The sequence below is a fragment of the Myodes glareolus genome, chromosome 9 (assembly GCF_982192425.1).
Source record: "Myodes glareolus chromosome 9, mMyoGla1.1, whole genome shotgun sequence".
Classification (NCBI taxonomy): Eukaryota; Metazoa; Chordata; class Mammalia; order Rodentia; family Cricetidae; genus Myodes; species Myodes glareolus.
The window spans coordinates 86496493-86640671 of NC_142034.1; the positions used below are offsets into that span (position 1 = coordinate 86496493).

Here is a 144179-nt window from a genome sequence, read left to right on the forward strand (position 1 = left end):
TGGTCTTGAGATGAACTAACTTCCTTCTCTAGTGATTCCCCATCATACTGTTCTTCTAGATGTGCTGACATGAGCTCAGAATTGTGGAGCAGGTCATTCACGGATGGAAACAGTCAAAGTCTAGACCAGGATAGATATTCCCTCTAAAAAACTCATTATCTCCTATATTCTGTTACTGTACTAGAGAGTAAGCTAGCATATCCTGATCTGAAAGATCAACTTAAAATAAGCTGAGATCGTCTGTACAAGGTGTAGCTCTCAGAGCATGTTCCACCCTGTGCTTTGGCTGAGTTATTTTTTTTTTGAGGCCATAAACTCTGGAGTAACACTTAATCTTTAACTAAGAATCTCCCATTTATGCTACATTCACCGTGATTTTATCCAATCTTTGTCACCAGATATATGTGACCAATCATTTATTTAAACATACAATCAGTGTTCTCTATCACTTTTATCCATTTCTGCTGCAGTGCCCTAGTCTGAGTGTGAAATGCCTTCAGTAAAGAACTGTATTTTTTTCTTAGATGTATCCAAGATAGGCCCTGTCCATACCATAAGTCATTCCCTAAATTTCCAGGGCCGCTGTCTCAAATTTTCCAAAACTTTGTGGGGAAATTGGAAAAGAAAAAAATTATCATTTGGTTGCTGTTGAGGTTAGAAGTCTGAAGCCAAGTTATGGCAAAAGTCACTCTGAAGAAACCAGGAAGATACCTTGTTTGCCTGTCCTAGAGTCTCAGTAATTCTGCGCAGTCTGAGGTGTAGTTGTTCCTTAAACTGTCATAATTTCTTCTGAGTATCTTTGCCTTGTATGTGTTTGTATCTTTGGTGTGTTCTCTCTTCTTCCAACAAATAACACGGGCCATTGATTAGATGACCCATCGCCACCCAGCACTGTTTTTTTTTTTTTACAAGGAGATCCGCACGCAAAGATCCTACTTCAAATGAAAAAGGCAGCCTTGTAGGTTCTAGGTGGACATGGGCTTTAGACGGACACTATAAATTTCTATAGTATTTTAATGTCGCTTTTCCTCAGACAATGTAAATGAGAAGAACAGGATCCATGGCTGACCTTTCACTGTCTGTAGTTCCATAGTGTTTTGATGACAGAGTTCTAGAAACCACAGAAAAAGTAAGTGGAATAAGTAATATGAAAATAAGGCAGAGAGCCACTGTGAAAAGTGGTCTCCAAATTTTACTTTGGACAGCCCTTACATTTTCCCAACCAAAGACTTGTCTACAGTGTATCTGTATCCAGCATAAATACAACCTTCCTGTGTCCCAGCACTGAACAAAGTGTCAATCTGGGCCTGGAGACTACTGTAAAAATAAGATGCTTCAGTTGTACTTGATTCAGGTAACATAAATACAGGTACCATTTTGTGAGGCAGGGTTTACCATGGATTGAAAACAGAACCTTGTGCATGGTGAGTACCCTACCACTGAACTTCATGCCCAGCCATGAACAGGAAGTCTTCTGAAACATCTCTCAATTTTAATTTCCCAATGATAGAATCACGGAATTCATGAGTACCCATTGCTATCCTTCTGACCCCAGGATGATTTCATTGGAAAATTTTCTGTCAGTTTTGTATGATCACAATCACAGCTTCATCATGCTTGCCATGTGACCAAATTATGTGGGCTTCTTTGACGAAGAAGTTACTCTAAGACATGGCTCTGATTCTTCCAACCATTAGCAGTTCCTAAGCTCCTCAGATTTTGCAGAGTTTCATGACCCTTTCTAGATAGCTAGGACTCTTTTATGCTCATCTGCCCACCGTTCCCCCTGAGCTTCTGTTGTGCTACTGTTCAAACTAAAAGACAATGACACACTTTAAATTTGAAAACGTCCTATCTCCAGAGAACTTGAACCCAGTACACAGAAAACAATATATCAGTAGCAGTGAACTTAAAGTACCATTTGGTATAAATGATTTTATTATTTCCTCATTGGTCCTTAGTCTTTCTGTGTCCTCTTTACAAAGAGATTATAATAAAAATAAACTAAATACACTGGCTTCGCAATTGAGTCAGCATCAGCATCACTTCCTGTCATTGACAAGTTTCTTTCTTGTCTCTAATCGATGGACAGTGTTTCTTCTTATCTTTCAAAATGGAAACCATCAAAATTCCAGTCCATCTCATTTACCCCATTTAATAGTTTTTGTGTTATTGGATTAGACACAATGATTATTTCAACTTACAACACCATTTCCTTCTCCTAACTCCTTCTTCTATACAAATCTAAAGACCAACTAACAGAAACGAGCAGCAAGTTCATCTCTGCATGCATTATTACTGATGGGACAGCTTTCAAGTGCAGTGACCACAGTATGATGCAAGTTTTACTTACTTGTACTAGATCAGTGTGGAGATCGTTAGGTAGTTTGAGAAGTTGCAGTAATGTGACAACATCTGGGGACCTATGTGACTACCCCACTGCTGTTTGCATAGAGTGAGACCATGTCTTCTTTTCAGCCTTTTGGATGGAGAGAAAGGGGAGGGAGGACATGCAAATTTACTTTAAAATTTGAGGTAGAGTTTCCATAAACCTGTGTTAGTAACTGAAACATGTGAGTTACCCTTCGATTTAAGAAAAAAAAAACATAGTATCTACCTGAAATCTCACTTTTTAAGCAGAGAAGGGAGTGGTGGGATTCAGGAAACAGGGCACCATGCCTGCCTGTTCCTTGCCCTTCAGGACAATGCCAATCTCGTCTGAATGCATCAGGAGGTTCCCTGATGACATCAGCAATTAGATGCACCCTTCATTTGCTCCTTACTGTACAGCTCATTTAATTACCAATTAAAATATATATCCTAATACTTAATTCTTAAATGCAATTTACAAACTAGCCATTTCATACACTCTGCAGAAATTAACACACAGTAGGCACGCAAATACTTTGTGGTTCCAAAAAAAATGTGTTGGACTAGAATTGAGGCTATTTAACATCCTTGATTGCTTTCTCTAGTACTTACCCTAATGTGTTTAAAACTTGAGCTCTTTCATTAATATTCAAGACAGGGAACTATTATCTTAAAGCAAACTAAACTTTGCTAGCTTCAAAAGCAGAGATAATAAACTACAGAGCCCACTAAGGGCAAGTGTCTTTGAAGTGATATGTAGGAACGGGGAATTAATCACCAGCATTAACTGTTTCTTGGAGGCTTAGAGGCAGCGCTGCATTTTCAGAAAAGAATCCTTTACTTACTGGGATGATAGAAAGACTCAGTGAGAGAACCACACAGGTCAGTGGCTCACATAGCCGCATCTGGATACTGTGGTGAAGGAGGGTGTGTCCCAGAGGAACTGCAGGTTGGGGGATTGAAGGACCACTGCACAGGAAATGAAGAATAGAAGTCTGGAGGTTATAGGCCTTCGTCAGCTTGAACAATGAGAGTTAGGTCAAGTAATTAGAGACTTTTATTTCAGCTAATTCATTTTTATTCGCATCTCACTTGGGGCCTTTGCGAGTCAGCTTTGCTTCAGCTTTCTTTATGGTTACACAGATGGAACGCCATGTTTTCCTGCCTTCGGAGGAGGATTTGTATCTGATGACAACACCTACCGTTTGTCTCTGATAGGGAAGAGCTGCGAGACGAGAATGCATGAGAAAAACAATCCACAAAGCTGGAATTGTCTTCATGTGCACCTTGATCCCCCCCACGTGGGGAAGAAGTCCTAATAGTATTGATAGTCTAAATCACTTCATGGATACTGTTACTGTTGCCACATCTTCCTCTCTGGGATTTGATGTGGTACTTGGCAGAAAACAGATTCATCTTGACAAGTAGAAATGGCTCTTTCTCCTACTCCACATACAAGAGACAGGAAGGAAGAATAAGGGTTCTGGAATCATATCTATGAAGTCCTGGTCACTGCTGCCAACTGCTTAGTTATGGGAGTCTGGGCAAGCTACTGCCCACTTTGGCTTCATTTACAAAATTAGAATAATAATAACATCTACTTTCAAAGTGTGATAAAAATCAGCTATCACTACTTCATAAGAATGCATGAATTTGTACTTATCCTCCTAGCTTACATTTTGTACAAAGTTTATTTTGTGATTTATAGATGACTGGGCCCTCACAGGATGAAAAGGGCTACAGATCTGGATCTGGAATCACAGACAGCTATGAGCTGCCCCGAGTCAGTGTTTGACACTGAATCCTGACCATTTGTAATAGCAGCAAGCTCTCCTAACTGCTGAATCATCTTTCTGGTCCACCATCTTCAATGTTTGCCTGTCTTTGAACCTGCCTTGTAGCCCCACTGAGATGTCCAACCATCCCTGAAATAGCATATTTCGTCATGTCATTCATGGACACATCTGTTCTTTTCCCAATTTCTATTTAGAATAAACCCTGAATACAGCGAGTTCCATGAGGCTACAGAAGGATCTGGTGTGATGGTCTCCTCTCCTCCTATGATCCAGCTCTGTGTCTCCATTGATCCTTCTACTCTATGATAATATCATTTTCACCAGATTTCTCAGTCAAAAATCCCTACTCTTCCCCTGCCATGGATTCAGAAAACCCTTTGCCTTGTGCTCAGATACCACCACAAAAATGAAATTTTCAGATCATCCTTTGGACCTTTTATGTTCTTTAATTTCTCTCCGAGCCTCTATGCTTATCTTACGTTATCTTTTCAATGTGTCCACATTTTTTTTGTCTCTTTCACCTGGCAGACAAGCAAAGCCCTTGCCGGTCTGTCCCCTTGTTTCCATGCTTGGGAGGGTACTTGGAGCATCATAGCTACCTGAGATTTATTCGGAGAACTGAGCAATGGAACAGATGAGACTTTCATCAGCTTGAACAGCAGTGCTCTAACTTAAAAGCATTTGCAGTGGTGGCAGACACAGGCAAGTGCCCAAGACACGCTAGCAACTGTTGTTGCTCTGAACCATGAGTACGGTTCCTCCTACCCAGCATGTGGCCTGGGCGCTTTACATCCCTCTCCCTAGCTCTCTGTGATCCTCCTGACAGCATTCGTTCTCTGATCTTAAGAATTCATGTAATTCAATTCGGTTTAAAGCATTTCAATGTATGGGCATTAAGTAGCAGTTGTACTTATCACTGCCTATGAAATCAGGGGAGGTAGGAAAGAAGTGACACCTGTGACAATAACCACGATGGGGTGGGACATGGGGAGGTCGTTAGGGGTGCCGCTTTGCAGTAATTTGAACATAAATTCTAATCCTGGCTGTCTCTGTGTTCCCTGTATTTATTTTTAAATATGGGTTCTAGAAACAGCATCAGTCTTCAAAATGACCCCTCCTGGGTTTGTTTTAGAGGATTAACTTCCAAGCGCTATTGGAGAAGCAGCATCACAACACTCCGTTGAAGCCCTATATGTGCGGCAAGCACTAGCTTTAAGTAGTAAGGTTCATCTGTTTAACTAAAGGTGTACATTTTGTGGCATGGATCTTATCCCCACACCTTTCCAGCTAACAACAACAGACAGGGAACAAAGAACTTAAGACAACATAAATTTTCCTGTGGCGGGAAATTCCTGCAAAAGCGGTTGTTAAAAAGAGCCCACTGTCCACGGCCAGGCTGGGGTACTTATGGAGAAGAAAAAGAAGGGGGGTGTAAAGTTTCCCTTTGACCCAACACCGAGATGTTTCTAGGTGTCACTGCAGAATGCTGAAGAGTGAGTAAAAGAATGTCAGGTGACAGATACTTATCCCTTATGGCCAGTCATAATCAGAGGGTTGCAATGTCACAGAGGGAGAGGCAGAAAACTGGGCAAACATGTTAGTTTATCTAGTTCTGGAGTGTTGATTACTGTGGTTTGTGGGAAATCCTGGAACTTTCCAAATTGGTACTTTTCTGAATGATGTGACTGTGGCTAAAAGTTCTCCCCAGGACATGTTTAGGGTGAAGCTTGATGAAGCTTGGGAGGTCCCCGCACTCTGTTCCTCAGTCAAAGCATGATGCCCAACTGTGTCTCACCACAAAGCTGGCAAAGAATTCTTTATCCCAAATGGGAGTCAGTGCAATACAGCATTTTGGAGGACCAGGTTTCTAAATGGTGGCATATAATGATGCTGTCTTTTTAAGAAAAGAATTATGCTTCTGATTGTGCAGAGAGGATAATGAGAGAGCCAATGCATACAATGCCACAATCACTCCTTATGTTTCCCTTGTATACAGTTTACTATAGGCTTAGGCTTTACTCTTTGGGGTTAAATATACAGAATTGAATCAGAAACTGAGGTTCTTTTGCTCACTATGTACGATTCTATGGTCACATTTAGAAGCATCTGATATTGGGTCAAAAGGGAAACTATACAATATGGTCATATTATAGAGGATGTAGACTAATTTTAAACAGATTTTTTTTTCAGGGACTAAGGATAAATTGGTACTAGATCTATACTAAGAGACATACTGAGTTCTGGCCAGTATTACACTATCTGAATTTTTTTTCTATATGTATATTCCACCTGAGGAGACTTTAAGATTTTAAATCACTGTATCTTAAAACACTTGAGTTCATCAGGCTATGGTAGAATGATCATGTATCATGTTACATCAATGATAATTACGAGAAAGAGATGAGCAGGAAAGGGAAACAGCCAATGGGAGTGATGATGACTGAGAGAAGAAAAATTAATAAATATTATTATACTAAAGTAAATAACCAAAACACATACTTTGTAAGTATCTATCACAGTGATTCACAGAATAAATTTTGAGAATTGAAGGGTAATCGTACAGTTATTTGTAGTGGTGAGAAGAAAGCTCTTAAAAGAATGCTCACCGGCCTCTGCTGAAGGCTCAGTCAGTGAAATCATTTGTTCCAGGTATGAGGACCTAAGGTTGAGCCCCAGAACCTACACAGTAGAAAGCAAACACAATCCATCAAATTTACCTCTCAGTTCTAACAACTAAAACACACAGGAATCCCATCCCAGCACACACACACACACACACACACACACAGAGAGAGAGAGAGAGAGAGAGAGAGAGAGAGAGAGAGGCAAATGGATATCATACAAATTTTGAGGAAAAACAAAAGCAAAAACCGAAGTAGAAGTGTCTTCGTCTGAAGAATGCATGCTGACGAGGCCCAAACAGGAAAACCTGGCTTCTACATGTTCCCTTCAGTCCTATTCTTTTGCATAAGAAAGGCAAACTTATCCTAAGGTAATTATTTTTTTTCTCTAGATGCCAAAAGTTGATGAGCTTTTCTCCTTTTTTCTTTTCTTGAAAACTCACGGTTAATACAATTAGACACACTTATATTTTGAAAAGATATTCTTATTCAATATCACCTACATTTCTAAGTATTCTCCAGCTATTCAATTTTAAATTTATCCTTTTTTTTTCAATTGAATCTTTTCTTAGATAGGCAATTAAGGGATGGTGCAGAAGCAGCATTTGAAACCTACTGTATTATTTTTTTTTCAAATTCTATTCATCATTCCCTCAGCTAACGTGTGAGTGGCATTTACATTTTTTAAAAAAATAAAAAAAAGTCTTCCTGGTTGTACATGACACCAAGGCCGAGCAGGCCCCAGAGTTCTGAAAGGCAGCATAGCATGTCGTCTAATGCTCTTTTCCCTTCCAGATGGCATTGCTTACCTCATACAATTATTTTATGCAAAACAACTTGAAAATTGATTCTGCATCTTTGCCTTGGGTTCATGCAATAGTCATTGAAAGTTTGACAAAAAGAAATTAATTGAATCCAAAATCAAGTATTTTAAAATGCTCCTGTACATCAAGGCAAGCACATTCCAGGGGAGACCCAGGAAAAGTCAAGGAGGCTTCAGAATGTTGCTTCACGTTCCCTTTCATTGCGTGTGTGTGCATGTACATTGGCTTTCTAACCCTCACAGTTAATACAAATATTTGCATGTGAAATCTTCAGATTCCAGCTAGTTTCCTTGTCTTCAGCAAGTACTGAATGTCTATAAAGTTCATTTCTTTATTATTTAAATTATACTATTAATGTCAGTTACATTAAAGGGGTTGTTTTTAAAAGGTGAAATAAAAATGGTATTGAATGATTAAAGTTGATTTAAAAATGAGAAATTTTTTCATAACAATTAAAGAATAAGAAGTGATTTTAGACAGAGCAAGGAAGATTACTAGTGGGGGTATGTGGGGAAAGTGGGGGTTATTTAATTTTTATTTTTTTTTAAATTTTACTGAAAACAATTAAAAACTCAATATATTCCTAACTCATTCAGTTTATCATGAATCAGCTTCTTGGAGATTCTGGTAAATATATTTGTATTATAATTGAGACAAAACAAATCACAAAAAGTCTGGGCCCTTGTGTATTAGAGATTGGAATGTTGTCATTTGACTAAGCAAGAGACATGAGTTAATCTTTTCATTTACGCATAATAAAGCACATTTTCTAAAACTTCTGCAAAGTTTGGGTTATTTTTTTCTTCATAATTTATCTGACAAGCATGCAGCAGGATCCCAAATCTTCCATAATTTTAATATTGGAGCTTGTAAGCTTTATATTTCTGATGTTGCAATTATATGGATTAGAAAGCATTACGTGACTGCGCAACTTCTCATGTAAGCAAGTTTTTATATGAATTTTCATTGTGTATTTTATCTTATAATCCTGTGCTTCAAAATTACATCAGATGCTTCATCTTTGGGAAAGAGATTTTATATTATTAATCTCTCATGTAAATTATGAAGTGGACCATTTTTTTCATTTTCTATGAAAGCTGCCTTCTTCATTGAATTTTGTACTTTGCAAGTTAGCTTCTTTACAATTTCATTTTTTAGCACTTGATGAAATCACAGTTTTGTTCAAAGTCTTATTGAATGTCATTAAATGATCATTTCACTGGGAATTGGTATAGACCCTATAAATTCTATTGTAGAATCTGATATCTTCCTAAGGGAATATTCTGCCCTTTGGCAATTAGACATAATTTAGGCTGAAAGCAATTTGTCCTACAGTAAGCAAATATTACTACTAAACTATTCTTCATTTGTATCAACATTTTTTGTGTCAACTTACAATTTGTCTAATATAAGCATATAGTAATAAGTTTCTTGTTTATTTTATTTATAGTATTATAAGGCAGATTAAAGTCTTGATGAGAATGGAAAAATGAATTGTAGTGGGAAAACTAAAGGTCCGAATTTATGTTGTTTCTTTGTTGTTGTCTTTAATTAACCCACGAAATTTTCTTTCATGAAGACTGCACTTATGTATGTATTTATATAGGCCATTAATTGGTACACATTTACACTTCATTTAACAGTTGTGTGAATCGTGGCTAAAGGAAAGGCAGTAATTCTTATGCCCCAGGTACCAGACTGCCTAATTGAAATGCACTTCAACGGAAAGTCAAGTGTATTACCTTTACCTACAACTTACAGTGTGACATTTTGCTTTATAGCATTCAGAGTCTTTTGCCTCCCAAGAACAATGAACTTCAAAGGCATAATACAAGTGGGAAAATTGCCTTAAAATGTAATTTTAGAAACGATTCTTTGAAAACACTGTTCAATGAGAAAATGTGGTGAAAAGATGAAACTCATATTCCATTCGTCTTCTATTGATCCATATTTAAGCCCCACGTAACATTCAGATGTTTAGGGGAAAGATAAAATGTAAGTTGATTGAAAGAAATGAGTCAGAATGACTTCTCAGAGTTAAGGTCAGATACCGCCAGTTGGGTCTTTGGGAAGAGACTTACCTCATTTCCCTCCACTTTCTTTGTTGTTCTGTCTTACTCTAACCCCAAGTATGCCAAGTTTTCCAAGAAAATTTATAACTTCTACAGATTGTTTCTCATGGGGTGCATTTTATTCAAACACATGGTTTTGGACAAGATTATATTTAGGTGGGGCATTAAATCCAGGGAATAGAACAGTAATGAGCCAAGATGTGATCTACAGGCCCCACAGGGATCCATCTTCATAACACAGTGATTAAAGTGGGTGGTAGGGAATTCCTGTCCACAGTAAACATACTGTTTTATGCATGCTAAATATGTTCTTCATTGGAGGTGGACCTAATGATCTTTCCCTTTTTCACATGGTGATACTGTGTCTTACACAGTAACCGTGATTTGGTCTTAGCAGAAGCTCTTTCTAGAAAGTCTATCAGTATATACCCCAAATAAACTCAGAGTAAACGCTCTCAAACATGTAATCCAAGTCAAGAAGCGTTCTCCATGCAGGCTCTATTTTAAAACGCCCGTACTCCGTGTGACTCCACACCCACCTCAACTTCCTCCAATGTCCAATATAGTCTCTTTCAAATCTTTGTCCATCATCACATTATGGAGTCAGAACGAAAGTTAAGGCTGCTAATGTTTCTATTCCCAAGGTGACTGCCAGATCCATATCTTATACAGAGTCAGTTTCCACTTTTTTCCCCCTGTAACAAATGGATTTTTTTTCTTTTTTTCCCCTTAACTGAGAAGGAAAGGGAGTGTCAAAATTCTGAATCCTATTCCAATGATGACAAGGATGGACCCAGCCTCCATCACCAGGTCAAAGTTCTAAGGAATACACAGGGGGTAGGAAACTGTTGTCCTATATCTCCAAAGTCCCAAACTCTTTCCATATGTTTCTTATTTACAAACAAACAAACAACAAATACCCTAGAAGCCTGGCAGCTTTCTTCAGTAGATGCCAACTGCGCTCTCTTTTCTCCCATTGTTTTATTTCTGTATGTGAAATTAAAAAATAAAATGAATTCTGAAAATGCCCACAGCACATTTCCAATGGAGTCAACATACAGAGAGCAGCCCTGTGTCAGCACAGTACAAGGACGTAGCTAATGATGCCACGACTTCACGGAAGGTCCTCTAAAAACATTCAGGAGATCAAAGACAAGTGACATGCTATAAATAAATCAAAGGACCAGGCTGAATAAACTCACTAATCTCACTATTTTTAATGTTTGTAAATGCAAAAAATCACGTGTAAATCAGTAGTAAGTTCATAAAGTCGTTAATGAATTATGGGGAATCTATCTAGAATTTGATTTCTAATCTTTTACCAATAGCCCAGGAGAAAACGACCTATCTTATAACTAAATAGGATTCATCACTTCTGTAGGTTAAAAAGAATGTGATTATAAAACTTCAAATAAAATTGTAGGGTACCTAAAAATTTATCCAGAAAAAGAATAGCAAAAATTAAAAAGAAAAAAACCTAAAATTAAACTTCTAGGAGAAGACTTTATGTAGTTAAGAGCTGACATATGTGAACCTATAAAATGTTCAGAGTGAACAAAAACAACATTGCATGTGGGTTACAGTTCACCTCATTGCTTGCCAATGCTAAAGCTTATTCCTTAGGCAGCCAATACTCAAGAGGTCAGCAGGTAGAGTACTTTTCGTCGCACAGAGGCCATAAAAATATGCTTGGAGACAAGCACTCATTTGTACAAACAAACGGACTGTATCAATAACGTCTCCTAGCAACAGCTCACGGTTTGGAGCAGCAGGTGCTAGCTTGCAAAGAGAACAGTATCATCCACTGATTCAGATGCCTGCACCCAACCTGGAGCAGTACATCCCTCAGCAAAGGATTCATTCTGCTTTGATGACTATGGAGTTCTGAAAAAGTATATCCTGCATGGAATTATATGACATGCCAACTACTTCTCTGCCACTGATTCAGGGTCTTCTCCGTGAGTTTACAAAATGGTAGGGCAAAGGAACAATCAAGGAATGGTAATTCACAGCAAAAGCACTATAAAGACTTGTGTAGGCCTGGAGCGCCTTGAAATGCAGTGGTAGCTTTCTGAAAGTGAACATTTGAACTCAGTCCTGAATGGCAGGATTGAAGTAGGGAAAGATCTAGAGAAATTATGCCAGGCAGAGAGACTTGCAGAAAAAAATATGCATTCATACATACGTTATGTATCAAAAAACATTTACTTGAAAATGAGAAATAGGGCTGTGTCAGCTCAGCAACATTCCTGACCAGCATGGGGCACTGACTTCTAGCAGACAGCCATCAGAGGGAACCTTCATCTGGCAATGGATGGAGATAGAGGCAGAGATCCACAATGGAACACTGGACTTAACTCCCTAGGCCCAAATGAGAAGCAGAAGGAAAGAGAACATGAGCAAAGAAGGCAAGACCAGAGGGAACCTTCACCCGTTGATGGATGGATATTGAGACAGAGACCCACATTGGAGCACTGGACTGAGCCCCCAAGGTCTAAATGAGGAGCAGAAGGAGGGAGAACATGAACAAGAAAGGCAAGACCATGACGAGTGCATTCACCCACTGATACAAGGGGACGGATCTAATGAGAGTTCACCAAGGCCAGTTGGACTGGGTCTGAACGAGCATGTGATCCAACCAGATTCTCTGAATGTGCCGGATTCTCCGAATGTGGCTGGCACGGGGTCTTTCTGAAAAGCCATTGACAATGACACTGGGACTTGTTTCCTCTGCGTATACTGGATTTTTGGGATCCAGTCTGTTTGGACACCCACCTTCCTGGACCTGGAGGGAGGGGGGAGGAACTTGAACTTCCCACAGGGCAGGAAACCCTGACTGCTCTTAGGGATGGAGAGGGAGTGGGGGCAGTGGGAGGGTGTTGGGAGGAGGGGCGGAAATGGAAACTTTTATAAATTAATAAACTTTAAAGAAAATAAAGAATCATATCTTTACTAAGAAAAAAAATGAGAAATAAGCACAGTTCTGTCCTGACCACCCTTGTCTTTGACTAATTGTTAAATTAACATTAATACCAGAGGTACCATGATAAGAAAAATCAGATCCCAATGTGTCCTAGAAGGGATTGGCCTTTGTTCCCTTTGAAAACATGGGTTAACAATGATAATGCCCTCCCCAACTTTCCCTGGAGGGGACACTATAATTTAAAGGACAGAATATCAATAAAGCCAGGGTGTACAGGAATGTAAACAAGCTTTTAAAAAAATCGCTCAAGTGTTTGTTAAATAGACCACAACAGGACAGGTCCATTATCATGGCACAAAGCTCCATACTTAGTATGTCCAATTATCCAAATAGCTCAAAACATAATCAATCCATCAGTAGTATTCAGCTTTCCTGCTCTGATATCTGATTGTGAATTCTCTGTGCTTATTCATATTCCTGCCAAATGTCGATTCAGAAATGTATTAACATCTGCCTGAGATGAATAAACCGAAGACTCTGTTCCTCCTGCAAGTCTAAGTGGGACGCGTGGACCAAGGGCTCCTCCAGTCTACACCCTGTGGTTGTTTCCGCACATCACAGAATTGTGTTCTTTTCTTTAATAGACTCAGCCTAGGCAAGGATGATTCTAACCCCGAATCCTGCCTTTAGCTACAGCCCAGCTTTTCTTTTTCTCTCGCTACACTGAGTTATGCATTTTCAAAGACCAGCCCTGGTTGCTGTCTTGTCCTTCAGTTTTCTTAACAGACAAAAACTTGTGGGGTTCCAGAGATATTGGTTCTGAAAACCTCTGTGGGTCAAGAGCACCAGCAGTGCCTGGGCATAGAGACGCATGAAGGGCAAGGCTGCCGAGATACTAAGCAGCCCCAGGCTTCTGACTGTGAACATGATCAACGGCTCTGAGGGGCTTTCATAGCCTGCACGACACGCAGTGTTGTATGCTGAATGCCTGTTAATTAGTCTCTTCTGTATGTCTATTGCGGGACCCGATTGTTCTGCTGACCATGCAGTAAGAGACAGACAACTTGGGTTGAGATGTAAACGTTGCTGTGTGGATGTGCCAATGTCATTCATTTTCTAGAAACTGTTAGAAGCAGCTTCCCACAGGCCCCCCCAACTCCTGCTATTTGCTCTGAAGAAGGAAGCTATACCCTGACCCCTCACTGATCTCAGCATCACTGTTTCTATAGTGTACGTTGTAGTTCAGATGAAAGAGCGTCTGAGAGCATAAAACATACTTTCCATCTTCTGGCATTTTCCAGTCTGTACAGACAAAGGGATTCTTACAATTTATATCCAAGTATGTGCTTCAAGAGGCACTTGAGTCCCTGACTAAATAATGACTAATTTGGTCAATAGGGGGCGACCTAACATCCAGGTTGAGAAAGGGTATTTTTTTTTAATAAAATTTCTTCTTGCATTTAAGTGCATTTGAAAAAAACATGTGCATATAATGTGCATGTGCTGTTTGCAGGAGGTATTTGAGGTTTGCCTTTGTCGTCATTTCTTCGGTCACTAGTACCAAATGGAGTGGCCTGCAACACTTACTGAAAGAGTATTGTAGCATTAGCCATGGTCATAACCCTGTTTCTCTAGTCACAATGAAGTCTTGGGTCTCCTGGCATTCTACGTTTTGACACTCTATCTAGGCTATTCCTTCACCAAGCAGTGGACTTATTTTTGAAAGTCTGGTCTAATATCACATGTTTATAAAATGTCTTCCAGATCTCTGAAGTTGGCAGGCTTTTCCTCCAAATCTCTAACAACTTTTATATACATTACTGAAACATTTAATGATCAACGGTTTATATACCTCACTTACTTATAGAGCATCAGCTCCGGAGAGAGATAATAGGCAGTTTATTAAAAGGCCATGAAGGAGCATTCTAGAATGTTGCGCTTTTTACTCAAAAAGTTTATAAATCATTTCTGGCTTAACTAGTTTCCACAGCACTTCCATGTCTCCATGTTCTAGGACTACATCTTTTCTTTCTCCTCTATCCCCAACCTGGAAACAAATAAGACATGTTTGTGCTCAGTAGCACTTGTTCAATGAAGGAATACATTGCTGCTACCCTTACACTGAAAAGAACACGACAGAACTACACTTCACATTGGGAAATATCAAAGATTTTATATTTTATATTACTTATAACTATAAATCAAACCAGAATGTGCTAACCTGAGACTGGAAATACTCTCTGTAATTTTACTGTTTCTGAGACAAGGTCTACCCTTTCCCTAAGACAGAGCTTGGGTTGCCTCCTTGTCCCCTCACTGGGTATTTGAAGGTTAAAGGGAAACCACGTGAAGACTTAATTTTCTCTGCTGAAGCAGTGCCTTACAAGTACTTCAGTTACTATAGCATCTTCGGTTAATAGAACTGTCTGTGTGTGTGAGGGGGGGTGTCCACTGCTAGAATCTAGTGAAGAAAAGCTAGGGACAATCCTAAACATCTTTCTAAAAGGACAGACCCTCACAATTAGTAATAAGCCATCTGTAAGGCTAATAGTGCTGAAGCAGAAAAACATACTATTAACTTTTTCAAGGCAGAGTCTGTCTTAGCTCAATGTTAGATTTCTTTTTACTTTAAAAGAGATTTGTCCCGTATCTAAATTCAGTGGGTCACTAACATAGTGATTGATTTTTATTTTATGTCTATGATGTTTTACCTATCTGTCTGTATATTTATGGTGTGCATTCACTTCCAAAAGAGACCTTAAGAAGGCGTCATATCCCCTGGAACTGGAGTTAAAAAGAATTGCTAGATTTTCTGTGTGTACTAGGAACTGAACCGGGCCCAGAGGAAGAGTTGGAGGTTCTCTTAACCAATAAGCCTCATCTCCAGCCCCCAAATAATGTTTAATAAGTGAAGAGTTGAATTAAAGAAGGAAAAAAAAGGGTCATTGGATAGGTGGATTGATGCATGACTCGGGCAGGTGGATAAAGGCAATAGCTAAGCATTCTGAGGAGTCTATCTGGTCCTTTCTGGTCTTGGTAGCATTTTCTTTTCAGGTCAGAATTGCTATTTATTATCTGAATTACAGTCTAATCAAGACACCAACAAAGATGTTGACCTGTGCAGCTCTCTTTTTAAGCGTGTGCTTGACCAGCTAGCTGAAGACTTGTTAGAAATATGAGTAGCCCTTTGCTGGTTGTTGGGTAACAGGGTCATTTGTATTCTGTTCCAATGTGCTGAGAACACGCAGCTTGTTTTATCATCCATCTTGTTGCCTTAATGCTTCTTCTAACTACATTATTCTCAGAGGCCGTTGAAGAACCTGATGTGACTCCCACCTTAAACACTCTCCGAAGGGTTTGGTCTCCTGTTTTCTCGGAGGCAGATGAACTCCCCCTGATCTGTGAGGTGGAAAGCTGATGCACTTTCTGTTGCCCAGCCCCACCGCCTTAGTCTTCAATCAGCTGCCACGTGTTTTGGTTTGTGATGCTTTTTCAAAATATCAACTGTGTCCGAACTGGAGGGAATGTGGCTCAGAGAGATGATCCCTCAAACAAAAGGCACCCGTGTGTTAGGAGGTCTTTATTGCTCCTTCACTTGCATTATTCCGGTGCTTGCAAGTGCCCTCTGAATTCAGGTAAAGGAATATGTGAGTGGCATGGGATTTTTCCGTCAGGCTTCTGAAGTGGTTCCCATCTGTGCACAGCCTTGCGGAATTATGAGCTGGCTCTGGTCAATGAGCACCACCAGCAGCAACAGCAGCATCCTCAGCCGAAATCATGATTCCTTGTTCGTGCTGCTGAGAATAGTTAAAACAACAAAAAATTACTTTTTTTTTAGAAAAAAGTTCAATGATTAGAAAAACTAATATTAAGCACACCAAAAATTTGTCTTGTGAATAAATAATCTCCAGAATTTCATTGAATTGCTTAGAAGGTACATCACCCAATAAAAATACTAGGGAAAATTCCAAGGGGACCAGATGTTTCAATTGAGAAAACATGAACTAATTACATCGGTAATCAATTTTCTGAAATTAGATTAATAAAATATTGGTGCTTAAATATAGTAGCTAGTTTATATACTTTAAACATGTCATTACATGCTCTCCCCAAATTCTTCATTTTGAGATATAGTATTTATGTTTTTGCATGAAAGTGTGTATGTGTGAGTAATTTAAAGGACAAAACAATATTATTTTGTACCCATTACAAGAATGATAAATTGAGCATTATCATATACAAGAAATTTCCTTGTGTCTTCTCTAGAAGAAACAAGTCTACTTTTCTTCCCCACTCATGATTTCCTCTGTTTAACAACCATTCAGAACTTTATATCAGACAATCCTTGGATTGTATTTTTAACTTTCCCTCTATGTGTGCCTCCTTAATGATTACACCTTTGACTCTTTCCCTCAATAAGAAATACTTGAGACTTAGAATGGGATCTCTCCTATGCCTTCGTTCTTTCTGTCAACATTGCATTTCTGACTTGTTGGTGTTGTGATGTGTAGCTTTGGGTCACTTATCCCGTTATGTAATTATGCCACATGGGGCTATGTATTATTTTTGATAAGGATCTTGATTGTTTCTATTTTTCACTGATTTCTCTTGCAAACAGTGCTCCTATCAACAGGTAAAATATATATCTTGCCTCAAAAGTTTTTCACTGCAATGTATTTAGTAAAAGAACTGTGAGTTTGATGCTTGCGAGTACGTATGTCAGGAATATTGTATATATAACTAGATGCCTGGAACAGCAGTGAATTCTCCACACAGAGAGGTCTCACAATTACTTGTACATGTATGCTTACTCAAATATTATATCATAGGTTTTCCTTTCATGTTTAGACTATTGAATTGATTTGATACTATATTGTGTATTTATGATCCAAATAATTTCTTTTTTTCCATATGTTTCCTAACTATCTGTAAAAAAACTATAGGAATGTTCCTTGTTTTACTAGTGTGTGGTGTGTCATTAGGCCCTCTGTTCCATTCCATCAGACTAATAGCCAATTCCTGCCCTGTACTAGGCCAGATTGTCTTTTATAATGGAGGGAAGACAGTGTGGATTGAAAATGAAGAGTCCCTATCACAGAATGTGTTTCTAGCACTGATTTTGTTTGGTGTTTAAAACGTTGATTGTTTTAAAGTTTCAAAGACAAATCTACAATCAAAGGGCCTGAACAGTTCCTTCCTATACCTGTCCTTGTCTCTCCCAGGTTTCAGATATATCCATGGATGTTGGTATTCTTCAGTCTATAGTGGCATCACCTCAGTATCTACCCTTGACCTCATATATACTTTGATTAGGTGTCTCTTTAAGTAGCTATTTTTCCATAAAGCCTCCAGGCATGTTAGATTCCTGCCCATTCTAATTCAGTGAAACTAAATTTTGGTTAATTTCGTTTGTATAGACACTTTATCCAAGTAGAGTCATGTTTTGAAGTACTGGAGGTTAAAATTTCAATGTATTTTTTAAGCAAGAGAAATATACAAAACTCACCTTTATATTAGCTACATTATCACTATGATCAGAATATATGACTTAGACAATTTATGACAGGAAGCATTTATCTTGGCTCATGACTTCAGAGATATCAGTCTATCGTGGCAGGGAAGGACAAGATAGAACGCAGCAGTCCATGTAATGTGAACAGGAAGCAAAAAAAGATAATGCTAAATCTCAGATAACTTCTTCTTTTCTCCCTTTTATTCCACCCTTTTGGAAGGTATTGCTCATATTCATGGGAAATCTTCCCTCCTTGACTAATTCCTTCTAGAAACACCCTCCCTAAACACAAGCACGGATCCCTCCTTGGTTAATTCCTTCTGGAAGTGCCCTTCCCAAACACAAGAACAGATCCCTTTTTAGTCAATTCCTTCTGGAAACACACACACACACACACACACACACACAAGCACAAATGGGCATCATCACCAGTGAGTCTAAATTTAATGAAGTCGATGACGAAAATGAACTGTTACAAATTTTATCAAATAGTTCGGATTTAGAGAACTGATCCCTTTGGCTGGCATTATCCCCTTCTCAGCTGCATAACGACCACGCTACTGGTGCCACACAGTTGACAGCTTCTAAGATTCACATATGATTGACAGCATGCAGTATTTTTCCTTCTATGTCTGGCTTTTTCTCACCTAGCTCAATGTCCTTTACTAATTTCCAATACTGCAGTTTGCGACAAGGTGGATGAACCTGGAAGATGTGCTTTGGATGGCTTCCATCCTTAAAAGATAAAAATCCAAGGTAGTTAACTCCAAACTGAGAAATGAGAGCCATCAGATCACATCCATCCCCAAGATGGAACTGGTGATGTCATTGTCAGATTTGTGAAGCGGAGGGCACCTCAATGAACATTTCTGTTCTTAGTAATGGTTCACCCAACTCTACTCTTTGCTTAGACTGTGGTCCATCATTTTCCTTTGTGCATGTGCATCTTTCTTAGAGTTCTCTTCAGATACTTCGCTGACTTGTTTTTGTTTTGTTTTTAATGTCGTAGTATGAACAAAATGATTGGCTATTTATGCTTCTTACAAGTATAATTACCACACAAACCTGACCAACACGGAATTCCATTTGAGAAGAAGTGCTGTGATGCTTATTTCTACAGGTTCTTGAAATAAACTGCTTGGATCTATAGACAAGTTGAAGTGCTTTTAAACACTGTAATTGCCTTAGGTCTCAGTTTCCCAAGAGAATTATTGTAATATTGATTTCTAGTGCCTTCCACATGCTACTCTGTGAGTACGGACTGTCACTGAATAGTGCTATATACATATTTGCTTAACAATAATGGGCATATAAGTTTTACAAAATATCAGGTATATGCAGAGGTTTTAATCTTTGCATCAAATTGAGGAAAAATGACGAGTTCGTGTATTTGTTCTGTAGTTTTATTTCTTGAATACATAGCCAGTTTCAGGTGTTTTCCTCAGTACTTTTTTCTTTCTTCTAATCCTAGAACTCAGCACACAGTATGTGTTCCACTATAGATGATACAAACAATATCCCTGCCACAACAGGGCTTTCATTCTAACTAGAGAAACAGGCACTGGGATAAATATGGAGCACGAATCCCCCAGGTTAAACAGACTATAGAAAGAAAGTGGAGAGGAGAATGGAGTTGAGATGGGAAGGTATTTTAGAAAACATCTTTATTGGATGTATTGCTGACTGGAGGAGATTGGAGGAGAGACCTGAATGGTCTAACTGTCTCCCAAGCACTGGAGATAAAGTGTGAAAGCACTGAGCTGGGAATGTGCTTGGTAAGTTGGGGAAATAGAAGTGGCCATTAAGTTAGTAAGATAAAGAGCTCCTTCCATCTGAAGTGTCTGCTAATGCCGGATATCACTATCTATGATACACATAAAGGGAACACGGCGTACCGCAGAAGTGTTCAGAGAGGGGCGAAAGACTTTGTCACATCTGAAATGGTCAGTGAGAGCCTGGTGAAACAAGAAAGTTCTGGCATGGACAAGAATCCACAGATACCCTTCACAATTTGTCAAGAGAATAGAGTCACCCTCCTGGGGGCTTCAGAGAAATAAAAACCCTTGGCCTGCATCTCCCCCTGCCTCTTACAGGTGGGACCCCAGAGGCAGTGTCCAGATGAACACTCAGGGTGACTCTCCTTCGTGTTCTGGCATTGCTTGTTGAACTTTTAACAGACACGTGCTCTACCCAGGGACCAACTACAGGCAAGTTCTCATCTGTAGGTCACAGACAGGTCATGGGGTTTTGAATTTCTGACAAACTCCCAATACATCAGAACTCACATACTACACGCTAGGCCCTCTCAGTAGAGGTCAGCCGACCTCTTCTCCAAAGGACCATGTAAATATTTTAGGCAATTTGGGCCTTACTGCCCCTGCTGTGCCATTGTAGTGTGAAGGAATTATGTGTATAAATGAATGACCACATTTTTGTAAAACTCTATTTCTGGGCACTGGAATTAGAATTTCATAAAATTTTTATGTATCTTGAAGTATTATTCTTCTTTTGATTTTTTTCAACCATTTAAAAATATAAAAGCTATTCTTAACTCATAGGCCATAGTTGGCTAACCCTGGCCTAAAATAATGCTGTGGGGAGCAGACTACCTCCATGTTTTTGCTCCACATTTGTGTAACTAGGCACAAAAAGGCAGTTCAAAATATAAATTTCTCTAAAAAAAGAAAATAATAAAGACATCTGAAAGAAAATATTTTCTCTATATTAATATCATATAATGAATCAGTATGTATCATTATTTATTAAAACATATATTACTATATTTATCAAAATATAATACAGACTGAATGTTCATGCATAAAATATCATTTATGGTCTATATTTATTAAAACGGTTGAATAGAGAATAATGATGATAAAGATGAAAATGTGAACCAGTTTTGAATATGTTGGCTTGTGGACACAATTGCTGTACTGTTTGCTTTTCTCCTGAAGACAGAAGCAGTCTCAGGCTGCAGAAGTAAGGGACTCAGATCTAGTTCAACCTGAGAGAGAGCCTTCCTAGAAGCAGAAAGTGTTGGTCTGACACCTGACTTCCCTAGGAGATCAGTTCCACACTTATGACCATTGTATTAGAAACTTGACTTTAACAAGCACGGTAAAAGGGTCTGAGGACCAGTTCCATCTCTCTTGACTCTATTCTCTTTTAGATTCTGTCTTTTGTTTTGCCTTTGTTAAGTTTATGTGTCCATTCTGCTTAAAGTTTTAAGAACCTCCTAGCTGGCTTTTATCCCTGAGTTCTAGCAACTCATTCCAATTCAATTACCAAGTGTCAAAGAAACTCTTTGAAATCAAAACTCTGATTCTGATCATTCCTTGACGCCTTTCTCCCAAAGCATCCATGGTTCAACTGAACCATTCAACATTCCTTCTTCTGGCATTCTAACCTTTTCCATTAAGCTTCATATTCTCTTATTTCTGCTCATTGAGTTATGATACACCACACTTGGGTCACAGAGGAACCTTCCACAGGTAACACATCTTCCTGTGAATGGGTTTGTTTACCTCAGATGTGGTGATCTTCCACCTTTTTTTACTACTGTACTTACTTTGTTTAAATTTGAGCATCCTTTCAAAACCCACTGTAATTATCACCTCCTTTGTAAAGGTGGTTATTTACAAACACACACACACATACAATCAAACATTACTCATAGCATTTAAACTATCTTCATAACTTTTAATGATTATGAGTTTTCTGAGCTACATTTCATTTTCCTTTTGTTTTTCAAAAAGGCTCCTAGAAACCAATCTGTCAGGAACTGACTTCTTTCATTGTCTAAAGAAGAGTTGGGCATTACATCATTTGGGTGTTCTAATTCTACAGCATCGTCCATAGATTGATTACATGTGTCCCCATGTCTGTACTACTACACCACCGCATTACACTGTGATTGCTCAAATTCCTTTCCCAGTCCAAGCTTATGAAAGACAGAACATTCGTTAACTATTATAGTCTCTTTCCTCAGGCCATTTCAGGGTCCCCATCAGCATGTTTAGCCTGCTTGACCTTCCTCTGCAGTGAAGGTCAGACCTGAGAGAAATCTTTTATTGCTCCCTCTTTGCTTATGCTTCTGATTTCTTCCTTCTCATTGGCCTCTCTCCTATGTTTTCCCATTTTGAATTTCAAGAAGAGCAATTAAACAAAAACCTAAGGTGTGTTCTCCTCATGTTGGGGGTCCCCAGATACAAGAGGTAACAAGTTAACACTTCTCTCTCATCCTCACACATTTATTTTCTTCACAAGTTGGAGGCTAATATGGAGGCTAGCAACCACATTCCATTATGCAGTTGAAATTTCTGCCAGAATTAAGCAAGTTCTTCCACAGAAGGTAGATGATCCTCCATAGTATATCTTACCTCCCATTGCTGGGTCTGCACAATTGACATCACAGCCTGCTTAGGAAACCATCATCTTGATCCATATTTCTTTTAGAAACTGTAATATGTTATTAAACCCCTCAGCATCTGAGAGATATCTGGTAGTTATGAGGCAGTCTCCACTCATCAAGGAGATTTTCCATCTCATGCTAAATAGAGAGAGATGGCCAGCCTCAGGTTCCCAGCACAGGTTTCATTCTCAAACAGGCCAGCCTTGATTGTTTGTTCTCTTTCCCATCCCAGGGAGCATGCAACCACAACTGTAGTAAGAAGGCAACCTAATCTATACCACACAGGACAGGTAGCCATACCCAGATTTCCCCCACAGACACCCTACCCTTGCACAGACCAGCCTTAGATTCATGCATCTCAGCACCCATTTCAGGGGTCATATAACCAGTCCTTCTCAATTCAACTTTGATTCCAGCCCTGTATGAGTGCCAACTATGCTATGTGGCACTTCCTGAGAAGGTATAAACAAATGTCTGCTCTCCCCAAATGAGTAACTAGGGCCAAATAATAACAAACTACAACTTGGTGAACCAATGAATTTAGGGAGCTTAATTGTAGGAGTATAGGTAAGGAGCTACTACAGGAACAGAGATGGCTCAAAGGGAACTATATGACCAAAATACCATCCCCAGCATGGGTGGCAGTTCACAAAAGCCAGATCACTGGAGCTAACACGTGATTTACTAGCAGTTCTGCAGGTCAGAATATCTCTTCTTCTCTTTAACAGTCTTTACTGTTCATACAATCCATGGAGAAAGAAGCCTTGTGGGTCTAGTAAATTTCAGGGACTTTCTGAGATTTGCAAGTTGCTTATTTTTGGGGTTCTAACAAGCCTCCTTCTGAAGCTTCCTGAATGTTAACCTGTTTCATTTAGAGACAGAATGTTTCAAGTAAAAAGAATTTGTTATAAAACCCTCTCTTAGACCTTTGAAGTCCTTTTTTCCCTCAAAGACCCTTCCTGAAGTCTACAATTTGTACAGAAGTTCATCACTTACTTAGCTCTTCACTCATTTACAGCATATTTTCCTTGATTGCCTCATGTGCTCACTAAGCCTGTTTTATTTGCATTTTCTTGGAAGTATGCATGACTCATTGATATTTGTTTATAATCATCTCCTTTGCAATACTATTATAGTGACTTTTACAATTGACTTTCTTAAGTAAATCCCATAAAGGAGAAGACTGAAGTGTTAGAAACATAGTAGACCCTGAATGGCTCGGCAAGTAAAGTAATTTAGAATAGCTATGCTTTAAGAGAAGACATAAGACCTATTTTATCTGCTCTTCCATTCATACTCAGGCTTTATTGGCCGAGAGTGCTCTATGTAGCCTACTTCAGTGTCATGAAAAGACGCTGCATAAGATGTTGCCATTCCGGTTCATCTAAGAAAGCAATGAGCATCTACGGTAAGGAGTCAAACAACAGTTGAGGTGAGAGAGACTCCATAAGAAAGGATTAGGGACCAATAAAACAAGATGTGTATCTTTGTATAAGAGGACATTAGTTAGAGTGTGTGTCTTCATGTATAAGCATGCAAAAGCAAGCATGGTCGTGTGTGTGTGTGTGTGTGTGTGTGTGTGTGTGTGTGTATTCTGTTGTCTTTTTGGTTTTTCTAAAACAAGAAAACTCTAAAATTTAGCCTTAATTAAAAAGTACATGTCAAGTTATTTTAGCAAAGACAAGAATCACAGCAATACGCCATTTTTTTAAAAGACACATTCTAACAAATGAGAGCACTTTTGAGTGTAACATAGGGGGGAAAAAGCAGAGTTTTCCATAATACAAGGACAAAGGTTAGGGTATGGGAAGGCTAGAGGTTAACATAAATCTAACATCAGGAGTTTAGGTCTAATAAAGAGACTGTGGAGTAGGCTTGAATGTTTCCAGTACTCATCTGATTTGATGTTTCTCCAATAACATATCAGTGATACCAGGGCAGAAATTACATTGCTGGACATCTGCTTCTGCCGAGCTTAACTGCCTTGGCAGAGAGAATAGCTCTCCTGATGTGCCTTTTGAAAAGTTATGATGGAAGTCATGGCTAGAGAATAAATAAGGAGAGCTCGCTGGCCGGTTTCAAGAGTCTCTTTCCTGATTACTATGGCAATTTTAAGTATAGGAAAGGAGTCTTAGAAAAGGGAGAAATACTATCAGGAGCAAAAAGCTGTATTTAAAATATAATAGAGATTCCTCCTTGCAGATCTCCATTGCAAGTCATCTGAGGCCATGGGCCATTGCCAAAATCCCGAGGGCTCTCAAACTTGAGAGGCAAACGTGATGTCCACATCAATTCCTACGGCAAGCCTATCAAGTGCTCTCAGCAAAGGCCCGGTGGATGGCACAGGCCCGGAAAACAAGGAGCCATCCGCATTATCTCTAATTGCATACCATGCGCTTTGAAAACCACCCACAAAAATATCACACTGGAATTACAAAGGAACCGTCCTCATTATCCTGATTATCTTCTTCTTATGGAATTAAAGAAATAACAGTGTGCACAGCAATTTACAATTTTTCTTAGCGTTATAAACACATCAAAAACAAGCTCTGTTGAATCAAGGCGAGTTCAAGAAACAAAGGCAGTAGGCAAACCCGCAGGTACCTGCATTTTACCTCTGCTTTGAGAGAGTGCTGTGTGGTTAAAAGTGATGCCTTGTAGTTGGGCGGTGTGGCCTACTGCTAGAGTACCTCCTCGGCGTGCACAAGGCCCTGGGTTTAGCCCTAGCACCATGCATAATTTTTTTTTTAAAAAAAGCAGATTAAATTGTGGTCTGGTCAGATGACTCAGGGGACACTGTACTTGCAACAAAATTATGAAGACCTGAGTTCAGATCCTCAGAATGAATGAAACAACAACAATAAGCACCCCAAGGTTTTCTGATGTAGACCTATACCTTGAGCTTGTTGTATATCCAGGTAGCTAGATTCAGGATTGCTGGTCAGCTATTCTAGAAAAACTGTGATCTTCTGTTTAACAGGAGATCCTGTCTCGAAAAATAAAATGTAGACACGATTGAGAAAACCTCCCATTATCAAAATTTTGCCTAAACAATTGAGTGTATCTGCACACACACACACACACACACACACACACACACACACCACCTGTATGTATACATGAACACATACACACACGCACATATGTGTGGCAGATGTTCTAAACACATAGAACCTGTTTGGGAAAGTGTGTATTATAAAGCAGGAATATTCATGTTTTATTCCTAGAGAGCTCATTATAAAATGTGCACAATACAATGCACACATCAGTGAAGTACCGATAGGAATAATGGGAAAGACTGTGCATAAACTTTTCACGAGCAGTAAGCACATGATAAGTAATAGACTCTAGCTGTCCTCATTGTTTCCTCATTGTGCAGAACAGCTCTCAAGTCCAGCTTTGTTGAGCTGGTTGGATGGCTAATGCCTTTCAGGAAGGCTGAAACGCATGTGCCACGCAGTCTCATTTCATGCCAAAGGTATACTTTCAAAAATGACTCATAATTCAAAACTGACATAATTCGCGATTAATTTTGCCATTGGAACAAACAGAAAGTTACTGGAGCAAATTCTCAAGTTGCTTAAATCTGTAATCGTTATAGCTTGGGGAGTTGATGCTGTGACCATGTCACCTCCATTTTTTTCCACCCTATTTGACTTGTCATATAGGGCAAGGCTGCAAACCGAGAGGGTGGCTGGATTAACAATCTTCAGTTTCCTCAGTATCATCTTCAGTAACTAAGACTACCCTGTCCTTAGTTACTAGCAAACTTTGGTAGTCGTTTAGCTTCTGTGGCATTCATCAAACTGAACTTCTTTTCCACCTTATTGCATTTTTTACCTAGGACATTTCCGTTACAAGAAAGATACTTCTTTAATTTCTCAAAATAAAAGTAAAGTTATAGTAAAAGGAAATGCTGAAGTAGTTGTCAACCAGATCGGTCACAGGGTCCGCCATTTGTAAATGGCGGCTTAAGTGCTTCCTGTTGGTAAGGATAGGAGAAAAGGTTCAGCCCACACTGGCAATAAAATAATCTATAGCCCACTCCACAGTTTCAAAATGATGTAATGTTTGACAAATTTTAAATATCTGACAGAATTTATTTTGAATTTTATATGTAGCATTTGATTTAAAATATATTTAAATTTATTTAAATACATCATTCAATACTTTATATTTATTAAATATTTTATTTGATTTTTAACATGCTTATAATATGTTCAGATTCAGTCTACCTCCCATTGTCTCCCCTTCAATCCTTGACATCACCTAGTTCTCCTTTTTCTACCACCTTTTTATCTCCCTCTCTTTTTGTTACTTAATTCTGAGTCTTTTTAGTGCTGTCTATATGCGCATTGGTGTGGGGCATCTACTGGATCATGGGTAGCCTTGGTCAAAATCTTTCAAGAAAACTTACTTCTCTCCCAATAGCCAATATGGATGGAAGAAGGGCTCATGAAGTCCTTATCTATCTATCTATCTATCTATCTATCTATCTATCTATCTATCTATCTATCTATCTATCTGTCTGTCTGTCTATCTATCTGTCTCTCTATCTATCTATTTAGTAATAAGCTGGTGTTATCAGTCAAATTCCTGTAACTACAGTGAATTGGCTAAGGTTGATTTGGTTGTCATTTTGAAAGTGTCTTTGCCAGAATGGGAAAGACTTTCATTCCTTCAGACCTCTGCTGAGAGTAATAGAAGCCAATGATGGGAAGGTTTATGTCAAATAGAACATAGCGATCATGTCCAAGAAAGAGAGAAGAATGAGGAGATACTGAATGGGGTACCATAATTTCTTTTGTGGGCATACCTTCAGTGACATAATGACTTCTCACAGGGTCTGACTATGGAAACACTCATAGCACTTATCAGTGCTGCCATGATGGGGAACAAGACTTTGCAAATAGACCTTGGAGGGCAACTCATTCAATCCCAGCAGTGACCACATTCTAATAGTTCACCAAGCCCAGTTCATAGCTGTAGCTACAGAAACTTACCATGTAAATACAGGCCCATGCACTGGTTGGTTTTGTGTCAACTCGACATAAGCTAGATTCATCAGAGAGGAAGGATCCTCAGTTGAGGAGACGCCTCCACGAGATCCAACTGTAAAACACTTTCTGAGATAGTGATTAAGGATGGAGGGCCGAGCCCACAGTTGGTGGTACCATCCCTGGGCTGGTTATCCTGGCTTCTATAAGAAAACCGGCTAAGCAAGCCATGGGAGCAAACATGGGAGCTCTTCTCCATCATCTCCTGCCTCCCGGATCCTGCCCTGTTTTGAGTTCCTGTCCTGACTTACTTCAGCAATGAACAACACCGTTCAAGTGTAAGGTTAATGAACCCTTTCATCCATAACTTACTTTTTAGGTATGGTACTTTGTTGCAGCAATAGACACCCTATCAGAGACAAATTGGGGTATTGTTGTAACAGACCTGACTGTGTTTGGGGGAGGATTGTGAAAGGGTTTTGAAACTTTGAGTTAGAAGAACCATTGAGTATTAGGTGATCTGTGGGATGTTCTTTAGGCGCTTGAAACATTAGAATGTTGAGAGCGGTGCAAAAGATGAAGTCCTGCTCTTTGATGTTTCAGAGGGAAGTTTTAAGACTATCAGGGCCGTTTGCTATTTTGAATTAGGTATTTGGGGCTGAAATCAACAGCGATTAATTAACAAGATCCCAGTACCATTGAAGTGAAACTTTTGCAATACTGGGAAAATTGACGCTTCCTAGCTGTATCTAAGAAATTAGCAGTGATTGAGAAGAGGTAGACATCACTGAAGTAAAATTTTCTGGGAAGTGTTTCAGAACTGGCTGATTTTGTATCTCGTACTGATGGCCAGACCTGGTAAGGGTCACCCAGGTGGCACTAGTTTTGAAGGCTTGAAGGGGTCCTGGAGAGCATCTGAGGCTTGGCACTGTGAGAGGCCAGGAGTGGCCATTAGTGAAGCTGCAGCCTCAGCGGCAGTTGAAAACCCAGGAGTGAAGTGATCGGGCAGAGAAGTTGAGGCTCAACACCTTGAAGAGAGCCCACTGATGAAAGTGCAGCCTAGTTGCAGCAGAAGACTGAAATATTTTGGAGATGCCATTACCAAGGGATAGCCACGTAGAAAGCAGCAGCAGTGGGGTGGAGGCAGCTGGAGCCTCGAAGACTAGCTATGTGTGCTGCAGAGGGCAGGGCTGGGGAAGTGGCTCACGCTCCTTGAGTCAGAAGACCGTGAGTAGATCCCAGACTTTGGCTTTACTTGGACTTGATTGTGACTCTGCCCTGTTTTTTTCCTCTTGAAGTGGGAAAGTTTTTTATATTTTTTCTCTTTTTTATTGATTTTTATTGATCTCTACATTTTCCTCTGTTCCTCTCCCTGCCTTTCTGCTCCCCCTCAGCCCTCTCCCAAGGTCCCCATGCTCCCAATTTACTCAGGAGAGCTTGTCTTTTTCCACTTTCTACTTCCCATGTAGATTAGATCTATGTAAATCTCTCTTAGTGTCTGCATTGTTGTCTAAGTTCTCTGTGATTGTGGTTTGTAGGCTGGCTTTCTTTGCTTTATGTTTAAAACCACCTATGGGTGAGTACATGTGATAATTGTCTTTCTGTTGTCTGGGTTACTTCACTCAAAATAATGTTTTCTAGCTCCATCCATTTGCCTGCAAAATTCAAGATGCCATTATTTTTTTCTATTGTGTAGTACTCCATTTTGTAAATGTACCACATTTTCCTTATCCATTCTTCAATCAAGGGGCATTTAGGTTGTTTCCAGGTTCTGACTATGACAAACAACGCTGCTGTGAACATAGTTGAGCACATGTCCTTGTGGCACGATTGAGCATCCTTTGGATATATACCCAAAGTGGTATTTCTGGGTCTTGAGGAAGGTTGTTTCCCAATTTTCTGAGAAATCGCCATACTGATATCCAAAGGGTTGTACCGGCTTGCATTTCCACCAGCAATACAATAGTGTTCCCTTTACCCCACAACCTCTCCAGCATAAGTTGTCATCAGTGTTCTTGATCTTGGCTATTCTTATAGGTGTAAGATAGAATCTCAGAGTTGTTTTGATTTGCATTTCTCTGATGACTAAGAGTGTTGAACATTTCCTTAAATGTCTTTCAACCATTTTAGATTCATCTGTTGAGAGCTCTCTGTTTAGGTCTATACTCCCTATTTTACTGGATTATTTGTTCTTTTGATGACCAATTTCAAGTTCTTTGTATATTTTGGAGATCAGACCTCTGTCTGATGTGGGGTTAGCTCTTTTTCCATTCTGTAGGCTGTCATTTTGTCTTGTTGACTGTGTCCTTTGCTTTCCAGGAGCTTTTCAATTTCAGGAAGTCCCATTTATTAATTGTTTCTCTTAGTGTCTGTACTGCTAGGGTTAAAAGTATTTAATTTAATTTTGATTTTATTTCCACAGGAGCCCAAATATGAAAGATTTTAATCTTTTAAAATATATTTTAGATTTTTAGAGCTATTGAATATTTTAAAGAGACTGAAATTTATGTGTTTAAATTTAGTATGTTTAAAATCTGTAAAGACTGTGGGACTCTTAAGCTATTTATGATTTTAATGTGAGATCTTAGGGATAAATAAGAAGGAAGGGTTATATTATAACAGTGCTATATTTGTGTGTCAAGTTGACAAGGCATCAATTGTACTGGCTGGTTTTCTGTCAACTTGACACAAGCTAGAGACATCAGAGAGGAAGAAGCCACAGCTGGGAAAATGCCTCCATGAGATCCAGCCATAGGGCATTTTCTCATTTAGTGACCAACGGGTGAGGACCCAGCAACTGTGGGTGGTGCCATCGTGGTACTAGTAGTCCTAAGTTCTACAAGAAACCAGACTGAACAAGCCAGGGGAGCAAGCTAGTAAGCAGCTCCTCTCCATGGCCCCTGCACCATTCCTTGCCTCTGGGATCCTGCCCTGTTTTGAGCTCTTGCGCTAGCTTCCTTCAGTGACTAACAGCAAGGAAGAAGTGTCAGCCTAATAAATCCTTTTCTTCCCAACTTGCTTTTTCGTCATGATGTTTTGTTGCAGCAACAGAAGCTCTAAGAAAGGCCCTATGATCTAGGCCCTATAGCTGCAACTGTTGCTTATAACATTTCCAAATATAACCTTACTATGGTGATAATGTGACATCAACTGCAAAGAGTTATTTTAGGACATCTATATATGTGAGAATTTTTGTGCTATGTTCTGAATAGAGTTCCTCCTGTACAAGGGTTCTTCGTCTGGGAATCTTCATGGAGGCAAAATGGTTGAAAGTCTCTCCTTTGTGGTTGATGTTCTTGTATGTCAGGGAGATGACTTCTGTTCCGATTGTTCTTTGTACACAAAGGCCTAAGGGTTTTACTAAATATGCTTTTCACACTCAGATATAATGACATTTCCCAAAATATGTCATCTGCGGTAGCATCTTATTGCTTCAAATTCTTCAAATTGTGTTGACTGGCCAGTCTTTTAAGAATCAATGGCTAATCACTGGAGACTTTCCCTCCTGCAACAGATCAGAACAAATACAGAGACCCACATTTTGCGTAGAGTGACCTTGCAACAGTCAAATCTAAAGGGTATGTCTCCATCAACTCTCTCCCCTCAGAGCACAGAGAGCCCCATGGAAGAAGAGACAGAAAGAGCTTAAGAGCCAGAGGGACTGGAGAATGCCAAAAAACCAAGACCCTCTAAAGCAGTGTGATCAAAGCTCATAGGAACTCACAAAGAATGAAGTCACATGCACATGCTTACATAGGTCTGGCCCAGGTCCCTTGCATATCTTTTATGACTTCCAAGTCAGTGTTTCTATGTAATTCCTGAGTATCCAAATGAGTGGATCTCTAGTTCTTGTGCCTCTTTAGAGGGCCCTCTTCCTTCAGTTCATTTTGTCCAAGTCCAATGTGGCAGTTTTGCTTGAGCTTTTGTTTCATTTTGTTAAACTTTATTATCTCTTAGAAGCCTTGTCATTTCTGATGAGAGAAAGGGAGTCAATATAGATGGGAGCGGAGAATGGGGAGAAAATGGGAGGAGAAAAGGATGAGTAAACCATAAGCAGGATGTGTTATGTGAGAAAAGAATCTATTTTCAATAAAAGCAAATAAAGATTAATGGCTCACGTGGGTTTGAAGGAAAATGAGATTTCGCATGATTCGTTAGTCTTTACCTAACATGGAATAGGAATCAGGTTTTCTCAACCAGCAATGCTCTAGAACATTTCCAGATTGGTGACAAATCTCTGTCTTAAGTGGTACTACCTAAGGATTTAGCTTGGGCAAATTTCAAATGTCCCAGAGTATGGGGTTCCTTCTTTTTCCCTTTTATTTCTTGCTTGGATATTTTATCTCTCTGAGTTCCTTGCTAGCCACAGGTCTATCAGAGGATCCCCTCTGGCTTATATAAAACACTCTCTCCAACTCAATTCAGTGTGAACAATTCTACAGATATCTTTGCCTTTTCTGAATTTTAATTTCTGTTCTTACCACTGGTTGATAAAATATTTATTTTGATGAAACAGAATTTCCCAAAGTTTATTCTCAAGAACACAAATTTTAAAAAGATGTCATGTTAAAATTAAAGGACCATGAAAGCCTTCCACTGTTTCATTAATATAAATTTCTTGATGCTGCCTAGTCTTTGGAACTAATAATTAACATTGTCCTATGGCAAGTTCTGAGTGTTTTGGGGGCCTTGCTAACGATGCTCATCTGAGTAGTCCCAGAATTTATCCTTATCGCCATCCATTTCTACCGTTCAGAGACACCAAAAAGAGTTGCTTCCTAAGATCCTGGCCAGCTAGATCTAGGGAAATAGAACCTTCAAGCTAGTATGTACATGATGGGTAATTCATAACTTTTGTTAGCTTCAGCCCCCAAATAGCAATTATCAGATAAGGGCTCAAGTGTAAAGTGTGAGTATTTGAGTCCACACATGTTTATTTATATAAGACAGGTACCCCATATCTTTTACACCTTAGGTTTTATCTTTGTAATTGCCTGGGCACAATTAAGGGACCACCTCAATAGCTGCTAAATTGCAAGTGTTTGTCTTTATTTTTCACACTTCCTATTATGACTCTTATTTTATTTTTGTTATCTTAATTGTCTAAAGATGGCTCTGTGTTTTTACTGGCTGACTGCCAGAATCCTGAGATGTGACTGTTTTCATTTTAATTGTTTTTAGGGTCCCCATGCAGAAAACACTCACCCAAAAAGTTCCCTCTAAAATTGAATCTGTTTTGCTTTTCAAGAACAAGTTCAAGTTGAGCGAATCAGCAACCTTTATTTCTCCCGGACCTGCCTTTCAACTCTCTATCTGGGAGAACCCTCATCCTTTCATATCCAAGCCTAAACTGCTTCCCAGCAAATTAGACCACAAACCACATTTTCCAAAGCATCACACAGTGATTTCAGAAATATGAGCTTGTACACATTTTAGGAATGATGGCAGGACTCCCCAAGCTTGAATGGAGGTAGAATCTACATGGGGGATCTTGATTCTTTTATGCCTCATTTTTTATTTTTCTTCTTGCTCCCATTCTTGTAGAAATCTCTTCCCCCTGCTCAACCTTTCCTAACACACACACACACACACACACACACACACACACACACACACAGCCAAGTCACACAGAGGGTAAAGGGGAAAAAGTGAAAGGTCATCTTCACAATGGGTTTTCCAGGATTATTTAGATGTAATGAATAAAATTGCAAATTCTATTGAGGCTTTTAGAACTAATGAAAATTATCAATGTGTTACACAGCTGCATCTCAGTTTTGTTTGTCTGAGCCTGGAACAGAATAGATTTTATAAATAGAACTTAAATGTGACCACAGAGCATGCATACTAATCAGTTCATTTTAAGACATTGTTTTGCAGTACTTTTAAGATACGCACATGCTGGGAAAATTCCTTGTCAGAGCAACAATGTGGAGCAATTTCTTCCCAAAATTGCTAATGGAAATACTTTTTTCTCCTCTCCCCCTCTTCTCTTTTCCGTTTTTTGTTTTTTTTTTTTTTAAGAAAAACATCTATCACTGTCCATTTTTTCTTTTAGTCAAATGTTAAAGTGAAGGGCTTACAGAGGGGGAAGCCTGTGATCCTCAAATTTAAACAGAAAGTGGGGCTGATTTGTGAGGAAGCTCCCCTTTATCTGGAGGGGTCAAAATGAAAGCAATCAAAATACTTCGGTTACCGCATGCTGAGGCATGTCCTCTGGATGCACACTTTCTGCCCGTGTGAGCGCATGGGGTGAGTTCCCTAGACTCTAAGAATGCTGGAGAAAGGTGGGATGGAGGGTTAAGTGGTCCCCCACTGGAAAGAATTCTCTATGAGCCACTAATTTCCTCTGAGTAGGCAACCTTATCTGAATAGTTGGCATATGTGGGTAAGTCCACTCGCCTTTGACAGCAGCCCCCCTGTGAGGAAGCATTGTTTCACTTGTTTGAAGGTGGAAATCCCAGGGATGGGTTTTGATGTGGGATGAAGCGCTGAGAGCCCCGAACTCCCCTGAAAGGTGACATCCACACAGTCTTTCAGAAGAGGAAAGGAGACTAAAATGAAAGCCTCTCTTCCCCAGTCATTAGCAGGAATGAATGTGAAATCTTTAACATTCAAAGGTATTGTAAAAGGCCAAGTATGGCCTTGTTGCCGTGAGTCTCAACCACTCTCCATGGGGCTTTGTGGAGGCCTTGGGAAGATGGTGGCAGCAGTGAGCAGTAAGGAAGCCCAATATCTTAAAGAATATTTCATATGAAAGGAAGGTAACTGGAAGTGATCTGGGACATTAAAACATGTTAACCTGAACCATCACAATGTTATCTAGTCTCTACCCAAACACTCACTAAGTCATCATTAAATGGGAGAAAATCAACTATCAAATTAATTTCATGCTCACAAGGCTATACTGGGAACGAAGTACCATGTGTTTACAGTGACCTCACAGCACAGCCGGGTAATGTCCCTGGGAGTGGGGATGATGAAGTGGAAGTTAAAACCAGCCCACAAGCTCCTTTTCCATAGTTTCGTAACACGGAATAGTTTTTAATCTTTTATCATGATTTAGTTTCAGAGACAGATCAGGAAGACAGTGGATTCAGGGGGAAGAATAGAAAGAAAATGAGGATAAAAAAGAAAAGACAGACACAATACCACCCCACTTTCTTCCTGGTCTTTGACCAAAATACACTACCACTTCACTATAAAGTACTAGAATCAGTCTGCAAAATCACAAGGTCGACAAGTGATACTCAGACATTCCCACAAACAGGATATTAGAGTCCATTCAAGGCAGTAGTGTGTGACTGTCTTTCTCATTAGCTTATCCTTTGGGGAATGGAAAGAAAGGACCCTGAGCTCACTATTACACCTAGGATTAGCTTATCTGTAGATCTTTTCACCCACAAAGTTCAGCTCCCCAAAAAAGTGGGTAAACTGATGTATCTAGGAGGATGCTGCTTTTCATTCTAAGGAGCTAGCTTATCAAACACGTTGCTTCCCATATTTGATAGCTGGGAATGAGGCTAAAGTGTTAAGAAAATGGTATTACAAATTGTGTTGAATAACTTACATCATAGTAAAGAATTATTAGGAACTGGGAACAAGGACTATTTACTAAGCAGAAGCTCAACCTCCTAAGAAGTTTTAATTGTCCTGGGTAGATTAAGATCACACTTGCACCTTAGAGAAAAATCAAAAAAAGCAACATGTTCTGGCCTTGTTCAATTACTAAGCAACATATACTCAGTATGTAGAATTCCAAGATTTCCAAGGCTAATCTTGGTGTCAATTTTACATATATAAACAATCAAATCCTTGGCTGAGAAATGACCTCCTTCAGACTCACTCATGGACATGGCTGTAGGGCATTCTCTTAATAGCTAGCTAATGGAGGAGAACCCAGTGAAGTTTAAGCATTGTCATCTCTGAGCCCACTGCACTGAATTCTATAAGAAGCTACGTTAGTGACCCATGGACACAAATCAGTCAACTGTAATCTGACATGGTCTCGGATTGAGTTCCTGCCTCCAGCCTCCTGCCTTGTGTTTCTTTCTACCTTGACTTTTCTCAACTGTGAACTGTAACCTGGAACCCCAAAAAGCTCTATCCCTCCACAACTTGGATTCAGTCAGTGTCCTATCACAGCCACAAAGAAGCAAACTTACAAGTAAAAATTAAACACAGTATAGTAATGAAAATGTTACTAAACACATTGACTGGATTAAGCACCATTAATAATTTACCATGTATCATTGCAATTCTAGTTATCCAAGTACAAAGAATACATACTTTGTGGGCTGGAGAGATGACTCAGTGGTTAAGAGCACTGACTCTGCTCTTCCAGAGGACCCGGGTTCAATTCCCAGCACCCACATGGCAGCTTACAACTGTCTGAAGATCCAGTTGTAGGGAATCTGACACCTTCACACCAATGCACATAAAATAAAAGTTAAATAAACCATAAGAATATTAAAAAAAGAATACATACTTTGTAGCTGTCCCATCTACATCTTGACTTCTTTGAAGCTTCTAATATTTCTGATCCATGAATTATTATTGGCCCCAGCATCAGGTTCATATACTGAAAATAAATAAAATGATGTTGCCTGAAATGCTAGTTGCAGTCCAGCCAAGTAAATAGAGAGAGGTAGTGTGAACTCTAGGGAGACTGTTATTCACTCCGTGTAGACATATAAAAGGTTGGGGTGCTCAATGAGGAGTAGTGAACAGCTCATGGGACCCTTCCCTACATTCCTCTATTTTGTACAAACTTCAAGTTAACCTCTGAATTCAATATCACTGCTGAGAGCTTGCAGACTGTGGAGATGGTAAAATATACCACCTCTTCCAGAGCCTTCTCTCTCTGCTTCAAATCCCCCCCCCTTTTTTTTCTGCCAAATCTGATGTCCACATGACACAAGCTATAGTCTCTGAAAGGAAGGAATCTCAATTCAGGAAATGCCTCCAGATGATCCAGCTGTAAGGCATTTTCTTAGCTCGTGAGTGCTGTGGGAGGGTCCAGCCTATGGTGAGTGCTGCTGTCCCTGGGCTGGTAGTCCTGAGTTTTGTAAGAATGTAGGCTGCACTGAGTCATGGAAGCAAGCTAGTAGGCAGCACTGCTCCAAGGCTTATGCGTCAGCTCCTTGCTCCCGTTTCCTGCCCTGGTTGAGTTCCTGTCCTGACTTCCTTCAGTGACGAATCGCCGTGTGGAAGTGAAAGCTGAATAAACCCGTTCCTCCACAAGTCGTTTTGGTTATGGTGTTCCATCATAGCAGCAATAATCCTAGCTAAGACACCCTTCATATTGAAACTTGTGAGGTCTCGATTTATTTGGCAGCATGGTAGCTCGCCCTCCTCACTGCTTGGCCCTCCCACCCCTCTTAGTATGTTTTAATGAACGTCAACTCGATGCCCAATCAGTGCCAAGGCGCTAGGTCTCTAACCTTCTCACTTGAGCTCCCTCCTCTTACGGTCTTTATTGTGCCACTTCTGCTGGCGTGGCAGACTCTATGTTTCTGTAATATGCTAGGCATGCCTCACGTAAAGCATGGCTCCTCCTGTGTTTTAATTTGGGGGCTTACTTATCTGCCTTTCTCACAAGGCTGTGCGCTCTTAAGTGTGGGACTCTAATGTCCTCGGTGCAATATTGCTCAAATTTAACACAGCTTTGGCACCAAGCAGATTAGCAATAATTGCTGGGTTTGATAGATGATCCCCTTTGCATAGTAGTATAAAGAGGTAATAGGACTTGATGGAGCCGGCCCTGCAATCACAACCACACTGTTTATGAAGCTGCTGCGAATACCTATCTCAGGTAAACCTTACAACCACCTGTAAATGCTAATGCTTTTAGAGGCAGCATGATTAGTTTAAGTTCCCCAAGCAGTGAAAAGCGAATCTGGGAGTTTGTACTTCGTTAGCACGGACAGCATTCTTCATGTGCTGCGCGGCCCTGGGAAGACTCTGCCGGTTCTTCCTTCTTTGCCAATCATGGGCAACCATTGGTTGCTGCCATGACTTGTACAAAGCTCTTCAAAATTCAGATATTGCCCATATGATATCATTGAGAAATAAAGCCCTTAAGAGGCAGTTAAGCCATGGTGGCTCCTACCTTGTTTATAGAGTAGGAAGTTTTTAAAGGGCCTCATAAAGCATCCAGGTTTCTTGCTCTTACATCCTCTCCCACATGAGGGATGCAGTGTTCCTCTCCTCCATAGACTATAGCTTTACCCCATAGGCAAACCTGCCTGTAAGCTAACCTGACTACAAGCAAACCTGCTGATAACTTGACCTTGGGCCTTGCCAGTTCTTAGTTGTGAGGAATAAGGTTCTTTTCTTTATAAATTACTTACTGTTATTTTCTGCTATAGCAGAACAAAGGATTTCAAGAAACTCACTGAGTTTTAACACCGGCAAACAGTCTACAGTAACATGTAGTATAACCATACCTGTGACGTAGAGAACATTAACTCCTACCAGCTCCAAGAATGCACTTCATGGGACAGATCTTTAGATGAGACAGGTAATACTTGTATCTGTCTTCTCAGTGAACCCTTAAAGAGTAGAACATACCTCACGCAGAGGAAATTCAGGCAATTATATTGTTACTTCAAAGTTGTTGCCTGATTAATGGTGAGCTTGATTAGCTAATAAAGGTTATTATTGGTAATCTTTCTGGAGGGATCTATATTTTAATCAGTTTTGTGTTGCTATTATAAAACATCTTAGGTTTCTTACTTAGGAAGAAACAAGTTTATTCTGCTCAAAATGTTAGTATATCTCAGACATGATGCTGGTATTCTAAGCTGAATCTTAGCATGTTGGGAAGCAATGGTAGGTCTTTGGGGAAGGAATACAGAGAGAAGATTAGCTGGGACCAACATCAGACATTTATTCCAACCATTTTGAGAGACCAGCCTGTTGAGAGGTCACCCCTAGCATCCCAAAGACTTCTTAGTGGGCTGAATCTGCCATAACTTCAATAACATATCCCAATATTAGGACATCAATACCTTAATTACAATAGATCTTCCAAGAATAAACTGTAGTACCTCTAGACACACTGATAATACTTTTTGCAGTTTCATTTCTATGGAATTCAAAATAAGTCTTTATTCTTAGGGTACAGACATTATTTTAGTTACCAAAATCTTCACTATGACTCAGACTGTTCAAAGCAATTGCTTCACCACATTTTCCTGGGGTACAGTAGCCTGGCTAGACTCTTGAGTTCCTTCTCTGAGGTCTTCTCCTATGGATTACATTGTGGCCAGGTAGTACCAAACTAGTTTCCCCAATTTCAGTTCTGCTCACTCTGAGAATTTTTCCTTTCTTTTTAACTTTTTAAGAATTGGCTTATTCATTTGTGTGTTTGCATATGTGTTTATATATGTGAGTACCGGTGTGTGGGGCACATACGGGTGGACCCACGCAGATGGAAGCTGAATGTTGGCATCTGATGTCATCTTCGATGGATGAACTGCTAGAGGTGACGATGGAGCCCTAAGCACATTTTTCCCTAGGTAACAGTCACTAATTTTTAAGTGTTAGGTTGTAGGTTAGATGACTAATCACATGAAGGGAATTCCCACCTTCCTCCTAAGATCCCACAAAGGAAAAGTTGAAAGGAAAAGGAAAGTATAAACTGAATGAACTAAATAAAGTTGTGTCTTTGGTGTATTTTATGTGTGTGGTTATAAGGCTTGGACCAGGAACCTTAAAAATCAATCATTCCTTCAGTATCTGTAAGCTCAGGTGGTGGAAGTGAAGGGTGTGAAGTGGGGGGAGTTGTATGAGGCTGCTGGTATTCCTGCCCATATAAAATATAATTCATAAACACATTTCTAAAGTTAGAGTAATTTCTGGAATCTGAGCACAAGATGACAGTTGGCTCAGGTTTAACTTTTCATCAATATATCTGTTTCTCCGTTTCTGCTGTGAGACCATAATAGCTATTAATCTCAATATTTCTAATGTTTTTTATTCTTGGCTACTTTTCTGACATATTAGTTCTTAGCAAGAAAAAAAATGGCTTAGTAACAGTAGACACGGGCGCCACTATCTCTTCACAGCTCACTAGGTTCCGTAATAGATAATGGCGTAATTACTTTTTTGAGTTTTAAAAAAATCCAATTGGAATGCCTGCAGGTGTATGTACATTTATTTGGTTTGGAACTTATTTTTTAGCATAATTCATTTACTATATTTGGTATGACGGGTCCAAATGAAACCAAGCATCCAGAGGAAATTATTTTTTAATACAGACTCATAACCCAGGTATTAAGAATGCTTCTTTTTCTCTCACCCACAGGCAGTAAGGCAGTTTTTCTTCTCAAACCCATTAACTTCATCTATAAAGGATATTTATTCTCTTTCACCTAAGATTTACTCAGTTTCTGTGGTGGTGTTCTGTGTCTCGAAACACTGCAGAAGAAGGCCAAGGCTGTCCATACTGGTCACACATTTACTCCCTGAAAACATCCAATTCTTCCTCGGGACCAGGCATGACTTTAAGCACTGGGGGTACAGCCATGAATACAGTCAAATGCACATCATCTGCCCCCTGGAAACTGTCATTCTAGTGACATAGCCGAAGCATAAACACACATTGTCTTTCTCATATTGTGCTTAATGGAGCCCATCTCTTTGCCCGATCTTTGCTTAGCACCCTGTCTAAAGGATGCCCCCTTATTTCATGCGTCTTACTTATGAAGTATGCAGGTGTGAGGAGCCAAGAGTCTGTGTTAGATGCACACTTGGTTTTCTTTTTCCTTTCCCTTTGCTTTCCTATCCTTTCCGTTTCTTTTCTTCTTTTCTCTTCTCGAGTGAAATACCAAATAGATAAGATCATGATGTTATAGTAATTCTCAGAATTGCAATCCCTCAGGGCAACACAATGAACTCCAGACAGTGCTTGCATGTGCAATGGATTGCCTTATGAGAGAATAACACCTTCTCTGTAAGTTCATCTGTACAATGTCCATGCTGTGTCAAGAAGACATTGTTCCCTTAGAATCTTCCACCACCTCTAGCTCATACAATCTTTTCCTTCTGTCATCATTATAGATTCCCAAGTCTTGAGAAAATGAGTTTGGTGGCAATATGTCATTTAGGATGGTACAATTAAACATCTGCCACTCTCTGCACATCATCCAGTTCTGAGTCTCTTTGTCAATTCCCACCTACTGCAAGAAGAGGCTTCTCTGATGGGGACCAAGGGAGACACTAATATATGAGCATAGGAGAATGCAAATCCTACACAGGTTCAAGTCGGAAAAGGTCCCAGCACTGAGAGAAGGAAGTGAACATAGGGTCCCACTACTCACTAAAAAACTGTCTTTAGCTGATACCTGTTGGCAAAGAAAAAAAAAATCCATGTTTCGCAATAGAGTGTCACTGGATAGAATATAGCACAACTGTCACAAAACAAACGACTTTAATGGTATTTTTGTGAACATTTGTTTCATTATGGTTTCATTTGAACTTTTTTTTGTCTTACTGATCTTTTACCTTCTCTGATTTTCATTTTGTGGAATTTTTTGTTTGCTTTTTGCTGTTTTTCATAGTTTTTTGTTTTTGTTTTGTTGTGTGTGTTTTGTTTTTTGAAAAAGTGAGAGAGACAGTGAGAACATAAAGTTGGGTGAGTAGGGAGGTAGGAAGGATCTAGGAGGAGTGCTAGGAGAGAAAACATGATCAAAAATATTGTGCGAAACTATTTCAGAAAAAAAGGTATTAGTAGAGGGGCCAGCAGTAGCGGATCGTCAGCTAATAGGGATCAGTGCTTGTGGGTGTTCACAATAATTTTATATTTTAATCCCAAGTCTTTTCTCAAAAGATCGACAGGAAAACTAGTGATGGTGAAATTTAAATGGTGAATGGAATATAAGAGCTTCCTGGTCTCTGTAGATGGTTACATGAACATGTAGCTTGCAAATATAGAAGAATACATTGATTGTGCTTTGGGCATCCAGGTGAAGGTCTACTAAAGTGTATTAATGTCCTTTATATTAGGGGCACTAAAGAAGAAGAGGAAGATCAGGAAATGAGAGAATAGCATCTTTGGGGAAATATATACATAATATATATTCATATATATTCATTGTATAATATATAACTATATGTGCTATATATTAATATATTATATATTTATGTTTATGCATTAGAGCTTTTTTAAGTAGGAGATTATCATCAGTTTAAGAAGCTTTGATTTTGTGTAGGAGTTGCTTGTAACTTGTAGCTCTGATCCTCCTGCCCTGAGACATTCAACATCTGTGCATCTAAGCCTTGTCTTTTTTATCACTGTAAAATATGCCTAATATAGACAGGTGCTACAATAATAAAAATAAAAGTTGCTAATGTAGACAGAAAAACATGTTTGCTCTAGCATATACTTTGAGTTTCCTTTTCACACTCAGTTGGCCTAAGATGTTGGACCTGTGAGGAGGCACACATCATGACAGGTGTGCCTGACAGGGTGAAGCTGTTTACCTCATCCCAAGAAGGCAAGGATTGATAGAATATAGCATATTGATAGAACATAGAACATAGCATCCTATGATGCCCTCTGAGTGCCAGCTGCAATATCATAGAGTCTCTGCTATACTCCACTTATTCTTTTATTTGCATTTTAATTTTTTTTTATTTTTTGAGAATTTAATACAATGTCTTTTGATCACAGTCACCCAGTCTTCGACTCTCACTCCTTCCAGATCCAAGCCTACCTCTTTTCCTACCCTTTTCATAACATAACACCCCCTTCCCAGTTTGCACTACTTCTATAACCCCAGATATGAAGCTCTTCGTGGAGCATGATTGACCTATGCACAGCCATACCTTTAGTAAAAAGTGACTCTTCCTTCCCCAGAAGTCAGCAACTGTCTATAACTGCTCAGTTAGGGTGGGAGGCATTTAAGTGTTTCCCTCCTCCATCATAGAATCCTGACTAGCTTGATCTTGTGCAAGGCTTGTGTAGGGTACCATACCTGCTGTGAATTTACAAGTCTAGAGGTTTCCTAGTATCCAGAAAACACTGTAGAAATATAGGTAGTCCGTTCTTACATCTCCCTCTTATAGTCTTTTCGATCACTGTTCTGGAATGGTCCCCAAGTCTTGGGATGGAGTGTGATACAGATATATCGCTGTAGTTGAACTCCGAACAGATACTTCTTCTCTGTATTTTGACCAGTTATGAGTTTCTGTATTGACTATCATTCACTGTGTGAAAAAAACATCTCTGGTGATGTCTGAGTGTATCTCACTTTTTAAGACTTTCACCCTTCTCCACCTAAGGACCAAATCTTTTACAGATGTCCACACAAACACACTGGGCATGGAAACTTGAGCACCTTTACCATCAGTAAAGAAATTATCTTTATTGAAAGGTATCATTCATCTCTAAATATTTTTTGTATAACTCACTTACCAACCTCATTCTTTGTAAAGTGACCAGCCTATGCAAACATTCTTTAAGCTGTGTCTGTAACAAGTGAGTCAGTATTTGTTAAATGAGTATGAATGCATGAATTCATGTTCCAGGAATGTGAGTTTTCATTTATAATAATAAGAGGGATGCTGTTTTAGTTATTCACCTGAAGTGGTGTTGGCTCAGAACAGAAGCTCAGTAATTATTGGTTGAATGTTTCAATGAGGTTAACCTGAAGATGATGTTCTTGACATGGTCATGATTTTACACCTCTTCTTCTATAGATAATAATTTGGATACTTGAGGACACGATGCTCCAGAGACACCATGGATAGACTACATATCATGTCTACTCCAAGTGTATTTAATAAAACAAGCATTTTTTACTTGTATATCTAGAAAATATTACTTTCTAAATTTATAACATTCTTGATACAACTTTGGTTTTGCTCTGTGTGATGATAAATGTTAGAATTATAAAATGTTCACAGGTTATAATAAAGTCAGAGAAACTAGAAGGCATTAAGTATTAACTGAAGATGTACAAGGTATATTGACTTCTCAAACCAGAGAATTCTGGAGGAAAACAATAAAATCAAAAGCAATAGCAAACAATCGAAAACAAATGACCTGCCAACCTACTTTCCCCAGATGCCCGTCTTTTAATCTATTTTGTGTTTACTAACATCTTATGGAATGTAGACATGGAACAATATTTTTTAAAAATGTAATTACCTTTTACAGTCCTTGATTCACTTGATGTGTTTCTACTTTCACGAAAAAACTTGCACTTCCCCAAAGGCCTATCAGGAAAGAGTCTTCATAAAATCATAGTGGGAATCAGAGAGGTCTTTATGTCAGAGTCATCCCCAGGTACCCAACAGGGTATCACATTCCTAGAGGGAAGATTTGGAAAGAATTGCAGCATATGTGTAGAACTCAAAATTCCAGGGGCAAGACCTCTATTTTAATTTTTTATTGATTTTATTGAGCTATATATTTTACTCTGCTCCCCTCCTCTCTTCCTCTCCCCACCCCTTCAACCCTTTCCCATGGTCCCCATGCTCCCAATTTACTCAGAAGATCTTGTCTTTTTCTACTTCCCATGTAGATTAGGTCCACATAAGTCTTTCCTAGGGTTCTCGCTGTTGTCTAGGTTCTCTGAGGTTGTAAATTGTAGGCTGGTTTTTCTTTGCTTTATGTTTAAATGCCACTTATAAGTGAGTACATGTGATATTTGTCTTTCTGGGTCTGGGTTACATCACTCAATATGATGTTTTCTAGATCCATACATTTGGCTGAAAATTTCAAGATGTCATTAATTTATTCTGCTGTGTAGTACTCCATTGTGTAAATGTACCACATTTTCCTCATCCATTCTTCAGTCGAGGAACATTTATGTTGTTTCCAGGTTCTGGCTATGAGAAACAATGCTGCTATGAACATAGTTGAGCACATGTCCTTGTAGTATGATTGAACATCCTTTGAACATATACCCAAAAGTGGTATTGCTGGGTCTGGAGGTAGGTTGTTATCTAATTTTCTGAGAAATCACCATACTGATATCCAAAGCAACTATACCAGTTTGCAATCTGACCAGCAATAGAAGAGTGTTCCCTTACCAGGGACAAGACTTTTGTAGAGACAGACAGTATCGGTATTTGATTCTGACTCTTAGCACAACCAGGAGCTTTCCTTAAAACATTTATTTTAAGATTGTACTGAACAATTACGTTAACTCTATATAAACTGAAGTCTTAGTTAGGAATCATTCCTCAGTTGAGAAAATGCTTCCAGAGATCAGGCTGTAGACAAGGGTGTGGGGCATTTATTAATTGGTGATTGACAAGGGAGGGCCAACCCAAAGTGGGTGGTACCATTCCTGGGAATCATCCTAGATTCTGTAAGAAAACTGACTGAGAAAGTTATAGGAGCAAACTAGTAAGTGGTGCCCTTCTATGGCCTCTGCCTCTGCTCCTGCCTGCGGGTTCCTGCCCTACATGAGTTAGTGCCCTGACTTCTTTCAATGATATACAGTGATATGCCAGTATACGTATAATATAATGCAGAAGTGGATTCAGTACAACTTCGAAAATCCCCCTAATCTATAACAGTCTCAAACTTGTACAATGTTCAAGCTTATAGATTCAATATCAGTGTCTATTTAAAAGTCTGAAGTTCAAAGTCACTCCTGAAATGCATGCAATCTCTTAACTTTAAAACCTTTTTATATTCAAAGAGCAGATCACATATTCCAACATACATACAGTGTCACAGGATATCTATTACCATTCCAAAACAGAGGAAAGGCTGCATAGTGAGGAAGTGTTTGGTCAAAGTGAGACCAAAAACCAGTTGGGCAAACTTCAAACTCTGCATCCCAATGTCTGATGTCAAAGCTGTCTTCACATCTCCAATTCCTTCCACCTTTGTTGATTGAAGCACACTTCTTTCCCTTGGCCTGGTTCTTCTCCCTTTTATCAGCGTTCCCTGGCAGGTGTCCCATTCTGGCATCTTCAGCATCTTGTGGTCTCCAAAGCCAATTTTCAGGCCTTCGCGTCACTGCTTCACCTGGTTGTCTCTCTTGGCCTCCATCCATGGTCATCCCTGATACATGCCTGACACCAGCAGCTTTCCCTAGTCATAGAGAGAAATTCTATAACCCCTTTATTGTATCTTTCACTCTAAATCCAGGACCACGAGGGCAAAACTGCAAAGTTCTGTGGCTTGCTGGGACTAGAGCATTGCTCCCTCATTTAGTTATATCTTTACTATCTTTCTCTTTTCTATGGTTTCTTTCACTGCCCAAGCTAAGCTGCCCTGGAATTTGTTCTGTAGTCCAGGCTGGCCTTGAACTCAAAGATCTCTGTCTCCTGAGTGCTGGGATTAATAGCATATATCACCACTCTTGGACCTAAACTGTCCTTTAATTTCTTTTCACAAGTTGAAAGCTTATTGGGGTGGGATCTTGCTCTAGTAATATCACTCCCTTTATTCCATTTAACTTCAGGCTTTTCTTTAATTGGTTTATCTCCTTGAACACAGGACTTCGCTGCACTTCATTTCCCGGTACTCCTTTTCTTCTCAAATTGTACATTTTTTGTTTTTACTTATTAACTTGCTCCTTTTCATTGTAAATCTTTACTAGAATTAACACTAATTATCACAAAACAGAGTCTATTCTAGGCTTTTCTACCCTCAGGCAGACATTTGGGATGAGGGCAAAAACCAGCCACATTCTTCATCAAAATATCACAGGAATAGTCTATAGGCCATGTATTAATATTCTTTTCCTCTCAAACCTCATGAACCAGGCCAACACAACTCAAATCACCATGAGCCCCACTGTCTTCCATGTTCTTACTAGTGTGGCCCATTAAGCAATACTTAAAGCATTCCACTGTATTCTGAATCCAAAATTCACATTCTTCTAAGTATGATCAGGACTATTACATCAAAACCCTACTCCTGGTTCCAACTTCTGTCTTAGTTTGGGTTTTTATTGATGTAAAGAGACACCATGGCCATGACAATTCATAAAAAGGAAAACATTTCACTGAGACTGGTTTGCAGTTTGCAGAGGTTTAGACCATTTTCATGGTGGGGTCCAGGTAGACATGGTTCTGGAGATGGAGCCAAGGGTTTTGCATCTTGATCCACAGGCAGCAGAAGCAACTGTGTACTGGGGAGAGCTTGGGTGTATATGATACCTCAAAGTCTGCCCCAGAGTGCCACCCTTCCCCCAGCAAGGCCATGCCTCCTAATAGTGTTACTCCCTATGGGCCAAGCATTCAAACACATAAGTCTACGGAGGACATACCTAGTCACACCACCACAACAGATGATTAGGTTAGGTTGGGCATCCTTGGGCCTTTCTTTTCTGTTAATAACTAGGTTTTCTTAACCAAGAAAAAAGACAAAGGGCTTTCAAAAGATATGAGAATTAATGGCACATGTTCTGAAAAAAAAGAATCCAAGGTTTGGATTTTCAACATTTTCAAGTTAATTCACATAAAATCCTATCTTGTCACCCTAGGCACCTTTTCTGACAAGCAACTATTTTCATTAACTGCTTCCAAGGTTGGTCAAGGGAATGTCTTTGGCAGGGTGGGTATTTTATAGGGGGGTAGGCCCAGGTACCATTGCCGATGTTTTCCCCCATGTCCTATAAGCTGCTGGTAGACCACAGTTCCTAAATTACAAATGCCTAATTTCTAAGACCCTCATCCCTCACTTCCTTACTCCTGTAGACTTCTATTTGTGATTTAAGCAAGTTTTGGAATGGTAATGTATATCTTGTGACATTGTATGTAGAAATACGTGATCTGCTCTTTGATTATAAAAGGATCTGAAAGTTAAGAGGCTGCATGAATCTCAGGAGTGACTTTGAACTTTGGACTTTTAAACAGACACTGATATTGATTCTATAAACTTGGGTACTGTACAAGTTTGAGACTGTTATAGATTAGGGGGACTTTTGAAGTTGTACTGAATCCATTTCTGCACTATATGTATTATTTGAAGCTTGGCTATCAGCAGAAGGTTTCAGGACTGGAGGCGGGGCAAGGGTTCCTCTTGCTAAGTAGGAATCACATTTATAAATAGCCACCTGCAGTTGCTCATGAAATGACCCAGTGGTTTCGGGTGCAGAGCCCAAACTGAGGGCAGCCTGTGCTAGCAGGGAGAGCACCTGGACCCAAGCCAGCTTTTCCAGCTAGCAGGCCAGCGTGAAATCAAAGCAACTCATGTTGATGGCTCTGACAGAAGGTGCCATGCACAAATTAGAATTAGTTCAGAAATTAACTGCCAGATTATTAATTTGGAAGGAGCGTTCACAGTGCAGTTTCTTCTTTCTCAGTTTCGGGCTGAGCTTTCTTGTCTGTTGATACTAATCTTGCTACTTCCTCTGACTCCTTGGCACAACCCCAGAGACTCAGAAAGTTCTTGCTGGGCGAGATTCAGAAGGAAGAGATAACCAAGCAGGTTTTTGCTCTTTTGAGTTTCTAGTGTGGATTCGCTATCTATTTCTCTAGCTTTCTGAACAGTTAATTTGTCAATCTTTGAATCTCAGGTGACTGATTTGTAAGTCACAGACAGGAAAAAGACATTAGAATGATTAGGACTGCTAACATACCAGAATCTTTAAAACATAGTCTTTTGTGTTAAAACTAATTAGTAAATAAATTATACATTAAGACACTTATTTGACTACAAAAGGTCCCTATAGCTCTATTTCATTCAGAAGTAACATATCAATATTTTGTTTGACAATAATTAAAATTGAACTTCCTGTTTATATTCTGTTTTGTTTGTCTTATAACTCATATGTGTTATTGTAAAATCTTTTTAACTTACCACTTAATAATTTCCATATCAATAACCTATATATAGGTCTTTCTTTTTAAGGACTGTATAGTATTCCTTTGGCGGTTATGAAGTTATTTATTCGTGTACTGTTTTATCAGTATTTATTTCTATTGTTTACAACTATGAACTCTTAGAAAAAGAGCTATGACAGATGTCATTCTAGTCACATCTTTATAGTCATATCTAAATATTTCTACCAGATAAATTCTTTGAAAAAGAAATTTCTAATTCAAAGGCCCAGGATTTTTTTTTCCAACAACTACTTAAGATGCAGGGTCACCTAGGCAACAACCTCAAACCAGATTTTGTCTTGGAGTGAGAATTTCTTCTGTCTGTGATGGCCAGAAAATTAGGGAATTTCCAGAACTGAAGTTTTGATGGGTCTCTTTGCTTCTTATCCAACAGGCAGGCCTAAAATGACTCTTTTCGTGCTCATTTTTATGGGTGATAATGTGCACCTCCCACCTGGCACTTCCTTCTATTTCTCTACAGCTGTAACAAGCACTTATAAGACCAGCAAATCTAGGTTACCTGAAAACCTTTTCCTTGTTAACTTGCCTCAGAAAAGTAAGAGTCAGAACGGAATTGGACAGCAGACGTTCAATCGTGGTTATATAAAGCTGCGCTTGGGCATATTGTTAATGCTCACTCGTGGGTTTACTGTTCAAAAACTGCGAGGCAGCACGTTTGTAAGATTTCTGAGGACAGCGCATAGACCTTGTTAGGAGGAACACATTTCACTGCTCTCCCTTTACGCAAATGTGCTGCAGTGTGTTTCGCAAAGTATTTTGTGACTTGGATACTTACTCATAATGACCAAGTATCTTAATACCCTCTGATTAGCCCCAGTAGAGACGAGGGTTAGACAGTCCTGTTTCTGTCATAAAATCCATTTTATCAGACACAGAAATGGTCTAAATTATTTGATATGCATTATCTCCACAAAAGACCTCATATAGCACTAGATATTACAGCCCGTGACCCTTGCAAGCTGGAGCAGCAATTAGGCGAGCTGGCTCATCCATTCTAAACCAAAAAGGGAACGATTCAATGTGAGCAACACAAAGCACCGGACTTTCAGACCCAAGATACTTTCCTTTCAGTATTGATTCCTATGACGTCCCCCCAGCCCTGAGGCCCCTCTGCTGCTATTACCCTCCATGTTGCTAATGTCTCTCAAAGACCCTGCAGGGTGCACTAGGGTCTTCCAACAATCAACCAGCATGGTTCAGTTAGAATCTCAGTCTACCTTATCTGAGAAAATGTAGGCTTAGGAACAGCAGGTTTTCTTAAGTATGCCCTAGATAATTTGAATGTACTTGAAGATTTTTTGAAGATCTCCAACCTCCTCTACCATGTGTCTGAAATAGTTACAAGTCCAGAGTATATACAGGCAAGTTAGAAGTTTTATTCCTAATTTAGAAGACTGGGGCCGGGACCTGAGTTCACTTGATTTTTGTCCACATGCTGAGCAATGAAGCCTTACTCTTGACATTTGAGGGGCACAGCTGTTGCAAAAACCTAGGTCACCTTAGAGTGTCATATGGACCTTGAGTTCAGGGCAGGTTATTGACTGAACAAATGGATCAATGATGAACCTGGGCTAGTTTTAACTCCAAACATCACTGGGAAAAATCTATGGTGATCAAGACTGATCCATTGATGAAGTACTACTCAGGAACATAGGGTAGCCTGCAATGAGAGGCTTCAGGCTACCATCCAATTACATCTCCTAACACTGTGCTCAGCCGCATCCTCCTGAAAGCACCCGCTTTAATCTCATGGTGTCTTTAAAGGGCAGTTGGAGTACTGGTAAGGATGGAGGGCCATCAGCATCTGTTCTGTGCCCGTATGTGACTGCATGCCCTTATATAGGACTGTATTTTCTCTGATACATCCTGCTCCCCCCCAAACAGTCAATAAATTTATAAAGTCAGTTAGCAGCTCACATACAAACATTACAATGGTAGAAAGCCAAGCAGACTCACATTAGCAGACAGTTAGACGTATTTGGGTTCAGATCTACTGCCTGCTTTATATTTGATCTGTCTGTGTGCATTTAGAATAGAGTGGCTCCTATAAAGGTATATGACAAACATGGCTAGTGTTAATTGAAATGTACACCCGTGCAGTCCCCTTTCTTTGGGTAGTCAAGCCACTTCACAGAAAGGTAAATGACTTGCAAAATACTTAAAATTTGCATTTAGAACATTTTCCCGGGGCATTTCAAATTTGCTCAGGCGTAAGCAAAAAGGAATAAGAGCTGTCTGTGGCCAAATTATAGCACTTATGTGTCTTCCTAGGACTGGAGATTTATTATGGAGCTAGCAACCATAAAAGTGAAAGAGACAAGATATTGAGGTAGTGATCTGGTCTCTGCTTTGGCCCACTCTTTCCAGCCAATTGGGATTTAGCAGACGTCTCCTGTAATGAAAGCTTGCATCTGAAAAGGCAAATATTGGCATGCTGTCAGTCTTCTGCAGCAGTATATTCTAAGGAAATGGTCACCATAATGGTGTGATAATACCTAGACTATGTAAGATTTTGTGTGTGGGGGGGTGCCTACCTATAGTATACAAAAGCGTAGGTAGTGAAATACAAGATGAGGTGTTATTAACATGCTCTATTAAATACTTTGCATTACAGATGCATCTTTCTGATTCAACTCCAGATGACAAGTGAAGTGATTTCTGGAACCCCGTATCCCAAGGTAAGAACTCGCATGATGGCTTTTAATTCTGTTTGAAAAAATAAAAGCAAAGCTCCTATATGTCTATAAGCTATGCAGGGTTTCGAATGGGGAATAGGTAGCGAGGTACACTGAACAAGTGCTCCTGGTCTAGAAGTCTAGTCTAACCTAGTGCTTGAAAGGAAGGTCTTATGGAAAGTTTCTCTCCCTTTCTGGAGATTCAGATGTGTAAGTAGAGTGCAGAGAAAACCAGAGCAGGAATGCTGAGGTCACAGCATAGCTGGATGGGTGACATCTCCGAGGTTACTCAGCTCCATAGAATTTAGGGGAATGAGGGAGGGAAATGTATAATGATAGTCAAAGTGTAAGCCAGAGGCTGGAGCAATGGGTCTGTTAAAAGCACACACCGCTCTTTGCAGAGGACCAGTGTTCACTTTCCTGCAAACAAGCAGTGGTTTGCAACTGTCTGTCACTCCAGTTCCAAAGAGTCTGACGGGCTTTTCTGGCTTTGGGAGAACCAGGAACACCTTGTCGCTCGTGTGCATATGCTCAGGCCAACACTCATGCCCATAATATAAAAATAAATAAATAAGGTAGAATAAAAATTAGAATCAAAGAGGGTGAAACTAAACTTGGATGCCGCTCAAATGTAACTGATGGTTAGTGTAAAGGGGTCTGGACTCAGAAGAAGAGGAAGGGGAGACACGGCTGCTTCCTGTGTTTCTTCCAACAGGGTTCCTTGTTTTTAAATTAGAATGTGGCACTATGTAATTTAGACCATTCTTGTTGCATTACCCAGATGAAAGAGGCCAGAAGAGGTATCATAGACAATGGAATTATTTCTTCAGATCCCTGAAGGGATCTGCAACAGGGACTGGGTGTTGTCATTTCTACATATGAACTAAATTATACAGGTGTAATGTACTGTGAGCATCTTGGTGCCTGTCACGGCTACCTCGCTCACCTGGTATGGCACAAACCCAGCCACAAACTATAATAAACAAATGGGTACATATAAACAATGATCAACATTGCAAAACAGGTGTGAGAAGTTGTGGGTCCATGAAGGTTGGCAATGAAGTTGGCCTGTTAACTTAATGCCCTTCCTAATAGCCTTGTCTCTTCTGATTATTGCTGATTAGCAGGATTCTTTTATTCCTAAGCATGTATACTATACTGGACTATTGGTGAGGAGATGGGAAGACAGCTTGGAAAAAGACAGAAGGAAGGATGTGTAGCATCAAGTTTGTTCTCTGGTGTGGCTTGTGTTTCCTTAGTTTAGGTGCACAAATCAAGTGAATAGCCGAGAAGAGGCATGAAGTTCGATAAAGAAGCATCCAGGTCCATGTTAAAAATAGACATGTCTCTTGGTGTGCCCTTTGGCCTCAAGGTGTTTATGGATCAATCAAAATTCTGCTACATATGATTAGTAGCACAGGGACTAGAGAGCTTCTGCATTCATCTCTGAAGAATGCCTTGGCTGAGACTCTCTACTTACTTCATCTTCTCCCATGCAAAGTCAATGATCACTAAGGATCCTATAAAAGTATACAGTTGGGTTCAGTAAGACAAAAGACAGGTTCTGCAATGACAGCTGTCATTGCCATTATTGTGCTATGGTTCATACTGTGAACAACAAGGATGAGGCTGGTTGGTGACTATATAAATACCATCCGCATTAGAAGAGGAAGTTAGCATCCCAAACAGTAGATGCTACCTACAAGTTGAACTGCAATGGGTACACGGTGAAAGCCTGTTTTCCTAAGTACATAAATGTCCTTCCACCTTCCCTCCCACATCCATCTGTCTGTCCATCTTCCTATAAATCTAATCTCTCTAATCTGTCTAATCTATCATCTATCTATCTATCTATCTATCTATCTATCTATCTATCTATCTATCTATCTATCTATCTGCCTGCCTGCCTGCCTGCCTGCCTGCCTGCCTGCCTGCCTGCCTATCTAACTACTGATCTATCATTCTGTCTATCTGTCTGTCTATCTATCTATCTATCTATCTATCTATCTATCTATCTATCTATCTATCATCTGTCTTATCTCTAATTTATCGATCCCTCTCTTTATCTGTCTACCTTGGCTGTTTATCATTCCTTTTTAAAATGTGAGGTTGTTATAAAAATACAGCTAGGTTACCTGAGTTAACACTTACCTTATTGCAGATGAATGTATCAGGGCTATGAGAAAATGAGATGAATTTTAGTGAAGAGATAAAGGTCATAAACATTAAAGTTATAATCAGAAGCTGCCCATGGTGATATGAGGATAGATTAAAATTGTGAATGGAGACGGTGAGACGGGTATATGGGAAGGAAGAAAGGAAAGGGAGAAGTGTTGTCATTAAAATACAGTCTCAAAAACAAACAAACAAAACCAAATAAATTATCTGAGAATGTTTTAGATACAAGGGAGTCCAGAAAGTCAAGAAGGGGAAAACAGGTAAAGAAGGTATACAGATAAAAATGTCTAGGAGAAAGGTGGCTAAAGAAGATATCAGAATTCCATCCAGGTCACAGGCAGAGGCATCTGAGGAGCCATAAAGTTCTCTCTTTCTCAATTTTCTGGCTCCTACTTCTGAGGATCTTAGAGCAATATACATAATGGTTCATCAAGAATGTCACTCTGAACCTGAAGAAACCAATCATGCCCTCAACTTTCTCCATGAGTCAAACCTGAAGCAGACACATCGCAAGGTAAGAAAGAAGTTGGGAATTCTGACACCTTGGAGAGCCCCGGCTTAGACTCCACAAAGTTCCCTTAGTTTATACATTAAGTATTCAAACACTAGGACTGTTGGCTCGTCTAACTTTAGCTACACTTCAAATTGTAGTCGCTACTTCCAAGCTGATGTCCTCGTATCACTGAGTTGGTGCATGGTTGTCAGAAGCTCCATGCATGGTCTAGGACCTGTCTTAGACAGTTAGGTTGAGTTTTCAACATGATACAGATGTTTCTCACAATGAGTTGAGAATATTGGTACAGAGTTAGATTTGTGTTTTTTATTATAATTCTTTTTTCATTGTTTTTCATAAGTTCACCCGAATTATTGCTTGCATGACCTCAGTAAAGCTTTTTGAATTAATTGTGACTGTCTAGCCACATAAATACAACCTAGTTTTCAGAGCTCATTCATACAGGGATCGAAAAAAAAAAAAAAACCTTATCCAGTCAACTCCATCAGCTGCTGTGTATTATTAAGGCTTTATTGAGAACAGGGAAATACTTATTTAGGTATCTTCTAGTCACTACCTTTGAGGAGTATACTTGCACAAAGCATTTTGGCAGAGGTTATACAACGTTCTAAACCCCACATATTTATTCTTTGATCCTTTCTAGAAAGAAAACAAAGAACACTTTAGTCACTTGATATTGGGTATCAAATAGATTATTTCATTTTGGGAATGAGATAGACAATTAACCAATTAAAAGTGTGTACTAATTTTGAGGTGTATGCTGTCCATACTACAGGGTAGAAATGCAGTTGGGTGGCCCAGTGTTTAAAATTACGTTTCTAGGTCATATAGGGGTAAAGTTTCATTATAAATTCTGATTTTCTCTCCTTTTGTGAGTGCATGACTGTGTGATAACTGTCTGTGGTCTGCTCCTCCTGTATATTGTAGATATATACTGTGTTTAGGGTATATTAGAAAGGTGGTTTCATAGGATTACCATTTTAAGATACATTCTTAAACATGTTATAAAATATTCATTGCTTTGAAATCTAATGAAATTTTGCTAGTATTAGTTTTGGATAATAACTTCAGAATCTATTTGGTTACTTTTATTATAATTTCTTATGAGGTTCTATTTTAGAAGCTGCAGTGATACATACATTGTAAAATTGCTAATAAATTGCAGAGGTGCTGGGAAGCATATTTTTCTTGCTAATTTTAAGGAGGAGTTTTTCAACATTATTGTGAATCATAATTATGTCATTATATGTTATAAATATATTACATGTATTTACACTACATAATTAGACCTAATTCTAATTATGTAGATTCATGGTAATCAGCTAAAATTTGTTTTAAAAAACTACGATAATTCCTCTAACAGATGCTACCTTAATAGAATATTAAGTTTGAGAAAATCCCATGAAAATAAGAAAATTAATAAGTAATGATTGAACCTTAACATCCAAATAGAATATCATATCATGTCGCCAAATCTCTCAAAGCTTCGTGATAAGAAAAACATATTTGTCATGGGACACATTTGAAAATTTCGTAAATACTGTTTTCGAGAAAATACCTCTTAAATTTAAGAAGAAAGCAATTCAATAAAGAGACCTCAAAGTTTTAAAGATTTGTTTTGGTTATTGCATAAATACTCTCTTTTCAAAAAGCTCTTCTACAGAAATCTTTCTAAAAGAAACATTCTAGTAACAAAGAGGTAAATAAAAACACTATTTCCCGCTGGAATCTTGCTCTCTGGATGTTAAACCCGGCATAGTTGCTGTAAATTGCTAGTTCTAGTCTTTGATTGACATGTTTACCCAGATAATGTAACAGTTTTTGTGAAAGAAATCTACTTAGTGTCTGGATGACATGAAACATGTTTCTCGTGGAAGGAAAAGCCCCAAAGTGTTCTCTCAAATGGGAGTCTTTCCTCTCCAAATCTCTCTCGAGCTGATAAGAATCCTGTGATTTATTTTACTCTCACATTTACCCAACATTAGTTGTTCAAATTGCAGTGAGTCTCTAAATATGCTTTAACACCTCCAGCACTGTGGTTCTGTCCTTGACTTTACAGCAGCTTCCCTTTCAGTTCTGCCTTATAGGAAGCCCCAGCCTCTACCATGATGCTTGGCCAGGGGACCCAGATGTGATGTCTTCAAGCACTCTGTCTTTTCAATTGGATGGAAATGCTAGGTTTGTTTGGCAACTATACACACAAGATGCTACAACTTCTTCATTCACTGTTTTTGTTCATTTCTCCACTAAATGCAAGATAGTTTCTTTCTCATTACATACATACACATACACACACACAACCAAGCATACATACGTGCACGTGCACACACACACACACACACGTGCATGCATTCTTTCCTTTGAAGCTTTCACAGATGTCTAATTAAGGTGGAGGTGGAAAATATGTCCAAAGCACCTTGACCTTGAGTAGGTAAACTTGAACCTTGAAAATATAAAAGCACAAGTGAGTACAACTCTACAACGAGGGTGGGGGGAAAACAGAAGAAAAATACCTTTTACTTAGAAAACTGGTCAGAGGAAGCAAAGAGGAATGTGAATGGTAACCTGTTCAGATGTTAGATTAAGGTTCACTGGCCTGTGTGGGAATATCCAGCAGCCGATCCATCTTGAAGTGATCAACCAATGAATGACTCATTTAAACTGCTCAACGAGTTCTCTGAGAGCTCCTCTAGCCATTGCCTCCAGAAACCATTGCCTTCTTCCCAAGGGATTGTTCTTATCTTTTCATATCCACATGCTAGTCAATTCCCAAACTTTAATCTTCTCTAAGTGAATAGCCCTTTGACAATCTCAAGGCCACAATCCACAAATCCTAATCCTTGCACCAGCATGGGTTTGCCTCCTCTTGAAAGGGAACAGAAACCTAGCTGGACATCATCTGCTTTTGTCTGTCTTCGTTCTGCATTTACCAAACATAAATAAATGAATAAATAAATAAATCCTCAAACAATGAAAGGGAATTAACCAAGTTTGATGTCAACCTTATCTGCAGAATAACTTCAGCAGTCAAAGAATTAATAAGTGACTTTTGGATTATTCATATGCATCTCTCAAATTTGAGGCTATAAAGCAAATTTAGACTTTGGGTTGTCCGGCTGTTACCCTAAAGGCAAAAGAGCCTGGAACTCTTATTTCAGATGACATTATGTTGGTTGTCACTATGTTCTCATTGCTGCAATTAAACAAATATTAGCAGAGGCCCTGTCCCCCACCCCACACCCAAGTTCCCGTTTTGATTTTTGAAAAAGAGCCTTGCTGTATACTCAGGGGTTATAGCATGTTTTACCACGTCAGTTAAAAACTTTATTTTTGTTGTAAACACCAGCTAGTTGTAAAACAAGGTTCCTATTAGTCCTAGCCCAGTTAGCCTAAAAGGAGATTTAAAATTGGATAGTTCTGAAATGGGAAAGCATTCTGTAAGTAAATATGGCTGTTATTATGTGGGTAGGATTACTCAAATGGGATTCTTTAAAGCTATCAGTAGCATCTTAGTTTTGTGAAGGAGATCACACTGCAGAATTATTTGTTGGGGGCCTTCAAAAAGATCTTTGATTCCTCTTGCACAAGACTGGTTTCTCCAATCTAATCTTTTGGCTACCTTCCATACTACTGTCTTCGGTCTTGAGAAGGAGGGGTTATCTTGTCAACAGTTCTTTACAAAGTGGAATTAGAAATTGAGTTTATATTGTTGATTAGATGCAATGTGAAGTTGGCCTAATATTTGATCTTGCTGCCTCAAATATTTGAGAAAATGTGGAGAATGCAGAACAACTAGGCCTATACATTTTCTACTAGAATATGTACTTCTGTAAAATCAAGGCTTCATTCCTGTTTTTGTGGTTGCTCATTTTTAAATAAATAACTTATTTCTGTTGCATTAGAAGGCAGACCACTAGAGCACAGTTTAGTGTAAAAAAAAGACTATATTTGATTCAGTAATATGTTCAAAGAGCCCAAAGTAATGCCTATAGAAGAGATGAATCTAAGTCAATGTTTAGGAGTGAGTTTCATTTTATTTTATTCCTGTGTGTATTTACATGCGTGATACAAATAAATCATGACACCATGTAAATATGTGTTTAAAATGCTCTCAACCCCAAATCATTTGAAAAGACTAGAAAGGAATGGACCAGTATGTGAAATCTGTCCCATCCCTCCCTTTTGTCCTGTCCAGGTAGACATTGCTAATCCATCACAGTTCCCTTCCCTGCTGGGCTTGGATGCAACATCTGAGTCCTTCTCCATACAGGATTTCCATCAGCCACTACCACTCAGCTAGAGTTGGCAGCTTTTTATAAACCACTTGCCTCTGTTGGACAAGACTGTGTCTCTCTAGAACCTTCAACAGAAGGTAGCAGCTTCCTGTCCTCACCATTAGTTGCTTTTGTCAAAACACTACTGTGCACATTTTTTCCTCAGTATTTTGTAAAGTCAATTAAGCTCATAAATTTCAAATGCTGGCCTAGATAAAGATGACCTTTTGGGGGGACTAAAATATATGTCAAGGTGACTTCTCAGATGTCAGATTTATAGTACACATTTCATTATTCCGTTTCTATGCTTTAGAGTGAAACAGAAATTTTATTGGATAATTATTTGAGATTTCTCATTATTGAGAGTGTAGCTCTCTAGTGAGGATATTTTATCCACATAGGGAAATTTAGCAATGTCTGCAGACATTTTCGGTTGTCAAAAATGTTGGGGAGAAGGTGCTACGAAGTAGAGTACAGTATTATCACTAAAGAGTCCAAGACAGAGCCTAGGGACCATCACAGGGCTGTCACAGTTGGTTCTGATCTAAGCTACTAAAATAAGGATTTTCTTTGTAGATTCTATTACAGATAATGTGGAAATTGAATTGTGTGTGATATTAATTTGATTCATAATGGACACTAGTATCTTTTAAGTATAATCACATTTATGTTAGAGATTTATCTTGGCACCAGTGCCACATTTTGATTGACAAGATGCCTCCTGGGGATGCCAGGACACCTGGAGACCACAACTGAAGCGTCATGCCATACTTTCCTGTCCTCAGTGAATGACCAGAGAATGAGATCCTTAGAGTTTCACACTATATCGAATCTCAAACTGAGAAACTGTGCTTGTAATAGAAGATGGATTTCAAGGGTTCTCCATTCCTTAAGTGTTAAGTTTAGTCTAGCAAGGTTTTATTTTCCCCCTTAAAAATGGGTGATTCTGTCTAGCCAGCAGACAGGCTGCTCATTTATGAAATATTTCCGTTATCAGATTGGTTAGCTTTTGCTGAAGTGATGGGATTGGAACGGTTCTTCACTTAGACCTGCCACACTAAGAACTTTGCTTGGGGAGGATTTAACCCACCACTTCTCCCCCTCCCAAGGCTAGGCAGAACAGCAAGTGCCTTTTAAACTCAAAGATACTTGAGACACACTGGCTGAGAACATTTCATATTAACTCAAATATATAAGCCTTAATAAGCCAATTTCCCATTCAGTTTAATCTATTTTCAGCAGATCAAAATAATTAAAAATGCTAACAGTTATGGTAATCTTCAATACACTGTGAGAGAAGCAATTTAGATAGCACCTTCCCGACGAATCTATATTTGTATAAATGCTGATCAAGAATATTTGTTCAATTTTATACAAATCAAACATGAATAATTTCTTCCATATTACTCCTTCCATTGTTGTGTTTCCCTTCTATCTCGTTATCCATTTGCCGTTGGCATGCTGCTGCAGGAAGATTTGATTAAAATCAATAAGTTATTGGGAAGACGACAATTAGCAGTCTTTCACCTATAATAGCAGTGTCTGTTAAGCTTCCTTTATGTTAATCACAATATTTTAGCCTGGCTCTCCTACCCAGCCAGGCAGTTTCATGAAATCCTTCATTTGGGACACTAGAAATAGGCTCCTGTTTTTCACCGTTTTGATAGGACTGTGAGCATTTCTGCAGTATATCAAAATCTCTACCTCCTCTGGGAATTTTACAGTTTTAAGAACTCAGAATATCCATACAGACATTTATTCTGCATAAACTCCAAGTATGCCCATTGTAGCACACAGTACATATCAATGTACATATCTGTTGAACTCTTTCAAAAAGGACTTGATAATTTATTTGTATTAAATAATTGACTGGCCGAGCTCTTCATTTGGACTATGTATATGATCTTGAGTGGCAAATGCCTGGCTAAACACAGAGCTTGCCTAACGCCTCTGTATAGAAAAGAATAAATCCCTAAGTCATTAAACAGAACGAGGCCCTGATCTCTTTCTTTTCACATGCATTATGTCTTGTTTCTTTATTCTGAAGACTCAATCCATTTTAGTTTCTGACTTTGGAGGAGATATGCACATGAATAGACCTTTGCAACAAAGTTCTTGTTATTAAATAATGGATTACAAAGGATAATTGTGGAGTCAGTGACATGGCTCAGTGGACAAAGATGTCTGCTACCAGGACTTGTGACATAGATTTGATCCCTAGAAACCATATGGCAAATGGGCCAAACCAACTCTCAGTAGCATCCTTTCACTTCACACAAATGCTCTCTCTGTTTCTCTCTCTCTCTCTCTCTCTCTCTCTCTCTCTCTCTCTCTCTCTCTCTCTCTCACACACACACACACACACACACACACTCACACACACATACACATGAGTATATAAATAAAGAAATGAATCTAACAAAATGCAGGACCAGTTTTAAGCAAAATTTTTACATACCAACCAACGCTATAAAAATGGACACTTAAGTTCATAAGTGAGTAATGTTCGTTTTATCTAAGATTCTAATTCAAAAGTTGGCTAATAATTGTTACATAAATAATTAACATTTATAGGTATTAATTGGGAAACAAGCTTGAGGGGACATTTACAGACATGTGGATTTCTCATGCATTGGCTGTGAAATCCTAATCCTATGAAATATGGCACTTTTTCAGCTATCCTCTAAAAATACAAATTTCAAACTAGGAAGCACAAAAGTAATTTAAGAGAAATATGAAAAGGGGTCTCATCATCAAGGTATTGCTGGTGTGAGGAACCAAGAGTAGAGGGATAATGGAAGATCATTTGGAGCAACTCATTTTTGTGGAAATAGAAAAATGATGATACTCTAATTACCCAGCTTTGCCCATCTGCAGAATCCTGATTCTTGGACTGGAGAATACTCCACTGCAGTTGCCCCATAGACACATCTTATAAAATAAGTGAAACAGCTACAGATATTCAAGTATCTCTACTTCTTATGCTTTTTATATAGTGATTTTTATCTTTAAACCAGGGAGATTTCTGGCACTTGATGTCATTTTATGCATCTAATAAGTTTAGATGGCTATTTTTAATAATAATGGGTTTCTTGTTAAACTCAAAAGAGTTGAAAGGTTTTTTTTTCCCAACTCATATCTGAAATTCTTATTGTAAAAAGTCTTCTTGAAGCAATTTCAGGCTGTAATAAGCATTTCTTAGAAGCCAACATCACCTGCAAGATAACACACAGATTGTAATGGAAACAATGAATTCATTTTTCCTCTTAATAATTTGGAATATGTAACTTCTCTGAAATGTATGCTAAGGAAATATACTGGTAAATGACAATACCGCATGTCGTTCAATAGACTATTTAATGTTAATTTACCATTTAAGTATCTAGTGATTTTCAGGATTATTTACAAGGAATTGTTGGAATTTTAAGAGGAATTTTAAGATTTTTTTATTTGTACATTATGTGTGTACATGGAGACTGCTCATTCATTCCTGGCCATCCAGACCCAAATAATCACACAGAAACTATATTAATTACAACACCGTTTGACCTATTAGCTCAGACTTCTCATTAACTAACTCTTACATCTTTGATTAACCCATTTGTTTTATTTTATATTTTACCACACGGCTCGTGGTTTGTTACCTCTTGCTTCTTGGGCTGCCACATGGCATCTGCCTCCTTCGTCAGCTACACATAGCACTTGGCTCCGTCTAATCTCCCTGTCTTTATCTCTGTCTGGATTTCGTGCCTGACTTTTCTCTGCTAAGCTCCTGGCTGAAACAGCTTTAATGATCAACCAATAAAAGAAACAAAAATATACAGAAGGACATCCCACATCGTGTGTGTGTGTGTGTGTGTGTGTGTGTGTGTGTGTGTGTGTGTGTACATGTTACGGTGCAGTGATCTCAGAAACTGGGCGATTGCATTTCATCTTTTGGAGCTGGAGTTATGGGGGGTGTGAGCTGCCTGGTGCTGTGTGGTTTTAAGAACTAAACTCAGTTTCTCTTGAGGACACATAATCTCTGAGTCATCTCTTCAGCTACAATATGATGTTTCAATGGAAGTGTCTAAAAGAATCAAAAAGAGCTAACATGCCTACACACTCAACACATGTATTTTTCATACGACAGATGAATTGTTTTCTACCTTTTCTCTTACTTGGCCTCAAATCCCTCTACTCTTATGCAGCCAAAATTTAGAAGTAAAGCCATACAGTGAAGCATTTTATCACTGCCCGTGTGTGCTGTGTTGCTGAAAGAGTTGTTTAATATGCACGTGTTCTTACAGTGGTTGAAAACTAAAGGAATGTAATACTAAAACATAACTAGGAGGAACTGGCCGTGTACACTCCTTTATGGTCCACATGGGACACCGAAGTGATGGGATCAGATAGCAGTCACCAATGAATGACTAGAGTTTGCCTACAACTGAGCAGAGCTTCCCAGTGAAATGTAAAACAGACCAAATAAAATGTTGACTCAATTAGCATCTTCCCATGAGCTCCTGCGGTACTCTTGAATATGAAAACCAGATTGAGGGAGATCCCTCTAGAAGATGCTCATGCTGGGAGCTGAGGAAAGTGTATTCTTAACAAATATCTTGACTGATTCATATGAAAATCCACAGTTTATAAAAACTGAAGCTTAAGGAAAATAGACACCCCTCTCTTCTTAATTCCATCCACATCAGAATTAAACATCACCCAGTAGACATTATAATGGCTCAGAAGACTGGGATTTTCAATGTATCTTGGTATGATTTGCTTGAGCCATTGAAATTCTTAGACGTTTTCTAGGGTGTTTCGGATATGGGTTTGCCATTGAAATTTGAAGGTTATCAGAGAGAAATTCAATGAAGATAGAGGCTACATGGAAGTTGCTCAGCTCTGTTGCTTTTAGGGTCCAATAGGGTACTAGGAGAAAGCAAGTGGGGTGGAGTGTATGTAATTTGCTGGGCCTCCCTCTGAGACACATGATGCAATAACTGCTTGAGGAAATGACTGACACCAAGGGCAAACAAGATCTTCCAATAGGATTCATTGTAGTAGGAACAGCAATAAAAACCCAGAAAAGTAGACCTGCTTAGCTGAGGTTTTACTTCATTGTGTCTACAGCAGAGCTAAGCATTTGGGAGGAGTAGGAGGTACTTCCCATTTATAACAGTAAATCACTGCCCAGAGGACTTAGAGTTCTCAGGGAATACCACATATGAAAAGAGATTTAGTTTCAATCACCTCTCACATTATAGAGTGTAGGCGTTTAAATAGTTTCAATATAAAAATTTATAAAATATTCTATTTTATGTGTACGGGTGTTTTGACTGCAAGTATATCAGTGTACCACATGCGTGCAAGGCCTGATGAGTCCAGAAGAGGGTGATGGATGCTCTGGAACTGGAGTTACAGATGGTTTTGAACTGTAATGTGGTTGCTTCCAACTGGGTCCCCTGAGAGAACAGCCAGTGCTCTTAATGTCTGAATCATCCTTCCAGCACTTCACAAAAGCTTCTTGTACTTCAGTGTTCAAAGTCTGATTGGAAAACAGGCACACAAAATGGCAGATATGTTGATTTAAACATACCAAGCGCAGTGGAAGCCTATGGAAATCTGGGTTGTATTGTGGTACATCTCAGAAGGCTTCAGACTGTAACATATGAACAGATGGATCATAGAAACTTGACATGAGAAGACATGGCATTTTTAGAAGTGGGAACAACATTTGCAAAGTCCATGTGGGAGACATGAAGAAGGTTCAAGTTATGGAAATGTTTGCTGAGAAAGTGAGGGACATGCTGAGAAGCTGAATAATACCTAAGAAAGTTCTAACTTCCTAAGCACTGAGATTTTATTGTCTAGGTCTACAAAGGAAAATAAAAACCTCAGCTTTAACAAGTTTTTCAGGTAAATATTACTAAAATAGTATGACGTTCAAAGCTTAGAAAGCCTTGAGGTGTTTCTAACGAGATACCGATGTGGTTGTTTTGCTGCGAAAGTTCCTTTTGAAACTGTGTGGAAGAGGAAGTGAAAGTAGCAATACTCTAGGAGAAAGGTTGAAGACACAAGACAGGAAAATGGTAGCTGTTAATTAAATAAATTATAGGAAGAACAGAAAGCGAATGGAGAAAGGAACAATGAAAAGAAATATATTTCTGTTGCCCTAACTACTGCTGTGCAAGGTGAAGCAAGAGAGAAAATAGCCGTGATAGCCGCCGCATGAGAAACTGTGTCAAAGTGTCAGGCAAGTTAAGAGGATCTGGAATTACTTAAAAGTAATTAAAGTTGGCAGTGCAGCTTTTGAGGAAAGTAATTTCTTTGAAGTATGCTAAATTGAGTAAATACCTGAACTTAACCATGCCTATAGTCAAGCAGTAAACAGATTTATCTGAGAAATCCTGAACATTAAATTTTAAGTTTTAAATCTTTTGTATCTTTATTTGCAGAAATTGTCCCCACAAGGTTATTATTAAGGAAAGACAAAAGGTAAGGGACAGTTATGAGTTTATTTTTTAGATCATCCAGGCATGTCCTTTGATAGTTGTGATAAACCCACCTAGTGTACCACGTTCCAGGCTCCCCTTCACCAGGACAAAGCACAGTTGAGTTACCAAGTGTAATTTTTTTGGATAAAACTTCTTTTTCAAAGTAAACTCCAGTGCAAGGAGGTGATTACAAAGGCAATGAAGTGTGGCCCAAAGGACGTGAATGGAGTGGAAAGACATACTGTTTCATAAGCCTATCTCTAGAATAGTCTTGATCTTTTTTTACTCTAAACTTTGGTTCATATCACCCTTCTTAATTATATTGAATTTGCTATCATATTTTGAAACACGTCCATCTTAATCCAAATATCAAAATTACATATGTCATGAAGGCAGAAGTTAGAGTTGCCTTGGTTATAACACAGAGTTCTGGCTTTGCCAGAAAAGTAGGTGTGTGTGTGTGTGTGTGTGTGTGTGTGTGTGTGTGTGTGTGTGTGTAAGAGAGAGACAGAGAGAGAGGAAGAGAGAGAGAGAGAATAAGAATTATTAAAGGCTTAACTCTAGATATTTGGCTTTGAGTATGGGAACAATTATGGAGACTTGTTAGGGACATGTTCTTATAACTGTTGCTGAAGCTTATTGTCTCTAGTTAAAATAGTGGGGAGGAAAATGACAAGCAAAAAGAGAGAGCATTGGGACCCATTGATATAAGACAGAACTCCACATAATGGATTTGACTCCCTGGAAGTTGTTGATTCCCATGATGGTGGTGGTATGAATATTCTAGAGTCAGAAGGCTGCTTTTTCTGTCAATCAAGGAAGATAAACTTAAATGCCAGATAAATAGGAAGCTATCAGAAAGGAGTTTATACTCTCATTAGCGTTAAACAGAGTCTTCAACATACACTGCTATCTTTGTTTAAGGGTTCTAAATCTCCCACAAGAAGTAGCCCAATGTAGCCAGAAATATTTAGGGAATGAGATTGTGGGAAATGTAATTCAGCCCTAGTATGTGATCTGTAACAATTCCCTACACAGTAGGCACTTCACTGGCATTTACTGAATGAATGAGTAGATGATGACCACGGCAGGGTGCAGGCTTACCAAAGACTGAAATAAATCTAAAAAGAAAGGATGATCTAATTGTTAATCACTTTTTTTTTCTCAGAAGATAACATGCTAAGCCAAATTAAAACAACATACAACTGTGTGCCTTCTCTGTCTCCCTCTCTCTGAGCCTCTCTTAAATAGGTACACACACAGGTAAGCACACATTGCACTCATAAATACAGTCCTCTTACTCTTTAAGAAGTGTGAAGTGTGTGTAATGAATTAGTTGGAACAGCCCTGTCCCAGTTTCCAGGCGATAAACTCGCTCCTGTAATAACTACAAAGCCTTTACAGTAATGGCATATGAGTTGGAATTTGTAAGATGAAATTTTTGGCAGTTCATTAGTAAATTTGGGCTTTGCCTCAGCCTTAGGGAACAGAAGGGATCCCAGAAGGTACAGCAATCAGCAGATGAACTAACCCTCCCCTCAGTAATGTGAAATGCTATTTTAGCGGAATTAAACAATGAGAAATAAAGCCTGGGAAATGAAATAATAGCTCATTAAAAATAATCTTTTTGAGTTATGTGGGATGGGAGAGAATATGTTCTAATCACCACTATGATTCAAACGCGTTGTGTAGTTGTTTCAAGGGAGTTTTGCTGTGTGCTCCCCAGAAGTTCTGTAACACTTTGCAGCTAAATGTTACAAAGTCCACAACACACTTTAATTCAGCGTTGTTGTGTCCCTGGCACCTAGGAGGGCTAGCCTGTTTCAGTCTTCAAAAGTAGTTGTTGGACAAATAAATAAGAAAATTAATTAAGGGAATTTTAGACAAGGCACAGGGGCTATCTACTCCATCAATTTGATATGGTGTGAAGAACTTAATTGCTGATTAGCTTGATATAATGTAACTAACAATATTATACAATAGGAACTTGCTTAGTGTACAGACTAGCCAAGTAGAGTGTTTCTACCAGCAACCGGAACCCCCAAAGACACTTAAAAATTCAGAGAAAAGCATGAAGACTGAACTTGAAGGTATCCTGGAACTTTGAGGAGTGTGTGGTCAGTTTTACCTGCTTAGTGGCTTTGACTGCACAATATTTAGACGCCTGAAAAGCAAAGGGCACACTTTTTTGTTTTAATTCTCCTCTCTGCTCCCCTCTCTCTCTCCCTGGCCTAAGCCTTTATTTTCAGAAAATAATAAAGACAAGAAGGCGGGAGTGGGTTAAAAGAAAGCCATGGGTTGCTGTTAGTTAATAAAAGTTAACGGCCAAGTTGGCATGCTTACCTACTCATTCTTCCATTCAGCTGGGACCCAGGGAGAATTAGGACCCGAGAACCACTCCTCCTGTTAGTGCTTCTGTGTCAAAAGAGGCTAATAGTGATTTAAAGATGCCAGGGCATGGTGGTAGACCCTGTGTGAGTACCATATCTTCATGAGTTCCTGGATTTTAAAAAAAAACAAAAGTTACCTGGTGGGTTGTAAATATATAGATGAGTTTAGCAAAAAAATTTTTTGTACTTTGTGCTTAGGATCTTTCTCTTAAAACTCTGTTTGACCACTTGAAGTAACACCAGCTGGTGCCTGGGGCTCTTACGCTTCTGTTCTGGGCAGAGGAATGAGTACTGAAAACAGCCAATGCTAGAAAAGAAGTTCCTACAAAGAAAATACACCTTTTACTGAATGCAGAAGAGAAGAAGAATTAAAAAAATCTATGCTAATAGGTTAGAAGATAAAAGATGTTTAATTCTCTTTTATGAAAGAGGATCTGAGACATATTAACAAAGAAAGGGAAATCATAGAAAGAACCAGTGGAAACCCAGCAATAAAAGCTGATAAGAGAAAGAACTGATTTTGAATCAAACTATGAGGCACATGAATCGAGAGAGAGAGAGAGAGAGAGAGAGAGAGAGAGAGAGAGAAAGAGAGAGAGAGAGAGAGAGAGAAAGAGGGAGAGCTGTGAGGGAAACCCTCACCAAAGGCAGTCAAACCTGGAAAGAGCTAGAAAACACAGAAGGAAAGAGCTCCTGGGATTGATTACAGATTTTTTTTGGGAAAATAAAAACACCCGTATGTAGGGGAAATACAAGCAAGAAAGAAGAAAACCCCAAACCAGGAAAATTCAAACACCCGGCAAAGACTCCTTTCTGAATTATGAATATAATGTTGGAAGTCGATCAACTGAAGCCAATAAACTGGGGACAACAATAAGTGAGATCAATAAGGACAATGTGTCACTGGATATAGTGAAAAATAAAATTAACAGAGAAAGAGGAACAAATTAAATACAAAGACTAGAGCAAGATTGACACAGGTTTTCGAACAACACTGGGAGAGATTGAAGACACACACACACACACATACACACATGTACATATCCACATACACACACACACATACACACATGTACATATCCACATACACACATGTACATATCCACATACACACATGTACATATCCACATACACACACACATACACACATGTACATATCCACATACACACACATACACACATGTACATATCCACATACACACATGTACATATCTACATACATACACAAAAATGATACAACATGTATATCCAGCCAAATCCTCAATCAAAGTTGAGGATACAAGCACTGTAAGGCTAGACATCTGGTCCCACGAGAGCTTACACCTGAAACATACATGAAAAGAATACACATAAAGTGAATAAAGAGAGATAAAAAGCAATTTCAGGAAGACTCTGTGATATAAAGAACAGGAAAATCAATAATTGACCAAGAACTTTAAAAATTAAAGAATATCTTGAGAACACACACAAAAAATTATATTCAAACGACATTCAGAACATTCTAGAATTAAAAATATAGGCAAGTAAATGAAGAGATAAATAGATAAAGTTGGGAGGTTACATGAGTAGATCTTAGGTCTAACCATAAAAGCAGACAGTGTGAATAGGATCTGTCATGTAGTTTTTATATCAAAAGAAAAAGACTTGTTTATAAAGTTAAAAATGAGGCTGGAGAAGATGGAGAAAAGTAAAGAAAATTAAATTTAAAAGTAAAATAAAACAGCAGCAATACCTGACTGCATCACTATTAAAAAATTAAGACAAATACCAAAGCATCACAGACTATATTTAACAGTATAAAAATGTTTCAACCAAAAATGTTGTCCAAATAAATTCCAACAAAATTATTCAGAAATATTAAAAAATAAAAAGCAGAAAATATAGACGAGGTAAATATGAGCCCAAACTAAGATGTGATAGTATTCTAAGAATCTGTCAAAATATAATGTGGAGAAAAATATGGTGTAGTGATGAGCAGATTTGTTCAAGATTTCACTTTGGGTTACCTAGAAAATGAGCCAACTGGAGTCAGCTCCAAGAACCTCTTTTCTGCCAGGAGAAGAAACTGCAAGGCAGCTCAGCTTCCTGTGGGACCACAGCCCCTCCCTTCCAATCAAAGGACATCTGATAGTGGATAGCTGCTATAAAGAGTGATCGCACCATTCCAAAATGCCTAAGAACCACATGGTCTGCGTCTCCTATCATTCATAAATCTACACGCACCATTCTCTGTGGAAGAATTCAATGAGGGATTCAACTCATCTTCCAGGGAGAGAGACGTCTGCTCAGGTGAGGGTCCTTGCATCCCTTTCCATAAAAGGTGATCTCGTTGTCTCTTCCTGGCTGCTACCTTCGGGAGATGTGCCTTTACCATGTGTTTACCATGAACCAGATGGTCTTACAGAACATGCTTAGAGCATTGCTGCTACAACAGGGAGGATAGTTTTATGGAGGGGGGAGAACTCATGAATCTAGTTTGCCTAAAAGAGGAAAGGGAACCAAAAGGATGTTGTATATTTAAAAGGAAAACACTACCAGTGCAAGATATCATTAAGACTATGTGGTTCTGACGTCTTAAAGATGAATAAGTAAGTTGACTCCTATAAATGATTTCTGATTGTTATTTTTATTGGTAATAGTGTTTTGTTGTTTTACTTTTGGCAACATAACAACAGGAGAGGAGGTAAGGATAGGTTTTGTAGACAAACTCTACGTGTTAAAAAGAGAAGAAAGAGCCATGATAAAAATAGAAATTATTTTTAAATTGAATTATTGTAAAGAACTAAAAGAGAATATATTTTAATATGTATATAAAGTGGTTAAATTGTCAGAAATATTCAATGTATTAAAATTCATGACAAGTTGGATGAATGAATGTTTTATTTGAATTTTAAATGATAACGAAAGTTCTCTCTTTTCAGCAAATACCATCCGATCATGGCTTTAGATACTTTATGATACTTTCTATCCCAAAGAGATAGAGGGTAAAAATTATCCAACTTCATATATATACATACATATATATATATATATATATATATATATATATATATTTCTAAAACAGTACAGCCAGCTGAAGCTGACATAATATCCATAATATCAATAAATTGCTCTGTCTTGAGTCCTGGGATTAAAGATATGTGCCACCACTGTCTGGCCTCTAGTGGCTTAGCTGTGCACTCTGATCTTCAGGCAGGCTTCATTTGTTAAAACACAAACAAAATACCATTGTACCCTTTACTCCATTTAAAGTACTTAAACCTGGCCAAAAAATAAATGAATGTTGAGGCCCAACTTTTGATGATGAGAATGAGATTCCAATGTGGGGCCTTCCCATTTAAAAAGCCTATACTACTGATTATTATAGTGTATCATTGTTCTTCCATGAACTTCAGGAGAAATCACTTTTATCCTGACTACTAATAGACTGTAGAGATGCAGGAGAAATTTCCATCGTAACTCCATCCAAATGTTGTACCTGACTATAGCATTCCTGGTTTCAAGAGCATTCCTGCTTAGGGAGTCATAGACCAGTGTTCAGCTCCAAGGACATTGGGGATGACAACATGCGCCTCATACTCTGCTGGAAAACATCCCTTTCATGCTACACATTATGTACGACAACAGTAACTAGTTTACTTAGCCTTGAGTGCTTTCCCTTTAAAGTTGTAAATAGGAATCCTCTCCATTTTCTCTTCCAACATGAACATGGAAGACTTAGCTAATGCTATCAGAAGAGAAAAATAATTATTCACTCTTCTAATTATCAGTCAACAGACAAAATACTTAAACTAAAAATGACATTTGATGAGTTACTTAGAATATTTTATCACCATCACCAGTGTAGTAGAAAACCAAATAAATTAGCCCTGATTTATAATAAATCTGAGAATCAGAAAGGTGCTAGGCCTGAACATAACCAATACTCTCCATGTAGTCATGGATGACATCTTAAATGCTGATTTAAGCACACAGAAGTCAGAAAGAAATAGATACAGCATGCCCTTAGTTAATTAAAAAAATACAGAGTCAATAATGCTCAAATTATCTAGGTCAGGGCAATCCTTATAAAGTGGTCAGTGAAGTATTTGAGAAACTTGATAAACTTAACAAGTTTATGTGGGAACATTAAAAGGCCGCATGTATCCAAATTAATAGTGAAATGGAAGGTTAGGGAAAAAGAAACCTGCCATATCAAGTGTGCAAAAATGCTTCAAAGTTGCATTTGCAAAGATATTGTTAATGGTCTTAAAACATATACATAGTTTAGCTAATAATGGGGTTGACTAATAATTAATCATCCACTTGCTTGAAATATATATGGAGAATAGAATAGGTGGGAAGGAATAGATGATGTAATGGTTTGGGTCAAGAAACTGCCAGAATAGAAGCATATATAAAGGGAATTTGGGTGGATTGAGAATTTAAGTGATGAATTTAAATAAATCAAAACACAAACCTATTCTAAGAACATGATAAATGCATTTAGTAGATGAAAAACTGAGAGAAGATAACAGCAATATATAACCATGGCAAGGGATTTATTCCTAGAATTCACGAGGAGCTCCAAGAAGTCAACAAAACATCATAATTCTTAAGAAAAATGGGAAAGGATAAGAATAAGCAGTTTCAGCAAACCACAAGTACGTAACAAGTTCCTGAGTATGGAAAGTGAGGAGACGACTCAATCTGTACGGTGCTCGGCTTGAAGGCATGAAGATATGAGTTCCATCCCTAGAACCCGTGTGAAAAAGACACAGTGGCTTGTTTCTGTAATTCCAGTTACAGGGAGGTGGAGAAAAGTGGATCCCTGAGGCTTGCTTACCAATAAGTTAATCAGAATTATTTGGTGAGTTCCAGACCTGTGAGAGGCCCAGTCTCAAAACAAGGTGAAAGGCACCTGACAATATCTAAGGATTGGACTGGCCTCCACAAATGCACAAGCAAGCAAACACACACACACACACACACACACACACACACACACACACCTGCACATACACAAAACAGCTTCAGAATTATGTTAATTGTTAGGGCTACATGATGGTTAACTGCTATCTTATACTTACTATATTAATAGAATTTTTAATGCTGGAAACAGTAAATCTGTTGAGGATGAAGGAGATCATCCTCAAAGAACACCCAGCAGTGGTTATTGAGATGATAGTATGTGAATATACACTTTGCATAAATGCATATAGACTATAAATATATATATATATATAATATAAATATATATAAATATATAGACTATAAATCTACCTATCCATATCTATCCAGCTATCTATCTAATATATCTATCAATTAATCTGTCTACCTATTCTTACTTTATATAAATATATAGGCTATAAATCTACCTATCCATATTTATCCAACTATCAATCCATCTATCTATTCTTTCAATAATTTTTTTTCCTAAATTTACATTCTGAGGATTTTCTCACATAAGTGACAAGGGACATTCATGATAGTGCTAATCACAGTACATTTCGTGAACTGTGGTTATTAAATATCTATCCGAACCTAAGTGTGTGTAACTGAGACCCCAGTAGCTCTAAGTTGTAGGAATTTAAGATAAGATGAGTGGACTACCCACAGGCACGGGCTGCTCACAGGCAGTGCTGTGAAGTATTTCCTACAAACTAAAGAACAGAGACTCCCCAAGACTCAAAAAGTAATGGGATTTACAAAATAAAGGAACCTCTGCAATTTATTCGACTCACAAGTGTATTCCCATAATCATACAAATAGTAAGAATTTGGAGTAAGAGGTTCTCAGGCCTGTCGCTACTGTCTGAAATAAAGAAGCTACAGGGAGGGGAGTAGAGAAAAATGTAGAGCTCAATAAAAATCAATAAAAAGAAGCTACAGGGATAGAGTTTCATGGGTCATCTATGCTGGTTTTGAACCTTCAAGTGACTCAGTTACATTTATGGTATCCATGCTCCTGTAACACACCCTTATAAAGGTACTGCTTCACCAAGCCGGAGTAGGGTGGGATTATTTCTTTAGTCTGTTGTGGGTGTCCTATTTTATGCTAATAGTTGCTTGCTTATTAATGTTTCCCAAGGAAAAGTGACATGCAGCAGACAGATAAAGAGACAGACTGGTGGAGAATGAGAGAAGAATGGGCAGGAGGGATGGAAGATGGAAGAGAACAAAGAAGTGGGACAAGAGGGAGAAGGAGAGGGAAAAGGGGTGGGAAGGAGGGTAGGAAGAAAGGAGAAAGAGAGAGAAAACACAAACATATTATCTGTTAACTATGAAACTGCATCAAGAGAATAACCTGCAGACATAAGAGACTGATCATACAAAACTATGATTCTATGATTCCCAGACATAGCAAATAACAATCCTACTTGGTGAGTTAGATTTAAATTTCAGCAACAAATAACTTCTGCCACAAATATATGTATATGTTTAGTACAAAAACATTGCATACAATGTTTGAGGCATACTGAAGAACCATTCAAGTGTGTGATAGCTGTTGGTTCTATTATAACTCTGCATTTTATGTCCCAACCTGACACCCAACAAAAGATAACCATCTTTGAATGGTTTGCCTTTTGAGAGAAGGAGAAAGGCCCATGATCACAAACAGAATGGATGAGACTAAGCATGCAAACTAAGAAATCAAAGCCAAATAGAGCTACACATGACCAGTGATGATAAAAGCTATGTAGTAAGAACAACTGATAGCTACTTTTGAGACTAACAAGAGGAAAGTTTAGGGCAATTCTTGTGCACAAAAGATTCTGCCACCAGTAAATAGGAGCTTTGTGGATATTGTGATGTGAAACATTACTGGCCATGAGATTCCTAGTAAATTAAAAATGGTATTATCACAATGCTGAATAGCTAATTGTTTTCAGATAAGAAAATAAATCATTTTTATTCTAAAATGTCCATTGTTAATAAATGAAAAATACTTTTAAAAATTTCAGAAATATTATTCAATTAAAAACCACACTGTCTTTTAACATATAAAGTAAGATGATCTCAGAGAAAACATGAGTAGTGAATAGAGATGGATCCTCAGTGTCCTGCAGTTATCATTTACAGAAAATTCCCTCAGCCTAAATAAACAAGGCTCTTGAAGTGATGAAGCTTTGAGCACATCACAAAACCCTGTCATAGGATCACTGTCAGCCTCCTCATCTTATTTGATCACAAGCACAGTTTGCTTAGGTCCAACATGACGAATTATTGGTAAGTTGCTAGTGTTGGCTTCATACACACTTAGAAGCAGATGAATTTCACAGGATTAGTTGGCTCACAGGGAAAGCGAAGTAAACAAACTGCAGAAATCCTGGTGAGATGTTTGCCTCTTTTGCTTAGTTAAAATAGTCCTTGGGTACCAGGGGTGCAGTCTGGTAATAGAGAGCTTGCCTGCCCTACAAAAGATCCAAGATTCAGTGCTCAGCAGCACAAGAGCAAACACAACAAACTGGACCCAACTATGAAGCATCTCTGTTCATTTGTTATAAACTGAAATGTTGGTCTTAGTGAGAAACGAGAGGAAAAGCCAATACTAACGCCACAGTCCTTTAAATCACTCACATCATGCTCAGGGAAGACCCGCTGCTTTTCTCTTTAGTTATCTTGCCAATTGTTCCTAAGCTTATTCTAAACGCCTCCAAAACAGATGAGCAGAACTCACAGTCCCGCTTTGCCCCACTTCTATACTGTCTCTGTTCCTACTGCTGGTGTCCCACATTGCTTTCTGTTGCTAAGATAAATACCATGACCAACCACAACTTAAACGAGGAAAGGTTTATTTGGCTTATACCTTCAGGTCAGAGACCATGGCTAAATGAAACCAAATATGAATTGAAGCAGAAACCATGGGGGAGTTCTGCTTTCTGGCTCACTCAATGGATCACCCTCTGTCTTCTGCTCAACTAACTCATTTTTTTTATACACGCCAGGGCCATCTACCTAGAGCTAGTACTGCCCACAAGGGGCTGAAGCTTACCACATCAAATCCCTACAGTCTCTCGCAGACATAGCCACAGGTCAATCTAGTCTGGGCAATCGATCCCTCTATTGAGACACCCTCAGAGATGTCAAGATGACAGCCGTAGTTAACTAGAACACTCCACTCCTTGTCAACTTGACACACAACACATCACTTTAAGCTATAACCTTTCATTTCTTGTCTCCAAGATCTCATGTTGATATCAAAATATAAAACGCAGTACAACCTTGAAAATCCCATTGCTTTAAAAGTTCAATGTCTGATATAAAAACCTCCAAAGTCTCTTTTCTGTGGGCTCCTGAAAAATAGTAAAAGAAAGAGGTTGCATAATATTTTTATTCCAAAAGAGAGGAATCAAGGCATAACAACCATTGGGTTAGCAAATGTCCATTTCCAACAGTATTAACTGAATACTGTAGCTCAATGTCTCCCATCTGGAACTTCCTCATGATATTCTATGTTCCAAAGGCAGGCCTATTGTGAAGTCGACACAGCTTGCCTCATAGACTGGGACCTCCAGCCTCAGCCCTCGGTGCATGTCCTATGCCTTGGCATCTACAATATTCTGATGACTTCACTACAGCTGAGGCTGCACATCCACCATGGACTGTAAAAGGAGTTGTGGCCACTTCCCACCTCTCGGCTAGCTTTACCCAAAATAATTACATGAAAACTGCATTCATTTAAACACGGCCTGGCCCATTATATCTAGCCTATTCTTGGCTAACTCTCACATCTTAATTTCAACCCATTTCTAATAATCTGTGTAACACCACAAGGAGGTGGCTTACCAGGAAAGATTCAGCATGTCTGACCTGGCGGCTGGCTCCATGGTGTCTGCCTCATTGCCTTCTTCCCAGCATTCTATTCTGTTTACTCCACCCACCTATGTTCTGACCTATCAGACCAAGCAGTTTTTTTATTAACCAATGAAAGTAACACATAGACAGATGACCCTCCTACATCAGGGGACATCCCTTGGCTTCTCTTCAATAACTTTGACCCTTACACAGAGTGCCAGACTTCAGCTTATCACCAGGACCTCCTCATTGTTGTATCATTCATGCCTCCAAGAGCAATATCAGGTGATCAATACACATTGCTAAGTTAGGCAACAAGTTTGAGATGCATGCAGCCTTAGCTACCGGTAGACCACCGCTTCTATAGGCTGACCCTGAGGAAATATTACCTGAAATAGATTACATTAATGATGTTGATCTTTTAATAATAAGGGTTGATTCTTCAGCACCCAGATGACCAGTATCCATTGTCTTAACTTCAGTGGTACTTATCTCGTGTTAACTATAGCTTCTTGTTGTTGGGGGGAGGTGTCTTTTCGAGAAAGAATTTCACTGTAGCTTTTGGAGCTTGTCCTGGAACTAACTCTTGTAAACCAGGCTGACCTAGAATTTCCAGAGATCTACCTCCTGAGTACTGGGATTAAAGATGTGCGCCACCATTGCTCGACTCAATTACAGCTTCTTTTTTAAAAAAATGATTTTTATTGAGCTCTATATTTTTCTCTTCTTCCATCCTTGCCTGCCTCTCCCTTTATAGCTTCTTTATTCACTAACTCATCGAGAGTCATAGAGTCTTAACATAAAATCTCAGACAAATGTTCCTAAGTGTTTTGACTTCCCTCTGAAACTTCACGAGCAAAGCTTCAATTGTTTGCATTTTTTTTCAGCATTCTTGTTTTCCAAGCTTAGTTCCCTAATATTAAGCTCTGAGTACTTAACCAAGTTTTCAGCTTAAGTTCCGAATGCTTCCACAGACCTCCCCAAATACAACTTGGTCAGGTCTATCTCAGTAGCTTCCCACTTCTGTAAACAATTTATTTTCAAGTTTGCATTTCTGTTGCTGTAGTAAACACCATGCGCAAAAGCAAGCTATGTTAGAAAAGGATTTATGTTCACTTTTACGTCCAGGTTACAAAGAAAGCATAAAGGGATGCAGATGGTGGCTTATTCTCTTGCTTTCTATCAGGATTATGCTGATTTATAGATTTCTTTTATAATTTAGAAATCTTATATAGATTTCTTATATAATGTAAGACCAGATCCCTGGAGATGGTAATGTTTCCAATGCTCTGGACCCTCCCACTTCAACCATCAATCGAGACAGTGTCACATAGACATGGCTATAAGCCAGTCTGATCTTGGAAATCTCTCAATCAAGACACCCTCAGTTGGCTCTAGTCTGTGCCATACCAACAGATGAATCTAAGTATGACGGCTTGTAAGGTCTATTTCTAGAATGCAAAATTTGTGTCTTTGTTTTCTGACTTATACTCTAGAATTTATCACTAGACTTTTTATGCACATCAGAAGAAAAAGCAAGATCTTTGAGTCAATTTCATAGTTTCATAATAACTGCTGTGAAGGTTCTTATATCAGCCTCTCCGAATTTAGTGACTTCAGCGAAGCAATAAGTTATTGTGCTGATTGTTTTAAGATTGGAGCTCTGATTATCCAGAGCTTCACATAGATGGTAAGGTCTTACCTTTCTAAACTGCACCTTCCCAGGCACTAATCAATAGGATATTTGTTTTGTTCAATAAATGAAGGGATGATGACTTTCTTAAATTTTTTTTCTACTATAGTTCTTCTAAGGAAGATCATCGAAAGACTCAATTGCCAGATGAGACTATTTTAAGTTCATTTCATTTCATTAGCTCAAAGCCTTGTATGCTTTATTGTCTGCAATGTGTAACAACAACAAACAAGATGGTCTTGAGATTGTGAGAAGTTATACTGTAGGGTGGTGATGAATATAAATAATGAGTAGACAAAATTCACATAGGTCAAATATCGATAAGTAAGTGATACTTTAAAAACGTTTTGATGATAAAACATATCATGTGCACAGAGGAAGTTGGCTATTTGTTGTTTTATTTCCCCTATTTACATATATGTGGCAGAAATTCCTTGTTCACTGTCTTAGTTTCTGCTACATTGAACTGGGTTGGCGGTCTTCCTCTAGAAAGAGCCACAGAAGAAATGAGTTAGCTCATGCGAACCATGTGGCCTCTGCTATGCTTCTCAGCTCTGAACCTGGAGGCCAAAAGCAACCACAGATAATTATGAGCAGACAGACCTGGCTGCATTCCATCACAACTTTATGGTGTGCACCAATCCTTGACTTTCACTGCATTTTTATATGTCACTAAATAATAATATTTGTTTTCAACCATTTAAAAATATAAGAGCATTCCTAGTTGATCTACTGTAAGCAAGAGAAGACAGGCTGCCTTTAGGCTAAAGCTTCAGCGACAGCAGTTTCTCAAACTTTACAATAGGTCAAAATTCTTTCTGGCTTGTAGACAGTTAGAAGTTGGTCTGAGACGGAGCTCCAAGGTTCTAAGCACTGGTATGATAGACCTGGACTAGTATGCTACCTGACAGCATACATACAGGCAGCATAACACAGACTGAAAAATCTAGGAAGACATGTGTATATTCATTTACATGTGTGTATATAATAACACTAGGATAAAAAAGAGGCCATGAATTTGGAAAGAAGGGAGAAGCATAGAGAAAGGATTGAAAGTAGAAAAGGCAAGGGAGGACTGTTGTAATTAAATACAATCTCAAAAATATAAAAAAGGAAATAAGAAAAAGTAAGTAAATAAAGAAATAGAATCTTGAAATTGACAATATGGACACATGAAGACAGTTCTTCTAATATACAAAACAAATTACCATAGAGGTAGCCTTTGCCCTGGGACAAGACAAATGCCACTATTTTCTCCTTAAAGTTCTGTTTTGCTTGGTGTATTTTAGATAAATATTACATGTTGAATAATTTTTAAAAACACAAAATTTAGACTAAATTAAATCAAATTGAGCAGGACAGTAAAGAGGATATTGAGAAGCTACTAAACTGGTATGTATTTTCAAAATAATTGCCAGCCTAGGAAATATGCTCAAGACAGTGGTTGACAAAAAGTTGGAATAGACAGAGTGCATATTCAACACCCCTACACTTGCAGACATACCTCAAAGAAAACAAACCCATACGATGCTTCTAAGGCTTGTATTTGTGGAGCAGAATGCTTGTATTTTTAACCTTTTTCTTTCTTCATATATTCAGTTTTCCACTGTAAATGGGTATTATTCTCACACCAGAGGAAAAGATAATAGCTTTAGGCAAGCTGAGGGAATAAATAAGAAACTAAAGTATGCCAATATTACCCCACATTGCTTTCTATGAGATGTGCCCTAGTCAATGCACAGATGTGCACAGGCCTTTGGCCTTGACAGAACTGGGTAGTATTATTCCAGTCAATGTCAGAAAATTTTCCAGTCAAGTCTAAGTTTAGGAGGAAGCCAAATTTTCCCCTAAGACCAGGTGACTACACAAAACAGGGCCCTAACTGCCCTCCAGTGAGAATGGGAGACACCTATTCTTGTTCATTCAGGGAACATACTGGAGACATGCATTAAAGAGACAATTTTTATATGATAAATATCATGACTCTGGATGTTTTGTGAGCATCTCCTCAGTAGTCAGGCTTCACATGACTGATATTCAGGGAGCACAGTACGTACACTGTGCTCATTTGGAGGGCTTCTGTAACTTGACTATGCTTGTCCTACATGGGACCACATGGAAGAATGGTAAGGTACCTGAGCCTGTGAGGAATCTCAGTACCACCCTTCAGCCTGGGGAAGGATTTGGTTCTATTTGTGATAGTAAATACGCTTGATTACAGAGTGATTTGTTAGAAAGCTTTTTCCTCGTCTGACTTAATCCTCCCCTCATCATCTTGTGGGGGAGACGGACAATGTCTCCTAAGAGACTACTTGGAGTAAAGTGGCCCTGTCGCCTGCCTAGGTACCCAGTCCACAAATGGCTGAGTGTACGGTAGAAGTTGAGTCATTTTTTGGCCCAATTCTCTTTGCGATTGACCTCCCTGTTGATTTTGTAAAGGGCGTAAACACAGGGCCAGCTGACAGACAGCTAGATTTGTTAGGACATTTCACTTTGTCTCAAGTTAAAATCCTCCACAGTTGTTTGGATCCAACATTGAATCCATTATAAATGAAGCAGGAACCGAAGTAAACTAGGGCACATTTAGCCCTGATGTTATGTGTCAAAATACCATTTGGATCTGTCTATTTAAATCTACATTCTAGGATTTTTCGCAACAAAGAATAAATAAATACAAGCATTCTTGAGCAGACTGCTTCGTGAACTTGGAAGTTAGATTTTTGTGATTGTGTATCCTGATTACTATTCCAACCTTTCCTTTTGATCTTCTCAGATAAATGCTACTTTTTTCTAGAAAATGCTGTTGAAGCTGCTACTGTATTATGACTTTGATATGTTAGATTTCCTGGTTGGTTCTTATTTCCCTAGTATATTTTACATTTAAGGGTCTTTGAGAAATAATCTTTTCATTTGCAAAGTTCCAATTACAGATTTTTAATAAAAAGGGGTGTGGTCAGACTTATTTGTTATTGTAGACTGGGTAAAGATCCATTAGTAAATTAATCTGAAATTACTTTGCTCACAAAGGAAGAGTTATAAATCAAGAAACCCAAGGTTACCATAGCAATATGTGGCATCAAAAGATTAGACGCAGAGGACTATATTTTACTTTCTAAAAACACTTCATTAGAGGAAAGATATATGATATGACTTCAGGGCAGAACATGACAATGAAAGTAGGTCCTCACTTAGCAAAAATGTTCTCATTTTCCCCCAACTAAAAATAATGCCAGAGTAATTTGGACAATTTTTATCACAAATGTGCATAACATTTCTATTTGATATTTATTCAATAAGAGGAGTTTAAGAGTATTACATTTTAAGCTAACTCTATTTATTTAAAAGAACCATATTTGTGACAGAAATATGGAGAAATCTGAGCAAAGGAAGATGTTTCTTTTTGAGAAAAAATGGAAAGAAAAGAATAAAATGGACAAACCAGACGACTCTGAGGTGACTTCACCCTAAAAACAGCGACAAGATAGTGTGTGCGCTGGTGTATGTGTCTTTGCCTGATTGCTGGGCATTTGGCTCATCAGAGATTTCCCAAATAGACCCACTGCAGTGGACATCTGTTGTTTTTGCTTGCCCAGCATCCATTCCCCCTTCTTTTGGTGACAGCATTTTAAATTTCCTTTGAAAATTTACACTTTACACAATGTGTATGATCTGTGTATGTATTCAGTCAAGATCTCCTGTTTTCTTATGGGTGATTGGTAGGCCCATGAGCCCTAACAGGTCAGCTAGCCTGTCCCTTGAGCAACTGAACATTTTATGAATGGTATAAGGGCAGGCTTTGCTTGGCAAAGTTCCATCTCAACAATTACTGTATAGAGATTGTATCTTATACCTGCAATTTTGATAGTCAGAATATACCATCTCCTACATGGCCTGGTTACTCAGCCTTTTCTTCAGTTCAGAATTCTATATTTTTCTATCTATTTATTTAAATTAATTCAAGTAAGCTGGAATTAATTTCTATTACTTATAACCAAACCCTAATTGATATTCATGCCAAATTGAGCATAAGACACTTTCAAATCACTAGAGTGTACCTTTTACAGTTTTTGATTTTTTAATCAGGCATCATTTGGAAAGCATGATCCAGATAGCAACATTTTCTAGAGATTGAATTCTATGCTTTTTACTGTGGTCTTCATCCGCAGAACACCTGCCAGTATCCTATTTAACTCAGCCAATGTGAGATTCAGATAGGGAGAGGAAAAGAAAGGCTGGTGAATTTTATAAACAAGTAGCTGAGCCTGATTGATTCAGCTCAGAAGAAAAAGGCAGCAACTGCCAGCCTTCCGGATGCTAATACACCCACGGATAGAACTTCATGTGCCAAAGACAACAAGGGATTTTCGCCACAGTCTGAGATTCAATGAGACGAGGGGGCCCAGAGCAGAAGAGAAACATTAGTCAATCATCGTAGTATTTTACATAAATAGGCTCTTTCATAACGGGTCTTAAACGAGTTGAGTGGTCCTAGCAGCATTATTCACAACAGCTAAAATATGGAAGCCATTCATGCCCTTGGGTAGATAAAAAATAAAAAATACAGTATATACATTAAAAAGAAAGGAAATCTTCCAACATACCCCAGCATGAATGATGCTTGAGGACATTAAATTAAGTCACTGACAGACAAGCTCATATAATGTAAGTCCGCTTACACGAGGCATATATAGTCATCTCAATCATTGGAGAGATAGCAGCAGGAGCCTAATGACTGCTTTCAGTTTTGAAGATAGAAATTATTGGTGGCTGGAAACTAGGCATAGTCGTGTATTATGAGTACATTCAATACCATTGAACCGCACATGTAAAGGTGGTAAAAGTGATCAATTTTGCCACAATAAGAAAGAAGTGAATAAGAAGGAACTTGGTGGAAGGAGAGATTATCCTCAGTTCGAGAGGAACAAGAAGACAAAAGGTAGTACTGCGATTTTATGTGGTTTCTTCATGCCATGTGATACTGAGAGACTCAATTTTTTTATTTTTATTTTTTCAGAATCTATCTCTGGAAATTCCAGAAACAAGCTCTTTTCTCCAGATGACCGAAAAATAATATGAGACCCATGCCTGATGGCACATGCTTTAATCCCAGCACTACAGAGGCAGAGGAGGGGAGATCTCTATGTTTTCAAGACCAGCCTGGTCTACAAAGTGTGTTCCAGGACAGCTATGACTACATAGTGAAAACTTACATAAAAATATTATGATAAACATTTTTCTAGTTACAAAGATAATGAGTAGACAGCCTTAGAGAAGTGCATTTTATAATTAGCACAACGTTAATTCCATTAACTTTATATATTACACCATAGCTACTTTGTATGGTGTCTGTGTGCATGTATAGAATACATAGGGATTTCTTCCATTGTCCAAATATTGCTAATTTCAGTCTAGAATCCCAAATATTTAGAACTTTCTAGATTCTGGAAATTGAGATCAATAATCATAATTCTAAAGGGTTATAGTCTTATATTTTGGGATCCCTTGGTCCTTCCCATTTCTGTACTAACTCCAATGAATATGTTGCTTTCTTTAATTCTCTCAGTAATTTTGCAAAATAGCCCTGATTGTAATTAGCAGTGTCTTTTTCATATAGATGAAGAAACTCTAACTTAGAAAGGCAGAAGTTGAGTTGACCTGAGTCAGACTTTTAACTTTAATAGGGATAGGTTCAGCTGAGGTACTATTGCTCCAAAGTCTCAAATTTCTAAAACTCCACCCTCACTTTCTAAACTTGAACTTGGCTTTGATTGAGTGAGCTCTGTAGTTGAGTTAATCATCCCAGAGTGATAGTAAAAGATGCTGTGAGCAGCATCCTCAATTTTCTTCTCAAGAGTAAAAAGGAAGATGAGTTTAATTCTTGAGCATCAGGTACCATTCTTTCTTCTTCTGAATAACAGTACCTAATTCAGAACAACTATGGCAAACCTCCTTCTCACTGAGTCCCCTGGCTAACTAACTAACTTTTCTACTGTTTGTATTGCAACCCAATGAAGTCTTAACTTTCCAACAAGTTAGTCACTTCTTCTGTTCTCTTATAGGGCACATGGTAATTAAATTTGAATCAGGGATTGTACAGCTGTATTACTCATTAGACTGTGAATTACACTAAATTAGGAACTTGGATTGTTCATCACTGTACCCCCAGAGCCCAACACCCTACCTGGCACTTGGTGACACTTCTCTGGTAAGCGTCCCTGGATAAATGATCCCATGAAGCATTTGTTTGAAATCTCAATTGACCTTCTCTGCAAGTACATTTTTAAAAACAGCACTTCCAACACTTTATGTCCTCCCCCTTCCCTTGATTTCAATTATTTACATCAGAATTACTTAATCATGTGGCAGATAATTAAGGAATACATTATTTATGCTAAATAAATTAACCCGCCATCACTTCCTCTCTCCTTCCCCTTGGCTGTGGAGTCTGAGTTCCAGGAGTCTCACAGCCAGCCTAGGCAGAATGGTACAGAATTAGCAGGACCATAAAGTTGTGATACATTGCTGGGCTCTGTGGCAAGTTTGGCTTGTATGCCATTGGTATCTCTACCTTTTTTAGCCCAGCCAGAACGGAATGGCTCTGAGAATACTCTTACCTTATTCGAGTCCCAGGTTTGTACATCTGTGGAAAGATAATGGAATCATGGCAGTAAATGAATGGTGGCATACCTTGACCCTTTTAGAAAATCAAATGGAAGCATAGCCCTCGTCAGTTCACAAATGTCTGACTATCCCGCTCTGTGTCTGGAGGAAACACCTATACCTACCAGCAGGAAACTGGAATTACAGGACTATGGAATGCTAGATCTGGAAGTATTTTAACATCGTAATCTGCCCAGTCTCTCTCTTGCAAATGAAATAGGCTTAAAATACATAAGTCACTTTCCCTAGCTTACTAAACTATTAGTCGTGATGATGAACATTTATTAATAAGAACTGATAGTTAATGAATCAGTGCTAAGCGTCATGCTCAGCACTTACAGTACTTCAATGTGTTTGATTACTGCTGTACCTTTCGCAGTAATATCCTTTCCATTTAACTGATGGGGGAAACTAAGCCATGGAATATAGTTAGTGCCTATGTCAATACCCAGCCCTAGGCTGATCTTTGAATAAAAGCCCAGGTTCTTGCTTCTTATGTTACATTATTCTCTAAAAAATGAACTCAATATTTTGGGGCATACACTGCAACCCTAGAACCCTAGCTACTTTCTAGGTCAACAACACTTTAGGAGGGATAGGTTCAGCTCAGGTAGTATTGTTCTTTAGGAACCTGCTGAATTCCTTGCTGTGTACCTCATAATGTAGACCCCCATCTTAGAAGTAATGTCTCCTTACTGCAGACACAGTCATCCAGGTACCTGATAGTATCTTACTGGAGCTTTCCAACCAGTCTACCTTTGGGCATTCATGCATTTATTTAGATATTTAGAGGCCTACTTCACATGAGTGTTTGCACTTATGGAGTTCCAGCATCGGTAAGAGCACTCTCCCTGTGGTACATGCCCTCTCTGAAATATATCAATAGGACTTTCACACCTAATGGATCCAGGCAAGCGCACTGGTTAATAGCAGACGTTTAATCTATGGAGAGAGGCTATTTCCTGGGATTCGGATGGGCACTAACCAGTGTGTGCTATGACACTCAAGGGTTCGCTCAGTCCCAAACAGAGCTTTTGTGATTTGTAGATGTCAAATATAACCGTTGATTCTGGCTCAGCAGTGCTCCATTTTCAATACAGTGTTTATACGGAAGCTGTTAAAGTCTTTGAAAATTTTACCTAGCAGCTTAGAATTTTGGTTCACATGAGGGAAAATACTGCATCTTCATTCACTACATGGACATTTATGTTTTAGCAAATCATTAATGGTAGTTGAAATTGCTGTTTGCACAGAAGAGAATGTGATTCCCAAAGAAGAGACCCTGTGATTGCCTGACATAGCAAGTGATCAGAAGGTCAAGGTTGCTTAGTGGTATCAACCATCTGTGAGCTTGACAAGCATTTGACTGGAGGGCATTAATGGGTTCGTAATTTCCCACTTGACCTGAAAAATAGGCTTTAAAACAGACGTGGTCACCACTGGGTGTCATAGAGAAGATCTGCTCCAGGAGTCTACAGCCCAGCTTCCTGCACAGAATAATCTGGGCTGGACTCAGACTGCCTTTGTAGGTTCCATTCCCTGACAAATCACTGAGAAGACCACGAATTCTGTCAAGCCATTTGGGGACAAAAGGAGAAAAGAGCAAGAATATAATAAATTGTTCTAAATCACTCTGAGAAGTCTTCATTATTATAAGCCTCTGTAAAATAAAGCAGCCATCTCCTGGGTAGAGGGCAATGAGATCACAGTGTCTACTGGGATTGTTAGTTTCTCATTGTCCCATTGAGCTGTGAATGAAGTAGCTTTTGACTAGTCTTGTGACTGTGTTATGGGTGAGACCAAAAGTCTCAGCTCTGGAGGATCTGTCGAAAATGGACATTTCCTAACACTTTCATCATGGAATATTTTCAACAATGAAAAGCTTGCAGGAGAAAATGATCTCAGTGGAAAGCACAGGGCAGTCTCATTTCCAGGAAACAAGAACATCACATCGTATAAATGCATTGGTGCACCATGCTATCTATTGATCTCCTACAAGAAGCACCTCTTCCTCTCCAACTGAAACAAGGACTAAAAGCGAACTATAAGTGAATCAAGAAAATGTTCACATTTTCAGAGTCTGTGCTATAAGAAAGAATAATCACACAAAGAGATAAGGGAATTCATCAAGAAGACTCATTGCTGAAGTTCAACTTGTAGTTGGCAACTTCAATGTCTCAGAAATGTTGCTTTAACAGAGTACCAATATGTGCACATTAAATTTTCAGAAGGTATGAGAAAACTTCAACATACTATGAAGATAAATCTCGATATATCTTTCTCAATGAGTTTTATCTATGTCCAACTCATGGCTGAAGACACTCAAGAAGATATATAGACCTTAAAGCAGTAATATCTTTGTAAAAGGTATCTTTTGGTTTTGCTAAAAAAAAATTCTAGATTGTCTTATCTTTGCAAGATGTGTGAATTAGGGGACTGTTGGGATAGAGGGGGAAATGAGCTATTTTGACTATGCTGATAGCACTGTCTGGCTTCTGATTAATGGGGAAAAAATCATTCTACCAAATCTTTGTGGGCCTTATATTTTCTAAAATGTATTCATCGTCTTTTCTGTGTCATTTGTTAACTTACCTTTAATTTAAATGAGCAATTTAATAAGGTAGGGACAACTGAATGCCACTTGAAAATAAGCATTTACTTTGCATGCCTAATTCCTCAGTAAAGGGTATGATCATGAAGTCAGTTAAAAATTCCACATGAGAAAAAATAATTTATTATTCACTTATTAAAATAAATGTATAAAAATACACAGACAGACAGAGAGATAGGCTGGCAGGCAGGCAGACAGACAGACAAAGGGATAGATAGATTACCTTACCTGGGTTACAGGGATTCATGTACTTTTTTATAGAAGGACTGAACAATATCTGAGAAACAGAATTGAACAATCAAGTAAGCAAATACACTTTCTGAAGGTGTTCGCTTAATGTCACAGCAGGTTATTTTTGATACTAAATTATCATAGTATATATACATATATATCAGTATATCTAAGGCTATACATGCATAAGCATATACACATATATGTGTGTATGTGTGTATGTGATGCAGCATCCCTGATCTGCAGCAAGTCAGTATGACCTAAGCTTTCTTCTAGGTTTCAAAGTTTCTAGTTTTGGGTTTCTTTGTTACAAAGATTTAAAAATTTTAAAACTGTGTATATGTGAGCATTGGGCACCTTGTGCACGTGAGCGCAGGGTGTGCAAAGGACAGCAGAGGACGTGAGCTGGAGGTATGATGGTTGTGAGCTACCTGATGAGAGTGTAGGGAACCGAACTAATTCCTCCATAAGTGAAGAAAACACTCTTAACAGCTGAACTAACTCTCTAGCCCCTTTTCCTGGGCTTCCAAGAGCTCATCTAGTTTAGTAATTACAAAATCCTCAATCTTGTAGACTTAAGTTTTTAATGAAACTTGGGACATTTTCAGCCATTATTTCTAAGAATATTTTTTTTTGTAACCTAGCTGAGCCCAGGGCCTTAAGCTTGCTAAGTAAAGTATTCTACCACTGAAATAAATATTAATTCTAAAAGTACTTTATTTAACGCTCAATTTATATCTGTATTCTATGAGAAAAAGAGAGGAATTCCATTATTTTACAATGTATTTCATTATTTAAAAGAACCTTTTTTGTTTTTCTGATCAGTATCTTTTCATCTTTCTAGATTCGGATTCAATATTTCCACTGTCATCTTCACTCTAATATTGAGCCATTTGTGATGATGTTTTTATCTTATTTATTGTATTTTGCAATTAGTTCCCATTTATCTTTTCCTCCTTCTATGTCTTATCCTCCTGTCTCTCCCCCTCATTCTAGTCTTCCTCTTCACCCTTTTCCTCCCCTTCTTTATTCTTGTTTTCAGTTTTTTGAGGCAGAGTTGCTACATAGACTATGATGGACTGACTACCCATCATAATTCCTTCTCCTCGCTCTCTGATATGTTGAGGTTATAGACACGTTCTACCCTTCCTATTTAAATATCTTTATCTTTGTCTAATTTTTTAAGTTCTTTTTTTAAAGCATTTATACATTTCTTATGTATACAGTATTCTGTCTGCATGTATGCCTGCAGGCCAGAAGAGGGCACCAGATCTCATTACAGATGGTTGTGAGCCATCATGTAGTTGCTGGGAATTGAACTCAGGACGTCTGGAAGAGCAGTCAGTGTTCTTAACCTCTGAGCCTTCTCTCCAGCCCTCTTTGTCTAATTTATTTGAAGTACTGGGGAATTATTTAGCACTTCTTTTACCTTGAGATTTTCTATTTTTTTCATTTGTTTTTGGCATCACTGGATGAAGTTTTTGTTTGAGAATTTTTCTGGTTTAAATTCTTTATCAGAGAATTATAGTATTGCTCCCATCTTAACATGATGAACTCCTGTCTTTTCCTGTGTACATTAAGACTTCTATGGTCCTTATACATGTTAAACCTTTCCAGCTGTTTCTGGAGAACTCCTATTCACGTCTCTGTGAGAAGGTTTGAGGTGATAATGACATAGACTATATTCTTCTGTGACTATGACTGTATTCAGAATCATGCTACAAAAGGAGAGGAATGAAGGGAGCAATGGTATAGTATTACATCATTATAGTATCAGAATCCTGGCTTCCTAAGTGGGAGAACGATGTTCCTCTCTCATAGCTTTGGCTCCCATCTTCTCTCCTTTTTGCCAATACCCCTAAAAACATAAGATCTCGCAGTCTAAGTACTTATAAGAAGGAGGAATGATAATGAAAGTAGAAAACTAGTAACTCCACTCCTGTTTCTCAGTGTCAGGAGTTCTCTTTCTTGAAATTAAGTTGACAATACTCAGTGTCTGTGAACATAAATGTCTACCTTTGAAATTTACATTAAGTTGGAATCAGGTTGGAAGAAACCAGAAGAAGAAAAATACTCTTCATTTTTGATTCTTTAATTCTATCAGTTTTCTGCTCATTTCTCAATCTACTGGTTATTACTAATTGTTTAGAGGCCTGGGCTTTAAAACTGTATATCAGTGGAAGATATAGGGGTGTAACATATGATACAAATGTATTGGGCAAATGGATCCAGTTTGTATATTTTTTGAGCATTAGCAATTAAAGGGGCAGCCTTATATAGAGCTTTCAAAAACACATAACATCACTCTTCAAACCAGCAATGTAGCTGCCATCCATTTACCTTTACTTTTCTCCTTTAAGCAGAGATGTGAAACACTACAATTATTCTTTAAAGAATTTTTGGGATTATTGATCTGAGTGTTGTCTATTGAGTATGGGAACCATGCCCTTATCAGTTCGTCTTTTCTTTAAGCACCAAATCATCTTAAGGAAACTTACTTGTTACTGTAGTAAGTACTCCAGCAGAAAATCATGGTAGGATATGGGCTTACCTTTTCTTTCTTTTCGATGTCATTAGAAAGGGTACCCCCAAACAAATCTTGAAAATATTATCGACTGTATTTTAAAAGGAAACAAAGTGATGAATCATAGGTTAGGTGGCTGGGGAGGCAATAGCAATTGTGTGCCAGTAACCATCCTAATCTTCCAAGACTTAACAATATGGATAAATGTTCCTTTCTTATCTAATGGTGTCAATCCTGCGCCACTGTATTGTCCCTGAAGCATCATCATTCATAGAACAGGAAAAGGTCAATGGGGTATGCAACCACTACATGAAAGAGTAATTCAGCTAACTGCTTATTAATGCATTACTAGGTGAGAACAATTCCTTTAACCAACAACAATTGGTAGCTGTGGGTGTCTTTTGATTTAGTACTTTTTGTTCTGAGATAAAAAACTCTACTTCTAAAGAGGATGACTCAGTATTAAACACTATCTTACTTGTAAATTAAGACTGCAAATGTTGAGAGAGTGGATCCTTCATTTAGATGTTTGCAATCACCCAGGTTCCCATGCGGCAAAAAATGTTCTGCTTTACCCACGAAGTCATAATACTGAGTTGAAATTGATCAAATCTTTCTATGCACCAAGCTCTGTGTCATTCACAGATTTGCCACCCAACATCTGTTCATATTTATATTTTATAGATGTAAAAACTGCTGGTTGGAGAGGTGACATGTCTTTCTCAGAACAGTTCAGGGAACAAACATCTTAGCTGAGTTTTAAACTAGGTCTCACATCATGGCTAGAGCCCTATTTTCTATGCTATAAACAAATAGGAAATAATTTTTATTTTACATTTTACCTTGTTTTGCTATCTATTACATGCCTCTTAGTCTATACCATAGCTACTAAAAAGATTTTAGAATCTCCAAGTCATGTCTTCCAGGGATCCTAACAATTGTATTGACAGCAACTGTATGTCATGGAGGTCTTATTTTCTTTCTGACTTCTATGCAGCTACAAGGGGAGCACCTACTGTTACCTTGCTGTGACATCCCTCATAGTCTCATTGACTCATTCCCTGCCTCCTAAGTGTCACTGCTTGTGGAATGAACTTGTCCAAAGCTGTATTCTCACAGAAGATGATGCTAATGCTCCCTCACTCACCATGATCTAGCTTTAATGTTCAGCATCAGACGTAGGCTCTTCTTCATTTTCAAACATTGTCTTCTCTTGTGAGAGTCATCTAATAAGCCTTCTTTCATCATTCCATCTAAATTATACATTTATCTCCTACCTGACTTTATTTTTCATCATAGTTCTGTTTCTATCTGATTTGTGCTGCTATAACAAAATCCCACGAGCCAGAGACCTTACAGAATTCAGGCGAGGCTTTGTTTTGATGATTTCATCTACTTTGGGCTTATACCTAGTAGTAGAATCCCGGGTTCTGGGACATTTCTAAACTCAGTCTGCTGGGGAGCATCCATACTGTTTCCCACAAGGGCATTCCCAACACAGAAGGTGATAGCTCCCTCCTTTTCTCTGTGTCCTTGACAATATGTTTTGTGGTTGTTGTCTTGTCTTTTGATGATAATTATTCAAACTGAGATATGGTGCTGTCCCGTCATAGCTTTATTTGCATTTCCCTGACATTGAGTCAATTGTGAGCATTTTTTATATAGTTTTTTCTGTTTGTCTTCTTTTGAGAAATGACTAAAGAGTCATCAGTTCATATTTTATATCAAATTATGTGTGGGACTTTGCTGGTTAGGTTGTTTAAATTTCTTATCAATTCTGGATATTAAACCTTTATTAAATGCATAACTTGAAAATATTTAGTTCCAAACTTCCAGCTGTCACTTATTTTCAGTGTTTCATTTGCTGTGCGGAAGCATTTCACTTTGTCACCTCTTTCTAGTGTTATCGATACTTTGGGGCACACATAGTACATGTATACACCCATACAGTCTTTTCCTAGTTAGTGTAAAACTAAGAAAACATTTGACAACAGCAGGAAAAATTCTACAAAGCATTGGCCTGGTTGAAAGGACACACGAAAGGCATGTTTATAGTTGATGCTTCACTCCATTTGCTTTTCATCCAATAAAAAGCAAATTCAATAAAAATGGATCTTCTGTTTGGTGACAGTTTTGGTTTTAAATTTCCTAGTTGGTGGTTCCAAGTGGGATGAGAGAAACATCGCTTATGCCCTTTGATGGGTATGCAAACCTGAGGAAGAATGATTTAAACCGATTATGGAAACAAATATAATCAAAATATGAAGATAACCTCAATACCCCCAACAAATAGGAGATAGAAATTGAAAGTTACATTTAAGTTTATTATTTATTGACTCTAATAAGACTTTATATTTGAATAGGCTGAAATCATCCTGGGGGAAGAATGGGAAATCCACACGAAGGCATGGCAACCAAGGTTTCTTACTCTGAAAACTGTTTTGAATATATTGAGGTACATTGCATTTTGCAAGAGTCTATTCAATGAATTATCCAATTATATAACAGAACGAGCTAAAATGGAAAAATAAGAGTGAACTTCCACATAAAATTTTAGATTGGCCATAATAACATACACATAACTGAAGAAAGGACAAAGAATGATTGAAAATTGAACTAAAACTTTTAGAGGATTTTTAAAGACCACAAAACCAGGTGAAAAAAAACCTAATAAACATTAACTCATCTGATTTGCCTCATTGAAAAGCTGGTACCACATGTCTAAATCAAAATACATCTGATGTCAAAGTGTATATTTACTATTGCCAAGGACCATCTTTCTCCTAAATGTGTATTATGTCTTGAGATATTAGCTAATTGTAGTAGAGTGAAGCCATTGCAATTAGTAAGACATTTAAAATCTAACCCTGTGGAACCTGAAGGCAAAATTCTGCAGTGATTTCTGGGACAAAATAAAATATGCAGTGTTTCTTTCAATATGTTACAAAATTTTATTGTCCTTAATGATTAAATTTTAGAAGGCTATTTTGTGTTTTTTATTACAAGCAAGAAATAAAAAGTCATGTACTTCTTTACCCTGTTACTGTAAAGGGAATACTCCTGCATTGCTAGTGGGAATGCAAGCTGGTACAACCCCTTTGGATGTCATTGTGGCAATTTCTCAGAAAATTAAGAAACAATCTTCCTCAGGACCCAGTGATTCCACTTTTGGGTACTTATCCAAAAGATACTCAATCCATGCCACAAGGACATGTGTTTAACTATGTTCATAGCAGCATTACTTATCAAAGCCAGAACCTGGAAACAACCTAAATGCCCCTTGGCTGAAGAATGGATAAGGAAAATGTGGTACATTACACAATGGAGTACTACACAGCACAAAAATGTAATGACATCCTGAATTTTGCAAGCAAATGGATGGAGCTAGAAAACATCATTTTGAGTGAGATAACCCAGTCCCAGAAAGACAATTATCACATGTACTCATTCATAAGTGGGTTTTGAACATAAAGCAAAAAAAATTAGCTTACAAATCACAATCCTAGAGAACCTAGACAACAATGAAGACCCTAAGAGAGGCATACATAGATCTAATCTACATGGGAAGTAGAAAAAGACAAGATCTCCTGAGTAAAGTCGGAGCATGGAGACCTTGGGAAAAGGAGGGGAGGGGAGAGGCAGGGGGTAAAAGGGAGGGGAGAGGCAGGGAGTGGAGCAGAGAAAAATGTAGAGCTCAATAAAAATCAATTTAAAAAACTAGTTTTAAGAATGTCTCTCAAATGCTCATCCTGTCAATAAACGCAATAATGTGATACTTTGAGAATATAGACAAAAATGTGAAAAGAAAATTTGCCACAATAAATTATGATGTATGGAATTTACAATCTTTACTTTAGGAAATATACAGGTGTCATTGACTATTTCCAACTTAGTGTGCTAGGGATAATTTGGTTCAGTAATATTCAAACAGCATTTTGGATTTCTCAGCTCATTTATGCTTTGCTTTGTTTTTTACTTTTATCAGCTAAAAGAAATATATTCCCAAGAGGTTCCTTTATGCACATTTGACACATTGTCTCTCCTCTAAAAATGTGTTTTAAAGACTTAGGAATGGGGGCTGAAGAGATGGCTCAGAGGTTAAGAGCATTGCCTGCTCTTCAAAAGGTCCTGAGTTCAATTCCTGGCAACCATATGGTGGCTCACAACCATCTCTAATGGGGTCTGGTGCCCTCTTCTGGCCTGCAGCATACACACAGACAGAATATTGTATACATAATAAAAAAATAAATATTTTTTAAAAAAAGACATAGGAATAATTCCATCACCAAGTGGAGTTAGTGGTGGCACAGCTGTATTAATAGAATATAAGAAAAGTTGCCTCTCTAAGATTCTTCTTATGTAATGGAAAAGGTACAAGATGTGTAGCGCACTTGAGATCTCAGCCTTGAGCAAGCTAGAAATACACATATCAAACATTTTAATTGAAATAAAGTAAGACTATAAAAATATAGTGGTATCAGGGCAGTGGTATCCCACACCTTTAATCCCAGCATGCAGGAGATAGAAGCAGGCCGATCTCTGAGTTCAAGGCCAGCCTGGTCTACAGAACAAGTTCCAGATGAGTGGGGTTACACAGAGAAACCCTGTCTCAAAATACCAACAAGACAAAATAAAGCCAAGCAAACAAACAAAATGAAGATTCATTAGGAAGACTTTTTGTCACATTTTCCTACTGGCAGAATTTTTCAGATTCTTCTTGTATTCAACGACATGTTTGAGTATGTTGTTTATAAGGTGCACTTTAAGTGTCTCTGAGAAGGGAAGGTGGTATTTTCACACTAAGTGTGAAAGAAGCCCATATTTGTAAAAGGCTCTTCGAGAACTCACTTTGAAATATGATACATGGAAAACGTCCCTGTTAATGCATAATTTTGTAGCCGAAAATACTGTGTATCCCATAGGCAAAGAAAAGGAGGCAAGTTTAAGTTTTGAGATGTTTTGCTCCTAGCCATTTTTAGAGTATTCCTAATGACTGCTTGAAACCAGGCTTTGAATTAACCTTTTATAATCATAGTAACTGTGATACTTTATGAATAGTTTACAAGAATAGCTGAATGACATTAAAGAAGACAGAAATTTATGAGCTGCACCTAAGCAGAAAGTATCTCTGCGTAATTAGTGGATGGGACTGAAACCATAAATACCATGATTTAGTATGCACAGCCAATGATTTGTGAGGTTTCCTTTTTTATCAATGACAATGATTAAAAACACCTGTTTAAGAAAAAAAATATAAAATTAATCTTGGAAACACACTGTGAATCACTGTAGCACCAGGTAAACATCCAACTGCATTGCCTTATCTAAAAATATATCTAAGCTGATGACAAACACGATGATATTCTCATGCCTTTCTCGCCGGAAACACGGAAGGAAGTCAGAGCTAGAATAAGAATGGAATATATATGCCACAACGATTGACTTATATATAATCATAACTATTTATAAATTCCTAAACTTAAAATTAATTCATTTATGTGTTTAATTATTTAATTTTGTATAACTATTAAGGCCTAGGACGCACTAAACAAATGCTTTATCTCTGAGCTCCATTCCAACACTGCTCAATTTTCCATTCTATTTTTGAGACTGGGTCACATTCACTTTTCTAGGCCTGTGTTGAACTCAGTGTGTAGGTTAGGTGGACTTTAGACTTGACCCATCCTACTGTAGTCCACCAAGGAACTGTGGTTTCTTGGAGCCAGTGCTACCAGGTCGGGCTCCATTCCTGAATGTCTAATCAATGCGCAAAGCAAAATATGCCTCTTTGCCACATAAGACACTTTCTGCAAACATGTGACATGCCGGTAGTAGTAGTTATTACTGCATTTTAGATAAAAATATACATTATTAAAGAGATGAATTCCAAAAATGGTACTTCATCTTTCTCCTGTGTCACATCCTTTTAAATTTTCTGAGTTTGTAATTAGAACATCTACTTGAGGAGCTAGAGATATGGATCAATAGGTTAGCACTTTCCTAGCAGGTAAGAAATAAGTGTGTGTGTGTGTATGTGTATCTGTGTGCGTGCAAGTTTGTGTATGTGTGTGCGCATATATACACATGCATATATTATGTATATTTATATATTATATAAATGTTCATATATTATATTATTATAAATAAAAAACAGAAATAAATATAAACAAGAATGTTAGCATAGGCGTTGCTTGTATCAAACATCGAAACTTGAACTAAATTTAGAGAACATAGTAAAATGGCATTTTATCTCTTCAAAGAGAGACTATAGGAAATGAAAGCAGTTGTATTTATACAACTAACAATGCACGAATAATGAAAATTCAGTTTAAAATGATGGGATTAATAAAAGTGAATTATTATAACACAACCCTTGTAAAAAAAACGTCTGGAAGCCTAAGACAATGTAGTATATTATATAGAATACACACGTGTATGTATTATATAGAATATACATGTGTATGTATGTATATATATATGTATATATGTGTGTGCAATGAAGATATAATGAGAACTTTGAGAATTATAGGAAGGTAACTGGAATAATGGTTACCTCTGAGTACATAGAGAATGGTGGTTATGGGTACACACACAAATTTCAGCAGGAGTAGTAATGATTTTTTTCCTTAAAAACCTCACACTAGAAATTTAAATGGCCACTCAATGTCCTTTATATGTTTATATTACTGCATTTCTTCTAGAAGTTAAAAAAGGCCAAACAGAAAAGATGTCCTGAAAGAATGGCTGACCATTTGAGACTGTATCAGAAGATAAGATGGAAGAGAGGGAGGGACAGGATATGGAAGTAGGGAGGAAGGAGAGGAAGCAGAAAGATGGCCAGGGACAGAGAAAGGGAGAAAGGAAAGCAGGAAGGAGGAAGGCCAAGAGGGAAGGAGAGAAGGAAGGATAGAGGGAGGGAGAGAGGGAGGAAGGAAGGAAGGGAGAAAGCAGTGATTAAAAAAGGAAAAATAAACATTCAGTAAAGGTAGCTCTCTTGGCATCTTCTTTCAAAAGACACGTTGAAAAAGTGATCCCCCCACAAAATGGAAAGGTAACACAGAGTCAAGGATGTGTTTGGGCTGACATCTAATTCTTAATTATTCACTTTGACACAAGGCCATGCTTTAACATCTTGAACATCCAGGTAGCTGCTCTTGTTTGAAGACTGGGTGAGAAAAGGAAACACATTGTTAGTCTCTATACCTTTCTTCTTTTTATTTTAATAAGAAATGGTATCATTGTAGGCAGACAATTTGATGTCATATTTTCTATGATATTTTCACAGTGCACACCAGGGTGTCTGTACTCTGCAGCTATATGACACGCAGCATTTTTTTTTTTCCTTTCTGCACATCAGAACCTCAGAAAACAAGCCCCATGACTCCAGGCGCAAAGACTCCCAATAAACATTCCATCTTTTCATTTTCTCCTTTGTGATTTAATAAAGAAAAGATGGGGCCATGATTTTTGACTATTAGACAGCACATGCTTTCGAAGTAATTTCGCTCCTCACCTTTCTTTGATGCCCAGAGAACCCCTCCCACCCCAACCTCTTTGCTCTGCCCATGGATGAGCTGACAGCTCAGTAGGAATTGTCAGGGAGAAAGCTGCTAAGCACAGCCATTGACCTCCGGGAGATTTCAATGAAGGGCATGGGCAGCCTCTGTGGCCCTGGCATCTGTGTGGTGCCCCTCCCCTCATCCCTGACTGCTATGTGTGTAGGTGTGGCTTGCAGGCACACCTGTCAGGCTGCAGGCCACTCATAGCCACACAGCAACAATGCAGCTGGGTTGCTAGGAAGCTGCCCTGTGAACATCCCTTGATCTATTTTTAAATTTCCATGCTTGTTTCCTTTCTGAAAAGAAGCAAAGAATGAAGCCGGTTGGCTTTCTCCTCCTTTCAGAGACAAAGTAACCAACAAGGCTAAGACCTGTTGTGAAGTTAAAAAGCATTTGCTAATTAAGCTTCAGAATGTTATGGTATTTGTGCCCATCTAGTTTCTGCTTAATTAATTTCCAAATAAGGCAGGTCTCAGTAGAGGTGGAAGCCAGTGTCTATAAGCAATGTAGGTGAAATTGTCTGGTATTTTTATTTTTTTCTTAAATCCATTATGTCTTTCTTGAGCCATTATCTTCCAAGCATTTAACAATAAGCCATTGTAAGACCCCTGGAACCTTCTAGCGTGGGGACTAAATGGGAAATTTGGGGGGCTATTGAACAGTGTGAGCTTTCACAGCTGATCCACAGAAAGCTATTTAGCACAGGTGTTCCAGTAACTGTGAAATGCTGGGGAAACTCAGTCTTCTCCACACTTTGGTTCACTGTCTTGTGTGGGATGGAGGCTGACGGAACTTGTGAAATGCATGCAATATAAATAAAAGAACAGAATTAGCTTAGCACAGAACTCCAGAAAGCCTTCCCTGGATGGAAGACTCTTCCTTTTTGGCCCCTGGTAGCTAGCAGTTTTCTTGGTATTTTTTTTTTCTGCCTTAAAGTGAATTCAATTTCAAATGTTGTGAGTGAATTTTTTAAATGATGTGTTATATGCGTGCAGGTGTGAAGAAATCTGGGGGAGTCACAAGTGTGCTGGTCTTCGTGTGTCATTCTTTTCCTCCAGAGAGTATAAAAAAGAGGGGAAAAAACGAATTTTCTTTCACTCTGTGAACTTCTTCCACCCACCAGCATCAACTGATAACAAGGTCAGCAGCTGGCTGCTACTGGAATTTGAATGTTAGGACTGTTATAGTTTCGAGAATTCAGACTAATAACTTAGCATTTCTCTTTGGGAAGTTGTGGTAGTTTGAATGTAGCAGGCCCTGATCATCTCACATGGAGTGGCATTATTGGGAGGTCTGGGTTTGTTATAGGGGGTGTGGCCTTCTTGGAGGGAGCATGTCGCTGTAGGGGTGGGCTTGAGGATTACTATGCTTAGTAAACTGTCCAGTGTCGCAGTCGACTTCCTGTTGGTGCATATAGGACTCTCAACTACTCCTCCAACACCATATCTGCCTGGATGCCACCATGATACAAATGTATTGAACCTCTGACACTGTAAGGGAGCCCCCTAAATTAAAGGTTTCCTTATAAGGATTGGCATGATCATGTTGTCTCTTCACAGCAAGGGAAACCCAAACTAACATAGAAATTGTTATCAGGGGCTGGAGTATCGCTGTAATAAGCCTTATCAGGTTTTTGATTAGAGAAATTTGGACTTTGGTACTTTGGGTTATGAAAGCAATAGAAGGCTTTGAGCACTGCTTGATAAGAAAGACCAGTAGGAGCATGGAAGACATGACGTAAGAGTTATTTGAACTGTCAGGGGCGCACTCAAGAGGTTTCAGAGATTTAAGTATGTTGCCTAGAGATTGTCCTTGTGATACTTTGGTGAAGAAAGTGACTGCTTTGTGCCCTTGTCTATGGAGTCTGACTGAGGCTAAAGTGAAGAGTTTTGGGTTAATTCCATTGTCAGAAGATGAAGACCCTAAGAGAGACATACATAGATCTAATCTACATGGGAAGTAGAAAAAGACAAGATCTCCTGAGTAAATTGGGAGCGTGGGGACTTGGGAGAGGGTGAAAGGGGAGGGGAGAGGCAGGGAGGGGAGCATAGAAAAGTGTAGAGCTCAATAATAATCAATTTTAAAAATGGAAAGGAAAAAAGAAACCTCAAAACAGTCTAGTATAGATGCTGACATGTGGTTATTAGAGGTAGTTCTAATGAAGATTTATAATGAAAAGGAGTAAGCAGGGCAGGGTGAATTACAAAAAAAAAGTGTAAAATTTAAGGAAACTAGAAATGCCAAAAAGTAGAATGTTACTAAGTCCTGTGTTCAAGAAAATGAATGGATTAAGAAATAAAATACAGGGAGTGATGACCTCAGGGCAAGATCCCACCCATCTAAGTTTCTGACTTGTGAAAAGGAACTAATAGCAGTGTGCTGGGGCACACCTCTAATACCAAAACTGGAAAGGCAGGGGGTGGTCATCTCTGTGTTCGAGGCTAGCCAGATCTACAGAGCAAATTTCCAAACAATCAAGCCCGGGCAGTGAAGGAGAGAAGGTGAAGATGTAATTAAACAAGGGAGACCATGATTCAGCCCCGGCAACCATCATAACCTGGCAGCTTGGGCCATGTGTTTCTAACTTTAAAGTTAAGGAGAGAAGAACGGAGTTTCAGAAGAAAGTCAATGAGGCCAGGCGTGTGTCAGGGTTATCACTGAATGGAGACCTAGTAGAAAAGCCATTGTAAGAAGCTGTAAAGTTGTAGCCTGGATTGTCTTGGTGAACCCAAGATGTTAGAGATGCCAAGGTTGTAAGACACATGAAGAGGAGAGCTGCTAATTGGGAATGGTACCAGACCAAGAGAAAGAAGTGTATTGCCATCAACAAAGCTGAATGGAGTTGGAGATCTGAAGAGTGTTTTGATATCAGGCACGAAGATACAGAATTTGGAGGTTGCCTAGCTGATTTTTGGTCTCGCTCTGTTCCAGTACTTCCTTGCTATGCTCCCTTCTCTGTATTGTGGAATGGTACTGTATATCCTGTGACATTATATGTTGGAAATATGAGCTTTGCTTTTTGCTATTGTTTTTCACAGGTGATTACAGTTAAGAGATTTCATGAATCAGTAGAGACTTTGAAATTTGAACCTTAAAACATCTTCGAGATTGTGATAGACTATGGGGAGTTTGGAAGTTGGACAAAGTGAATTTTGTATTATGATTTTACAACTTTATGGGGGCCAGGAAGTGGAATATGGCAGCTTGAATGTAATTGGCTTCCATAGTCTCCTAGGGAATGGCATGATTAGGATGGATGGTTGTGTTGGAGTAGGGATAGCCTTGATGGAGGATTATGTCACGGGGCGGGTGGGCTTTGAGGTTTCCTATGTACAAGATAATGCTCAGAATTTTAGCCAACTTCCTTTTGCCTGAAAGATGTAGGACTCTCAGCCACCAGCACCTCCTTTGCCTGCAGACTGCCATTGTCCCTGCTGTGATGATAATGGGCTAAACCACTGAAACTGTAAGGGAGCCCCCTCCCCCAGTTATATGTTTTTCTTATAAGAGTCGCTGTGGTCATGCTGTTTACTTACAACAATGGGAAGCCTAACTAAGACAGAAGTCATGAACTGCAATGCTGCAATTTCTCTAGACTTCCACGGAGGGCTTGGGGATGTGGCCTTTTTTAAGAAAAATATTTATCTTTAATTTTTTTATTTTATGAGTACATGTAGAAGCTTGGATGTGTGTATATGCACCACCTACATGTAGGTCTGCAGAGAGTCATTGGAATCCCTGAAACTGAAGCTAGAGGTAGTTATGAGCCATTCCTTGTGGGTGCTGAGAACTGAACCTGGGTCCAGTCCACCAGCAGCAAAGATTTCTTTAGTGACTAATCCATCTCTCTAGTTACTAAGTGCTCATTGTGAGAGGACCAAGAGTTGACATGTTTCCATAGAGCCTTGAATTTCTTTCTACAGCTTTCATTTACTGCATTTTGAATAGGGAATGGAGGTAGTGTGAAAACATAAGCATCCATAGAGAAATTCGTGTGGAACCTGTTAGAATTGCGTTATATATTAAAATCCAATTTAATTTCATGTCAATACTAAGGTACGGACAAATATTTTTTCCAAATTTTTTCGCTAATATGAAAAAATGATACCTAAGAAACATTATTACTATTACTGCTTTGTAGATGAACCGTTTCCAGGTTTCTGGAGTTATTTGTTTTAAGCCAAGAAATCTAAGAGTCTCTGAATCACAAAACCTGTACAACAAACTACTGTATTATAACATCTCTCTTACACACACTATGTTATTCAGCTTTCCACCATTCTGACAAAAGTGCCTGAGGGCAATTAGTTATAAGAAGGAAAAATTTATTTGGTTTCAGAGATTTCAACCTGTGGTCAGTTGGTCATGTTGCCTTTGGGCCTATGGGGAAGCTGTGCATGACAATAAGGCAACTGGGCACAGGAAGCCTGGTGACCTCAAGCTTAAATGGAAATAAGGAGAGATGGAACCTACTTCTAATAATCCCCTTGGAGGGCACACTCTCCCAGTGTTCTACCACCTCTCATGGGTCCTCTTGTTACAGTTGGAGTTTGACCTGTGCCTCACAGACTCATGTTCTGAACACATGGTTCCTAACTCATGAAGCAAGCTTGGAAGGTCCTGATGTTGTTGGAAACAGGTCGCTAGGAAAGGGTCATTGTTGCCTTGATCTTGTCCTTGGACCTGACCTTTTCCTCTACTTCCTATCTGGTATCATGTAAATCAGCCTCTAATATATTCCCTGACACCATGAGTGCTACCATATTTTCTCTAATATGAGGGGCTGAGACCCTCTGAAATCATGACTCAAAATACCCTCTCCAAACTACTTCAGATATTTTGTCCCATTTATAAAATATATCTCTTAAATTTTCTATCATCTTGTAGTGATAACAATTTGGAGATCAGGGATTTAGCACACAGACCTTTGGGGGATAGTTAAGTTTTGAACTATAATATAACCTAGTGATATACACTTGAATTTTGGAAACAGTCTCTAACTAGTTAATGGAGACTTCTCCTAGTAAGGAAATCTAAAAAGAAACACAACGGATCAATGACTCTTAAGACATCATCCAGAAAGAGACAGGAAAGTATGTGGTACTGGAGTTGAGAAAAAAAAAGAAATGCTAATCTTGGACATCTTTCTGATCACCTTCACCTAGGTAGGGTACCAAAACATGGTCTTCCCACTTCAGCTGGTTGTTATGAGGATAATCCATCAAACACAGGAGTAATAATTAAGATATTAATTATTCTATCCACAAAACACCTGGCTCAGAATTCAGACTTTCTTGTCAGAGTGCAGTGTGGAGCATCTTTGAACCTAAGAGTTTAGTCTGCCTCATCCAGGTTTAGTGCACACCACTTGGTTCTGATCTCTGAGTACCACAGCTCATGCACTGTAGTATGAGGGCTGGCTTGTTGGGGTTTCTGTCCCACCCAGTACCCCAGCAAGCCAGCAAGTCCCAAGGAAAAATTACACACAGGACTCCATAAGGTTATAAACTGATTGGCCCATTAGGTCAGGCTTCTTGTTAACTCTTATAACTTATATTAACCCATTATTCTCATCTATGTTAGCCATAATGGCTCCGTACCTTTCTCAGTGTGACAGCTTACATGTTTCCTCTTTGGTGGTCTGGACAGGAATGCTGAGGAACTTCTCTGCTTCCCAGAATTCTCCTGTTCTCATTGCATCACCTCTACTTCCTGTCTGGTTTTCCCGCCTATACTGCCTGCCTGGCCAATCAGCGTTTTATTAAAATATGATTGACAGAATACAGACAATTCTCCCACATCATTTCCCTCTTTTTTTTTTTTAAACAAAGGAAAATACCCATAGTCCATTTGTTGGGAATGTGGGCGTAGTATTTCAGGCTACTTCCTGCTGGTTGGGGGTGCTGATGATCTTATGGGGACCTAAAGAAAATTTAGAGTTATAATCAAGTCCTGACTGGAGTATCCTGTGAATCTTGATCATCTCAGGCAGTAGTCTTGAATCTGTTCTGGATGTAGAACTCAGACATCTGGGCCATCTATTCCTGTCGGAGATTTTTCAGGTGGCCTTCCTTGATCATACTGGATTTTTCTTAACTCAAAATGAATCCACAACCTCTCATTTTCTGTGGAAACAAAAGCAAAATCTCTTCTCCAAAGTAACATACCTTTTGACTTCAGTTTTGAAGCCAAGGTATTTTCAAAATACCTATCTTGGGTTAGTTCAGCAGCATTTATAAACAAAAGTCTTTTAGCAGCTGTTGCTCCTTCCTCAGCATTCAAACAATTCAAAGAGAGAATAATAGCATACAGTATCAAGATTCTCTGTTTATTTTCCATCGTTATTTTAACCTCTATTTCTTTTATTTTTACTTTTACTTTTTGAGACTGGTTCTCTGTATATCTTTGTCCTGGAATAACTCTGTAGACCAGGCTGTCCTTGAACTCAGAGATCCCACTGTCTCTGCCTCCCCAGCACTGGGATTAAAGGTGTATGCTATAACACCTTGAACTCACAGAGATCTGTCTCTGCCTCCCAGGCATTGGGATTAAAGGCGTGTACTACCACACCTTGAGGTCACAGAGGTCAATCTACCTCTACCCCTTGAAGTCACAGAGGTCAATATGCCTCTGCCTCCCAGGCATTGGGATTAAAGGTGTGTACCACCACACCCAACTACTCTCTTTCTTTCCTTTTAACTTTAAGAACTTTAACTTTCAGCCTGCCTATACACACTGTAAACCATTTAGAGGTTTTCTTCCTCTTTGAATCTCTCTTTACTGTTTATCTCTCTTTTTCTGACCACATGAGCCTTTAATTTACAAAGCAATATGGAAAGCCGTGTCTTTGACGGCTAGATCCAGCTCATTTTTTAGCTTTCCAGCCTCACGGCTGAGATACCAGCCAGAGCTGTGTTCACTGCCACAACTCTATGGCGTTTCAAGGTCCTTGCTAGCAAGCAAGCAGCATCATCCTGCTCATAGACCACACTCAGTTGGACTGCCTGCCTGAAAGAGTCAGAGTTTGCCCTGGCAGGACAGCCCATAAAGCCAACATTTTAAAACAGCACAGCTTTTTTCCTGCTACAGCTTAAAACCCGAAAAGCATGCGTTCAGCTTTTCATCAACACCATTTAAGTGTTTCGTGGCAGGACCTCTTAATGAGCTGCAAGGTTTTGCAGCTAAAACTTAGTCAGGAAGCCTCTCTTAGATGAGAGCCTTGCTTGTCTCTAGCAAGCAAAGTAGACCCGAGAAATTGCTGCTACCAACAAAACATGCTTTACTCTATTCTTTCCCAAGCTTTCTCAGGCTTTCTGTGGATTCTGTTATCCACACGTTGGCGCCATATGTAGTATGAGGGCTGGCTTGTTGGGGTTTCTGTCCCACCCAGTACCCCAGCAAGCCAGCAAGTCCCAAGGAAAAATTACACACAGGACTCCATAAGGTTATAAACTGATTGGCCCATTAGGTCAGGCTTCTTGTTAACTCTTATAACTTATATTAACCCATTATTCTCATCTATGTTAGCCATAATGGCTCCGTACCTTTCTCAGTGTGACAGCTTACATGTTTCCTCTTTGGTGGTCTGGACAGGAATGCTGAGGAACTTCTCTGCTTCCCAGAATTCTCCTGTTCTCATTGCATCACCTCTACTTCCTGTCTGGTTTTCCCGCCTATACTGCCTGCCTGGCCAATCAGCGTTTTATTAAAATATGATTGACAGAATACAGACAATTCTCCCACATCAATGCACCACAACTCATGCAGCACAACTCATTCAGCACACCAATGCATCAAAGCACATGCAACACATCTCATGCAGCACAGTTCATGCACCACAGCACATGCAACACAACTCATGCAGCACAGCTCGTGCAACACAGCACATGCAACACAGCACATGCAACACAGCACATGCAGCACAGCTCGTGCACCATAACACATGCAGCACAGCTCATACCACAGAAATCTGCATATTTTTAGTGCCATATACAAGAGAATAGCACCAGTCATAGAACGGAGTAACCAGACAATCAATATTTGCCAAGACAAAATGTGAGAAACATTTGATGTTTGCCCACTGTTTTGTAGGTGGCAATGCACTTATGGAGCTAATCATTGTTGCCACTTTGCTTCTGGAACATTTGATGACTGAGAAATCCTTTGGAGTCATAAAGTGAAACCATTGGTGAGAGATTGGATTTCAGTTCTTAGATACCCAGCCTTCTTGAAAGCCTGTGATGGACATTCACTAATTTGATGTCAGTCATTTACTGTTTGCTTCAGAGGAACATGGTAAAACGTGGCGCTCCAAGTTCAGTGCAGAACTACCAAGCAGTGTGCCCTGTAATAGACTGAGCACTCTAATATCACTACTGAGTTGATAAAATTACAACAATTTAAGACAATCAAGGAAGTTATTAATGTTGTTTCATTGTAACAATATCAACTATATTGCTTTTAATTGATATTTATTGAGCTATACATTTTTCTATGCCCCCTCCTTTCCTTTCCCCTCCTCTCCCCTTCAACCCTCTCCCAAGATCCACATGACCCAATTTACTCAGGAGATCTTGTCTTTTTCTACTTCCCATGTAGATCAGATATATGTATGTCTCTCTTAGGGTCCTCATTGTTGTCTAGATTCTCTGGGATTGTGATTTGTAGGTTGGTTTTCTTTGATTTATATCTAGAAACCACTTATGAGTGAGTACATATAATATTTGTCTCTCTGGGTCTGGATTACCTCACTCAATATGATATTTTCTAGATCCATCCATTTGCCTGCAAATTTCAAGACATCATTATTTTTTTTCTGCTGTGCAGGACTCCATTGAATAAATGTACCATGTTTTCCTTATCCATTCTTCAGTTGAGGGACATTTAGGTTGTTTTCAATTCTGGCTATGACAAAAAAAATGCTGCTCTGAACATAGTTGAGCACATGTCCTTGTAGTAAGATTGAACATCCTTTGGGTATATACCCAAAAGTGGAATTGCTGGGTCTTGAGAAAGGTTGTTTCCTAATTTTCTGAAAAATCATCATACTGATATTCAAAGAAACTTTACCAGTTTACACTCCCACCAGCAATGAAGGAGTGGTCCCTCTACCCCACAACCTCTTCAGCATAAGTTGTCAACAGTGTTTTTGATCTTGGCCATTTTTACAAGTATAAGATGGAATCTCAGAGACATTTTGATTTGCATTTCTCTGATGGCTAAGGATGCCAAGCATTTCTTTAAGTGTCTTTCAGCCATTTTAGATTCCTCTGTTGAGAGTTCTCTGTTTAGGTCTGTACTCCATTTTTTATTGGATTATTTGTTCTTTTGATTACCAATTTCTTGAGTTCTTTATATATTTTGGAGATCAGATCTCTGTCTGAAGTTGGGTTAATAAAGATCCTTTCCCATTCTGTAGGCTGCTGTTTTGTCTTAGTGACCATGTCTTTTGCTTTACAGAAGCTTTTCAGTTTCAGGAGGTTGCATTTTTTAATTGTTTCTCTCAGTGTCTGTGATACTGGGGTTATATTTAGAAGGTAGTATCCTGTACCTATGTTTTCAGAAGCTCCAAGCAGAGATAGAGGTGAGGTGCACAATCAAAGAGATGCCGTGTAGCTGCTGAAGGAGACAGATGCCCCAGAACCTTAGCAGAATATCATGAGTTTTGTGGTTAAAATAAAATAAGAAGAATTTGTTAATTTAAGATGTTTGAGTTAGTTAATAAGAAACTGAGACCAGTGTTTTAATTAATACAGTTTCTGTATGATTATTTTGGGTCTGGGCAGGTGAGAATGAACAAGTAGCCTCACCTACAAATAGTTAGGAAGGACCAAGCTAGTATGTGACGAAGTAAGTACTATCACCTTTAAATGGCAGAAATAAGACTTGGCAATACAATATCTAGAGCGCTCAGAACCTCAGTGAGCATTTTCATGAACTGAAAAAATTGTCCTATAAAGCAAACATGTTAGCTGGTCACTGTCTGGCAGGCACTGGCAACTAGAACTCTTAAATGAGATCAAACATAGCTTCATGACCCACAGCCCAGCAGGATGCTTGTGGTCCATATTCCCATTTGTTTCTCTTGGCCCTAGAGTCTCATAAAGGTGATCTGGCCTGGCCCGGGTAGATGTGCCATGCACAGTGGATCATCTCACAGTGGGGGAATCAGAAGCTAAGAGAAGCCCCAATTTTACAAAGAGTTGACCCTTCTCAACCTTTGTCTGAAGTGAGATAATATGTTTATCATGCTGGTCAGGAAGCAGAGCCGTTTGCCATTCGAGGGTGAGGCAGGACCTCTGCCTGCTGAGGTCTATTATTGGCATCCTTGGAAATGGAAGTCTCAGACAAAAGCACACAAACATGCAGAAAAGCACAACTGTCTCTCAACAAGTGTGCTGCTACAAAGACACTCGCAACCTAGTTTTTTTTTTTTTTTTCCAATAATAACCCTCAGAGAAACAAATGGATGCACACAGCAAGGGGATCATTGATAAGCTCGGTAAGCCAGACCCTTCCCCATAGAATGTGTTTACAGATTTTTCCATCATATCATCAGTAACAAACAACCATTTCTGTAGCAGAGAAATCAAACAAGGCTTCTGTCCCCTGACAATGGGAATGCAGAGAAGCGGGAATGATAGGTCTCTCTGATCGCACCATTACTTAGAGTTTCTCCAGTGTAATTCAGAAGGTGAGGATTAAGAAGTAGGTGTTACAAGATGCAGACATGGTAGAGAGAAGAACCAATCACTGGTTTTAGAGTAGGCAGCTGGGAATGCAACACTTCCAGGGTTGAATAGGAGATTTGAGCCTTGGATATTTTTTTTCCCTTCTGATATGCAGTATGTATGTGTGTGTGTTCTGCTGAACTGGTTAGAGTTTAGAAATGGCTCTAATTCTTAACAGAGAGTTCCTCTTTCCACATGGTAGATGAGAACCTGTTTGGAAAATCCTTCCCAGGTGATTAATACAATATCACAGGTACTGGGGTCTGCTCTTCAGGGAACATTTCAATGTTTGGTTTTACAAGCCAGTAAGATAAACGATTTGTAAATAACTATTATATAAGCTTACTAGTTAAGAATTCTGTTTAAAAAGCCCCATCCCAAACAAAGTACAGAGAATTAAATTGTAATCTTCTAAATCCTTTCTCCTATGTGGAATTAAGAAGGGTTGTTTCATTAAGTATCTACTCTTAGAAACACAAAATGTTTCCTCTTACAAGCAAATATCACAGTAAAAACAAAGTTTTACTCAGCCCTGTATTTGGGTTTATTTCTCAGCTTTGGAAATATTAGGTCTTTGAAATACACAGCAGGAGGAAATTTCCTGTGAAAATTCACTCATTTGTGTGAACACTCACACGCACAATTCATCTTGAATCTGTGATTTCCACCATCCAATCTTTAATCAAAAAGAGGTGCTAGGTTAGCCTGGTTGATTGTCTGCATAAGCACATGGTAATTTTAAATTTCAGTTTTTCCTGACACCATCATACAATGTCAAGACTCTTCACGACTCTCTCCCCCCATTCAGTTCTTTCTGAAGGAGCTCTGTTCCATCAGTCGGAGGGCACGCAACCATCTCCACATTCTCCATGGACACAGATCAGACAGATGCGTTGACTCCAATATATTCTTGAGCTGGTGTTTTCACCTGCACATTGAACCATGTGGGGCTGTTCATCCTACCCCAAATGGGAACACTGGCATTAGCACAATATTTGATCCTAGGATAGCTAGAACATAGTGAGATAGTCACATAAAGAAAAAAAATGTGAAATTAGATTTCTGTTTGCACACGAGGGTGAGACTAAGATTCTAGAATGAAAAGTCTATTACATTCTATATGAGAATGTTAATTCAATCCAGAATTAATAATTAAATAACTCTTAGGATAACACCATGATAATTGGTGCCAAGAAATACAAAGCACAACAACCCCTTTATTTCTATAGGTTTGGCATGGCTTGTACCTCATTGATGTACATTGTATTATTTTATGGTGATGATGGGCATCATGAGGTCTGGCAAATCTGAAATTTCCCGGTTTAAAAAATATAATGTGATCTCTTACACAAAATAAAATACAGCCTTGGAATTTATTTTGGCTGATAACTCACAAAGATCCAACTCTAGCAGGGCAAGTACACTCCAATTACCAGCTTACGTGTGACACTGAAGACAGCTTCTCCTTCAGATTATAAGTGGTGTTGGCAAACATTGTCTAAGTAGTTTTATTTTGATTCTCAAATGACCTCTGGACTTAATCCGCTAGATAGCAGTGAATGCATTCCTGCTCAAAGATAATTCAAATGCCCATCAGATGACAGAGCACTGAGGAGACCCCAATATCAACAATCAACTTTGCATTTCACAGATGCTGCAGAGGTCACTAAGAGGGATTGGGGATGTCTATAAAAGCGAGACAGGTTTGATGGCTGCAGTTTGTTGTCTGCTATAAATGTGCTGAAAAACGCCTGGGGAAAAATTTGAAAAGGTGAATTAGACATTTCTTTTGTATGTGTAGTTCTCCTTCATTTCATATTGTGTTACCTCCCGAACATTCCAACTGATAACTGAAAGTTTCGTAGGTTTCTATGGATCACATACCCAGGGTGACCGAGACCCTGCCTACATCTTGCAGTCTCGGAAGGCTATAGAGTTGGCCAGAATTTCCAGCATCTCATGACTTGACCAGGGAAGCATCATTTCCTAGTGTTTGTTGCCATTGATAGGACCCTGGACCTGGAGAGATGCTGTCTATGGCTGTCAGTTCCATGGTAGTGATGATTGCCAAGACTCCTCACCATTTGAGAGAAGGAACAAGAGTGAGAGTTACAGAGACAGTGTGAATAGCTTATGTTATATTAAATGTGTTGTACATATATTTTAGCTTACTTGAAAAACCTCACAATCGCTTGTATTTTATTTTTATTTTCTTCATAGTTAGGACCATTGGGGACATGTAGGGTTCATGTCTTTATATAGAGATAGTGTAATCTTTTCTCACTATATAGCCAAGGGAACTGAGTTGCAAAGTAGCTAACAATCTTGTCCAATGTACCATAGCCTGACACAGTACTGCAAGAACCTAAATATTCTCACTGAACTTTCTGGAAAGAAAAAGGCAAGAATGGACAGACAGGACATCAGGCCCTTCATTTAGATCAACTATATTTCCATTAGTTTTGTGTATTAGCTTCCTTGCTGGATGTTTTTGAATGAAATGGTTCTGCTGGTCGGAAGTAATGTGAAAATGATTGCCTTTAATAAATTTTATTTGATAAGTTCTTCAGGTTTAATCTTGAGCTGAAAAAAATATTCTGGCCACAGTTATGCATTTCTTTCTGACCTATCATTTTATCTAAAAATTATTTTTGTTACTTATAAATAGATAAGAGTTTTAATAATGAGTTTTTCTGTCTCAGTGTTTGAAAATGTCAGTTTTAATCCTTTTATCAATAACTTAATTAAATCCATTCAAAATAACACTTCTTTGAAATCTTCTTTCACGCCCATTATGGTTGATAGAGAGGAGGGGATTTGGGGAACAGCAATATACACCTTTGAAAAAAAATGTCATCTAGTGAAGATGATGGATCCAAAGTTGGTTTGAAAGGCCAGTACATGAGATTGGATCTTTCGTGTGTTTCCATCCAAGTCATCTCCTACCACAACGACACACTAAAACAGCAGCACAGTTCAGGACGACACATAGAGAGGAGAGACAGTGCTTCTGGGGAGGTCTGTTTTCTCTTTAGCCAATTTTCTGGAACTTGCTTGGAGATTTGAATTGCTTTTAAATATCATCTTTCAGAGTCTGTTTCTCAACTGGTCTTAGTTTACTTACTTTCAATTGTGAAGCCTTCTCTGCCTATTCTAAGGGCATCTTTACATCAGCTGAACCCTTTACTGTTGATCAGGATATTGCCATCTTCAGTTAATGAATATTAACATCTTCAAGTGTGGCTTATTAGCATCAGTGTGGAAACAGCCTACACAGTGCGTTCGTTTATTTTGCTCCTCTGAGATATCCATCTGATGTGACCAAAAAGGTGGGCACATTTTAGATAGGTGGGTAGAGACATATATGGGAATATAGATATGTAGATATATCTCAACAAACTGCCCTTGAGAAGTTTGACAGTCCAGGAACAATAGAGGTATTGAAATACATGCTCCCACAACTTTCTTTTGAGGCAGCCTTTTTCTTACCTTTTTTTGTCATCTCTTCCCTTAGGAAGGAGGCAGACAGCATTTCTAAGAGGGAAGGTAGCTTGTGTAGTATGAAAACGTGCATCAGGTTTACCCCTCTTCATCTACAAATGCATACCCCACATCTCTTCTGTGTTTTGCCTAGAAAGGGTAAAACTCTGCAGTGTTCAGTTTCTACTGTCTGTTCTACCATCCCTTCACTTTAGGAAGCACTAAAAAACATATCACAAACATTTAGAGGGGAGAAGGGGAACTCAATTGATTTTTCTGAAAGCAGTTTGTTAATTAACATCAAAGGAATGAATTCTGACTTGCATAGCCTAGTGAGTGGCATTTTTCCATAGTCCTGGTTGCTATGGTGATGAAGGAAACTCGTTTGTTCTGGGTCACTCCTAAATTTGTGCATGAAAGTATAAGAGATTATTCCTGTCTAATCAAGTTATATGGAAAAGTTGAAGGGGAGGTGCTATGTTTTATAGCCATCCACCTTCAACGCAATATAGCACAATGGCAGAGAAAAAGGGATTATATCTTCCTGTAAAAAAAAATAGAGCAGAGACTTTCTAAGTGACCCCAGAGCCTCTTCCAGCAAAATATCTTTTTTTTTCTCCTTGCACTAATATGAAGAATGTGGAGTCACGTTTCTTAAAGGGAATTAGAGTACATATTGAAAAACTCTACAAGCCGACTTTGCATAATGAATAAGGAGTAGGGTGTGCATTCATTAAACAATTTTACTTTTGAACTTAAATTCTACAGCATGTCAAACGCCTCACCAACTCTGCATTCTCAGGAAGCCAAGTTCTGTTACAATTAACATAATTGGGAGAGCTGGAATGGTGAGGCAGTGGCTCACCTCTTCTTTACCAGATGTCCTGGCCCCTGCGGGGTACAGATTTAAGATCTTTGTGCATTGCTCTTCTGCCCAACACCTCTGCGACTCCTGGAGCAGATGGGAGCACTCTACATCATTATTGGGCTTCCTGTGTCAGACCAACATTATTTATATAAAATATTTATATATGTGTTGCTATAAAATATTATGATTTTAATGTGTATAATGCTCCCCAAATCGTGTAGATGTGAATGTCGCTCTTTTTTCTATCGTTTATTAGACATATGGTCTAATATATGTCTAATATATTAAAAATATATTAAAAATCCTTTAATATATTTGATTCATCACAATGTTTACCAATAAAATTGAGATAATCAGATTTGTCTACTGTGTAATTTCAGGATGTTTTCTTATATTTGTCATCAGATGATATATAACTGTATACAAAATATTCAGTGCTACTCTTTGTGGTGTTTTGAATGAGAATGGCCCTCCATGGGATCATATATTCGAATTCTTGATCCCAGTTAGTAGATTTGTTTGTAAAGGATTAAAAGGTGTGGCCTTGTTGGAGAAGGTTGTCACTAGGCTGGGCTTCCTGACTTCAAAAGCCCGCGCCATGACTGTATATTTCTCTTTGCCTATTGCCTACTGATTAGGATGGAAAGCTTTCAGCTACTGCTTTAGTTCCATACTTCCTGATATGATGATAATGGACTAATGGAAACTGTAAGCAATCCTCAGTTAAAGGTTTCCTTATATGAGAGTTGCCTTAGTTAGATTGTCTGTTCATGGCAATGGAACAGTAACGAAGCATTGCTGCTCCAAGTGTTGACTGTTTTATACAGTTCTAGGAGGGAGGAGCATGGAGCTGTGTAACTAGGTGAGTCTAGTTCAAGATTCATAAGGTTCCAATTAGATAGTAATCACAGCTCTTCACCTAGGAGTTCCATCGAGGAAAGGCACGTGCTTCCAAGCTCACCCATGCCGCTTCGAGAAGGCCACTCGTTCCTGCTTGCGGACATCAGTAGTCCTCATCGTGTGGTTTCTTCATGCAGCTGACTCTCTGGAGAGTGAGTTCAACCTGGAGAAGGAGTGACAGACAAAGAAAAGTTACCCTAGAAAGGCCTCAGAATTTTGTATGATTTTGGAAGTTCAATGATGAGCCTTGCCTGTTTTATTTAGAAGCGTATAGATAACACCCGAAAAGCCAAATAAAACCACACCCCAAAGAAGGAGAGGTAAGCTCTTCCAGTTGAGGAGACAAGCTTCGTGGAACATAAGGGCACATCTGTGCAACCAGGGTGTTCCCGAGACCCACAATTCTCACCATGTCACTTCCCACGTCAGCCAAAGCCACATCCTGTAGGGTCATCTCAAAGTCCAGAATTCCATCCTCTCTGAAGAGTCCCAGTATGGGTAGGACTTCTCTATAGACGCCAGCACTTAAGTGTAGCCTGTTGAGTTCTTATGAAAATAATGTGTTATCTGTCTGCAATGCATAGTACACGGAAACAGACACACGCATATGCACACAGACACACAGGCATGCCCCCCCTCACTATACAGGTATATGGTAGCTAGAAGTTTCTGAACTGAACGTGGAAAGATGGGTACATCAATTCATGACTATGTAGCCACTGTGAAACCCAGCTAGGCAATGGTGGCTGCTCCCCTGAGAAGGTCTCCTCCTGAGAATAATTCTCCCTGATTTTAACCTCTGTTCCTGGCCTTCTTCTTCCCTTTTTAAAAGAACATGCCATGAGGAACACAGTTATAACTGAGCAGAGTGGTTTTTTTTTTCCAGTCTGTTTTCTACCAGTAGAATTCCTGAGGTCCAAAGGCCCCTCTTTGTTTTACATTATTTCTTTTCTTTTGATTTCATGTTGGCAAAGTCACTGCATACATAATTGCTTAAAAAATAAATAAATTAAAAAATGTGGCCTTCTGTGAATTGTTAGGCTGTATTTTATTAGACAAAAACTTTATCCTTGATTTGCTTAAAATAATCCATCCTCTACTTCAGAACTCCCCCGTGGCTACCAAGGGCCAATGCCCTGAGCATTTCTAACAAGCCTGCTGTTTGATTTCAAGGCTCTATACAATTCATAATGGTACCTGCAATAAATCTTTTGTCTAAATTGAAAATCCCAAGCCCCCCACCAAAGCTCTTTGGAACTCTGGTGAAACAGTTTTAAAGTTGCCGTTCACTTATCTTTAGACCAAATTTCACGGCAGCACCCTGTAAACGCGGTTTACGTGACGACACTACATATCATCGGAAAGTTCTGAGAATTTTTACAACCACTCTTGAAGTCTGAGTCTCCACTTTTCTGCTTCTTTTACTATGAGAAGCAAGAAAAATTCAGGCAGGATTTGGAAATCTTTCTAGGGAACTGTTAGGCTGGACTCTGCTACCCACTGATCCTGCCATTTGAGAATGGCAGAAAGATTCAGCTGGAAGTTCATGCTGATACTCAGCATGGGAACTTGGTACAGGCTCTTGATTATAGGTCTGTTCTTTGCACGTGACTTCCATTCCAGCAAATGAAGTCGAGAGGGAGAACAAGTGGGTAAGAGTGAGGAACAGCATACAAACTCAAGCAGGCTACAGTCTTCTTTAATCTGTAGCTGAAGCAGACCCAAGTATGTCTGCCATGTTCTGTTCACTATAAGGACATCATTCAGATCAACCTACACTTGTAAGCAGGGGATTCTGTACAACCTCTTGATGGAATGATTATAGAAGAACTTTAAAATATATTTCAAAATCATTCACTTATACTCTTTGTAAAATATTGCTTGTAAAATCCATATAAATATTATAATGAAATGCCAAATAACCTTGCTCTCAATCTTATATTGTACTGACTTAGAATTTAAAAAAAAAAACACTGATTACACAGAGTAGACCAATCAGAATTGTTTTTAAGCTAAAGATAGCATTTTGCTATATATTAGCCTGTTCTTCCTAAAAATCTTGCAAGGAATGACACTCCCATCCTAATTTTACATATAGAAAGCAGGGGATCAGAAAGCGCACAGTTGTGTTCCATGTTAGCATTTCTAGTAAGTAACAAGACTGGAATTAGACTACCACAATTGGTTCATCCTATTGCACTGTACTGATGGATTTCATGTGTCAACTTTACACAAGATAGAGACGAAGGAGCCTCAGTTGAGGAATTGCTTCCATAAGATCCAGCTATAAGGTATTTTCTCAATTAGTAATCAGTGGAGGAGAGTCCAGCCCATGGCGGTTGATGCGGGTTGTCCTGGGTTCTACAAGTAAGAAGGCTGAGCAAGGTATGAGGAGCAAGACAGTAAGCAGCACCCCTGAATGAGATCTGAATAAGCTCCATTGTCCAGGTTCCTGCCCTCTTTGAGTTCCTGTCCTGAGTTCCTCTCCTGAATTCCTTTGGTGATGAACAGCTATGTGGAAGTATAAGCAGAAGAAACCCTTTTTTCCCAAACTTCCTTTTGGTCATCATTAATTGTTGCAGTAGTAATAACCCGAACAAATACAAGAACCAGGGTGGATTCAAGAGTTCTCTTTTTGGAAAGTAGCTCTTTTAAGTGGGAACACAAAAAGATCCTTTAGAAGCAGATATTGGGAATACAAAACATGGTTTTATGATAGGGAATCTTTGAATATGTGAGGTTCATGTATTTTTATTACAAAACACCAAGCTACTTACCAGTCCACTCAAGAAAGATAATGTGTATGTGTGTGTGTGTGTGTGTGTGTGTGTGTGTGTGTGTGTGAAACATTGTTTGAGCATACATACCTATGGTGTGTGCGTTAACTGGAGCTTAAACAGAGACTTACAAAGTCTGTGAGTGTAGAATATATGATCTGTTAAGGAAAATTAGGGATGAGCACTAAGAGCTATCATAAGTCAATCATTTCACATTTACCGCAGTAGGTACCGCACAGCAAACCACTCTGGAAGGCAGTGGCCCACACTATGATTTCCTCTTGCTTCTCTGTGATGACTAAGCAGGTTTTGTTCTGCTTTGTCTGCTTTCTCTTGGCCTCAGTGAAGGAAAGCAGGTATTTCCTTCAGGGTCTTCTCTAAATGTAACTTCTATTTGCTGATTTTCACTGATCCAGGGAGGTCGCTGAAGCCTATCATTTTTATGGAGGTGCGAATGTGTAAGAGGGGCTTATAAAAGTCTCTGATGCCTCGTAAAGACTAAACTGTAGGTAGGCAACCACATTTCCTGCCTTCCACCAATACAACCTACAGATAGCCATCTTGGAACTAACATGGCAAGAAAATAGACTCAGCCATCAATGGAAAGACTAAAGAGTTATAAAGAAAAGGTATGACTACAGGAAAGGGTAATGAATACAGAGAAATAACAGTCGTAGAATATATCAAATTTCTTTTGAGGTATCAAAAAACAAAGAGTAAATAATTGGGGGGGGGCTGTTATAATCAATCTCCTTCCTAGATAAATGCAAAGTACTTGTTTAGCTTCCTCATCTTAAAAACAATATTTGTAAATATTTAAAGTGACCACATATGTAAAAATGTAAACCGGTATCTTACACATAGCAATAACCCAGCCAAAGCAAAGACCTGAATGCCTGCTAGGAAATTCATGTCATACCGGAGGAGGCTGGAGACCTATTTCTGAAACAACTACAGGATGATTATTGGTCAACCTTTAAGCTAGAATAAACAGCCCATACATTATTGACCCAAGTAGAGAGGATCCTAGTCAGGAAACTTTCTGTCTGTGTGCAACGGTGCTCAGCAAGTGAAAAACTTCCGTTTTTTCTCTTTCATTTCTTAACAATTAATTTCAGGAGAACATGCATATATTTCCATTCATCTTAACTGTTTATAAGATATTCTGGCAGTGAAATGACATGGTTGTCATGGAAGCAATCAAGACTCAGGCATCAGAACTCAGGAGAGGATCGGATATGCAGCTGACCATGATACTCATTTTGCAACACAAAAGATAGTTCTTGCAGCGAGTCATTCGTTAAGGCTGATGCCCATCAACATTTCCATTTGATGATATCAATTCAAATCCATTAAGGGGGTTGGCATTGCCAGGGACCAAATATGGGCATAAGTATGTGTGTATTAGTGATGGTTATGTGCTTTTGTATATTTTAGGCCTGGCTCATTCTCATTCCATCATTGCTTGGTTGAGTTTAGAATTGCCCTACACTCAAGATATCTAGATTTTTGTTTAACTCAATATGCAGTGGGTATAAAGCATACCCTTGAAAGGATTTCAGTCATTTGTGCAAAACTGTTCAAAAGTGGTCAAGAAAACAGGTGCCATTAGATATGGGAGGTAGAAACCTGTGTACATGTATACACACACACACACACACACACACACACATCAGAGACTGTACCTGCTTTCATAGGTTTTCTACCTGAAGCCTCTTCTTTTGAACAATCTATTTTTATGGTGTCCTTTTGTATTTTTCTGTACAGAAGCTTCCTTTTTGTTTAATTCAGTAGTGATCAAGTCTGTCTGTGGAAAGACTGGGCTGAAATCTCTGAAACATAGATACATAGTTAAGACTCTCGGTCATACAGAGAACTCCAAGGACACTGGGAAGGTGGGTCAGGCAAACATCGGTATTTATTGTTTTGGATGCTGCAAGGAAGAATGGCATGTTGTGTGGTCCTCACTATAAGAGAAACAGAATTTAGAAATTAGGTGACATTTGAGCAACTCATAAAAAACTTGGATAGGATTTTGTTGAAAAATACGAAATTGGGACAAAATACTTTGGAAATAAAAACAAGGACATGTCAAGGCTGGAGAGTTGGCTTAGTAGTGAAGAGCACTTGCTACTGCTCTTCCAGAATACCAGGGTTTGGTTCACATAATGACTCACAGCTATTTTAACTCCAGTTCCATGGCATCTGCCACACTCCTTTCTGAACTCTGCAGTAAAAACATAGATACATAAAATAAAATAAAATAAATAAGTTTTAAAAATTTACAAAAACAATAAGCAGATATCTTACACATCTTTATAGCTCTTTGGTCTTCTATTTTAGCAAAAAATTAAAATTGGAGATTTAGCTATGGAAATTTTAAGAATATTAATAATGTACAAAACTCTGGAGAAAGCAAAAAAATCCTGAGAAACTAATAGTAGAGAAAACAAAACAAAAAAAGAGTGGAAAATAAGAACTGAAACAGCAAAGGAAAGTAAGAAATTAACACAATTATCAATAAAGGTGCAGTGTCGACAAACATGAGAGTATCAAGTTCAAAAGGAAGACATCAATCAGGAGATGCGTCAGACCCAAGAAAAAAATTTTTAAGACAGTTGAGGACGGAATTTATGTCAAATCCACACCCAGTTCTTGATGTTGCTGTTTTGCTGAAGGGTACTCACAAAGTGATGCCACATGCTAACCTGGTCCTTTCACTCCTTGAACGACTTTCCTAGAACAACTGTGCTTTCATCTAGCAGGACCTACAGCAAGGTACCTGTGGTAAATTGAATAGGTAAGGCTCCCATAGACTCATGTGCTTCAATGATTGGCCCATAGGGCATGGCAGTGTCAGGAGACTTGGCCCTGTTGGAGTACGTATGGCCTTGTTGGAGGAAGTGTGTCACTGTGAAGGCGAGCTTTGAGGTCTTATATGCTCAAGCCACACCCAGTGTGACAGTCTTCATTTTTGCTGCCCAAGGAACAAGATGTAGACCTCACAAATTCTTGTCCAGTGCCATGTCTGCCTGCTCACCACCATGTCCCGCCATGATGATAATGGACTAAACTTGTGAAACTGTAAACCAGCCCCAACGAAACGTTTTCCTTTCTAAGAGTTGCCATGATCATGGTGTCTCTTCCCAGCAATAAAAACCCTAAGACGGTATCCAAGGTGTTTGCTTGTTCAGTTCTGTTTTATTGACTCTTTAATTTCTGAGACCAGTCTTATTATTTTACTAATTAAATAGTGTCAGCCAAAATGCTCCTTCAAAAGTATTTGAATTAAGGCCCTTCTCTGCTCTCTTCAGCTCGGGCCTACTTCAGGTGCAGAAAGCTGTCAGTGGGAGATGGATGGGAATTCAGTTTGCTTTCTCCCCTTTACACTGTTTCCCCTTCTCCTTTTACCCCTCCAGAAAATCATTAGTTAGGGAGTACCCTATGAAGTCAATTACCCAACCAATACAAGTTGGTATGACCAAACCAATCGTCATCCATTTTCCTTACCTATGAGAGATCTCAATTTCAGATTCATAGGATGTTTAAGAATTGAAGTGTCTACTCTCAAGTCTACTCTCATCCTCTGATCGTCTGTTCCCATGCTGTTCTGGGTCACTTCCTGATATCATTCAATTCTTAAGAGATTTATAAGATTACACTGTGCTTCAGGAGTCATACGTCACGTGATACTATAGGGAGTATTCATGTTTTTCAATCCTTGACGGAGAGCATTTCCTCCAAAGGCAGCCTTTCTCCTGCCACCACTCCAGCTACCAACTTTTGCCTTCAGAAATTTCCCCACAAGAATATTTACCAGGACTCACATTCCTAACCCAAGGTTTACCCGTATACTCTACTCTTTTGTTAAGTCTGGTTTTGTTTTCTTATACTTCGAGGCTTTGGATCCAAGCCTTGTACATAAATAGATAGATACTCTACTGAGCTGTGTCTTCTGGGGTCCTTTTGAGAACTATTTCACTTGGTATAATGTAAAAATCTGAGTTATGATATCACAGACTTTGAATGTTTTCCCTAATGTGTCGTTCTTGTAAATCTCAATTCTCTAGCTCACATATTCAACACATAGGGGGGTGGGTCCATGCTGTATTACTGGTTTTGAGTAATCTCCTTTGAGATTTCAGTATAGTTATTTTAGCATCTCTTTAGAATGGGGGGCATTTGGCTACTATTGTGTTGTTCTCAGCCAAAGACCTATACAGAAATTACAGGACAACAGGAAGAGTTCAATTTAGCATCCTGGTCCATTAGTAGAGTGGAGCATTAGATCATTTCTTGAGACTGATTGAGGGCATTTAGGGATTTTTGTGGTTAATAAAAGAGAAAACAGGACCCTTGTAAGTGGAACAGGTAGTCAATTAGCAGGAGGAAGAGATTTTAGGAAAAGCATTTGTGAGTCTCAATAATATTACGATGAAGAAGTCATAAATAGTGATGGGAATAGTGTTGTCAAATTCAATAGTATGGTAAATAGAAGAAGAAAATAGACAGACCACTCCCCTAGTGATCATCAGCAATATTTTCAATTATTGATTTTTAATAATAGACCAATATCTACAGTAACAGTGTAGATAGAATGGGAATAAGAACAGTAGCTTTACCATCTGACAAAATTCCTCTGGGTAAAGAGGGAGCTACAATTTTTATTCATGTGTCTTCAAACACTGTCTTATTTTTAAAAAAACAAAGGGAATACTTAGGTGCCCTGCCCGTCCCAAAACTCACTGTAGCTGTAAACGATGGGGAATTGAATGAAGGTGTGGCCCATAGAGTAGGCGTTTGAATAAAAAAGGATGAAGTGGGTTGGAAAATGAACAAGTAGAACTGTAAATGAAAGAAAAAAGTTGAAGTACTCATGAAGTTGGCTGGCGGGAGCTTGTCAAGCAAGACCTAAAGTTCAGAGAACTTGAGTTTTTAAGATGTACAAGTGTGGTTGGATTATGCGATGCCCAGGTGGAACAGAGCTGAGGCTGCTGGGTTAGAAAAGAACCTAAGAATGTGATTAGAATGACACGTGATCTTTTTAATTCTGTGTCCAATCATGGGGATAAGAAAGACTGGATAGACACTAGGAAATGTGATTTAAGGGATGAAGTTATGTTCCAAGAACTAAGAAGAAATGCCATGAAAGTACAAAAACATAAAAAACACTTTAAACAAGTGGGCTGTACAAAGTTGTGCAATTGGCTGAAGGTAAAGAATGACCAATGATGTTAAGATTGTTGTAGAAGTCAGTAACTGGCTTCTCATTCCTAATTTCTAACTCCCTAGTGTGAAAACATGAATCACATCTAAAAGAAATGGAGGGGCATTTTGGGCTTTTCCAGAATGGAAAGAATGGGAAGATACTCCTAGGTTTCCATGTTCCCAAAGCAGCCTTCTCCTGCTAGCAAGTTCAAAGGAAAGCCGTGGTCAGCCAGTGTTATGTTAGCCTCTTGAATCTTCTTCATAGTAGTATTTCTTATTACTTCAAACTACTCATGCTTGTTTTCAATATCTTAATTTTTATTGAGTATATAAAATAATGGACTTCACTATGACTTTATGTGTGTGTGTGTTTGTGTGTGTGTGTGTGTGTGTGTGTGTATGTTTGTGTGTGTGCTGTATTCATATTCACCTTTGTTACCCTCTCTTCTCCCTCCCTCCCTCCCTCTTGCTGTACCTCCAGCTACTGAGTAGCCTCCCACCACGAGCAGGTCTACTTTGTTATTTAGTTTAGACTCTGTGGAGGATAAGATACATAGTTTCCCATCTCTAGCACACGAGTCTGTGACAACGATATCTCTGTAAACTGGCACAAACCCATCATGCGGAACTGAGACTGAATACTCCCTAAATTTGTTTCCGGTGAATACGTGAGTTAAATGGGAAGGGAATTCTCGGCAATCTGTGCAAGCTTTCTAATAGCATGTAGAAGCAGGGAAGGCAATGATCAAATGTCAGAGTGATGGGCCTGAACTACAGCAGAATGTGTTTAGGGGAATATAATATATTCTATATGTGTATGTATATATATATATATATATATATATATATATAGACATTTAGCCTTCATTTATAAGGGTGGTGGAGGTAGAGACTTAAGAAAAGCTGGGAGTCTCACAATCAGGTTCAGTAAAGGAAAATAACAGGCACAGTAGTTCCTCTTTGAAGCCTATTCATAAATAAAAAATTCTTGGAAGTTTCGTTAACTTTGGTTTCTTTATCACATGTGATTAACCGACTGTGGTGACTGAGGAGGAAGGTGAGGCCATGTGGGATGACTCTTGCTCTTATCTCTTTTATTATTATCTTTAAATCACAAATAGCTAGTAATGGGAGGGAAGTAACATTGTGTTTTCTAAGTAGAGGGCCAATGCAATTCCTTCAGTAAGAGATAAACTGCCATTGGAAAAAGAGTTCTCACAGAATATTTTCATGTGCCAATGGACTTCAGGTGAGAGAGGAAGGACAAAAGGAAAATGGAAGCTGTAGTTTGCAGTTGCATCCCAGCAACAAAATCTAACATGTGAAGTCAGAGTCTGCCAACAGGCAATGGGCACTAGAAAGAGAAGATACTAACGTTGATTTTGTTTTTCATGTTCATGGTATGGGTTTCCATGAAGGGGAAGCCAGGGCAGGTGATCAAGGCATCAGCCAGGAGGCAGAAACTGAAGCAAAGACAATGGAGGAGTACTGCTTACTGGCTTGCTCTCTGTGGCTTGCTTGGCATACTTTCTTGTTTTTCACGAAAGGAACTTGAATTTGGGTTAAATCAACAGTGTGTTTGTCAGATTCTGTAGGTTCCCGTAGGTTTCTGTGATAAGTTAGTCAGAAACAGAACAGGAACTGCACCTTCTCTTCCAGAGAGGGAGGTGGTTTGTCAAATCTTACAAACACCCTATTCACAGAACTTTCCAGAAGAATTTGTCATCCTTCTGGTCATTTCTTTTTTAAAAATAAAGCAAAATGACAAGCTCCTGAGGTTTCTGTTTGAAGCTTATTTAGACATGATCTGACTGAAGTACAGAGAATCATCCAAATGCTTAAAAACATTGATTCTCTAAATTCTGACCAAATAGTTTGGAATGGATGTTTATCCTAACACATTAGGGCTCATTAGGTAAAACACAGGAGCTGTCAGAGAGGATTAGCGGGGTTCTTCCTGTTTGTTTGTTTACATTTGCTTACTGGGGTTTCTACAGTCAGGCTGAGTTAGGAGCGAGGCAGCAGCGACTGATCTGAAGAGAAATTAATTAAAATATAGGAAAACGAGGGATTTTGTAAATGATTCAGATTAAAACTTTCAACAAACAGAGGAGAAATTCAGAGTTCAAACAGAATTTTAAAACATGACAAGGTAGGGATTTTTGGAGTCTTCCCAGGATCCTAGAAAGAAGGCCTTACAAAACGAGCAGGCCAGGTTATCCCACAATGTGTTGTGACCTTGGAAACTGTTGTACAACACGGTGAAATTCTGAAGAAAGAGAGGTGCTGGTTCCATCACCCACTCGTTTTATACTTAAGAGATTTTGCCAGGTGATTTCACTTCTCTGATCTATTTAACATCTCTTAACTCCTATTTCCTCATCTGTGAAATGAAGATAACATTGGAATCTATTGTCTAATGGTATTGGAGAGATTAACTGAAAGTATTCATGGAATAAAATTTTACCCTTCTTCAATATTCGTTTTTAGCTCATCCTCATCATCACCATGACTACTGTCGCATTATCAATGTCAACAATTCTGATGCTTATTACAGGGACTGGTGAATGGCAGACATTCAGCAATCTATAAGGACCCAGTGGCTAGGTGAACGAATGCTAGGTAAAATGAGCCATTTTCCCTTAAAGCTCACCACGAGAGGCTAATACCAGGCTGTGCCCTTAGGGTTTCCATGACAGGTGCCATGGTGTTCTTTCTGTTGCTATCCAAAACACCATGACCAAATCAATTTGGGGAGGAAAGGGTGTATTTCACCTTACTTGCAGTTCATTAGGAAGGAAAGGGAAGGGAAAGAAGGAACTTAATGCATGAACCAGGAGACTGGAACCTGAGGCAGAACCTTTGCAGGAATGCTTGTTGCTGGCTTGCTCACCCTGCTTCCTTATACAACCCGGGATCACTACCCAAGGACAGTACCACCTACAATAGCCTGGGTCCTCCTACTTCAATCATTAATCAAGACAATTATCCGACAGACTTGCCAACAGACCCATCTCACAGAGGACTTTTCTCCATAGAAATTATTTCTTCTGAAATGACCCTTGATTGTGTCAAATTAACAAAATGGACCAGCACATTAGGCCATGTGTAGAGATGAACAAAGCGCATTCAGAGTCCCCAAAGTAAGTCTTCCTAGTCTACTTTACTGTGTTCTTGCTTTGGACAAATATCTGGACACGGAAATAAATCTGTATTCGGTGAAACCGCAGCTCATTCCTGATAAAGCATAGATGACGAGTTCTCTATGTCTAGGGTACTGCAGAGGATTATGGGAATGATGGCAGACCCATATTTGTAGCCCAGGATAGGCAGCCTCTGCACAGGTCTACATGAATTCTATAGCTCGTTGTTGCATTGAAAAATATTATTTTCTCAAATCTCTGATGCATTTGGAAGTTTAGTGTTTTCACTTCTGATTTTTTTTTCCAGAATAACTTTGAAACTTTTGAAGTACAGTTTTGTTTTTTAAAAGCAGCCTCCGTTATTTTTGGTTTCCTGCTTTGTTTGTTTGTTTTGCAGTTATTGCTTGCCTTTCAAGCACTGGGCAGACAAAATCCTATCTGTCTGATCACTGGTGATCCAGTGCTGAGGCCTCTAGGTGGGAAAGAAACCTATTAAAATGCAAATCCCCCGGGAGTGATAGCCCCTAACAGCCCTGTTATCAGCAGTTGTCACCAAAGAGGGGACCAGAAGGGTGGGTGCTGAGTGAACATCTGCAGGAGGTAAGATAAAGGAAGAGGTGGGCAGAAGCCAGAGGCAAGGCTTGTCTACCCCATTCTTTTAGCAAAAATTGGTCATAATGCCGAGAACTAGAAGATGAGCAGTGAAATTCCAAGCTGTGATGAAGGACTAGACAGATATGGTGACTGTTTTTAAATAAGTCTGCTTGCAGGGAAAAGTCAGGAAATTAAGAAATCACCACGAAGTTTTCACTCAACGTAAGAAACACAAACCAGAAGTTTTAAAGCCACCCACATAGAAACACAGCATTTCATTTTCTTTCTTCCATTTCTTTTGGATTGGTTTCTTAAAGACCCACATAGTTTCTTGCTTTGTGACGATGAAGCATTTTTGGAAGAGAAGGGTTTTGTTCATGACACCTCTGAGCACGTTTTTGACCCTTCCAGAGTCTGCTGCTTTTGAAGTTGATAATGTAATGTGATTTTGATTTTAACTCAGATTTTAATATATTTGTTTTAATTTACATTTGTAAATGTCTGTCTTTGATTTTAGTAGCAAACAATGTTTTTGAAATGCTACTCTAAAAGTTGGCCATCCCCCTGCCTTGGGAAGTTCCACCACTGATAGAGGATCCAGGACATAGGATTCACCAACCAAAGATGGTCAGGCTATAATTTAGAATTGGAGATCCTGGCTTTTTGGAGTTGAGATTTAGAGAAAGCATAATGATCATATAATAAAGGTGAATGAAAACCCAACAGCATCCGACTATAATTCTGAATTCCTGTGCTTTCATTAAAAATTACTGAAAATCTCTACTTTACAAATAATCTTATCTTCTACTGACCAGCTTGCTGGCTTTGGGTTCACCTGTGAAATGGGTAGGTGGCATGAAAATTAAATACAGGACAGTAATAACATATCTCTCCTGTTGATGAGCAATGACTCACAGATAATGGTAAAGCCATTTATAGAGGCGGCTTTGAGGAATGTCATAAGGGTTCACGTGCACGCACATGCGCATGCAAACGTGTTGTGTGTGTGTGTGTGTGCACGCATGTGTGTAGTTTATTGAAATATATCACCTATCTAGAAAATTTTAGAAACCTTAAGTTTGCGGCTCAATGGAACTTTCAGGCACGTGCATTGATGCAACCACCATTCACAGAAATGTGGAGGATAGCCACAAATTAGATAATTAAATTTTTTCCTACATCTGCTCTCCACTGTAATTAAGTACAGTACTGACTTCAATCACTGTCTACTAATTCGTCTTAATGTCATATAAAGGGGACTGTTTCCTATATTGTCTTTTGAACCTGGACTCGTGGGTCCCACTTTTTCTGTGGCAGTTATCTGTAATCCGTGTCTGAGAGCTCCATTTATTTCAAATATATTCTTCACCAACTGGGAAAGCTGGGGTTTCTACAAGGTGTCCACGCATGTGTGTGTCAAGCCTTGTGTGTGGTCCCTGTGAAGGAGAAAGAAAAACCTAAGGTGGCCGTCCTCAGCCATTGTCTTTTTTTTGTTGTTGTTATTGTTCTTGTTTGTTTGCTGGTTTGTCTTATTTTCTCTTTTTGAGACAGAGTTTCTTACTGGTCTGAAACGCATCAAGTAGTCCAGGCTAGCTGACTGACTACCTCATTGGATTTCCCTGTTTTTGCCGTATCAGCAATAGGGCTGACTACAGGGGCATGCCTTCAGACCTGCTTTTTTAAACACATGATTCTGGGGATCAAACTCAAGCCTTCGTGTCAGGCACTACGTTTGTGGACTGAGCTGTGTATCCATCCCTTCAGTTACTATGTTGTATTTTTTTTTTAAAAAAAATTGGATTTCCTGTGCTCACCACCTCCTTCTCCCATTAAATTTTTTGCGCATTGGTCATTCGATTGACCATTTTCTTTCTTATGGATTTGCTTCCTTCTAGATAAAGTTGAGAGTATCTTTAGTTAATCTACGATTTGCCTTTTCAATTTCTTAATGGCATCTTGATAAAAGGAGACTCCGTGTTATTGAATTCTAATTTATCAAATTTTTCTTTGAGGTTACTCCTTCCTGTGAACTTAAGAAATCTTTGCCAATCAAAGTGGTCCAGATGATATTTCAATTCTTTGATATGTTGACAGAGGATTAGAGGCCTGTCAAAATTTTACAGCTCGGTGTAATTTCCAGGCAAAAGGTTTTCCTAAAGCGGCACAGCCCTGGTCACTGCTGTTTCCGCCGTCATCCTCTGCACAGCAGAGCCTGAGTCATCCAGACAGTGCCCAGCCTTCAGAGCCCATGACTCTCCGGTGCCTCGGAAGCCCACAGTTCATCTCCAGTCCACAGCCCGGGGCTCAGACTCCGGATCAACACAGACTGTAACAGCAATGGGACCTGAATAGAAGCTACTAGCTCTTTTGTTTTTGTTCAGTGAATTACGTTGGCCTCAATATTAAACTTGACTCCCAGATTAAATATCAAGACTGTGCCCTTGTGTCCCATTGTTCAGAGTTCCTAAATATCTGATAAATTTCAATGGCCAGCAGGATTGTACCTTTTTATTCTTTTCACTAGGGGAAAAATAGCCCAGTTATAAACTGATATCGGTCTTATTCTTAGGATACATGGAGCACAAAGGGAAAATTTCCCCCTAATCTACAGAATAGAAATAAAAATAAAATGCTTATTAATAAGTTGAGGAGAGGAGTAAGGGGAAACTGAAATCAGGATATAATATAAGTAAATTTAATTAATGAAAGAAAGCCATTTGATTCAATATATTCACAGACTCAGACATTCTGACTTGTAGTTTAACATTCAGTGTACATGGAAGAATGACAGCTCTGTTTGTATGACTTTGGTAAATGTACTGCAACAAAGTACCTGAAACTAAGTGGTTTACATGACAGAAATTTGTTGTCTTACATTTCTGGAGGCTTCAGATCTTTGGCAGATTTAATGATGGCTCTTGAGACTTTTCTCTCTGGTTTATAAAACAAACAAACAAAAAAAAACAAAAACAAACAAACAAAAAACAAAAAACCCTACCTTATGTCTGGCTTCAGATAGACCTTCCTTTGTGCTCATGAAAAAAATAGCCACTACTTATATATTAAAATTTCTCTTCTCTACAAGACGCCATCATATTGAATGAGGACCCTGTGATGGATAGTACGTAACTGTCTATGTGACAGAGATAAGAATTGCCTCGAAGGTGAGTCTCTGGACACATCTATGGTAGTGATTATCTGCGCACTCTGAATGGCACCATTTACCAGGCAGGAGATCACAGGTTGCCCAAGAGTGGAGAAAAGAACCTGAGCATAGCACACACACTGAGATGGCTTCCTGCAGTTTTGCCCTGGTTATGGAGATGATGTAGCTGACACCATTAAACTCTTGTCATGATGAACTAGGGAACCTGGACTGTAAGCCAAGTGGATCCTTTTTCCCTTAAGTTGATTTGGTTAGAATATTTTATCATAGCAACAAGAAAAAGGAATACCGAAGCAGAACCAAGCTAACATCCTTATTATAGCTTTGTCATATTTTTAAGTCCTTTCCTTTTGCTGTGCCGTATTTTGAGGTACAGGGGTGGGCACAGGAGTTAGCATACAAACTGCTTTGGGTGGGGACTGAGCACAGTTCATTCAGTTCAAGAGGATGACTTATGGGCATCTGCAGAGCATGCTGAGAGAAGGGAGCCCACATCCGAGAGTAAAGCATGCTTTCTGCAGGAGTGCAATTGTCACAGAATCCAACGGCTCAAGCAGTGGAGTGCATGCAGAAATCATGATGAAGGCTTCCCCAGAGAGGTACATGAGCTGAGAAGATTCATTACGCAATGCTGATGAGAGCAGCTTGGGGGAACGTCACACACTGAGCCCAGAAAGACTATGAAGGGAGATTGTCTCATTGAGGATATTGGAAGACTGGTTTTGAAAGCAGTGACGATTATGGGTTTTTGCGTGGATGGAAGATATTATCTCAGAGAAGAACATTAAGTACAAAGGCCAAAGCTGTGAGCCAGATTTAAAGGGGTATGCGGGACTACATTTATTTGGTTCTTTTTACATCTGTGACCTTAGAACTCACTTGATGTAAAAAGTTCTCTTGTACACATACAAATTATATTTTTAAGATTTTTTTAATTTTAAATTTGTGTGTGAGAGAGAGACAGAGAGAGAGACAGAGAGAGAGAGGAAGAGAGAGAGAGAGAGAGAGAGAGAAAATAAAGGTACTTTTGGAGTCTAGAAGAGGGTATTGAAGCCCTTAGAACTAGTGTTACAGGTCCTGTGGGTCTTCCTGATCTGAAAGGAGAGCTGGGAACCAAATTTAGGTCCTTTGGAAAAATAAAAAGTGCCCTCAAATGCTGAGCCATCTCTTTCGCCTCAAGAAACCATTTTTAAAATCCTTGCAATCACATTCTCATGAGGTATAAACTCTTGTTTCTCAGAGGAACAAGGGTATCTAAACTCTCTACAGACAATCTATAAGTCTCTACCTATCGCTATATATGCCTATAATGTCTCCACATTTTTGAGGTCTGGCATTTTGTAGGCAGCATTAAGTCCTGTAGACAAACCACACCCATAGTATCAGCAAATAGTTCATGTCCAAGAAAGTAGAGAAGACAAAGGTAGAATCATGGCCAGACACAGCTGGCATCGCTCCAGTCTCAGGTTGTCACCTCTCTTCAGATGCCCAAGGGAGGTAGCAAAGATACATGGTATCTGCATGGGGAGAAATTGAAATGAATGACCTAATGAGCTACAAGTCAAAAGCATATTCCACTATTCTCTCCATTGAGCACAGGGTTGCAGTGATCATTAAAAACTTGTGCAAAATAAAGAGTTAAAAAAAAAAGCACCAAGAAATTCCCTGCCTTTGTTATCTAGTGATGGTTATTATTTTCAATTCCCCTTTCTGCAGGGGGATTTGTCCAATTCTTCCTAACCAAGTCCATAAAATCTTTGGTACTGGCAACATGGTTTTGTTACACATTTTAACCACGAGGTTTTCATCTACCTCATTATTTTTAATAGCTGTGTGATACTCCGATGTGTGGATAAACCATCATTTTTGACACTTCTTTTTCTTTGAACAACCTTAAACTTCTTCCCAATGTTATTGCCATTGTGACCAGACTTAATGAATACCCTATCTACCACTATCTACTTTCCTTATTATTTTGTTTAGATAAACCTCTAAAATCGGTAGGCACTTCTTGAAATGGTATTTGTGGATTAGACATAAACCTGCGCTAAAATATGCAGGCCCCCTTTTGTATTTTAAAGCACTTTTCAGTACAATATTTATAGCTATTTAAGTGTTTTCCCACTTTATCTTCAATGACAGCACAATGCAACCTTCAGACCTGCTAGATGGTTTGGAAGCAGGGAACGTCCATTGCTATTTCTACTTGTATGGGCAAGGGAGCAAGGCCATTTCTAAAGGATGTGAGTACTAAACACGCCCATGACAGTCCAGTGAAATGCAAACTGGGTATAAGATAGGGTTTTGTTGTGTTTTGTCTTGCCATTAAATGAAAGGAGACAATATAAGCAATGCACTGAAGGGTGGGAAAGCAGGAGAGAAAATAGACAAAGTAATTGCCACAGGCTTGGTGATGAAGAAAATAGAAATTGGAGTGTTTCGATCCAGAATTTGCTCTTTTTGCTTGTCAGGAACTTCTTCCACAATCTCCTTCATTGGTCTAAGCATCATCTAAGCCAAGTCTTTCACTCTTTGCTGAGAAAAAGTTCTCTTGTCTCTGTGTGTCACTTCTCCCTGTGTCATGAAAACCATGCCCTCTCATTACTCTGTCTAAAAGACACACCTATGTGACTATGAAGTTTCCTTGCAGGTGTTCATCTTTTATGATTTGGGAAGCTATCCTCCCCGCATACCCTGGATCCTAGCACTGGACTCCCTTCTGTTTGCATCCATTTTTGCTTCAAGCGTTGTTATCGATTTCCTTGAATTTTACGTGTTTCATTTTGGCTGTCTGTTGTTCTTCATCCAAGGATGGCATTCTTGAGTGTAAATGACGGTCACAGTCTTCCTTCCTTCCATCATTAGGGTCTAATTCAGTCGTAGTGAATTGTGGGCATAGGTGAATGCTTTTAGTGAATGAATAGCTGTGGCTGGAGGGACACGTCTCAAAACAGGGGGTGTGGAGGAAGATGGTGAGCCTGGGTTTATGTTCTGGAGGGTCTAGGCAATGAAATGTTCTTTTATGAAACATTTAGTTTATTTTTAATCGTATGCATGTGTGTATGAAGATACACGCACGTTAGTGTAGGTACCAACAGAGGCCAGCAGAGGGCATCGGATCCCCGAGGATGGGAGCCAGTTCACTTTGGGGCTGGGAAACAAATAGAGATACTCTGTAAAAACACTAAACGTTCCTAGCTGCTGCTTCATCCCTCCAGTTCCTAGGGAATCGACTGCTCTAAAATTATCTGGCTTCAAATTTTCAGTAGTAACATCCCCACAAAGCTCTAGAAGAGAAATCAGCAGCTGTTCATGTCCCCCAAATCATGACTAGATGATGTGATTAATAATTTCTTTCTGCCATGTCTTTTGAAGATGACTTCATGGACATGCAGTGGCTGAAACAACTGATTTGGAGAGAAAGACAAGGAAACTAGAAATGAAAGTAAAAAGAGAACTGCAATACAATTTGTATTTTGCCATGATTAATTAGGAAGAATATTCTCCGAATTGTTTTGTAGAACATATTTTTTAATAAAAAGTACTGTCTATGAACTATAACAGACTCTCAAGGAAAAAGATTCTTTAGCTGCTTCTAATCTCAAGTTTTTTTGAAATGTCATGTGACACGTCTTTTTTTTTTTTTTTTAATCTAAAGAATACTTCTTAGGGATTGGATCTTAAATGTCCTCTAATGTCACAGTGATTAAAAGCCTCATCCCAGCCTGCAGTGACAGCAGGGGATGCTGACATGTTTTGTAGGTGCAATCAAGCGAAAGCAAGTTAGGCCACTGGGGATGTGACTTCAAAAGGCACTGGGTTCCTGACTGCTTCTGCTTTCTTTTTTTCCTTCTGTCAAGTGATAAGTAGCCAGCAGAACTGACCCTGTTCCTTGTTGTTGGCTGTATTGAGTGAGCCATCTGAGGCAGTGCTGGAGAGCTCATCCTGGTAGTGATGGTGAGGGAAAACTGGCAGTCTGACCAACCTAACACCACCCAGGACCAGAACCAGGGCTATGAGGTGGCGTACCCCAATAGCTACTGAATCTGGGAACTGTGGGAGCATGTGAAGGGGACAGACCTACAGATCCAAAACTGCACTATCACCATGACATAGGACAACAGCAGGGTATCCAAGGAGAGCCCCAGTGAGAGGCCATTATGCGTCGTGTGGCAGAAACCAGAGATCTTGAACCTGACCATTCAGTACTAGCAATGAACACTCCCAAGTAACGACGAACGTACACTAAAGGATAAACTAAAACTTTCATGATAAGATTGTTACTCTTATCTTTTTGTTGCTTGTTTGTTTGGGTTGTTTGGTTTGGCTTTTGTTTTGTGGAGAGATTGCAAAGGCAGAGGGTGGATGCCAGGAGATGGGGAGACATGTCAAATCAGAATGCATGATATGAAATCCACATAGTCAATAAATGATTTTTAAAAAAAGAGTTAAGTAACCTCCTCTATCAAATGTCCTCCACCAGAGTGCCCAAGTATCCTTCATTGTCACGTGCTCAATACAGCAGGGATCAGTCACCATGGACTAAAACACCTGATACTATAAGACCAAATAAATGGATCTGGCAAGCAAGGTGGCTCATGCCTATAATCAACACTGAGAATGATGAGGCAGGAAGATTACCATAAGTTCAAGGCTACCTTGGGCTACATTAGAAGCTCCAGTCCAACCTGGCTACAAAATTAAGTCCTGTCTCTATAACCCCAAGTCAATCAATTAATAATCTAATGTTTCCCTCTTCTAAGCATACTTAGATGATACTCAGATATCATCCCAGTAATTAAAAGCTAATACAAAATCTACCCATAATTATATAAAAAGAGAAATATTGACTGGACAATTGAAGGGAAAAAAAATGAGTTCTGAGATTGTTTCAGAATGTGTTTGGCTTCCATTGCCATAATAGCTCTTAAGGCTGTTAAGGATTTTTGTGTCCTGACTTTATTTAAGCTTTTTATTTAAAATACTTAAATACTTCTAGGATTCATCAGTTAAGACAAATGTATGGAGAGAAAATATATAAGCCCAAGTTACCACTGATAAAATATATGTTTATTTTCATTCAGTACACATGAGGCTCAAATAGATTGAGTAGAAGTGTTAAAAAATACATTATTTTTAAAGTAATGCAGAAAACATTTGAGTTAGATATGCTGTTTGTAAACAGCTACAAGATTTTTGCTTATTTTAAGTACATCAAATGTGTTTCCCCAAAGAGAATAAATATTCTCAGTTTATTTCTACTTATCTTCCTAATTTGCTCATCTCTAAAATTCTATAAGTCAATGAATTTTAAATTGGCAAGATTTGAATTAATGTGCTCGAAAGATCACAGATCAAAGCTTGGCATTTTAAATGAAAATACGTCTTCTATTGTGCCTCTGCCTCACAGCTCTCTGGAGTGTATGAAGCATACTTCAGGTGAATAATCACCTCCAACAATTGCCTGATCCAATCATTTTTTAACTTCTTTTTAAGGAAAAATAATTCTGGTAGCATGAAGTTTTTCCATGTGTAAATACAACTTCCCCCCAAAAGACAGACTATTTTCAACAGCGATCATCATCACCCAACAACATGACCCATAGATAGAATGGAGAATACACTTTATATGTGATGTAAACAGATATTAATGATCAAGATACCAAGATACACAGTGCTTACATCCACATCACAGGAGCAAATCCCCATCCCTAAATTGGGAAAAATAACAGCATTTCCTCCTTTTCATTGTAGTAATCGATGACTGAGTTAATAGGTAAACATTCCTAAGTTCACGCCAGGTAGCTAAGGAACAATTTAGCTATAATCCTTCCTTCAATCTCATTTGTGTTGCCTTTTAAAAAGAATATTAAAATCTCTCTCTCTCTCTCTCTCTCTCTCTCTCTCTCTCTCTCTCTCTCTCTCTGTGTGTGTGTGTGTGTGTGTGTGTGTGTGTGTGTGTGTGTAGCTGTCTGTAAAATCTGGAAGAGAGCATCAGATTCCCCTAGAGTTACAGGTGACTGTAAGTCAACAGACATGGGTGCTGAAAACAAACCTCAAGTTCTCGCCAAGAGAAGCATATGCCCTTAACCAGGTTACCATCTGTGAAGCCCTCTTAGCCTTGGTTTTCAATGTTTCAGGAAGCAGCTGCTGTGTTTGGTACTTCTCATCATTTGACAAACCACCCGACAGGAGCAAGGGAGGAAAGATTGGTTTGTTTTGGCTCACAGTTTGCTGTAGTTCCGTTGATGGTAGTCGGTTTTGTATGCCTGGAACATCATAGCAGCAGGCACTTGGGAAGTTTTCCTTCAGTGCTGATGAGATGTGGGACAAAGGCCTCCCATGCTGAGCTGTCTGTCAGCTGCCTATTTTTTCATTTTTGTCCCATCTGTCCTCCCAAAAGGTGGGTGGTCCCCTACCTCAGTTATGCCTCTCTGGAAATGCCCTCATAAGCATACCTGAACAAGTTCCTCACCAGCTGCCTAGGAAGTCTGAAGCTCAGGTGAGTGAACAAAGATGGATCATTACAAGACCTAACTTTGGCACCTTCTCACATCTCATCTGGTTGACATGGCACAATCCAACTTGTTTTGTGCATATCAAACAGTGCTTACTTTGAATTTTAAAAGATCCCATTTTAAAGATCCCAATCAGTGAACACTTTCTTGTTTGATGGTTTGTCAACATTTTAAGTAAAAACATTTTGAAGAGTATGAAGAATCCAAGGCATCCGCTATATACATCATCTAATTTTAACCTCCAATTAGCATTATATTTGAAATGTGACACAGGATAAATGAACAAGCACAAATTATGTGTTTGTGTTTATGACTATATAGCACATATTCTCCTCCTTCTTTAGGTGGAGATCTAGCATAGTTGCAGCTAAAAAATTCGATTTGAGACACAGATTATTTCTGTGATATGAAGCAGAGGCCACCGTCAGTGTAAGTCCATTAAATACCCACTGGCTGATGTGACCACACACACTGGAGTGTAGATCTTTGACTCTGGAAATATTCAAACCTGGTTCAAGCCGTCTGTCTTTGCCACACTCTGGTTTTGTGCTCTTAAGCATCAGCATAGGAGGTGATGATGATTGCGATGTTCAGGAGAATGTGAACACCTAGTCTGTCAGAGACTCGTAAAGAATAAGCCAGAATAAGCATGCATAGTAGTAGTTTGATAGAGGCAGTTCTTGAACTGCTGTTAACACTGATACATCCCATAATAGTGCTTTGGTTGGAGAGAGACCACATGCATGATAGGTGTGTGGGGGTAGGCTGTCCTATCTAGGTGTTTATATTTTATATTATGTGCATACAAAGATGGAATTATCTGAGGGTATATTTCTTAAAATGTGTCCCCATCACTCAGTGACACACAACAATTCCTCTTGTCACAAGAACCCCGATGAGATGTCTGAGGTAGTTACATAAAACAGTAGCTAGGAGCTGGAGGAAAGGCTCAGTTGCTGGAGGTTGCTTGTTTGGTCCTGGTCGCTTAGACCAGAAATAATCACTCAGAAACTATATTATTTGCAATACTGTTTGGTCTATAGTTTAAACATTTTTCTAGCTAGCTCTTAGATCCTAAACTAACCCATCTCCCTTAATCTGTACATCACCACGAGGTCGTGGCCTACTGACAAAGTTTCAGCAGCCTACGGCGGAGGTGACTATCCCAGGCGGTAGATACAAGGCTTCCCCTTGACTCTGCCCACTCTATATATCTTTTCCAGCCTGGCTGTATTCTGTTAGGCAATTGGCCGAAAGTAACTTCTATTATTCATTAACCAATAAAAGCAACACATATACAGAAGGACTTCCCACAACCAAGCTCAGTGGTTAAGAGCATGTACTGGTTTTTTAGGGGACCTGAGTTTAGTTACAAGCACTCATATTTGGCAGCTCATAATCACCATAACTCTGGCTCCAGAGGATACATCACTTTCGTCTGACCTCCATGGCTACCAGGAACACAAGTGGTATGCAGACAGCTATGCCGTCAGATTTCTATGCCCATAAAAGTAATCAAAATAATAAAATGAATCTTTAAAGAAAGATCACTAAGAAATGGCCTCCATGCTCCTAGAAGCTCCAATTTGCAGTTTCTGGGTCATCTGGGTCAGTGGGCTTAGAAAGGGCTAGAAGTATTAGAGTCTAATACTGTTCTGGACATACCACTTTTGTTCCCTTCATATATTAGCCAAAGTAGAAAGTGAAAATCGGCTTGCACTGGTCATTCCTAGGTTTGCTAAGGATTAGCTTTAGGATTTCAGGTAAAATGTTTCTCCCACTTTGGCTTTAGTTTTTGTTTTTTCACACCTAAAGAGTAAGGAAAATTGGAAAACACACCTGTCTGTCAAATTCCCATTATCATAACACATCTCAGCAAATCAGTTTGTAAGGAAAAAAGATTTATTTTGGCTCAAGGTTTTGAAAACTGCACCAAATGATCTTTTGTCCTCAGTTTTTGGTTCCGTGGTGAGGCCATTCATCTTGGCAGCAACACCACAAGCGTTGTAGAAAACCCTTCCCTCCTGACTAGAAGACAGAGGAAGGAGTTAAATACAAAGGTGGTGTCCTTTGAGGGCATATTCTCTTTAACCAGAAGACCCATCCCATATCCCAGTTATTGATCTCAACATCTTGTGACACGCCAAGCTGAGGACAAAAGCTTTCACATACTGAACTGTAGGGGCCACAAATACAACCATAACAACACCTGCTGTATATTTGTATGAAAACTTCAATGATCCAGTGATACTCAGTACTATTACTACTTCTTACTCTGAAGTGAAACAGAAATAACACTTCCATTATTTTATTTTATGTTTTTTTTTTCCTTTAGAAAACTTTTCTTCCAGTTATCAGAAACTTTTGGAGAGCTCAGACAGAAATTAAGCAAATGTAACCAGGAAGGATTCTCTCTTTTTTCCCCCTCCCTTAGCTCATGGATTTTCATTTAGTAACACTTTGAGGGCATTGGAGTTAATATTAATAATAAGAAGAATGACCCCTCTGCAGCCTCAGAGAAAAAGGACAAGCCATCATTCTTCCCCCGCTCTTCTCAAGGAGGCTTTCCTTGAGTGCGCAGGACATCAGATTGCCATGGATCGTGCCACCCTGTGGCAGAGTCTTTATCATTGCAGTACCTCTAATCATAACACACTGAGAATCAGATATTTGACTCTAATGAGTGTCATCTTGAAGAGTGTTCTGTGATGAATAAATGTAAATATCTCATGAATCTAACCAGGCTTTCGGCTCTGAACTCTGACTTCCAGGAGCCAGCAAGAGCTAATTGAATAATAGAATACTCATAATTTAATAGCCACAAGGAAGCTGGAAGTGTCCTGTAAAGCCAATGTGAGTGGATAGATGACCGTCGTTAGCATGGAATTTGAAATAATTCCTCAGGTCTCTTGTGGCTTTCAAATAGCAGCTGAAGATGTTAAATTGGAAGGAATACCACGCTATAGCACTAGACACACAACACTTCTTTGAGCGAGAACTTCATTGGTCTCCAGGATAAAATATAATTCTTAGACCCTCAGTGCGTGGGGACTCCACAAGTGCTTGTTAACCACAAGGAAAATTCTGGAAGGTCACAGAGGAAATGCCTTGGACCCTGTTGAGTTCTTTTTGCAGGTTGTATTGCTATGAATCCTCAGGCAATGCCCTGGATTTCTACCTTTTAACTTAGAAGAAAACAGCCCCTAAGGCCAGACCTTCATCAGGTTTCATCTAAGCTGCTGAAACGGTGTCCTGATGTGTGTTTCTCTCACCTTGCATACATGTGGTAGACTATTAGCCCTAACAGATGGCTCTGAGCATATTCCTTTCCTAAAGGACGCTGACACGCTCTTTAGTAACACTCACCTGGTCCAGTAATATGCAGCTCAAGATAGAACCAAACACAAAGATTACAGATAGAGATTGGTGGTAACGCCATGATAAGCATTGAAAAAGTCCCCAATTTAATGGTCTTAAAGATTTCTTCAGAAGAAATTTGCAAAATAAAGTAGGACGTTTGCCTATAAGTATATCACAATTTAGACTTAGAAAGTTCTAATTTCTTTAGGCTCTGGGTCTTGCCTTCTCCTATGAGTAAGCATTTTTCCCAGAGCATGTACTCATTCATGACAAACAAAAGACTTTTCTATTCTAAGGAACAAAAGGGAATAGGGAAAGAGAGGGAGTAGGAGGTAATATATGTAAGAGTTTATTGGTCAATGACCATGTAATTCAAGACCAATATTTTGATAAAAAGCTCAATAAGTGAGCTTGAGAGAGAGCTCATTTTCTGAACTATTTGCCTTGTCCAAAACCTATACAAAAATCCTGTATGTGGTACAGTGGTGCACAGCTATAATGCAGGTGATTGGGAAATTGAGACAGAATAACTGGGACCTACTGGATGGCCCAGCCTACCTGGATCTATGAACTCCAGACCAGTGGAATTCACTGTCTCAGATGAGATAAGCACTCGGGTTTACCCTCTGACCTCTACACATTCACCAAGACACACATGAAAGCACATGCACATGAAGAGAATGATTTAATATGTAATCTATGTATATTTCTAGATATGGAATATCTAGAAACTTAATTTCTATGAAAATTGTGAAACATATTTGGTTTCTTATAGTTTAGCTAATTCTTGCCATTTTAGTTCATTAAGGCAAAGGCTTTCAGTACCACGGGGAAGTTATACGTAGGGCAAAATGAAAACTAAACCTTTATTAGTCCATGGCCTGGTAACAACAAGTTCCCTTACAAGGAAGTTCCTTTGGTCCCGTCTCTGTATGGAGTGTGATTTTGTGTTTCTCGTAGGGTTATTGGACACTGGCTACTATTCTCCCCACATGCTACATCCCTACATGTTGTTGTGTGTGGAATCAATCACATCCTAACAGTAGTCCTGATAATTACAGAGATTTTTCAAATTCCCCTCCAGGTGAAAGTTGTCAGTTTCTCCATCCTCTCCCAGGAAGAAGGCTCGTGCTGGTGTAACCAACATGAAGTGGACTGGGCAGGTTAGATATGAAAGCATCCCGTATCCAGCTGGTTATGTTTGAAGTATTGCCACTCTACCGTGGCAGGAGATGTTTTAAATCAAAGGAACAGAAAGCACCATAGAGGGAACACTCTTTTATTATTTTTTTTTCCTGGAGGTTTGTATTCCTGGTGACCCTGCTTAGAAGCCAAGCTTTTCCCTTCAACAATTTGATTTCCTGATAGTGAATGAATAGCAGTTCTCATTTGCAGAGAATCAATCATGGAAGCTAAGATGGGATTATGGCATAAGCTATGTGCAGGATATTATTTTTTGCCATAATTATACAGCAGGAAAAAGGGACAGAGGAAAAGAGGAGACATTAAAATGAGAGAGCCAGAGAGAACTATCAGAAACAGAGATCCGTGGGAAAGAATAAGTATAAGAGATGCATAGAGATCCATAGAGAAACAGATAGAGACAAAATAGGGAGAGAAAGGGGATGAGTATCATCTTCAGTTTTAGACTGGAGATTAGCAAGAGCTACAAGATAAAAACAAGCATAGTATTGTGAAATGGAAGAATAGCATAGTATAGGGTACATGTTAGAAAATTCTATACCATCACCAAATTAACCTACTCCCTGTGAGCTGAGAACAATTTTTGCATTGTTAAATATTGAGAAACAACAATGTCACAACACATAAACTTGTATGAAATTCTAATCTCCAAATGAACCACGATTTACTGGTGCTTGGCTCCCCTCACTCATGAACTTGTAGAAAGCTGGTTTTTCTTACTGTAACCAGAGAGTGAAGACTCGTGCCTAGACACTGTGCAGGCTGCCTTCCTTCAACTTGTCCACTGCAGAAATTTCTTGGACAGTGATAAGAGAAAATGGGAACATTTGAAGGACCAATGGACAATGCAAATGATTAGTATGCTGCATTGTTTTCATAGCACCAAGTTACTCAGCAAATTGAGGTTGATTGAATGCCAATTTAAAACCCTAGACAATTGTTATCATTTACAACAGAAAAGCAAGACATTGAAGAGACTATGTCTAGGTCAAGGTGGATAGTGCTTTATTTAATCTTGGAAAGCTTCTACTTGTATAGTGAGGAGGATGGCACCCTTGAAAGTGGATAGTCTTTTGTATTTTCATCTTCTGGGTGGAAAGTAGGCTCATCTCCCTTACTACACAGGATGGGTCTCGTTCTCTGAGACATAGGGACCCTTGGTTCTTGTCCTGGATGAAGAGAGGACTAGCCCTATGAGCTGAACATCTGAGAGGTGTGTGTGTGTGTGTGTGTGTGTGTGTGTGTGTGTGTGTGTGTGTCTATGAGCTGGTGAAGTATGAATTTTAGATGTTTTATGACTCTTCATTTTGTTGTTGCTTGCTTACCTTTTGCAGTACTGAGAGCCTAGGTCCTGGCATGCTCAGCAGGAATTCCACTACAGAAATGAACCAATAGTCCTCTTTGCCCTTCTTTTGAATTTTCTGTTTTGAAACAAAAATCTCACCAAACTGTCAAATCTGAGCCCAAAATCTGTTTCTCTTGTCTCTACATTCGTTGAGACTACAGGTCTGTGTAACCGTGCCTTGCTGGCTTTTGTATTTAAAGTGAGTCAATTTGAGCTTTTGGTACAGGAATATAATTTAGATCTGAACATCAGAGGTCCAGATGTCATGTCTATTCACATATTATTGTAAGATGAACCTAAAATCTAATGTGCACTGGAGTGGGGATGTTACTTATGCTCTCATATAACAATCTAGTAAAATTATAAAGCCACTCTCATTTGCAGTGAAGAAAAATGTACATGTCTTCTTTTACCTAATATGTTTTGACCGATGATTGCAGATACAAGTAGTTACATGTATTTGGATATCCTGAGTATGTACCACTATAAGGACGTTTTTATTTGTCTTTACAGAATCATTTAATTTTAGTACATGAACACACACGTAAAAATGGCTTGTTTTCGTCTATCATTTCCAGTTCTTACAAAAAGCTTCCTAATTGCTCATCACTGAATGCTCTAAACGTAAATTTTCTACTCCAATAAGATGGACAGAAACAGAAATATACATGAATATGTCAATAAACGTCTTGCTTTTACTTTGAATTTTATAATGGTTCATAATGTCCTATAATTTACAGTTTTAAAATTGATGAAATTTCCAGCAACGTAGATTTAGAAATAGTAATAGATAAAATTTGTTTCAGGTATTACTTACTAAAAATGTAAATTAGGCAATAATCTGTCTTCATTTACCTTTATAGGTTTAATAAATATTGAGGCTGATAAATGTAGAGAGAATTTAGTTCCAAGAATGTTAAGCATTAATAAATACAATACTGTGAATGATATAATTTAGGCATCACAAATAATTATAGACACATATAGCTCTAGAATAACTATCAAGTCACTATGTTATGGAAGATAAACATATAAACTGCCACCGGTAGTTTTGATCTCTAAACTGTGTAAAGATTTGCATCTATATTCAAATATACCAAAATTTATCTTGTTCAAAAAATTGTAAAAAGTTAGTTTAAAACATGTAGCATAAAGTTTTAATCATAGTGTAAACTTGTGTATCACTAGATGACAGGGAAGAAGTAAAAATGCTTATATATAGTATATATGTAATATCTAGTGTATATGTAATACATAGTTTATATGTAATTGCTATATATTGATATTATACATTGATATTATATATTGATATTATACAATGCTTCATTGATATTATAAAGCAGACTATAGAAAAGATGCAGGTAATTTAACTCTGATAGGGTAAATCAATGTTTTCTGTATGGCACTATGTGAAAAGACAAATACAAAATTGTGTCACACTGGTACTTAATTCATGCTCAATATTACAAAACAATAGAAAAATTCATTCTCTCTAAAAATAGGTGTTGTCAAACTATAGTTCATGGGCCAAATCTGGTCTAGATGCCGTCTAGTAAATAAAGACTAATTGGCACATAATTGGGTCTAGTCCTTAATATATTGTGTCTGACTGATCTAACAGTTCACTGAATAGAGTTGTTGCAATGAAGATCTTATAGCCTGCAACAAAAAAATATTCATTTTCTGAACCTTAACCAAAAAAAAAATGCTCTTGTTCTCAATATCCACTTAGTTCTCTTTTGGGATTAAATGGGAAATACTGAACTTTCTATCTCTATATAATTATCCCCATTGAATCGTCCATTGCACTGTCTTTGGGACACACAAAAACATTAAGGAGATATAAACAGAAGGTCATGTTTTTCCAAAGGATCAGGGGCATAAAAAGCAGTACTCAAATGGGAAGTAGCAACCTCTCATATCTGTGGAAGAATTCTAAGCCTCTTTAGAGATCAGAGGTGAAAGAAAGAAAAAAAGGAGGGAAGGGAGGAGAAAGGGAGAGAGGGAGGTAGAAGAAAAAACGTAGTCATAGTCTTACTAGCATAGAAAGCAGGATGCTATCAAGTATGGGAGCAGATACTGACAGCAAGCTTCACACTCTATTTGTGCCTAGTTGAAGAGTTTTCTTGTCTGATCAATGGGCTGGTGTCAGCTGAACAATATGTCTCTATATTTTATATCTCAGAGATATAAGTTGTCATAAATCAAGGGCAATCTTAAGAGGTTGTTGGGGGAGATGAGATCTCTTAATAATTGAAAAATTATAGTTTCAATAATTTGTTAGGAACATTCCTCTTTTCCAGAATTCTTCGTAACTTGAACTGGAGAGTCTGAAATCCTAACTATGGAGTCATGGTGACAGGAATGCACCATCTCTTATATGCCATCTTGTTTTTCAATAAAGTATCATTCACATTTATTCCTCATCATGTACATACTCCCACCAAAATATCTTTCTACTAATATAGATCAATTTGTAGAAACGTTTAGTTCTCCTCTATCCTTCTGTGTGAACTGTTATTCAATTTTTTCCTACAATTATTCTAAACTTAAAAAAAAAATCCTTCGGATGCTAGAGAGATGACTTGGCAGTTAAGAGCACATGGTGCTCTTTCAGTGGACCTAGGTTTTGTTAGTCTAACACCCATATGGCAGCTCATAGTCATCAGGAACTCTAGGTCCAGGAGACTGATGCCTTCTATGGCCTCCATGAACAGTGCATGCATATGGTGTACATACAGACATACATGCAAACAAAACACACATACATATATAATTCTTATGTATGTATGTATATTATGCATATACATACACATACATATACACACGTTTTAAGAGGCTGCTTGTTTGTTTCTGCCTGTTCAACCCAGGAATAATCACAAAGAAACCATATTATTTGTAATACTATTTGGCCCATAGCTTATACGTATTTCTGGCTATCTCATATCTAAAATTAGCCCATCTCCATTAATCTGTGTATCGCCACGAGGCTGTGGCTTACCCGGTAAAGTTACAGTGTCTGTCTCTGGCTGGGCCACATGGCTTCTTCCTGATTCTGCCTTCTTTCTCCCAGCATTCAGTTTAGTTTTCCCCACCCTCACTCTGTTCTGCCCTGCTCTGCTATGGGCTCAAAGCAGTTTCTTTCTTAAGGAATGGTATTCACAGCATACAAAGGGGAATCCCACCTCTTTCTTCCTCTCTCTCTCTCTCTCTCTCTCTCTCTCTCTCTCTCTCCCTCTCCCTCTCTCTCTCTCTCTCTCATGCACACACACACACACACACACACACACACACACACACACACACATACACACAAATACACACACACATTCCAATGGAAACATCGTGTGCTCCAGTTTGAGTAGTCTGTTAGCCTTAGGGCCTGTTTCTCCTTCTCTTATGTTAATTCACAATAAACTTACTTGTAACTGCCCATGCAGAGATGATCACGGTTGACTGATCTGTCTCCTGTCTCCATTTGATTCATAAAGTCCCCCACATGTACACATTTGCTCTTTTGAATAAACAGCCTCCATTTCGCATAGATAGAAGTGCTTATTTAAAGTAGAGACTCGTTTGCACACCTTTGCTAGTTCCAGGGGTATTCTGCCCTTGCTAACCTTTCACTTCCTAATGATCACTCTGTGTGCTGGATGCTGTCCCCAGCAGCACTCCTGTCAGTTCTGCTTGGTGAACTCTGCCTTTTCCACAGTACACACAGAGGCCTCTAGAGTCATGACAGTTACTCTTCCTGCATAGCGCTTCAGAAATAAGTACTATTGGTTTGACACTATTGAAACCAAATACTAACATCTGGACATGAGGAAGAGAGGCATCGGATAGAACTCAGATTGGTCCAGGGCTCTTCTACCCCAACTCTAAAGATGCATCTAGAGTGCTGAGGAAGGGTATTAGGGTCAATAGGGTTCTCTTTGGAGTGTTTGGATACAGACTTAATGACTTTAGCTTTTGTTATCTT

At 38.8% G+C, this 144179-nt stretch overlaps 1 long non-coding RNA gene and 1 pseudogene across 3 annotated transcripts; one reads left to right on the forward strand and one right to left on the reverse strand.

Moving 5' to 3' along the window:
• Positions 1-16171: 16171 nt before the first annotated feature.
• Positions 16172-75682, reverse strand: LOC125401565 (uncharacterized). Of its 3 annotated transcripts, none has more exons than XR_015738689.1 (6): positions 75622-75682; positions 66807-66962; positions 53170-53194; positions 43680-43840; positions 36012-36104; positions 16172-16403 (listed from the first exon to the last, which is right to left on the reverse strand). It is a non-coding gene; the product is annotated as an uncharacterized LOC125401565 (long non-coding RNA). The 3 variants fall into 3 exon arrangements; XR_015738688.1 differs by lacking the exon at positions 53170-53194 and adding an exon at positions 75057-75128 and having other exon boundaries at positions 75622-75661; XR_015738687.1 differs by lacking the exon at positions 53170-53194.
• Positions 41212-41448, forward strand: LOC148121012 (small nuclear ribonucleoprotein F pseudogene; annotated as a pseudogene).
• Positions 75683-144179: the final 68497 nt, after the last annotated feature.